Genomic DNA, 144,179 nt, shown 5'->3' with positions numbered 1-144,179 from the left:
GTTCCTGGGAAAGGGGGACACAAGGAAGACTCCTAGGACCCTCAGGAGAGCATGCTGCCTACATCCCTCAAAGGTGACATGTCTGGAGCCTGCCTTTGGGGGTAGAACTAAAGTCCCTCTGCACAGGGAGGCCCAGCCCCAGTCCCCCGTCTCTCCCCCAACACTTCCCCTCCATTTTTCGCAGATGTTTTTCCTCCTCTGAGCATCGGTCCTGCCCCTCTCAGGCCCTGCCCTTTGCTGCTACCGTGTGTGAAGCAGAATCCAGATCGGAAAGGTCACAGGGGGCCAGGCTTGCCACCCAGGCAGGGAGGATGCAGTCCGCCGTGTGGGACAGTCCTCGCCCCTCGCAGGCCCTGTGGGTCTCCGAGGCGCGCCACCTCTGGAGAGGGACCCTGCAAGCTTGCTACCTGGAAGATTCAAAGTCATGTTTTAAAAACAAAGAGCATAAAAACTTCTTGGGGAGACCGGGTGTTAGGAGATTTGGGAGTTGGGGAGAAATTGTCCAGCGGTCTCTTTTTCTCCTTCATTCTCACCTCCCCAAGAGGAACCCCATTGCCACCCGGTGTCCTCTGGAGCCCCTGCGTTTAGGGATCGCCCGCTGGCCAGACCTTCCCATCTCTGGAAGCATCTCTTTGCAGCCTCTGCTGATAAGCCTGCTCCCAACTTTGTCCTCAGAGCCTCAGAGGCTACGCTTAAGGACAGAAGGAGGGGACAGACCGGGTCCCCTGCAGAAATGAGCACGAATGTGAGTCTCTTGAAAAGCCCCCTCCCCACTCAAAAGCCCCCGCGCCCTGGCGGCCGCTGCCGCGTGGAGTCCTCGGAGCATCGCCCCGGAGGGCGCGCTCCGTACCTGCGGCATCCCGGCGCCGGGCGGACAAGGTCCTGAGCTCTTTATTCCGGGTCCGGGGACATGAGCCGCTCCTCCCAGAGGCCCGTAGGAAGAGCACGGGTCCCCTCTCTCCCTCCTCTGCTCGGGGCTCTTTCCCGGCTGGTCTCTGCGGGAGTTGCGCTCTCGCCGCCGCAGATAGAGGACCGCGGCTCCTCGGCGTGGCCACCACCACCCCCGCCCCCCTCGCTGTCCCCGCCCGGGTGACCGCGGGGCGCCCAGGGCCGGGGTGCCCGGCTCCGGGAGGCGTGCTCCGCCGGGTCCGGGAGACACGAGGGGGAGGGGCTCCGGGCTCCAGGCAGGGGCACGTCGGGTCGCCCAGGCACGCGCGCGGCTGGGGACCCCGGGAGTCCCCCCGGGGCCGGAGTGTCGAGGACGCAGAAGCGGCAGCTCGAGGCGAGGACACGCCGGAGGGAGCGCGCGTTCCCTGGGCTCAGGCTCCGGAACGGCCGCCTGGGGCGGGAACGAGGGCGGTGGAGCTCGGAGCCCGGCTCAGAGCGGACTCGGCGCCCGAGGCTCCCATTCCGCAGGGCTGCGCCCGCCCCGGGGCTCGAGACTGCTCGGCCGCTCACCTGGCCAGTCCCGGAGCCACCGCCAGAGTGGGCGGTCGGGCCCGATGAGCTGGCGAGATTTCAGAGAACCGGGAGGAGCCTCCCCTCCTGCCCACACCGCCCTCGCAGGAGACGCTGGGAGCGACCCAAAGGTAGTTCCCTCAGACAAGCCCAACTGGACGCCGGGGTCAGCTTCATTTCAGCCGCTTGACCTCTGTGTTAGAGGCTCTGAGAACCGCTTTCCGGAAAGCAAGGAAGCGGGGGGAGGGCAGCGGTGTGTATGCGGGAGAGAGAGGTGGCCTCCCACCCACCCAGGGATATCTGTTCAAAAGGCTAGGATGACCAGAGCTAACTTACAGAGCACAGATCTCCAAAAGTCTACAGATTTCTCAAGAACTTAAATATCAAATTAGCTTTTGATCCAGCAATTCCACTTCCAAAAAACCCTGAAAGCCGGGACTCAGATACTTGTACATCAATGTTCATAGCAGCATTGTTCACAACAGGCCAAAGGCTGGAAACAACCCAAATGTTCATCAACTGATAAATGGGTTTTTTAAATGTGGTGTACGCATACATTAGAATATTTCTTATCCTTGAAAAAAGGAATGAAGTATAAAAGTGCTGACGAGGATGTGGAGAAATTGGGACCCTTGTGCGCTGTTGGTGGGAATGTAAAGTGATGCGGTCACAGTGGAAAACAATATCGCAGGTCCTCAAAAGTTAAAAAAAAAAAAAAGAATTACCATATGATCCAGTTATTTCACCTCTGGGTATATCCCCAAAATTATTGAAAGCAGTATCTGAAAGAGATATTTGTACACCCATATTCATAGCAGCATTATTCACAACAGCCATAAGGTAGAACCAACCCAAACGTCTATCAACAAATGAATGGATAAAGAAAATGTAGTAGGTGCATACAACGGAGTATTTTTCAGCCTTTAAAAGGATGGAAGTTCTGACACATGATAAGATATGGATGAACCTTAAGGACATTATACTAAGTGAAATAAGCCAGTCACAAAAAGACAAATACTGCATAATTCCACTTATGTGAGGTGCCTAGATGCATCAAAATCATAGAGACCAAAAGTAGAATGGCACTTGCCAAGGGCTGAGGGGATAAGGGAAGGGGAGTTCCATTTAATGGGTAGAGTTTTAATTTTGCAAGATGAAAAGAGTTAGGGTGATGGATCGTGGTGATGGTTGCACAGCAATATGAATGGACTTAATTCACTTAACTGTACACTTAAAAATGGTTAAGATGCTAAATATTATATGTATTTTACCACAATAGAGAAAATAGAGGAAAAAAGAAATGAAGTCTTGATACATGCTACAATATGGGTGAACCTTGAAAACATCATATTAAGTGAAAAAATTCAGACACAACAGGATAAACACATGACTCCACATATATGAGGTACCTAGATTAGGCAGATTCATAGAGTCAGAAAATAGAATGAGGAAGAGGAATGGTGTTTAATGGACACAGAATTTGTTTGGGTTGATGACAAAGTTCTGGAAATGGATAGTGGTAATGGTTGTACAACATTGTGAATACACTTAATGTCACTGAAGTGTACACTTAAAATTGTTTAAAAACAAAACAAAATAAACAAACAAAAAACATAAGCCATGGGCTTCCCTGGTGGTGCAGTGGTTAAGAATCCACCTGCCAATGCAAGGGACACGGGTTCGAGCCCTGGTCCAGGAAGATCCCACATGCTGCAGAGCAACAACGCCTGTGCCCCACAACTACTGAGCCTGTACTCTAGAGCCCGCGAGCCACAACTGCTGGAGCCCACGTGCCTAGAGCCTGTGCTCCGCAACAAGAGAAGCCACCACAATGAGAAACCCACGCACTGCAACGCGCAGCAATGAAGACCCAACGTAGCCAAAAATAAATAAATTTATTTATTTAAAAAAAAAAAAGCCATGGAAGAGCTCAGATCTCCTTAGTAAGGCATCAAAGTTTGGCCTCCAGTTGTCCACAATGGAAATGGGGCTGCCAGGGGTCTGGACTTTTACTCCTCTTTGCCACTATCAAACTTCAGGCAAGTCACAGAACTTTTCTGAGGCTCCCTTTCCTCATTCACTAAATGAATGAGTTGAGCTTGCACTAGGAAACCACTGCCAGGTTCCAGCACTTCATACAGTATCCTCTCCTGGCCCATATCCCTCCATGGACACCTTCTGTTATTTCCACAAAACTCCTGTCTTTTGCAAAAATGTCCCATCCTTTCACATTTCTGAGTCTCATGTCCCCTAGGACATGGAACACGATAGCGGTTAAAAGCATGACAGATAGAGTCAGCTATCTCCTTTCTACCTAGTACTGCACACAGGAGCTGTGTGACCTTGGACAGTGTGCTAACCAAAGCCTAGCTTTCCCACTTGTAAAATGGGTGACAGTAGCTCCTACTGCACAGGGCTGTTGTGAGGACTGGATGAGATGAGGCAGGTCAAGTGCTTGGTGCAATGCAGGCCCCTGATAAATGCCACCAGTTACTCTCACTCTGTGATTCTTTCCATATATTGCTCCCTGAGGTCCTAACCAACCCTTGAGATCTTACTGATGTGTCATTTCTTCCAGGAAGCATTCCTTGATTCCCCCAAGGCTATTCAAACCTTTCCTTGCCACTTGGTGCCTCTCTTTAAGTGTATTTCTGTGTACCAATTTTCTTTCCATCTTGCACAGTTTCCTGAAGAAGAGGTATGTCTCATTCATTTTTGAATCCTGTTCTGTATTGTTTCTCAAACTTTCCTGATGATAAGAACCACCTGGGGTGCTAGTTAAACATATGGATTCCTTGATCCCACCCCAAACTCAGGGAAGATATAAGATAGACACATGTTGACCTGTCATTCCATATAGCATATATGTGTTCATTCCACATAGCATGTCTTCCTATTTACTCAGAAAATAAAAAACAAAGCACAGAGTGCATTAGTTATCTATTTCTGCATTCCAAATTACCCCAAAACTTCAGAGCTGAAAGCAACAAACATGTATTACCTCACTGAGTTTCTGAGGGTCAGGAATCTGGGAGTGGCATAGCTGGGTGGCTCCAGGTTCAAGGTCTGTCATGAGATTGATGTCAAATTGTCAGCCAGGGCTGTACTCTCATCTGAAGGCTCAACTGCGGTGGGGGGGATCCACCTCCAAGTTCACTCACAAGGTTGTTGTCTAGTTTTCACTGGCTGTCGCTGGAGACTTCAGTTCCTCCTCATCATGTGGGGTTCTCTCTAGGCTGCCCGAGTGACCTCACTACATGGCAGCTGACCTCCCCTCTTCTGCAATATGCTATTTTTCACACACTCACACACACCCTGCCACAGTGTGGGAGGGGACCACACAAATGTGCGAATACCAAGAGGTGGATCACTGGGGACTGATTTGGAGGCCATCTTGGAGGCTGTGTACCATGCAAAACTTAGGATTTTCCTATTTCCCCTTCAAAAACCTGGCAATGAATGGTTCCTGAGGCTAACACTAATGCTAGCCACAATGAAGACATTTTTGACCTTCAGAGTAGTGACGTACTGGGTGACTTCTGGAGTTGGAGTCATGAGGGCATAATTGGAAGAATTTATTGGCCAGGACCCCCATGGGGGAAATGGAAATATTAGAAGCAGATATAGTCTGGCAGGTTCTATGCACTGCAGCTCTTGGTGGGGACTCCTTTGAAGGACTTAGTCCCTACATGTCAGTTTCTGCCAAAGACTTCAGGGGAGGCTCCTCCATCTGTGAAGGAGACATCTATCTGGGGCCCAATTTTAATAATTCATCTCTGTGACAGAGTTAAACCTAGGCTTATGGCAAAATCTGTAAATAAAAATTAAAAAAAAAATAAGGAAAGAAGAAGGAAATGAGTTGTTTAAAAAAATCTGGAACTCCAATGATGTAATTTCTTTTTCAAATGTGTAGCCCCAAAGACACCAATGACCTGGATATTTTTTCTGTGGTTAGAGTCTCCTGCTGCAAGGGGCACATTCCTTGCTTCATCCCACCTACAAAGCAAGTCACAATATCGGAGAGAATTTCACCTCAGGGAGACGTCACCCAACAAAACAAAAAGAAAGAATTCATTTGGAAAGCACTTTTTTTAGTGCTTTTAGGTATCCCTCACCCCTGAATGAATAATGTTCTTGAGCTACCTTGGATTTTTTTCCTTTCCTATTCCACTGGCAGGAATCATCCCAAACGTGCTTTGAAATTCCATTTCTTCATCACATCGTTCTATAATTATGCCCTTTGGTTTAGACATGAAAGTTGAACATCTTGGGGCTTTTTGCAGCCATGCAACTCCTGTGTTGCTCTAGTAAATACCACTTAGAAACCCAGCTCAAGGAGAGCCTTAGAGGTCCTTCGGTGAGCACTCTTATAGCGAGAAAAGAGCAAACAGATGCTCAAGAGGAATGGCCTTTAGCCCAAGGGAACAGAGCAGTGTGACTTCAGAGCTCAGACTGGAATCCAAGTCTCCTGAAATTTAGCTCAGCCCCGCCTCTCTGCTCAGCCACACCCACGGTACTCATTGTTACCTGTTTTCAGTTTACCCCTCTTTCCATGATCCTTGGCTCCAGGGTTCAGCCACAATTCCTCCTGTCTGACAAATTTTACTAAATCAGCTTATTTTCTGCTTTCATCAGATTTGTTCCCTGGGCACACTCTCTCACCCAGTGCCATGAAAAAAATCAAGAATTCCTGGAAGACACCCAGAGCTGGCTCAGAACTCATCCTGCCTCCTTTTTCAATGACCTCCCCTGTACTCAAGCCAGCAATGCTTGATCGTCTTCCCAAAGCCCACTCAGCAGGTTGTTTGGACTGCTCTCTGCCATTCCTCTCCAGCTCCCCAAATCCCTCTGGAGGAGATGTGAAAGGAGATTCAGCTAGGCACAGAGACATGCTGTCATTCCTGAAGGAAAACCAAACATGCCAAAGATGTCAAATCTCTTGTTAATTTCATTGGTTTGATGCCATCCTTGACAACTGCTTAATGGTCGACAATACTATTCATATATTTATCTGGAGAAATAAACAGGTCATGGCTTATAAGAATGTTTTTTTTGAAAAAGAAGAGAAATAAGAGGATAGTTTACCTATGAATATCAAAATATTATCAAGTCTCAAGAAGACAGCAGGTAATGAGTTTGAGCAGAAAGTGTGCTCACTGTTAAGATCTGGATACATCCCGGCATGAAGTCTAACTGTGGAATCATCAATCTGGAATATTTTACATGGGGACTGTAATGCAGCTGACACATGGTGTCTGCCTCAGATTCCATCTTCCTAGCTAAGTCCCAGGTGAAGGGGCTATAGGCAGCAGGACTCTGGGAGACAAGACAAAACAGGGAGGGCTGTTTGGGGGCTCCTGGTACAGAGTGGCTAAGAAAGGCCTTCTCTCCTTGTTTAAGAAACATTGCCTGGGGCTTCCCTGGTGGCTCAGTGGTTGAGAGTCCACCTGCCGATGCAGGAGACATGGGTTCGTGCCCCGGTCCGGGAAAATCCCACATGCCGCGGAGCGGCTGGTCCCGTGAGCCATGGCCGCTGAGCCTGCGCATCCGGAGCCTGTGCTCCGCAATGGGAGAGGCCACAACAATGAGAGGCCCGTGTACCGCAAAAAAAAAAAAAAAGAAACATTGCCTAGTTCTAATGCAATGAGGATCACATGGAATGCCACAGTGCCCTGGCACCTTGCAGCTCAGCTTCTGAAGATGAGATGGGTCCTTCCACTGACTTAATGCACTCTCAGAGGGAATAGCACAGTCAGGCCCCCAAAAGTCTTTATGGAGGATGTGTTGGGATGTTGAGAAGAAGGAGAAGAAGGTGTGAGGCTTGTTCAAGAACTGGAATGATAACCACCACTGCCTCATGCCCCACCCCAGAGACTCCTAGAGATAAGGGGCTGGAATGCTCTGATTATGGAGGTGGTGGCAGAAGTTATATCTTTATGTGGGCCCACTGTACCCACAGGCTAGGGAATCCTGGTGAGACTGGAGTTACAGAGGAATTCATTACAAAGAAAGGAGCCCACATCACCTCTATCACCAAGTATAACACTTAGAGTTGGTGAATCATAGCCATTGTCTTACTAAGTACTTTGTACTCACATTGTCTACTAGTATTCTTTGATTCAGATAGTTCATTCTTACAGTTTCTTCTAAGGAAAAAAATAAATATTCATAAATGTAAGAAAAACCCCAAAGTCATCAAAACTGGGTTATCAGTTTCCTAGGGCTGCCATGACAGAGTACCACAGACTAGGTGGCTTAAAGCAACAGATATTTATTCTCTCATAGTTCTGGAAGTTAAGTCTGAAATCAAGGTGTTGGCAGGGCCACGGTCCCTTTGAGTCTCTAAGTAGAATCCTTCCTTGCCTCTTCCTAGCTTCTGGTGGTGGCTGTCAATCCTTGGTGCTCCTTGGCTTACAGCTGCATCACTCCCATCTCCGCCTCCATGGTCACATAGCCTTCCTCTCTGTGTGTCTCTGTCTTTATATGGCATTTTCCTCTTATACAGACACTAGTCATATTGGATTAGGACTCACCCTGATGACTTCATCTTAACTTGATTATATCTGCAAAGACCCTATTTCCAAATAAGGTTACATTTGCAGGTACTAGAAGTTAGGATTTCAACATATCTTTGGGGAGGACACAATTTAACCCATAGCAAGTATACTGTGATACATTTATGTGTGATGGAATACAACGTAGCTATCAAAAACAGGACTATGAAATCAATCTATGCTGTTAGAAGTCAGGACAGAAGGATAGTGGTTACCCTTGGGGAAGAGAGATCACAGGCAAGAGCCATTGGGAGGGTTTTGGGGGTATTAGTAATATTCTTCTTCTTGATCTAGTAGCTGGTTACACGGATGTGTTCAGTTGGTAAAAATTCATCCAGCTGTACACTTATGAAATGTACATGTTTCTGAATGTACAATATATTTCAATGAAAAGTTAATTAGGACGTAGTGCTGTAAAAGTATACTGACTGACATGGAAAGATAGTCATGATACATTACTGAATGGAAAAACATCAGGTTACAAAACCATATTGCAATATGATTCCATTTGGAGGGGAAATATATGCATCATCTAGAAAAGAAAATGTCTGGAAGGGCAGAGGAAATTGCTAACACTCAACTCAGAGTGGAAAGAAAATCCAAGTGTTTTCCCCCTCATTTCCACTATTTGTATTTTCTGATTTTTTATTGCAGCTATATCATTTGTATAATCCTTTAAATTTCATAAATGAGAAAACGGTGAATTGATTACAACAAATAGGTGATTCACCTATTAGGGGAAATCATTAATTTAGATCTTTATTTCACACTATATTCCAAAATGCAATAAGGAAGGATTAAAGAGTTGAATTCAAAGAATTAAAAACTGAAAGAAAACACTGATAAAAATTTATGAGATTCATGAGATCTCAGAGTGGTAAAGCCTTTAGTAAGCAAAAAACAAAAAGGTAATAGATGAACCCCAAAGGCAATGGATAGATTTTTCTACATTAAAACATTTGAAAGTCAGAAAAACCATAAACAAAACTAAAAGATAAATGTCAAACTAGGAAAAATATTTATGGCAAATATTGCAAACAAAAGGTCAAGATCCTTAGTATATGAAGTACTGTTACTTTGTAATAAGGAAAAAGCTGGTACCTCAAAAGAATAATGGGCAAAATATACAAATAGGCAATTCACAAAAAGAAATGCAAATAACAATAAAATGTATATTAAAGTGCTTACTCTCACCAGTAATCAAAGAAATTTCATCTAAAAACAATGGGATAAAATTTTGCCTATCAAATTAGCCAAGATCACAAAATGTAAAAATGGAAATTAGATCAGTAGCTTAATTTAAGAATTCAAATCAACACTCTCACTTTGGGAATATCTTAAGTTTTCTCTGATTCTTCAGCCTTTACTACATTCTGCCCAGAGTTGCTTTATAATAAATGTGAGTTGATTCAGTTGATTTCACACAACCGTATTTCCCCCTTCTGATTTTTGACCTGCCTGACATTTGCTTGAATTTCAGCCAGGAGAACAGCCACAGGCACAGGGCCAAGAAGATGATGTCATTCTACAGAAAATCAAGTGTCAGATTTCTGTGCTCCTTGTATGTGTAGAGAAAGGCACAGGAGAAGGTTGAACTCAAATTACATGTAAAAATGTGTAATTCATCTTTTGCATGGTTTATTGAATAAGTTACAAAACTGTCTTAACATTCAGGCCATTTTCAAGTTGTGTGTGTGTGTGTGTAGATGGTTGTGCAGGGGCATGGTGGGTGGTGGAAGACAAGTGATATGCATGGCAAACCCCTGGAAGCACTTTTATCACTGCCAAAAGCCAGACTATAGTGATATAGCTCATCTAATGAAACTGCTCTTAATGTTAATTAACCAAAAGGCAGGGGAGGGCTGAAAGGAGTGAATATTGAGACAAAGGACTAGGACTTCCTGTAATTTAGGTAAAGTAGAGCAGAAGCCATCACTTGGAAGGAAGGGTCTGAGAAGAGTTAAAGCTGCCCAGACAGAAATGCCACTTTGTATGGTAGCACTTAACCTCCTCATCAGCTTTTTACCTGTTGACGATGTCACCTCATCCATGTTCAGGTGTCTCCAGACTCTATGCTCACCTGTACCTGCCCGTGCTCTCTCTCTCTCCCCACATCAAATACTATTCTCAAGAATAAAGAATACATAGGTGTGTGTGTGTGTGTGTGTGTGTGTGTAGTGTTTAATTAGGCATAGTATGTGAAGTATATATTTTCCATGTTTTTAAGTTTTGTCTGTGATCACAAAAGTAACATGTGTTGTTAAAAAAAAAAACCCTCAAACCATACTAAGCATAGAAAATGAAAATTCTCACACTTACCTTTATCCCTAATCCCATTATTAGCAGTTTGGTGTGGATATTTTCCTAAAAACAGAGTATCTTAAAATAACCTTATATAAAATTTATTAATGTGATACTAGCATATGTCAATGTATACTTTAAATATACAAATAGAGACAATCGACTATAAAGTCACAAATGTTCAAAATACCCACCTCAGGACCAGAGCCTGTTACTGGTGTAACAGTCTACTGGTGGATGTGGTTCTTTAGAAGACTCTCTGTATATGTATTAAAGAAACCAGGCAGAATAGTCTGTGTTTTGGTAGAATTCCAAGGAAAAGACAATAATGCAGCTACTCTGCATCTCAGTCATGCTCAGGCAGGAAATAGGTGAGCCTTGCCCTGCAAGAGGATGGAACTCCTTGGAGTAGGTGGCAGGAGGTGCGGAGAGGCCATATGGAAGGTCCAGTGGTAGAAGTGAACTGCCCTGGTCTTAGAGAGACAAGATGGTTGTGCGGCCAGACCCTGTTTCTACTTTTCTGATTGACAATGGGGACAGCTGTGAGCAAAGGCTTGGCAGTGTGTTGGAGCCCCAGGTTCTAGGCAGCGGGCCTCAGTGCCACCTCTAGCCAGGAAAGCAACTAGAACTGGCCCTGAGCACCCAATAGAGGGGAGAGATGCATTCTGGTATTGGAGGCAACAGCAGGGAAGAGAGGCTTCTGGTTACAGTCTCTCAGTTTTGTGGTTTAAGCCATGACAGTCACAGAACTCAGCTACACACTCTGGTGGAACCAGGTCAGGTAACAGTGTGAAGTCCTCCAGCCTCAAGGGGGCACACCTGAGTTCTGACCCCATTAGCTGAACAAGAGCACACAGAACTGGGCTATGGATACCGAAGAGTATCCAAAGCTCCCTGACTCCCTGCACTATCCTCCTTCATCAAGGGTTTCCCTGTAACTTTCCCCCAATTTGCCAGGCTGCTGGATGAGACTGTCCAGGGTGTATCCTACACAAACTACACAGACAAGAAGGCATGCAGAGGCCGAAGCCCTGCCCACACACCTCGTGCCAAGCTGATGGCCTTCCTGTGGCCTGCGTCCACCCAGAGGAAGGGGTGCCTTTAGACAAATGAAATGTTAGCAGTGGCCCAGAGTCTGTCTACTGGTTCAACACTTGCTCCTCAAAAGTCTTCATTTATCAATTCAGCATGCCAGTTGATCATTTGCATCCAACTTTGTATTCCTCCATTCTACATTCTGTTGGGTAAAGAGGCTCCAGGACTAGGCTGGAAGGCTAACGTGCTGGGCTCAAATTTCTACCCTGCTGTTGTCTGTGTGGTGGTGTACAGCTTGCCTACCTTCTCTGGGATTCGGCTTTGCCATAATCTCTAAGAATCTCTAAGATCCCTTCAAGCTCTAAAATTACATGATTCCTTTGGGCATCAAGTTTGAGAGATTCCTACACTGTCAAATTTGCTCCAACTAGTCAGATGACCTCCTTGGGCTTTGAGATCATGGCCCCCACCCCTGAGTGGCTGCTGGGAGAAGCTGGAAAGCGGACCTTTGTTAAGCCGACCACACTCTCACTGAAGCCAGCCACCTTCACTTCCACATCCTTCAGACCCTGGTGCATGTCCCTGAAGATGTCTTGTGGTTGCCATGAGATCCCATCCCACTCCATCTCCCAAAACTTCCAGTGGTAGCACTTAAGCTTCTTTTGTAGCTGGAAGATTTGAGTAGGTTTCCAGTTCTTCAAAGACCTGCTTGATGTGGGTGGCCTGCTGCTTGTCTGCACTGCTGGCAAGTTTCAACTACTCATCAGCGTTGTCCTCTGGGATGTTTGTACAACTTGATCTGTTATGTAAACTTCAGGGTCTTCTGGTGCAGGTGAGCGATAGCAGCCTTTGTGCTCTGAGCACCTCGTATTCCATCCATGGAATCCGTTGGATGCTGCCAGCAATGCGAGTGGAAGTCTGGGCAAGGCAACTTACTTCCGACTACTCCATTCATTCTTGGTTGAAATGCAGCAACAACACAAGCTACTTCTGTCACAGTTAAGCTGCTAGAAGCATCAGTCATAGCTAGAGATTTGGGCTGGACTGACTATAACAACTGCTATCTTCTGGCCAGATTTCCTATTCCTATTGATTTGGTGACTTCCCCTTGCATCACCAAAGGTGACAGGTCTCTGGCTTACCCCACCTACTATGAAAATTCATCTCTTCCTTTATCTTGGATGGCAGTTGGATCTGCTGTAGGACTCATTCAGAGATGTGGGGTGGGTGGAGACACCATCAGTCTTAGCACATGCGTTTTTGCTTTCCAGATCCATTTCAGGCTCAGGTCTACCTGAATTTGCTGCACATCGTGTGGAGACACGGATGACCTCCTGTGCTGGTGTTGAAAGAGATGCTTCAAGCCTTGGCCAATCACATTATTGTTCTCCAAAGCATTATGGGTCATTTTAACAATGTGTGTTCTGATTCTGTCTGCTTTCTGGCCTCTGCATCTGCAAAGTAGTAAATGTGGCATTTTCTACTTTGACAATTTCTTGATGCTATTTTTCCTTTCTCTCTCTTCCCTCATTAAGGAAGGTTTGCAGCTAAGTCACCCTTCCCTGACCTGGGACACTGTACCAATGGTCCAGCCCCTCCACCCTGCCTCCCAAAACATACCTTTTGGTTCTTTACAACACGTATCTTTGATGCTGACTGTCACATGAAAGCTTTCACCTGACTCAATGAAACAACAAGTACTCTTTTGCTAATGACTTAGCTGCGTGATTGGGTGACTAGACTATACTTGGAGGCAGTAGCAGGAAAAGACAAGCTATGCTAATTGCAAAATTCTTTGGATCTGTTTTTGATTCCATGCAAGGGATGTGGTAAAGTAGCGGAAACTGAACTAAATATAGGTCCAGCTCTGGCTCTGCCACTAACAAGCTGTGTGGCCTTGAAAATGCTATTTTACCTTTCAGGTCTCAATTTCCTCACTCATTCAAAAATATCATTTGAGTATCCTTATGTGCCAGGTGCTGTGTTTATCACAGGTAAAGAGAACATGGTCCAGATCCCTTTGTTGGTGGGTAACACAAAGAAAGAAAGAAAGAAAGAAAAGTAAGAAAGATAAGAAAAGGAAGGAATGAAGAAAAAGAGGAAAAGATGGAAGAGAGGATGGGGTGCAGGGTGGAGAGATAAATTAGGAGTTTGGGACTAACATATACACACTACTATATATAAAATAGATAAACATCAAGGACCTACTGTATATCACAAGATATCCTGTACTGTATATCTTGTGATAACCTATAATGGTAAAGAATCTGAAAAAGAATAAATATTATATATATATTATATATATATATATTATTGTTGTGTACCTGAAACTAACACAACATTGTAAATTAACTATACTTCAGTTTTTTTTAAAGGTCAAAAAAGGGAGCAAGTAAATAATCACAAATTATAATATAAAACTGAGTATTTTTCAGCTTTTTCTGTATCCATAGAACTATTTACTCAAAGAAAATCTACAAAGGCAGCCCATGAGCTGACCTGGTTGATCTCCACCTCTCTCACACATGGCACTCTGCCCTTGCTCAGCCCATGCCTGCCTTCTCATTCCTTCTGGATCATGCTAAACTCTCTCCCACCTCAGGGTCTTGGCATTTGCTGCTCCTCTGCTTGTAACACTGCCCCTACATTCTCAGATGGCCTGATCCTTCGTTTCCTTCATATCTTTGCCTAAATATCACCTGAGAAAAGACATCTCTGTTAAAACTATCTAAAATAATTCGGTGTCTTCCAGTGCCCTTCCTACCTTACCCTGCCTTGTTTTGCTTTTCTTTGTTTTTCTGGGGATTTTTTACATTTAATTCTAGAAATTATATACCCATTCTTTGTCTCACAAATGTAAATTTCATGACAAGGAGTTTGTCTTATTAATTTCTAAGTTCTTAGCTACTAGTACAAGGCCTGGGGCAGAGTAGGAGCTCAATTAATACTTGTTAAAAGAACATGGGGAGAAAAAACTAATGTGGAGTTAGTTTTGTTGAAACATTAGGGAAGGAACTAAGCCTACACCATCGTTTCCCTCCCGATGTAGCCCATGAGGACACTTCCAGGTCTAATGCTGTAGGATTTCATGAATCCATTCATCAGGAAAGAGGTCTCATGTGTTAAACTTTATTCATTATTCTTTTTTTTTAATTCCAAAAATTGTCCTTTGTTCTAAGAATTATGCTAATAGTACAAATAGCATTATCTATTCTGTCTTGCAGTTCATGGTCTACCTATGAAAACCGATTAATCACAATTATAATATGACAGATGAGCTGGGAAGACAGAGTAGCTTCATGCAGGGCACCTCAAATTCCTCATCTATAAAAGGCATGTTTACTTCTTGTCTTCACATTTTGTTATATAAGAATGAAATGAGAAAATGGATATGAAATTGCTTGAAATACTGCATAACGTCTTCAAATGTCCAGTATTGGTACAGTTATTCAAGATCAGATAGGACTTCAGCAAAATGGTAGAGTAAGGAACTCCAGAAAGTATGTCCCTCCATGAAAGCAATGAAAAAAATGTCAAAAACTGTAAGAATCAGTTTTGACAAGAATCTGGAAATTAACCAAAGGCTTGCAATAACACAGGGAGCACTTATTCAAGAAAAACAGCTAAATCTATGTTAGAATGGTTAGCTTTGTGGTGTTTTAACTTACCCTAGTCCAACCACCCACGCCCCAGCTCAGTAACAGCCTTGAAAATAATGGTCCACATTCTCAATACCAGAGAGAACAGAACAAACCCCATTCACAAAAAAATTGTCCTTATTTGACCTACTAGTGACTCTTTGGAAGACTGCTTGAAAGGCTATCTTCATCTCACTTGACTCAAAACTCAATTAGTACTAAAGCCACTACCCAGGAACATTTGTCAAAAACAATTACAAGGAAATATTTTAGCCACGGCTGCCTGAGGCAATGGATAACAGCTGGGCAAACAACAGACTAACCTGGAAGCTTGAAAAGAAAGAGTAAGGAATGAAGAACTTTGAAGAGCTCCTAAATATTTCCGGGAGTATAGAAGGCTACTTACATGCCCAGAGCTGTGTACCTGCTCAAGAAAGACCCAAGAAGCCCTACACTCTCATTACTGGCAGACCTTGAGACTCTGCACAAGCATAACATGAAGCTTAGGAGAGAGCTGTAAACTTCCAGACTAGATGCTAAATGTATGCCTCAACACTCACAGAGAGCCTGTTGGCAAAAGCTCTAAGAATTTTTGGTTCCAGGTGTTTAAGGAAATCTCTGTCCAAATCATTAGGTAACCAATAAATGAACAGACCAGAAACATCAGTAGCCATACATGGCAAAGAATACAGACTTTACAGAATTAGTTCAGAAAAGCCACTAAAAAACAAAGACCAAAAGTACAGCAAGCAGCAACAACAACAAATCCTAGGGAGGGAGGAGAATCTGATTTCCAGAGTTGCCCACATAATATTCAAAAAGTGCAGTTTTCAACAAAATATTACAAAGGATATGAAGAAACAATACACAGTGAAATATAAAAGCAATCAATAGAAAATATACCTGAGGAAGTTCAGATGTTGGACTTACTAGACAAAGATATTAAATCAGCTGTTTAAAAATATGTTCAAAGGAAACCATAGAGAAAGAACTAAAGAAACTAAGAGAGTGTCTCATCAAATAGAGAATAGTCCAGATTTGAAAAGTACAATAACTGAAATGAAAAATTCAGTAGAGTAGCTCAGCAGCAGATTCAAGCAGGCATGAAAAGAATCATCAGACTTGAAGAAAGTTGATTGAAGTTATCCAGTTTGAGAAAAAAAGAGGGAAAAAAATGAACAGAGCCTAAGAGACTTGTGAAACACCATTGAGTATATCAACATATGTACAAATGGGACTCCCAGAGGACAGGAGTGAGAGAAAGGGAATGGAAGAACATTTAAAGAAATAATGGTAAAAATCTTCCTGAATTTGATTTTTTTCAAAATTAAAAAAAATTAATCTACACATTCAAGAAGCTCAAGAAACTCCAAGTGGAATCAATTCAAAGAGATTCACACAGAGTTGCATTTCAATCAAACAGTTGAAAGTCAAAGAGACAATCTTGAAAACCATAACAGAGAAGTGACCCATGTACAAGGAATAATCAATAATATTAACAGCTGATTTACCAACAGAAAATATGTATGGATATCATATCCAAAGTGCTGAAAGAAAAAAATGAACAAAAATTAATACAACATATCCAGACTTACGGGATGCAGTGAAAGTACTGTAGAGAGGGAAATTTATAGCTATAAATACCTACTTCAAAAGTAATGAAATTTAAAAAAGTGAAAAAAAAATTAAAAAATATTTTTAAAAAAGTAGGGCTTCCCTGGTGGCGCAGTGGTTGAGAGTCCGCCTGCCGATGCAGGGGACACGGGTTCGTGCCCCGATCCCGGAAGATCCCACATGCCGCGGAGCGGCTGGGCCCGCAAGCCATGGCCGCGGAGCCTGTGTGTCCGGAGCCTGTGCTCCGCAACGGGAGAGGCCACAGCAGTGAGAGGCCCGCGTACAGCAAAAAAAAAAAAAAAAAAAAAAAAAGTAATAAAATCAATATCCTAATCTTTCAAGTTAAGAGACTTGGGAAAATAAGAGCAAACTAAACTCACAGCAAGAAAAAGGAAATGATATTATAACAGAAATACACAAAATAGAGAATAGAAAAATACAGAGAATCAATGAAATGAAAAGTTGGTTATTTCAAAAGATCAACAAAATAAAGAAAACTTTAGCTACCCTGACCAAGAAAAAAGAGAGAAAAGTACTAAAATCATGAATGAAATGACTAAAATTAGTAAAAGCAGGAATGTAAAGTACTAAAAACCACTATTACCAAAACTGACCCAAGAAGAAATAGAAAATCTGAATAGACCTAAAAGAAGTATAGAGATTGATTTATTCATCAATAAGTTACAACAATGAAAAGACCAGAACCAGATGGCTTCACCTGTGAATTCTATCAGACGTTTAAAGAAGAATGAACACAAATGCTTCTCAGACTCTTATAAAAAATAGAAGAGTAGTGAAAACTTCCTAACTCATTCTATAAGAACAGTATTACCCTGATATAGAAACCAAAGGTATCTTAAGAAAGGAAAATCATAGATCAATATCCCTTATGAATATAGACATGAAAATCCTCAAAAAAATACAAGCAAGCCAAATCCAGCAACATATAAAAAGGATTACACACCATGACCCAGTGGAATTTATCCCTGGAATGCTGACTCAGTATATGAAAACCAACAAATAAAATAGACCATATTAATAGAATAAAAGGCAAAAACCACATGATAATCTCAACTGATACAGAGAAAAATCTGACAAAATCCAACGCTCTTTCAACATAAAACTGTTCAACAAACTAGGAATAGAGGCAACTTCCTCCACCTTATAAAGGACATCTATGAAAAACTAACATCACACTTAATGGTAAAAGACTAAAGCTTTCACTCTAAGATAAGGAACAAGACAGAGATGTCTATTCTCACACTTCTATTCAACATTGTACCAGAAGTTTTAGCCAGGGCAATTAGGAAAGAAAAAAAAAAAAAAAGAAAGAAAAAAAAATCCAAAATAAAATTAAGAGAACAACTGTATTTACAATAGCATCAGAAAGATAAAGTCCTTAGGAGTAAATTTAATCAAGATAGTGAAATACTAACACGTTGAAAACTACAAAACATTGTTGAAAGAAATTAAAGAAGACCTAAATAAGTGGAAAGCTGTCCCATGTTAATAGATTGGAAGACATTATTAAGATGGCAATACTCCCCAAAGGTCTACAGATTCAATGCAATCCCTGTCAAATTCCAAATGTCTTATTTTAATAATGCACCATTATTGTAGCAAAGGCTAACTAAGACAACATATACCCAAGAGAAATGAAAATATATGTTCATTCATTAACTTGTACACGAATGTTCATAGCAGCATTATTCACAGTAACCAAAAACATCCAAATTTTCATTAACTGATGAAAGTATAACAAACGATGTGGCATATCCTTACAATGGAGTATTATTCAGCCATAAAAGGAAATGAAGTAATTTCTCTTGCTGAAAGAGAAATACATGCTGCAACATGGGACATCTTAAAAACATTATGTTGAGTGAAAGAAGCCAGACACAAAAGACCACATATTCCATTTTTATGAAATATCCAAAAGAGGTATCTACAGGGACAGAAAGAAGAATGGTAGTGGGAAATGGGGAGTGACTGCTTAATGGTTACAAGAGTTTCTTTTGAGATGCTGAAAATGTTTTAGAACTTATTACAACGGGTGGTTGTACAACTGCTGTGCAACACTGTATTGTTGCTGCCCCCAGCACTATACCCACCATCTTCATAGGTCTGTAGACTCCTGTTGCTCCTGTGAAAAAGAAGGGTTTCCATCTTTAGCTATATTTTAATTCCTATTCTAGTAACTGCCTCAGAGAAGATAGGATATGACTGTACTAAGGTCCTCTGGCTATGGGCCAAATTCCATTCAATTCAGTTCAAGTGTTTAAAGTACCTCTCTCCCCAGCTAAAGCAGAAATTAACAAAACATTAAACCATTGGTTATTCTATTTTCTGTAGCCTTACTGCTAGGAAAATGAACATTTAGGTTCTATCACACATGCCAAGTCCTGAACTGAGCCCAGGGTAAGGGTCTGTCACAGGGAATGGCCAGTAGACCAGCATTTTCATGGGGCACAAAGGCCTGCTCTGAGGAACCTTTGCAAGAAGGACTGAGACCCAGTTCGAAAGTCAGTAATTTGAGTAATCAGCAGGCAAAAGCTTCAGCAAAAGTAGTTAGCAGATTTTCTTTTAACCCCTATAGTCTTTTATTCATTCAGTTTCATACTCCCTACCCAGTAGACTTTTCAGATTAAAAAATAAAAATAAACCAAAACAAACCAAAACACAACAGCATTCACAGTCAATATTTTACCTATGCACAGTGTCTTCGCCTGAGGTGCATTTCTGCAAATGGAGGAGACTAACTCCCAAGGGGAGAATCCAGGTTTTTCTACAGCATTCTTCTCTTCCCTCATGACCTGGTCACCCTTTGGGGCCAGATGCCATGCTTTGCCAAGGGAGCAAGTGTTCATTGAGCACCTATTATGTGCCAACATTGTATATACACTACTCACTTAATCCTCACAACAACTCTATGAGGTAGGTCCTATCATTAGTTCCTTTTCATACTGAAAAAAAAAAAAAAAAAAGAGGCCAATGCCCTAAAGTCACACAGGCAGTAAATGGCAGACCCAGAGTTCAAACTCATGTCTCCAGAACTTGAAATTTATGTCCTTTCCATTCTTGTGAGGCAAATGAAGTACTGATTTAGAGAAGAGCAGCACTGAACATGGCCTCCCAACTCTCAGGTTTTGGGGTGGGGGGCATTAAGAGGCTTCCTGAAGTTTCATTCTGTTACCTTATTAAACATGATTTTTGATATCTGTTGTGCATCAGAATCACTAGAGGAGCATTTTCACTATACACATGCCTGGAATTCACACACTGGAAGACCTGGTTAGCAAGAGAATAAAATGTGTTTAGATTTTCTTGCAATTTTTAGAAACGATACCAAATAAAAATAGTAAGAGAATGAATGAAGCTTAAAGGAAATGTATCAAATAAAAAAGAGATTTTAATTAACTGGGGTTAAGTTATTAGCTCTTAAAAACATCAGAAAATTGCAGTAGGATGGCATTCTGGTTTTCTTGTTTGTAATCCTTGAATCAGACAAGGTTGTCTGGGTGTCCATCAACAGCTATATTCAAAGAGCTGTTCTTTTTCCTGTCCTCAATTCAATTCAGTCATTTTTTTTTTGAATGCCTGTCCTTTGAAAGGCTACTTTTTTACAAGTCACATTAGGAAGAAAAGGTTAAATTCAACCATAAATTTAACAAGCATTTATTGACTGCTTGATGTATGCAAAGCTCCATGCCAGGCAATGCAGGTCTTGAAAGAAAGGAGAAAAGGGGAGACAGAGGTCGGGAGGGCATTTCAGGAAAATCGAACAAAGTGCTGGTTCAGAGAACTTCTGCAGATTTTAATTAATACAAATATGTCTATATATATCTTATAAAACAAACACACTTCTTCTAGGCCTTAGGGACTGTGCAGTAGACTGTATTATTTGTTAGTAATTATTTGTTCATACTTGTCTAGGTAGAGTACTTTGCTGACTCCACTAGCTAATAGCCCCACCCCTCCTCAGCTGACTTTGGGCTTGGTCTTAGGACTTGCTTTGGCCAATGGCATGTGAGTGAACATACTCAGTATGCCCACTTGCATGTTTTTGTTTGTTTGTTTGTTTGTTTTGGCGGTACGTGGGCCTCTCACCGCCGTGGCCTCTCCCGTTGCGGAGCACAGGCTCCGGACACGCAGGCTCAGCGGCCATGGCTTACGGGTCCAGCCGCTCTGCAGCATGTGGGATCCTCCCAGACCAGGGCACGAACCCGCATCCCCTGCATTGGCAGGCGGACTCTCAACCACTGTGCCACCAGGGAAGTCCCACTCGCATGTTTTGACTCAACGTTCTGAACTCGTACTGTCCACCTGCAAACAACAGTGGCTGCTCCTTCAGTCTTGGCCCCAAAACGAGAAGACAGAGAGACCTGGATCTTTCCCACATGTTCTCAAGTCCAGCACACCCCAGCAGCATCGAGCAGCTCCACAACCACAGACCCACAAGTGAAAAATAAATGTTTGGAATTTAAGCTACTAAGCTTCGAGGTACTTAGTAATGCACCATTATTGCTGCAAAGGCTGACCAATACAGCCTGTAATGGTTTACAAAGACGAGCAGCATGAAATGTTCTAGAGATACTCTCCTAGAGCCCATCTAGTATTCGTTTTCTACGACTCCTGTAACAAAGCACCATGAACTGAGTGGCTTAAAAAACAGAAATTGATTGTCTTGCAGTTTTGGAAGCTCAAGGTCTGAGATCAAGGTGTAGTTAAAATTGGTCCCTGCTGAGAGCTGTGAGGAAGATTCTGTTCTGTGTCTCTCTCTACTTCTAGTGGTTTGCTGGCAATCTGTGACATTGTAGAAGCATCACCCCACTTTTTCTCTTCATCCTCACATGCATTCTCTCTGTGCCCAAATGTTTTTATAAGCATGAAATCTTTTAATAAGGACACCAGTCATATTTTAATAAGGACACCCACTCTACTGCAGTATAATTTCATCTTAACTAATTACATTTGCAATGACCCTATTTCCAATTCTGTGGTAGTCAACATATGAATGGGGGAAGTGGGGGCGGGCACATTTCAATTCATAACAGTGCTTTTTTATACTTACGTTCCTTAAACCAGGAGAAGACCAGAGACCAAACGTCATTATTGCTTACACTCCCCCACCTTGGGTCACTGGCCCTTATTGTAATAATTCTCACTTTGAGAGGAGTGGGTTGTTGATGACATGGTATGTGTTTGAGCCTTAGGCTTACAAGGCTTGTAAGTTCCGGAACCAGGCTGAGAATCCAGGTGTCTGGATATTAGAACATCTTTCCTATTCTATTCTGCCTTTTTAGTGGTCAGCGATTCAGGGAGGCAGCTAAAGTAAACAAAATAAAGAAATTCACAGGAAAGCAAAAAACAACAATCACATACATTCAAATCACCTCTAAACCTCATTTACCATTACCAAGACAAAGTTTCAAAGGCATGAAATCTCTGAAGAAAATAAAGAGATCAGTGGTAGAGGATAGCTTTAGCAATCAAAAAAGGAAGTAAATATGGTTGTACAGGATTTTTTAAAATATGAAAGTAACGTTTTATAAACTTGATGAAATGACTCATTTTTGGGAAATTACAGAAATTGACTCGAGAGGTAGATCACAGTAATTATAGATAGATGAAAAAGTAGTTAAAGTCTCCTCCTATAAAAGATAACAAAGCCAGATTTATGCAAAAAGTCTACTGAACTGTGAGGAACAAATGATGGAAATCTCCCCCAAATATTGGGTTGGCCAAAAACCCAAACAAACATTTTGGCCAACCCAAATATTTACCCATCACCCTTATGAATACAGATCAAAAACTTTTAGTAAATATTAGCAAAACTGGATACAGCAGAAGAATCATGACCAGGATTTATTCCATGAATACAAGCATGGTTCAATATTAAATATCTATTATGTAATTTATTACATGAAAAGGTGAATGAAGAAATATACTTACCAGAGGCTAAAGAATTTAATAAATTCAAAATAATTTTTTCTTTTAAAAATTCTTTATAAGCTATGAATAAAAGTAAACTTAACTAGAAACCTATTGTGCGAGAAGAAAACCCCCCAAAACAGACCCACTATCAATAAAACTACATGTCACATATTCCAAATGTTAACCTCTCAGCAAAGAATTAACTTAATATTTGACTTCTCTGCACCAACTTTTTGTGATCTTTTTATAGGTCTTCAGTGTTTTACTCTCCTGGAAAAGATGCCATGGTACCTTCCTAAATACTCTCCTGGATAATTACTATGTGTGTTATCAATGTTTTCTTTATACGGACCTTGAAGTTTCTAAATTACGACACAAGTGCCGCTTTCATCTGCCTTTTTGAGTATCTTGGGTCTTATGTCCCCCACTTGATGTCATGAGACCCCTTTCTTCCTTGCTTACCATAAGGCAATTCTTGAAGAGCTGTTAGGTTATGCTTAGGTTATAAAAAAAAAAAAAGACCCTGTGATTATTTTTATGTGAAAAAGACTGAATTATTATGTTTGTTTCCCTCATTTCTTCCTCTAGACAATTATTTAGACAGAGAACAAAAGGTTTGCTTGTAAAATTCTAACTCTATGATCTTTTTTATCTATAATGGCAGCAAGTCCCATCCTCATGGTAAAACCTTAGAAGCAATCCCATTAAAATCAGGAAGAAGGTAAGGAATCTGGCTATAAGTTCCCATTATTCAACACTTAATGGAACAAGAAAAATAAGTGAAGTGCAAACACTGGAAAAGAATAAACAAAGCTACCATAGTTTGCAGATAGTATCATTGTCTAACTAGAAAATATCTCAGAATGTTATAATAAATACTAAAACTATTAAGACTGTTCATTAAATTGGTCTGATAAAAGATCAGCACAGGAAACTTGGGTTGTTTTCTTATTCATAGCAATAGCCGTAACCAATTAGAAAATGCAAAGGAAATTTATACTCCATTCAGAAAGGCAAAAATAATTATGAAGTACTTAGAAATAAAAGTGGCAAGAAATATGCAAGGCATTATTTTAAAGACTATAATACTAAAGATATAGAAGAAGAACCGAATAGATGGAGGGGCTGGTATATTCCTGGATGAGATTGAATTTTCTAAATATATACCCTCCAATTAAATTATAGATTTTGTGCATTCCCATTAAAAATCAGAATAGAATTTCTTTTTGAATTTGACAAACTGATTCTAAAGTTCATCTGCAAGAATAGCCATGACAGTTTTCAAAAAGAACAAGGAGGGTTGTGGTAGGCAGCTTCTAAAGTGACCCCCAATGACACTTACTTCCTAATATTCATGACATATGTAATCCCTTCTGCTTGAGCATGGGCTAGTTCTAATGTCTCACGTCTAATAAATATAACATGGCAAAAGTGCTGAGGTCACTTCTGAGATTAGGTTAAAAAAGGCTGTGGTTCCATATTAGGCACATTCTGTTGCTCTCTCATTTGATCTAGAGCCAGGAAGCTGCCATGTTGTGAGCTGCCCTTTGGGGTAGACACTCGTGGGGCAAGGAACTGATGTCTCTGGCCAATAAGCCAGTGAGGACCTAAGGCCTGCCACCCCACATGAGTGAGTTTAGAAGTGGATTCTCCCAGTTGAGCTTTGAGATAAACACAGACCCATCTGTCACCTTGATTGCAGTCTTGTGAGAGATCCTACGCCGGAGGCTCATAGCTAAGCCATGCCCAGATTTCTGACCCATAGAAATGGAGAGATAATAAGTGTTTGTTGTTTTGGGTAATTTTAATACAATAATCAATAATTAACACACCCATAAATATTCAATTCCTTTAACCACAACTGCCTGAATCTCATTCAGCTTCCATTAAAACTTAAAACAGAGAACAGATGAGTCACGGAGCTCTGCAGATTCAGGGTCCCATGAGAGTTAGGTTCCTTAGAACTCTTAATCTTACTCCCATGTTGAGGAGTTTTGTGTGGAAAAGCAGGTGCACTCACCAAAGGAATGGCCTGCAGTCTGTCATACCTTCCCAGGGCAATCTTTTTTTTAGAAACTGCAATGAATTTATTTTTATTTATTTTTTAACATCTTTATTGGAGTATAATTGCTTTACAATGGTGTGTTAGGTTCTGCTTTATATCAAAGTGAATCAGTTATACATATACTATATCCCCATATCTCTTCCCTCTTGCGTCTCCCTCCCTCCTACCCTCCCTATCCCACCCCTCTAGGTGGTCACAAAGCACTGAGCTGATCTTCCTGTGCTATGCAGCTCCTTCCCACTAGCTATCTATTTTACATTTGGTAGTGTATATATGTCCATGCCACTCTCTCACTTTGTCACATCTTACCGTTCCCACTCCCCATATCCTCAAGTCCATTCTTTAAGTAGGTCTGCGTCTTTATTCCTGTCTTGCCCCTAGGTTCTTCATGACCATTTTTTTTATTTTTTAGATTCCATATATATGTATTAGCATATGGTATTTGTTTTTCTCTTTCTGACTTACTTCACTCTGTATGACAGACTATAGATCCACCCACCTCACTACAAATAACTCAATTTCATTTCTTTTTATGGCTGAGTAATATTCCATTGCATATATGTGCCACATCTTTTTTTTTCTATTTTTTTTATTAGTTTCTGCTTTATAACAAAGTGAATCAGTCATACATATACATCTGTTCCCACATCCCCTCCCTCATGCATCTCCCTCCCTCCCACCCTCCCCATCCCTCCCCTCCAGGCAGTCACAAAGAACCGAGCTGATCTCCCTGTGCTATGCGGCTGCTTCCCACTAGCTATCTACCTTACGTTTGGTAGTGTATATATGTCCATGCCGCTCTTTCACTTTGTCACAGCTTACCCTTCCCCCTCCCCATATCCTCAAGTCCATGCTCTAGTAGGTCTGTGTCTTTATTCCTGTCTTACTCCTAGGTTCTTGATGACATTTTTTTTTCTTAAATTCCATATATATGTGTCAGCATACAGTATTTGTCTTTCTCTTTCTGACTTACTTCACTCTGTATGACAGACTCTAGGTCCATCCACCTCATTACAAATAGCTCAATTTCATTTCTTTTTATGGCTGAGTAATATTCCATTGTATATATGTGCCACATCTTCTTTATCCATTCATCTGTTGATGGACACTTAGGTTGCTTCTATGTCCTGGCTATTGTAAATAGAGCTGCAATGAACATTGTGGTGCATGACTCTTTTTGAATTATGGCTTTCTCAGGGTATATGCCCAGTAGTGGGATTGCTGAGTCTTATGGTAGTTCTAGTTTTAGATTTTTAAGGAACCTCCATAGTGTTCTCCATAGTGGCTGTATCAATTTACATTCCCACCAACAGTGCAAGGGTGTTCCATTTTCTCCACACCTTCTCCAGCATTTCTTGTTTCTAGATTTTTTAATGATGGCCATTCTGACTGGTGTGAGATGATATTGCATTGTAGTTTTGATTTGCATTTCTCTAATGATTAATGATGTGGAGTGTTCTTTCATGTGTTTGTTGGCAATCTGTATACCTTCTCTGGAGAAATGTTTATTTAGGTCTTCTGCCCATTTTTGGATTGGGTTGCTTGTTTTTTTGATATTGAGCTGCATGAGCTGCTTGTAAATTTTGGAGATTAATCCTTTGTCAGTTGCTTCATTTGCAAATATTTTCTCCCGTTCTGAGGGTTGTCTTTTCGTCTTGTTTATGGTTTCCTTTGCTGTGCAAAAGCTTTTAAGTTTCATTAGGTCCCATTTGTTTGTTTTTATTTCCATTCCTCTAGGAGGTGGGTCAAAAAGGATCTTGCTGTGATTTATGTCATAGTGTTCTGCCTATGTTTTCCTCTAAGAGTTTCATAGTGTCTGGCCTTACATTTAGGTCTTTAATCCATTTTGAGTTTATTTTTGTGTATGGTGTTAGGGAGTGTTCTAATTTCATTCTTTTACATGTAGCTGTCCAGTTTTCCCAGCACCACTTATTGAAGAGGCTGTCTTTTCTCCACTGTATATTCTTGCCTCCTTTATCAAAGATAAGGTGACCATATATATGTGGGTTTATCTCTGGGCTTTCTGTCCTGTTCCATTGATATTTCTGTTTTTGTGCCAGTACCATACTGTCTTGATTACTGTAGCTTTGTAGTATAGTCTGAAGTCTGAGGGCCTGATTCCTCCAGCTCCGTTTTTCGTTCTCAAGATTGCTTTGGCTCTTCAGGGTCTTTTGTGTTTCCATACAAATTGTGAAATTTTTTGTTCTAGTTCTGTGAAAAATGTCAGTGGTAGTTTGATAGGGATTGCATTGAATCTGTAGAGTGCTTTGGGTAGTGTAGTCATTTTCACAATGTTGATTCTTCCAATCCAAGAACATGGTATATCTCTCCCTTCCCAGGGCAATCTTTTACTTCCTATGTTCACAACCACTCAGCTATGGTCCTCAACCTCGTGGGCTCAACAATCTGATTCTGTGGCCAAACAATGTCTGATTCATCCCTTAAGAGTGAACTCGTATTAGTCAAGCACGTGAGAGTGAAGAATAAAATCGTTTCCATTTACAAATTTAAAAAGAAAATTCTAACTCACATGGGATCCTGAATACACTGTTCTCTATGAATCATCTCTTCTCTCTGGGTAAGTTTCTTAGGCAGCAATGGAAGATGAATAAGGTCAGGAAGTTGGTTAAAGGAATCAAATTAAACATTAATTATATTAATTATCGATTGCTACATAAAAATTACCGAAACCGAGCAGCTTAAAACAACCACTTTGAAACTTTGAAGTGCTTCAGAACCTGAAATGCTTACTGCAGGACCTGGCAGCTCTCAACAAAAAAGGGGTTATTATGGTCATCCATCTCCTGTGTTCTCACCAGTGCTTAGGTACAAGAGGGGCAGCATGGAGTCTTGGACAGAACATGGGCCTTGATATCAGATAAATCAAGGTCCAAGTTCCTGCGCTGCCATTTATCACCTGTACTTTCTAGTTCGACTGCAGGAAAGGGAGCAGCAGTTTGCTTCTGTCAGAAGTTCTTGAGACAGTAAGTAGATGCATAGTAGAGGTATTTGAGACCATCTATATACAACAAATAATAAATAAGCCTTAGAAATACAATGAACAATATTGTGTAACATATTGCATTATAATTACCAAACTTGCTAAGAGACTATAACTTAATTATTCCAACTCCAAAAAAGAAAATTATGTAATGTGATAAAGTTGCTCATTTTCACTACAATGGCAATCATATCACAGTATGTAAATGTATCCAATTAACATGTGACCCAAGTCAAATATATTTCAATAATAAAAACTAAATTAAAGAAATAAAAATCACTAGATAACATATTGCCACAAAAAAAGAAAGCAAACAAAAAATCATCTAGAGAAATCCAAGGATTATAAACAAAAATATACCTTAACAAGGCTGAATGGCAAAAACATTTTAGAATCAGGGGGTACAAACTCAAATGTCTGCTCAGAAGGCAATGTAAGTAGTTGAAGCCTCTAGGGACAGGTAAAGCCAGGTTTGAGGGTCATCTAACTCTTTCAGGTCTTCACCAATTCTGTTCCTGCTGGCTCCTTGGGAAACCAGCCAGTTGTGCCATGGCCCATGTGCTGTGGCCTGCAAGATGCTCCAAGCTTCCCTGCCACCAGCTGTAAGGGTCCCTGGCAAACATGGGAAATGATAGGACAGGTGTGTGGGAACAGAGCCTGAGTTGTCCTGCCTTGGAGTTTATAGAGTAGTCAGTGCTTGTGCTACAGCAGTTTCATCATTTTTGGTACAGTGTAAATCTAGATCTATATATTTATTTTAGTGTTTGTGGGTTTTAAGGAATACTTCTATTACTTAAAATGGTTTTTTTTGGTTGATCAGCCTGGTACAGACACAGAATAACACCATAGAGAGGCACATGAAAGTGAAAGAGATTTACTATACTCACAGGTCCCAGAAGAGGTGAACCCAGCACTACATGCAGGGGACAGCATGGGAGGAGGGCCAAGGGAGTAGACTCAACCAAGCAGGTGGGGAGCCAAGAGAGAATGAGGACCTGTGGACAAGTGTCTATATTGGGGGTCAGAGTAAAGCACATAAGCAAAAAGTGTGAGGGGATTTCATTGGTGTGATTAAATGCCACTAGGCCAGAGGGAGGGCAAGAAGGGGAACTTGCAGTGGGGACCAGCCTTATCACACTGGTGCACTTGGTCACCTGGGCAGGGTGCTCACAGCCTATTTATGGGGATGTTCAGGAATCAGAAAAATATGAAGTTTAAAAATTTTACAATATAGTTTGGTAGTGCTTTCTAAAATTTATTTTGCAATAAAAACCTCTTGGTAGCAATGAACTTATAGAAAGGAGAGTACTAATAATCATTTTTTAAGGGAAGTTGGTGATAAATGTTCACTATTCTTCCTAAGGTGACCATATATGTGTGGGTTTATCTCTGGGCTTTCTATTCTGTTCCATTTATCTATATTTCTGTTTTCGTGCCAGTACCACACTGTCTTGATTACAGTAGCTTTGTAGTATAGTGGGAGGGAGGGAGACGCAAGAGGGAAGACATATGGGGATATATGTATATGTATAGCTGATTCACTTTGTTATAAAGCAGAAACTAACATACCATTGTAAAGCAATTATACTCCAATAAAGATGTTAAAAAAAAAGAAAATAGGGAAGAGAGCAGATAAATATATAAGATAAAAAAAATATATAGCTGATAATAGTTAAGAGGTTCAAAAATAAATTAAATAATAATAACAAAAAAAGAAAGATACTCTGAATAACAGTAAAAGTACCTCTGAACATATTTTGATTGACATATTGTTCCAGTTCAATACAAAACAAAACAGATTTGGAAATAGCCTCCATTTAGCATAATTGGCTCTAAGTTTACTGGGTACCTCAGCATGTATAGATAGAATATTTTCTCCATTAACAATATTATATTCTATGGAGAAGAGACAGATAAAAGTATAAACAATTTCAAATTGATTAACCGTAACAGCAATTTTGAAGAAAATTACAGATTTTATTTTAAAAAAAAAAGTAAAAATAAGGCTGTATTGAAAAAACTACATTCTTCAGCAAAATACTAGTGTCACATAATAAGACAAAGATATGGCCCTGAAATTGATTAAAGTTCAAGAATATTTATCCAAAATAAATATACTGCTTATGCTATTTTTTAATATTAAAGAAAACCTATAAGGGAATTTTAAATTTTGATCTATTATCACTTATGTATTCAAGTTTTTTAAAAGATTTTTAGTTTTGAAAAACAGTTTTGAATAAATTCTTTTGCAGGTCTGCCAATACAATAAAACCAATAAAACCAATATTTTGTTAAATAAATATCTTAAAAATCACTTAATTCTAACAATTTTAGTGTCCCCTTTCACTTTAAAAAATGTCCCAGTTGGGTGGTATATTATGTGGTCACTTTGGCTTTACATAACATGTCCGGACATCCTGCTACCCCACTACAGGCCTCTGAAGTTTATGGCTTTGTCTTTACTTGTCCTTAGACTCAGTTTGGATGAGTTCTTAGAGATGGAGTCCACCCTCTCATTTACAGATGAGGTTGCCTCCTAGAGCTAGCTTAGTTCTTGGAGGTGGCATCTTCCACTGTCAGGAGAGGACTGGAAAAATTCCAGGGTAGGTACTTACCAGACAAAGAAAGAATCCCAGGATGTTCTGGAATAGCCAAACCAATGCTGATAAAGGGGGTAGGGGGGATTTTCTCTCAAGAAATTGATTCTCTTTGAAGGATTTGAGAAAAGTGAACAGAAAAAAAAAAAAGGAAGGGGGGCAACCTGTAAAGCCCACACAGCTGGAGAACTAAAGATCATAAAGAAGACTTTGGATATGTAAGAAAATAGCAGTTACATGTATCAAGCACATGCCACGGCATGTGGGCACATTACATACATGGTCATGCCTCATGATTTCAACACACCTATGAGATGGGTATTAGATCCATTTTACTGTTGAAATCCTAAAGCTCACTCAAGCCTGAGGGCTCTTTACTGCTGCACCACCAGGTCTTCCCCAGTAGAGGGGAATGGAGAGCAATAGGGAAACAAAGAAAGGAAAGAACAGAAGATGAAGACAGGCAAGAAAATCAAGGCTACAACTTGAGAAAACTATTCGTTCACATAAACCAGCATGAACAAAGACCTTAGCAAACTATGAAAAATCTGGGGCTTCCCTGGTGGCACAGTGGTTGAGAGTCCGCCTGCTGATGCAGGGGAATCTAGAGGTTCAAAATTTATAGGTTTTGAAGGCTCTTGAGAGCAGTGGTCATCTAGAGCCTTTATTCATCCAATCAGAAACAAACATGCCCTCTTTTGGGTGATGAGTGTGCAGAGAGCCAGAGCTCAGAATTAATTACAGAGTGGCTAGAATACCAACCATCCTCTGGAAGTCTGCTGTGAAGTGGAATGTAGAAATAGCACGGGTAACCAGATCCACGGGTTGCTGGGGATGATGCAAACACATTATTCTCCCCAAATTAAAGCACTCTATTCATGTCCAGAGCTTGAAAATTCATTTCTCAGTAAAGATCAAGAAAAGCAAACACTGCTTGAATTCAATTATTAAGCCAGCTGTCAGTCACTGGCAGTGACAGACAGGAAGACATATTGAGGCAGGAAACTGGCTGAAATTAGCATGACAGCGTCCTTGCATCTTTAGTCAGAAACTCCTCTTTTAGAAATACTTTATCGCTGAAAGAATGATGCCAAGTTGGCATCTACTATATTCCCTTATAGCTTTATCTCATTTTTTAAGTAGCAAATCTAGCAAGACCTTAGTTCACTAAAAGGATGGATTTCAGAAGGGCTGATAATCATATTAATCTGTCATTGATTGTCCACATTCAAAGCAGCGCCCTGAAGCAAGATCAAAGCATGAGATAAAAATCTGACCTCCTGGCATTTTGTGTTGTTATAAGATTAGGTGTGAGAGAGTTGGTTCAGGCACCAGGTGAACCAGTTTTATCCCTGAGCCCACCACTACTAACTAGAGGCAGCTTCAGAAGGTAGAAAGGACCCAGTAGGCTGGAAGGGAGTACTTGAACTATTGATGTACAGTGAATGAGAAAAAGGCCTAAATCATCTGCCATCCCCTCCTAGAACCAACCCTGCTACTAATTTTTCCTCTGTAACTTTGGAGGATTCACTTAACATCTCTTAATTTACATATTATTTGATTTTTACACATCAATATTATTAATATTTCCTTAAGATTAAGTTACTGCCTCGCTACTGATAAATGTTCTGTATTTTTTGATGGTTCTTTATACACAGGGTCATAACAGAGGAAGCAATCCCATCATTGTCTCAAATGATAATGAACAGTCTTCCACAGTCTACCTTGCCCAAGCTGATAGCAGTGGAAGTTCAGAGAGAGAGTCAGATTCTGGATATATTCTGAAAGTAGAACCATCAAGATTCTGCAGTGTGGGAGAAAATGGAAGGTCAAGAATAATATCAAGTTGTTTAGCCTGATCAGGAAAGGAAGGTTTGGGGGGTAGCGAGGGGGGCAGTTAGAATTCAGTATTGAGCATGTAAAGTTTGAGATGTCTATCATACATTCAAGTGGAGGTGTTGAGTAGACAATTGGGTATGTAAGTCTGGAATTTAGTTAGGGAAGAGGTCAGGTCTTGAGACACAAATTTAGGAGTTATCCATACATAGAAAAAACAAAACAAAACAAAACAAAACAGAAGATTGCATGAAATCACCAAGCAAATGAATGTAAATAGGAAAACGAAGACCAAGGACTCTGCTGCAGGGTACTCAGCATTAAGAGCTCATGGAAAAACTAAATACCCAGCAATGGACACTGGGAGTAAGGCAGGAAAATCTCAAGATACTCTAATTTCCTAGAAGTCAAATCAAGGAAGTGTCTCAAGGAGGTAGGAGTGACTTATTGTCTCAAATGTTGCAGAAAGTTCAAGAAGAATGAGGGCTGAGAATTGATCATAGGATTTAGAAGAGTGATCATTGATGCTCTTGACCAAAGCAGTTGCAATGGAGAGGTGATAAGGAAAGCTTGAGTTTCAAAGGAGTAGAGGCATTGGTGACAAGTATAGACAACACTCTTGGGGAATATTTCTGTTAAGGGGAGAAGAGAAATGTAGTAGTAAAGCTGTGGGGAAAAGTGAAGTCAGAGGAAGATTTTCACTTGTTTTCAGGATGGAAGAAACATTCTGCATATGATGATGGGAATGGTTCAGTATATCGGCAAAAACTGATGAGAGCAAAAGGGAGGAATTACCAGTGTGATATCCACGAGCATGAAAGAGGTGACTGAATATGGGGATTGGCTTTAAATAGGGACACAGACAATTCAACTGTAATATCAGGAAAGACAACAGAGAATATGGGAATAGCTGGGAGATAGGTAGATACAGGTGAGAGTCTGTAAGTTCTCATCTAATGGCTTCAGTTATCTCCATGAAGTAGGAAGTCAATCTAATCTCAGTACTTAGGCTTGTATCCATTCTGTAGCAACTGACATCGTTCACTACTTTCTCTTTTAACAGTCCCTCAACTTTTAGCTTCTGCAACACAGAAAGTTCCTGACATCTCTCTTCTCCAATTCCTTTGAAGTCTTCTTTATCTTCCTACTCCTTAAATGCTGACACACAAGATCTTGTCTTCAACTCTCTTTTCCCTATTTTTTTTTTTTTTTTGCGGTACACGGGCCTCTCACTGTTGTGGCCTCTCCCGTTGCGGAGCACAGGCTCCGGACGCGCAGGCCCAGCGGCCATGGCTCACGGGCCCAGCCGCTCCGTGGCATGTGGGATCTTCCCGGACCAGGGCACGAACCCGTGTCCCCTGCATCGGCAGGCGGACTCTCAACCCCTGCGCCACCAGGGAAGCCCTCTTTTCCCTATTTATCACTCACCCCTTCAGTGACTGTAGACATTACTAGTGTTCACTCCATCTGGTTCTTGTCTTTTCTGGGCACCCAAACTGTACTTTCCAGGCCCCTTTCAGTGGGCAAGGCAATGTGACTACTTCTGGCCCATGGGCTGTGAGCATAAGTGACACTTCCAGCATGAAGCATTTAATTAACAGGGTACAACCCTCCACTTTCTTTGTTCCCCTTGCAGTCATGACTGATAAGTTTTCATGTTCCAGTGGTGCAACTACAAGATGATAGAGGTTCTGAAAGCCTGGAATGATGAGTTGCCACATGAAAGACACTGGCCTGGAGAGTCACCCAACACAAAAAATCTTGGCTTATGAAAACTTTCCTTGTGTTCAGGCACTGTGATTTGGGGGTTATCCCACCATAACTAGCCTAGTTGAACGGTACAGTGATCTAATTGAGTGGTTCTCAAAACTTTGAGGCTTAAGACTCCTTTAACTCGTAAAAATTATTGAGGACCCTAAAGAGCTTCTGTTTATGAGGGTCATATCTATACTTACCTGTTTTGAAATTATAATTGAGAAATTTAAAATACTTATTTGCTACTGCTTTTAAAAATAATAAATCCATTATACATAAACACAACTAATATATTTTATGGAAAATATTTTAATTTAGTGAAATGAGTGGCATTGTTTCACATTTTTGTAATCTCTCATTTTGTAAATCTCTTTAATGCCTGTCTTAATAAAAGACAGATTCTCATGTTTGCTCTCGTATGTTGTTTTGCTCACAGTATATGGAGAAAATTAGGCCTTATACAGATATATAGTTAGAAAAGGAAGTATTTTAATAGGCTTTTCAGATAACTGTGAATATTATTTTCAAAATGTCACCCAAAATAGACAGAGCAGCTTCTGAGATGTTAGGTGCAATGTGTAACCTGAAATCATATTAATGAACTTTACAGACTCTGTTACACTAAGTTTCATTAGTCTATCTTATGCCTTGAATGGATCTTTTACCCATGCCTGATTTTATAACATACATTGGTCATTTGGAAAATAATGGCTTGCTCAGTTTTATAGATCTCCTAAATGTGGACACATTTCATTGTATTATATCACTATCAATATCATCAGAAGAGTTTTAAAAGTTTTGGGAAGCTATCAAGCTCACAGCGACATACACAAGTTTTCTAAAATTCTAATTTTTTCTTTGAAAGCTCTGTTTTTACAATTACAACATATACTGTTGGTTGCTCTCCTTAAAAAAATAGGCGAAGTTCATTTCTGAGGAATTGTCTGCCATATACTCAAATGTGAATAACCACAGTATGTCTGCCAGTCACTCTTGAAGATAAAAATTGTGTTCCATGAAAAAAATCTGCTAGTTCAGATTGTAACTTAATAAGACAAAGGCTCTTCCTCAAGAATGAGACTGTATTTCAACATGCAGCAAGACAGGACATTTAAATTATACTCCAGCATTCCTTTCTTGGACTATTTCATTTCTACCCATTATGCTATTTGCATACTTGCCTCACTGCCTTTGTGAGCTCTCTGACTGTAGACCCCATGTCCTTTTCTTCCTTGTATTCTCCACAGTGTTCGGTAGTCACTGTTACTGAATGAATAAATATCCTATCTTCCCAAACAGACTGTAAGGACATTGAAAACAGAAACTCTGTGTTATTCTTCTTTGAATCACCAGCACCCAAGACAGGGTCTTGGGCACAACAGAGTACAACTGTGGTTGTTTATGATAATCAAGTTTATTATGTATATTATATCAAGATGGCCGGTAACGATCTCAGCAATAATTACTCTTTATCATTTTTCTTTCAATACCTACTGTAGAGGAGCAGCTTCATAAGTTAGGTTTGCAGATTGGCAGGAAGAAACCAAACACACATACACACACACGAAAGAGAAATTAACTGGAACAAGGTGGTCACACAGAGCAGGGTTGGATAGAGCATGTTGGTGTGTGGTTTCCGCCTCCATGGGGTGTGTTGGTGACACTGAACTCTGCATAGATAAATCAGAAGAAAGTCACTATCCATTTATTGTCAGGTTTATATCACCATTCTGGAAAAATTATGCTCACAATCTATTTGCTTTCATTACAATGAATGTTTACAACCACTAGGATCGTCTAGTTCTAGAAACCAACAGTATCAACAAAGCCATCCTCAACCTGGGAGAAAAGCAGAATCAGCGCCCATGTGTCACTGAAAAATCTTCATGTCTCCAGCTTCCCAAGGTCCCAGAAAACCCACCTCCCTTCAAGAAGTCAACAAAAAATATCTGCTTTTAGAATTAAACATGTAGGTGAGAAATGTATATGTGATCATTTTTAGTTTGAAGGAGGAGGCTGGGATATAGTTTAAATTCCATGAACACCACGATAGGGAGAGTTGGCTCTTTTCCACGTTCAGGACAGCAATTAATTAAAGAATCAAGTTTTTGTTAATATTGCTTTTGAGCCCACAAATGTCATCAGTTTTCCCTCTATTTTGAGAGTCATAGACTTAAATATAGTCCAATTACAAGTGGCAAATTTTTCTTACACTTTAGTCAATTGAGTTACACATTTATACCTTTGTTATACTCCAAAGTGTCTTCAGGATGATTATGAAAGGCATATCAAACTATCCTTAAAAAACAGCTACCATGAGTTATCATATAACGCTACTTCCAGGAAGAATATATTCTGATATTGAATGCTTTTTTTTCTTTCTAAAAGACGAGTGTCACCTTTTGCATTCTTTTTTTATAATACCCTTATTGAGATATATAATTCAGATGCCATAAAGTTCCCCCTTAGAAAGTGTATAATTCAGTGGGTTTTAGTAAATTTACAGAATTTTGCATCATCACCACTAATTTTAGGACATTTTTATCAATTCATGAAGTCTTCTATGCATTAGGAGTCACGCCCTACCCCCCTCCCTCCTCTAGACCCTTGCAACCACCAATCTACTTTCTGTCTCTATGGATTTGCCTATTTCGGATATTTCATATAAAAGAGTTTATACAATTTGTGGCCCTTTGTGTCTGTCTTCTTTCACTTACCATAAGGTTTCCAAGGTTTATCCATGCTGTAGCATGTTTCAATCCTTCAGTTCTTTTTTATGGCCAAAAAATACTTGGTTGTAGAGAAAGACCACATTTTGTTTATCCATTCATCAGCTAATGGATATTTAGGTGTCTCCACTTTTTGACTGTTACGAATAATGCGTCTAAGGACATTGTGTACAAGTTTTTACGTGGACACGTTTTTAATTCCTTTGGGATAGATCTATGAGTGGATCAAGAAACACTTTAAGGATTAAGTTAGTGCAAAATGAGAATAAGTTCAAAGAATTTTTTTCACAGGTTTTTCAAGCTCCCAAGACTAAAGGGACATTAGGAAAAAACATTAGTTCCTAAATAACAACAGAGAGAAAATCAGAATAATAGACAATAGAGAAATACTTACCTTTTCCTTGCTGTAATTTAAGTAAATTTTAATATTATACAACTTCTTGAAAACAAATTTAAAGACACTAAGAAAACAATTATAAATCTGTCTTGCTCTTTCTAGATATACATTTTTAGGTTCTTTTAGAATAGAAAATATTATTGTTTAACAAGGAAACTTTTGATTTATGATTTCAATACTGTATCTACTGTGTTGTGTACATACCCAAATTAAAGATTCTAAACTATATTTCAAAGATTCTAAGTCATCTAAAATGAAGAGTATTACAGAGCCTAAAGTAGTTTAAGAACAGAGATACAGGGACTTCCCTGGTGGCACAGTGGTTAGGAATCCTTCTGCCAGTGCGGGGGATGTGGGTTTGATCCCTGGTCTGGGAAGATCCCACATGCCACGGAGCAACTGGGTCCGTGCGCCACAACTACTAAGCCTGCGCTCTAGAGCCCGCGTGCCACAACTACTGAAGCCTGCACACCTAGAGCCTGTGCTCTGCAACAAGTCACCTCAATAAGAAGCCTGTGCACCGCAACAGAGTAGCCCCCGCTCGCCACATCTAACGCAGCCAAGATAAATTAATTAAAAACAAAAAAGAACAGGGATACACTACATAAAATTGGAGAAGAAGGAGTTTCTTCTTGAAATAAAAGGCCAGCATCTTGAATGCTGGCAGACAACTTGCTACTTTCATCTGAGGATAAAAGAACTAATATCATTTGAGAAAATTATGGTTAAAAATAATTTCTTTATTCTTAATGTAAGGACAGCACATTGAGAGCTAAAATAATCAGGCAGGACTTCAGTTTGAAAAAGAAATGGTCAATTCTTTGAGTTTTCCTAAATACTTTTAAACTCAGACATACAGTAAATTACAGAGTTGGGACACAAAATAACATCCCCAACATGGTGGACATTTCTCTTCTACAGTCTAGTTGACTCTATTTGCAGTATCCATTTGGTACTGATTTCCCCGTTTCAAAGAATAAAAGTGGTAAATGAAATTGCAAACCTCACATCTAGGGTTCTAGAAAAAATAACAGCCATTATATGATGGCTGCTATTTTTTAAAGCATCATTCTGCTTGAAGAATTACTTTAATAGGAATGAAAGAAGCATGCTTTCCCACCAATTATGTAATCTGCCTGGTTATACTGGCATAAGTATTCTATATAAAGACAGAATCTCTGGAAAAAAGAAAAGAGACCAGTGTTTTGTGCAACCTATGGCTTTTACTTTTATTATAAACACACAAAGTACATGAAAAATATCAATTATTTCTTTTTAACTCTGTCTGCTTATTATTTCCAGATGCTTTAAATAGTATAGAAAAAGCAAAGCAACAAAACAAATTCCATCCACTACACTGAAGGGTGACATTTCAGTGTTTCACTTGTAAAGAGTCAATAGTAAAGTCATAACTATAAAAAGAAGGAAAACAATTATCACTTAAGTGCTTCCTTAGTTCCTGAATTATTTTTCCACAAAGAAATGGCAAATATGAGCCATATATTACTGCAGAGGAGAGTTACTTTTTTCTTTTCATAAACTTTTTCGCTTCTTTCAAAAGCCCTTCCATATCTTCCTTTTCTAGGTCTTCCTTTCCTGGCTCCCAGTCGGAATCTTCATCTGTTGGCTCATATTCTTCTTCCTCATCGTCTGTAATGCTGTCATTCAGGTTGTACTCAGGGGGTTGGCCAACAGTGTCATCTTCATCTGAAATGTTTCTCACTGAAAAACAGTTTAGTACCTAACACATTAGTTGCCACTCAACCTGGGATTAGAAACATCTAACTGTAAAATATCCTTTTCTGCCAAGAAGAATTAATTTTACTTAATACAAAGCTAACTACTACGAATTTCTAGAACGGGGGATAAAGCTCTCATTTGTTATAATTCTAACTTTTTTTTAACATTTGCTTAATTCTAACTTTTCCTACCATGAGGCTCCCAAGACTAAAATGTCCTCTAAGATTCATCATAATGGTTCCTTAATAATATCATAATCATATTCATGCTACCCTACCTTCCACTGTGGTAGAATGTATTTTTGTCCCAGTAATTCACTGTCGCTCCCTGTGATGTGATCCTATTTACCCACCCCCACTGACATCAGACGTGGCCAAAGAAAAGTGAGTGGAAGTAATAGCTTCCATGGAGAAGCTTTAAGGGCCTTTCTGTGGTTCTGCTATTGCCATTTCCCCTCTGCTAGAAGAACAGTGTGTCCCAGATAGAGGCCGATCCTTCAGCCTGGACTTAGGATGAGAACACACGTGAGACAGAGCCACAGCCAACATGCAGCTACATGCATGTAACATGAAGGAGAAATACATCTATTTATCGTTGTAAGGCACTAAAATTTGAGGACTGTTTGTTATCGCTGCAAACCTAGCACAATCTCATTGACACACCAGGGTTGTGACAAATGAGGAAATATAAGCTTACATACTTTGGAAAATTTAGCTCATGCTTCAATAAGACTAGGATTACTATGGTAACAGCCATTAGAATTTACAGATTTCTAAATAACATTATAATAGTAGAATTACAATTCTAGAATTCTTCTGTCTCAAAACTCATTTCTTCTCTCATCCCACTCTGTTTTCTTTTCTTTCCACAGTGAGCAACAGAGTTGGTTTAAAATAAGGCAGTGAGAGACTCTAGGATGATGTGGAGCATTTAAGAAACAGGTAGGGGGCTTCCCTGGTGGCACAGTGGTTGAGAGTCTGCCTGCTGATGCAGGGGACACAGATTCGTGCCCCGGTCCAGGAAGATCCCACATGCCGCGGAGCGGCTGGGCCCGTGAGCCATGGCCACTGAGCCTGCACGTCCGGAGCCTGGGCTCCGCAACGGGAGAGGCCACAACAGTGAGAGGCCCGCGTACCGCAAAAAAAAAAAAAAAAAAAAAAAAAAATCTCTGGAGGCACTGTGACCAGCATCTATGCCCCGTGTGGTACTCTGCTCAGCCTTGTCAGGGTGAACCGCTGCAACCTGAAGAGCCAAAGTCACGATAAGGGCAAGTCAGTGCCGGAACTCAGCTCTGTGTCCTTTGTTAGTGGTCCCAGGTCGACATTTCAGGATTTTGAATGCTGGTATCTTCGTGGAATCAATTAAATGGGCCCTCTTGTAGCAAATTCTGTAGTAGTGACTTTAAATATTCCACAATACAAATGCCATCTAGATGGGAGGGTTTTTTTTTTTTTTAAGTGCTAAAGGTATTTTTAGAGAAATAAATTTCTGCCTTTCAGTGTAACTGGGCCATAGAGATAACGAAACTTTCCTTACTTGGAAAATGCTCTGAATCCGCGCACCTGTTGATCTGAATTATTTCATGATTTCTTGAATTGTGGGATTAATCTCAGGAGGCATGGTTCTGAAATAAATATGACTAGCACCTAACCTAGGAATCAAATATCTGTTTTTACCATAACAATTAATAAGTTTTTATGCAAAGGGAATTCAGAGAAAGCAAGAAAAAACACATATGCAAGCATTTTCTGAGCAAGCTGAAGCATGGTATCTGAATATCCGGATTTAAAGTGATGAAGCCAGTAAAGTTCATATAAACCCTCCTGTTTGCTACACAAAAATTTCAAAGAAAGTCTCTCAGACAAGGAAGCTTGTTGGTTAGAAAATCAGACAACTCAGTCATGGGAGTCACATCACAGAAGATCCCAAGCCAAGACCCCAAAACTGTACACAGAACACCATGGTTAGTGAAAAGCTTATTGAAGTACAAAAATAACAGGAGAGGGAGTAGTAGCTGTTTAATATTTTTAATCAATAGCAAAAAATAATTTTTATAGTTTTATTTTTGGTAGTTGTGACTTCCAATAGATTTCCACAGAATTAAATAGCGTAATACCGTTTTTGAAAAAATAAGAGCCTACATTTAGCATTTTCTTACACTGCAGCTATCTTATTTGAAATATAATTGTTGAACATGTCTAAGAAATCAGAAGTGAGCTTGTTTCTTCCAAATCAAGGTGAACTTGGAAGGAATAATTTTTCCTCTATCTTCACATAAGTCACTTTTAAGTTTCTAGCTACTAGTTTTTGCTGTTTTTATGTGGTGTTCCATTCCCCTCAACCAACAAGAAGTCTCTTTAAAAAATAGCATGGTTTAAGAAAAAGAGATAGACTAGGAGTGTAGAAGTATAAAGATCTGCATCATGAAGCCCATGACAATGAACAAGGGATTTAATGGAATTTATCTTTTTATCTGTGAATCAAAGGATGTTGATTAAATGACCTCAAAGATCCTTTCCAACTCCAAAGTTCTAATTTTAAGGACAAAGCAGGAATTTTCATTTTCTCTACAGAAATATGAAATGCAGAGACAGGCTGACAGCTTGAGTATTTGAAAGCAGCACAAGAGAAATAAGCTGTCACTTTTTAAAAAAACGGATGGGTAACACTCTTCTACCATAATAATGAAAAATAACAACCTCTAGAAAAAGTAACAAACTCTTTAGCATATTTGAAACAACATGCTATTAACTATTTGGTATTAGGATATGGTAATTTCTGACTTTTCTATTTATGCAGAGGAATTTATAATAACAGAATGACAACTCTGAAGTTTGTATCCAATATTTCCTGTACAATTTAAAATTTCACCATCAAAGTCTTATCCCAAGAACCAAGTCTGCAGAGCTACTGAAGAGTATACTGTGTCACATACATGCTGGAAGATTTTTACATGGAGAAAAAAATCTTTCCAAATTGCTGATTTTCTCCAAATAGTTTTCTGGTAATAGGCAATAATAAGACAGATGTCTCATTACAGCTTAACATCAATAATTCTTCAGGTTTTATTTTCCTTTCTTTTCCAGTATATCTTAGGACTAGTTAGGATATTAATTTTCATTTAAGTGAAAAAATACTTTAGCCCAGCATCTCTAAAGATGAAAGCTTACTACATACTATAAGAATAAACATTTTTAAGGCTTCCCTGGTGGCGCAGTGGTGGAGAGTCCGCCTGCGGATGCAGGGGACACGGGTTCGTGCCCCGGTCCGGGAAGATCCCACATGCCGCGGAGTGGCTGGGCCCGTGAGCCATGGCCACTGAGCCTGCGCTTCCGGAGCCTGTGCTCCGCAATGGGAGAGGCCACAACAGTGAGAGGCCCACATACCGCAAAAAAAAAAAAAAAAAAAAAAAAGAATAAACATTTTTAAATGCCTCATTTTACTACTAAAGACCAAGCTACTAGTTGGGTATTCATATTTTAACTTCGGGAAAGCAGTTTGTGCAGGTCTGATCCACTTTACTATACATTAAGTTTATTTCTTTTTTAAAAACACCATTGCATTAGCCTTTTATATGTTCCAAAATCTCTCAGGTTTCCCCACAGTAAGCAGCAGTTTACAGAATCTCATTTAAGTTTCACCAACCTTCCTTAATAGCTTTCTTTCTAGATCTTTTAATTTCTACTTCTGAAAAGAAAAAAGTCTACATAAGCACATGTGTGCATACAACTGCAGAACTAGAGAAATATGAAAATAGCTATCAGTAGGACATTCTAAATTTTGAGCCATGAATGGTACTGATGACCTAGAATCATGACTACCACATAATAATCAAAGCCAGAAAGAATGACTCCAATAATCAGGTAATAAAATGCTGATGATAATTTCTTTCAAATGCTATCAACAAGTAAGGTAGCTAAGAAAGTTTAAAATAAAATTTTCCTGGCATTGATTACTCTTGTATTCAATATGTTGTGCTAAAACTGCAGCATTATGAAAACGTGTGGAAAGTTAGTGAAATTTTAAACCAATTAGATATACAAGAAGCTTAACAGATGATAGCAGTCAAACCTACAAAAATTGGAATACACTGCATAAACTGTTACATGTGTGGAAGAACTTTACAAACTGAAGTGTTTTAGGAGTGCTACAAATCGGAAATTAAATAATAAGAATTTCATGTAGTTATTCTGTATTATAAAATTCTATAGTATTTGGTATATAGAATATGGGTCTATATTAACTTTTACTGTTTTATTATGTATTTATGATACCCCCACCTCAAATTTAACATGTGTTAAAAAAAAACCCCACAAACTACCTAGTTCTTCCTCGTGATCTCTATTATCATCTCCATCCTCCTGATAATCTGTACTTTAATTTTCAGTCATTCCTATTTCCTTTACCTCATCCTACCCCCCCACACCACAACCAATCAGCTGGCAAATCCTATTGACTCTTCCTTCAAAATCTCACTTGTATCCAATCCTATCTTCCTACTCTCATGGTAGCCTAGTTCTGGTCCTTTATTCAACTACCTAACTAATCTCCAGAGGGCTTCCCCTACTCTAATTCAGACTGCTCATCATCAGGGGTAAAATACTGGCTTACCATTGTTTGTCAGTGCACATACCTCTTTGGTCTAGCTTTCAAGAGCTTCTATTATCTGACTTCAATACATCCCTTTAGTATCATTCACAATAACTACAGAGACTCTCCCTGTCAGTTAAACTGATCCACCTTCTAACTCCAAACACAACTTTCCATTTTCTACTCAATGTCCTTGACTCATCTATTATTCACTTTGTCTGGGATGTCCTATGCCCACCCACACAAAGCTAAGAAACAAAGATAATTGAAATCCTACCATCTTAAAGACCAACTTAAAATTCCCTTATCAAGTCTACCCTGATAAACCCTGGCAAAAAGTGCTCCATCCCTTTCCTCCAAGATTTTAGAGCATCTCACCCCAAGCATGTAGAGCCAGAGCTGGTTCTCATGTATCTCTGTAACTTTGCTCACTTGGAAGACACATAATAAATGAATAAATGAGTGAATGAGTAAATGAATTGTTACATAAATCAGATTAAGATCTTGGGTAATGTTAAACTTTAAAGATTTGGGAAATAAGAAAAACAAGTATGTTAGCATTTTATTTTAGATATCTCTAAATTAAGAAATATGAGACCTCAACATTTAATATTTTAAATACCCCCGGACACCTTAATTTATAGGTTTTTAGAGTAGGAAGAGATATTCTGACTATATTGCCACATAACAACTCTTGAAAGTACATTAAATATATAAGGCTAAACTGTTACATTAAAATATCATACTTAAAAAAAAAACTGTCTTTCCAACAAAATAAACAGTTTTTCTTAAGAAAAGTTAATTGTTCTAAAAATACGTTCATTCAGAAGACACTTCAGTGATAATTCAAAGAGATTTTTCAAAGAAAATTCAGATACTTTTAACTATGCCATATGATGCATATTGTCGGTTTTAGGAAAATGGTTCCTAGTTCTGTAAAGATATACAAATGTGTCAAATGCTCTTTCATGGGGCAGTGCTGAAATCTGTCAATAAAACAGAGTTTTAATCAAATATTATTACATTAGTGTTCAAAGGAAAGTTAATTTAACAACCATAAATGCTATAGCTTTAGATACAGCCCCAATAAAGAAAAGCATAACATATAAACTCTGTACCATATTAGTTCAGATAAAGTGATTAAATCTGTATCTGGAGTATTAAAGCACTGAAGTGTGTTTCAATAAGAAATAGCAAATAGAATTCCCTTGTGGTGAAATTAATTATTTTTATCACTTGGTTACAAGTTGGCTGTGTTTATACATATACAAAGGCAAGTGGGCATAGCCTGGATAGTACACTTTATTCTCTCACTCTGTGGGCAGAAATACTGGATGCTGAATTGGCCTCTGCATTATTAAATGATACGAAGAAGCCAGAATTTGTTAATGGGAAAAAATATTAGAGTTCAGAAGCAGGGGAAACAGAAGGTAAAACAGACTGATGTAAACAGGACTGACAGTCATTCGATAGTTGCATCTCTGGTGTCTATCTCCCCTTCTCCTTCCCCAAAACTAGTTTCTACTGGGGATCTCTGTGGTTCTGAAGAAAGGGACTCTGCCTTGGTTCCAAGGGTGGAACAAACTAATCAGTGGTCACAGTGATTAATTCAAGAATAAGAATATAACCTAAGCCAGTTTAAAAAAAGTTAATTTTATGATTTTTCCTAGGAATAGCGAGAGTCTCTCTCTCTCCTTACATGTAAACATGGGGAGTTTACCATGTTAAATGGAGTTTAGCCAGTTGAATAAGGATGCATATAGTTCCTTGGTGGGGAGAGGAGCCAGTCTTAGGATAAAAATCACCCTCTAAAGACAGGATGATGGAAGGAAATTGGGTTGTTGGTGACATTATTGACATTATTAATGAGCCAAAGCAACAAATCTTGTCTAATCTAGCCTTGCTTCTGGACTTTTCAGTTATAGAAGCCAATATGATCTCTTTATCATTTAGGCCAGTTTGAGATTTTGTTTTAAGGTACCTGCAAACAAAAGAATCATAACAGATACCAAGGCAAATATATATTGTTGGACAATGATTGTAGAAAACATCTGCTATATAAAAACTCATCAGTTGGGCTTCCCTGGTGGCGCAGTGGTTGAGAATCCGCCCGCCAATGCAGGAGACATGGGTTCGAGCCCTGGTCTGGGACGATCCCACATGCTGCAGAGCAACTAGAGCCCGTGCGCCACAACTACTGAGCCTGTGCGTCTGGAGTCTGTGCTCCGCAACAAGAGAGGCCGCGATAGTGAGAGGCCCACGCACTGCGATGAAGAGTGGCCCCCGCTCGCTGTGACTAGAGAAAGCCCTCGCACAGAAACAAAGACCCAGCGCAGCCAAAAATAAATAAATTAATTAATCTTTAAAAAAACTCATCAGTTATTAAATCTAAGAAAATTATTAAAATCAGCAATTCAACAAATTCACAGAAGCAGAGATTTAAAAAATTCACAGTAACTGGAAACTGTATCTAGGTTTAACAGGAGAATCCATTTGAAGGTTTCATTTGGAGTTTCCTGTAGTAAAATTACTTACCTGGAAATGTACTATGTCTATATTCTATCTTGTGCTGGGGATTCTTCCTTTAAAAAAAAAAGGGGGGGGGGAGAAAGAAAGCAAATATAAGGTCTAGTTTGACAATCACTGGAAAGGAATAGGACTATTTAAATTAAACTAGAGCACTCACTAACCTATGAATAAAATTAGCAGTAAACCTCTTACTGAAAAGCATTTGCTTTGTTATTGTTGTTGCTGTTAACTCTAGTCACCATGCTGTACAAAGCATTTTTCTTTCTAATTACATTTACTGAGTGCCTACTCCATGCCAGGCATACTTCTAGATGCAAAGACAGAGTGATGAACCAGATAAAGCTCTGCCCTAATGACTGACATTCTACAGAAAGGCAGTATGAGACAAATAAAATATAATACAATATACTGTATTTCTAAAATGTCAATGCCATATATCACATATATAAAGATATGAGGTAAATTAGTATATAAAGTATATAACACAAAATATCAAATTGTGTGTGTGTGTGTAATATCTAAAAGGATACTTCTAAGGCTCTTCTAGAATCCAAAGACAAAAGCATGTAAGTCATGTCTCTCCAAAGAACACCAATCAACTGTTATGAGAAAACAAGAAAGTCAGTTTGCATCCAGAAATTTATAATAACATATCCCAAAGTCAAACAGAAACTACTGTTTGAATATCTACTTTTGATTATATATATTGATGATCGCTTCTATCATTTTATTAAACAAACGTTTGGGTACACTGCGTATACAACACATTCTCCACAAAGTACAAAACTACCCAGGCAGCAAAACCCCAAAGCAGCAACTGGTTGATCATGATCCATTTGGTGGGTACTTTTCTCTTAGGGGACTGACAAAGGAAAGCTGGGGAGCGCTGACAGTAGACATGTGCTGAGGTATACAGTTCAGATGAAGCTGTTGTGAGGATTCAGGAGTAATATACAATAAGTCCTCAGTTTAAGGGCATAGTAGGCGGTAAGTAATTAATGTTAGCCATTGATTCATTCATCAGTGGTCCAAGAAATAGGCATGGGCCACTTATTACATGCCAGGCTCTGTGTCAGGTGTCAGCGACTTTTCTTATTGCTAATATCTCTTCTTTTGGGGTAACTTTTCCTAAAATATGAGCATTAAACACAGTATGAGAGTGCAACCACACAATTAACTGGGGTCATAACTCAATAGTTTTGAAAAGTGGAAAACTGATTCACCAAAGATTGTGTGTTTGGGGTAATTAACACAAATTTTACCTTTTGATGGAAAAGAAACTTCAAAGTTGAAAGAAATTAATTGGATAACTTAAACGTGATGAAGAGAGCTACAAATGAAGAAAGCTGCCATGATGCTTCATGGGAAGATCTTTCCTTACTGAACATGCTGGCACAGGTCATTAACTTGTTTAATTCAGTCTTTATTAAAGTACAATTAATGTTGGACATCAGGGGAGGTAAAACAGAAAAATGGGGGACATTAATACCAAAGGTATTTTTCATCAATAATCTGGAAAAAATTGCTGATCCTTTGAGATTGTTTTTGGTAACCTTTTTAAAATCTTGTGGTTTTTTTTTTTTTTTTTTTTTTTTTTTTTTTTTTGTGGTATGCAGGCCTCTCACCGTTGTGGCCTCTCCCGCCACGGAGCACAGGCTCTGGACGTGCAGGCCCAGCAGCCATGGTCCATGGGCCCGCCTGCTCCGCGGCATGTGGGATCCTCCCGGTCCGGGGCACGAACCTGCGTCCCCTGCATCGGCAGGTGGACCCCCAACCACTACGCCACCAGGGAAGCCCTAAAATCTTTTTTTTATTACTGTGGTAAAATATACTAGTAACTTTTTATTTTGAAAAAATGTCAAACTACTGAAAAGTGGCAAGATTAGTACACAGATATTCCATATATCTTCATCAAGATTCTTCAAGTGCTAACATTCTACACAGATGCCTCATTATTATTATTATCTATCTACAGTCATTTGAGATTTAAAGGCTTTTTCTCCTTCCTTTTAATACATGTTTGCTTCAGGTACCAAGAAGTTCTAACCTTTTCCTGCTTTGCCCTTAACAGAGCAGGATTATTGAAAAGTTCAGTATGGTCTTAGTTGTTTGCTACTGGAGCCTCCTTCAAAAGCTGCTTTCGAAACTCTCAAGTAACTAAATGTCAGACTTTAAAAACAAGTATAGAGGGCTTCCCTGGTGGCGCAGTGGTTGAGAGTTCGCCTGCCAATGCAGGGGACACAGGTTCGTGCCCCGGTCTGGAAAGATCCCACATGCCGCGGAGCGGCTGGGCCCGTGAGCCATGGCCATTGGGCCTGTGCGTCCGGAGCCTGTGCTCCACAACGGGAGAGGCCACAACAGTGAGAGGCCCGCGTATCGCAAAAAAAAAAAAAAACAAGTATAGAAATGAAACCAAGTGAGTTAATGGAGACAAGTACAGTTTGTGTACCAAATACCAGTTAAAAGACTGTAGACATCCACTGTCAGGCTAGCAAGACTGAAAGGAAGAGTAACGTTTTAAAAGGCCAAATGAAGACACAGTATCAGGACTGACATATATATATTAATATGTATAAAATAGATAACCATTGAGAACATGCTGTATAGCACAGGGAACTCTACTTCACTGTACAGTAGAAACTAACACAACATTGTAAAACAACTATACCCCAATTTAAAAAAAAAAAAAGAAAGAAACCACGGTGGGGATGGAGGTAATGGTTCAACCCAAAAGTTGCACAAGGTGGTTCCCCATCATCTTGGAACACATTCACAGTTGCACTCACATACTCCATTTACATAATCTAACCTCACACACTACCTAGGAAAAGGCAAGCCATTTCAGAATAAACGAATAGGGAAAAAAGTTTACACTGGTATATTGCAAAAAGGAAGAGCAGAAATATGTGTTATGAAATTTTGTGCTCAGAAAATTTCAGCTCCATGTGCAGATTCTCATCTGCCTTAGAGGGGAAAAAGCTGTTTCTCTGAGGTTCTGCTAATAGTTTCCATCCTTTCCTAGGAGAACTTGCTATTTTCATTAAAAGGCAGATGTTAAGACTGCAATGTAGACCAGAAGACACTAGCTGAGTTGGTACTTTTCCACATTTAACTTAGGGATCAAACTTCCCATTTAAAACAAAAGTATTAATTAATTAATATCAATAGAGATTCTGCTAGTTAATTCATTGAAAATGAAGAAAAAATATCCTCTGGGACAGGTTCAAAAGTTTCCTGTTTTGGGGTATTTTCAAAAATACTTTATTCTTTCTTGATGCTATAACTCACAGAATAGATAGACTTCAATATGAAAATGAGCCAAAGCAGAAACAAAAATGTATCATCACATTTATGTGCAAAAGCACATACTCAAAAACAAATTTTAGGCATGTTTTGTTTACATAGCAATTTAAATGTAAAGAAGTTAAGTATTCTGAATGTTAAATTATCCTCTCCTTCAAGGTCCCTCCACCTTTATTTGCAGCCCAATCCTTCATTTCTACTTCGGGAAAAAAGTTTTTAATTTTTTGCCATTGATAGGCACTTGCTCACAGCCTTTTTTCTTTTTCAACATCTTATTGGAGTATAATTGCTTTACAATGGTGTGTTAGTTTCTGCTTTATAACAAAGTGAATCAGCTATACATATACATATATCCCCATATCTCTTCCCTCTTGCATCTCCCTCCCTCCCACCCTCCCTATCCCACCCCTCTAGGTGGTCACAAAGCACTGAGCTGATCTCCCTGTGCTATGTGGCTGCTTCCCACTAGCTATCTGTTTTACATTTGGTAGTGTATATATGTCCATGCCACTCTCTCACTTTGTCCCAGCCAGCTTACCCTTCCCCCTCCCCATGTCCTCAAGTCCATTCTCTAGTAGGTCTGTGTCTTTATTCCCATCTTGCCCCTAAGTTCTTCATGGCCTTTTTTTTTTTTTTTTTTAGGTTCCATATATATATGTGTTAGCATATGGTATTTGTTTTCCTCTTTCTGACTTACTTCACTCAGCATGACAGACTCTAGGCCCATCCACCTCTCTACAAATAACTCAATTTCGTTTCTTTTTATGGCTGAGTAATATTCCATTGTATATATGTGCCACATCTTCTTTATCCATTCATCTGTCGATGGACACTTAGGTTGCTTCCATGTGCTGGCTATTGTAAATAGAGCTGCAATGAACATTGTGGTACATGACTCTTTTTGAATTATGGTTTTCTCAGGGTATATGCCCAGTAGTGGGACTGCTGGGTCATACAGTAGTTCTATTTTTAGTTTTTTTTAAGGAATCTCCATACTGCTCACAGCCTTTTTGCCAAGAATATTCTTCTAACTCTACACTGCCTGTCTAAGTACGTTGCGCGGGAAAACAACTCAGATAATTACTGGGAAATATCTCCAGAACATCTTGTCCATATCCACCGTTTGATACTTACCACATAATTTCTTATACTGTCATCTAAATTTTCAACACAAATGTTTGTGTGTGTGTGTGTGTGTGTGTGTATTATCTCATCATCTGTCAAATGAGCTGCTGGAGGTCATGGGTTTTTCTTACAATTTTAAATATCTTTTATAGCACTTACAAGCGTACCTTTTACAAGGTGGCATTCAACTACATTTTTCATAAATTATCTACCTACTACAATATAATCAACTCTTTTCCTTCAAAAAGAGTTTTTTTTTTAATTAAGCTTTTACATGAGTTTCCAAAATGATGATATATTTTCTATTTTCCTATTTAAGAGGAAAAAAGACACTTGTTTTTGCTATCTATACTATTATTTCTTAAGAAAATGATTGTTGAAAAGAGCTTGAAAGAATCATTTGTGGGACTTCCTTGGTGGCGCAGTGGTTAAGAATCCACCTGTCAATGCAGGGGACACGGGTTCGATCCCTGGTCCGGGAAGATCCCACATGCCGCAGAGCAACTAGGCCCGTGTACCATAACTACTGAGCCTGCACTCTAGAACCCATGTGCCACAACTACTGAGCCTGCGCTCTAGAGCCCGTGCTCCACAACAAGAGAAGCTGCCGCAATGAGAAGCCCGTGCACCGCAACAAAGAGTAGTAGTCCCCACTCCCCGCAACTAGAGAAAGCCCGCACACAGCAAAGAAGACCCAACGGAGTCAAATAAATAAATAAAATAAAATAAAAATGTCAATCTTTAAAAAAAAAAACATTTGCAATAAAATTCTCATTGGTTGGTACAAAACATGATTTCTAATAACTTCTAGACTGATGAGTTTTCTTACATTAATGTTATTTTTTTTTTATTTTTGGAAATTGTAATCCATGGATCGTGATGTTTTTAGAAGTCTATCCTTTGAAAGGCAGTTTTTCTCTTGGATATAAGCCAAAGAATGCCTATTCTCATTAGGCTGAAAAGAATGTCAATGTGCTGAAATTGCTCTGCATTCACACCTACAAAGTTAATAATCAAAGTACTCACAGAAGCTTTTTACACAAACCTAGGACTAAAATATGTTAGAACTTCCTGCCATTAACAATTCATATTACTTCCCCAGGAAACAATGAAAATCTGATAACCATATTAAGGAGACTCCACTGCAATCAGGTTCCTGAGATACTGACTGCTCAGCATCATAGGACACTTAGCTCTAGTCAATCAATCACTCCGGTTAACAGGAACACAGAGTGTCCTTCACCAACGCTTAAGAGACAGATGCCACTGTGACTTGGACCAGTTCTCATCTGGCTTGTTAAACTTTAGATCACCAGCATTATGTTGTGGAAGGGGTTCAGGTTTCGAGATCAGAAGAACCGAGTCTGAATTCAAACTACAGTTTACTGGTTATGTGATTCAGGGCAAGTCCTGTGACCAAGTCTCCACTTCCTCATCTGTAAAGCAGGGAAAATACTGCTTTCCTCACACAGGGTTGTTTGAAGCATTAAATGAAGTGATGTGCATAAACATTTGTAGGCCATTAAGCATTTTACAGGTGTCAACTATTTATAGAAACAGAAATCAATTTTACTTTAAGATAGCCAGCAGGGCTTCCCTGGTGGCGCAGTGGTTGAGAATCTGCCTGCCGATGCAGGGGACACGGGTTCGAGCCCTGGTCTGGGAAGATCCCACATGCTGCGGAGCAACTAGGGCCGTGAGCCACAACTACTGAGCCTGTGCGTCTGGAGCTTGTGCTCCACAACAAGAGAGGCCGCGACAGTGAGAGGCCCGCGCACCGCGATAAAGAGTGGCCCCCGCTCACCGCAACTAGAGAAAGCCCACGCACAGAAATGAAGACCCAACACAGCCAAAAATAAATAAATAAATAAAATTAAAAAAAGATAGCCAACAATGTCTAAAAATTCTATATGCCAGTAAAAGTAATTGTCAACTAATACTAGAAAGCTGAATTTTTCCTTCAATAATGCATATAATTATTATTGTTGAATATTTCCCCAATTTCATTTCACATATTTATAGAATATTTTATAACATTTGCCCATGCATATCCTATTTTTAAAAATCAGTTATTAATAATAAAGCAGAAAGTCTTTTTCATATAACCCTGGGTTAAGGCTAAGTGGCAATACTGTACAGCTCTTTGGGGACATATGAACATCTGAAATAACTTTCAAGGACAATGCAAAATTCCACCCAGGACTTATTCCTAATAATGAATGGAAATACTTAGAATTCATTCATAAAAGATTTATATCAACCTTTTCCACAAATAACATTTTCTGTAACTCAGCAGGCCTCAAAATCCTGTTTTTTGACTTTTTTTTAAATCTTTGGGTTCTAAAGATAGATGTATACACTCATAACTACACCAGGTTTTTATGAGCTGTTATATATATATATATTTTTTTCTTTTTGCGGTATGCGGGCCTCTCACTGTTGTGGCCTCTCCCGTTGCGGAGCACAGGCTCCGGATGCGCAGGCCCAGCGGCCATGGCTCACGGGCCCAGCCGCTCCGCGGCACATGGGATCCTCCCAGACCGGGGCACGAACCCGTATCCCCTGCATCGGCAGGCGGACTCTTAACCACTGCGCCACCAGGGAGGCCCGAGCTGTTATATTTTAAAATATACATTTTCCAAAGCATTTCTGGTGTTAATGATATAGACACATGAATAACAAATACATATCTGAAGGAAGAACACTCAGTAAGAGAAAATAAAAAATGTCTTCAAATTTGCCATGGCCCTAGGGTATTTGGAAAAACAAAGATTTGTATAGCTCAAGGAGAATGAGGGAGAAGGAAAAGAGTAGGCAATGAAGTCAGAGAAGAACTTGTAAGCCATGGTAAAGAGTTTTGTGGGAGGCTATCGGATGATTCTGAGCAAGAAATCAACATGATATGACTTATTTTTAGAGAATTGCTCTGGTTGCTGTGTGGAAAATGAACTATTAAGGGGCAAGAAAAGAAACAAGGATATCAGTTAAGAAGCTATTGCCGTACACCAGGTCAGAGGTGACGGTGGTTATGACTAAGACGACTGAAGTAGAGGAAATAGGAAATAGTCAGGTTCTTAATGTATTTAAAGGTTGAAATGGCAAGAACTGCTGATGGATTGAATGCGTGATGTGAAGAAAAGAGAAGAATCAAGGGCACGTCTTGGTTTGGGGCCTAAACACTATGTGAATGGTGAAGTCATTTACAAAGGTGGAGAACACTTGGTAAAGAGCTGTTTTCATGACAAAAATCAAGAGGTCTGTTTCTGACATAAGTTTGCCTTATTTTACAACGAAGTGCAGGCATTTAAACATTTGAGTCTGAAGCCCTGAATTAGCTCACCTAGGGAATAAGAACAGAACAGAGAAGGGAAAGGATCAAAGAACTGAACCCTGGGGCTCAGCAATAATTACAGGTGGGAAAAAGGAGACAGCAAAGAAGGCTAAGGAAGAGTAGCCATGAATGTAACTGATCTGACTTTATGAATATGACTATATTTCTCTCTGTCCTAGATTTCCCCACTATTGAATGGAGGCCCCCAGAGCACAAATGATCCAACCTTCTTGTTTTCATGAGGAACTGAAGCCTAGGAAAATCAAACGACATTCAAAGTTTTGCTACAGAATTGGCATAACCATAACTAGAACCTAAGTCTGCTGATCTAAAAACCCATTATCTCTCCATCATAAAGAGCTACCTAAAAATTAACTAGGCAGTGACAAGAACAGAATAATAATTCTTATTTTTGTTTACTTCCAAAAATTTGATAACTTAATACCAAACCCACCACTCAAAATTTTAAAATGAGCCTAAAGTACTGTTTTACATCAACTTCTATAAAACTGACTAGTACATCAGATGCTCAATATTCACTCAATGAATAAATGATGATACTATATGTTTTTCATTCCAAAATAATTTATCTTGCACTTCTGAAATTCAACACTTACTTTAAAACCTAAAGCAAAAACATGAATCCTATGTTTTCAAATATCTAAGTCTCAAATTTAGGAGAAAAAGGAAAATTAACAAATATGGTCTTTATTAAATACTGAAAGAGTAAGCCAGCATAAAATAAGAGAAAGTATTCAATCTGCTAATTGAAAATCATTACAATTTACTATCTCTGCCAAGAGAGCTCAGAAAATCTGTATACATGTGCAATTAACACTAAATATAACAAAGAAAAACAAACGTTAATATGAAAGGGAATGTATATTCAAATAAAGGAGAAAGAAAAACAAAACCACAGAAGACACTCCAGCACATTTTGTCAAGGTTATATGACACATTACATGTCAAGTAGCAATGTTGTTACTGCTACTTCTTTTTTGTTGCTGTTACTGCTATTTCTAAATGAAGTTAAACAAAAATTTATAGTCAAGTCTCAGGTAAAACTGTGCAGCCAGTGATTAACATTTACTGTAAGATACTTTCTTCTAAGATTGTATTCTTACATATGATTAAAGAACCGTAAGCGTGGCAAGTGATGACAGGTTACTTCCTATATATGCAAACCCTATAAAAATGCGATCAGGGCTTCCCTGGTGGCACAGTGGTTGAGAGTCCGCCTGCTGATGCAGGGGACACGAGTTCATGCCCCGGTCCGGGAAGATCCCACATGCCACGGAGCGGCTGGGCCCATGAGCCATGGCCACTGAGCCTGCGCGTCTGGAGCCTGTGCTCTGCAACGGGAGAGGCCACAACAGTGAGAGGCCTGCGTACCGCAAAAAAAAAAAAAAAAAAAAAATGCGATCAACTTTGATTATTCTTAACTACAAATAAAATAATTGACAGCCTCACATGACTGATTCTGGGAATCTCAACTAGGAGGCAATTAGAGTTTCCCTATTAAAACCTATTTATTTTGCCTCAAATAATATAATATGAATTTACACTAAACACACACATTCCTATTTTTTTAATTAAGCAGCTTCTAAAAATCAGTATCTTGTAGTTTAAGGTGTACATTTGCATACAGGATCAATTAAGATAATACTGCAATAACTTGGAACACTTTGAAAATAAAAGAGAAAATAGGAAAAGACTAGATCATAGCTATAAATCTGGATCAACAAATAAAAAAAGATAGCAATTTCATTTTATTTATTTATTTATTTTTAAGATAGCAATTTTAATATCAATGAATTATGCTTGTGGCAAAAACACTTATGCTTTTTCACACTATACAGATCATATTGCAGATTTACTACAATGAGAGCACTTATAGTTGATGACTGATACACTTCCTTATGTGATCCCTCTTAGAAAGTATTATAATTAATATAAAAAAAATGGGGCATTGGCTTCTGGAAAACATGAAGGCAATAACACTTTCATTTGTATTATACATGCCTGCCTAAGGTTTTGTAAATCTAGGACAATATACGTGTTTGACTTTACATTTTTACACTAAGCTGGTTGAAGATGGATTCTGTTCATTTTAGTGTATATATATTCTAAGTTTAGTGCTTAACTTAACAAATAAGAACAGGAGTAATGCACTGAATAAAATCCTATTATGCACCAGAGGAAGTGGGTCAGAGGCAAGCACAGCAATCACTGGATTATCCTGGACATTAAGTATCTAATGTTCTAATTTAGACAAGTACCTTAAGCTAATCAAAGGCATTAAACAGAACGAGTCTTCTGACAGGCTGCAGTGTACAGCGCAAAGGGAAAAAAACTGGTTAAATGTGTGAGATACTGAAAATGATAACAACTAGTTCTTTCAAATTATCATTTTTCAAGTTGATTTAATTTTGTTAGATTTTTAAAAGTATAATGTCAGAGAAAATATTAATAATGCCTGTAGTTTTAGAAAAAATAAAATTTAATAATTAAAGATACTTTTTTCAACATCAATCTCCTATATTATATGGGCTATAGGAATCTTTATTTTCATTATAGAATACATTTATTAATATGTGAGCCATATCTGTTTTTCTATTTTACTCATGTTTTACTCATTGGATGAAATGTCTGAAAATTAAGTATACCCATGTATGTACAGTTTTATGTTTGCATATTTGCTCTCTAGTGATAAAAACTTTGACCACAGATGACAATACTTGTAACTACCAAAGGATACCATATAAATTTAGGTAGCTGATACAGTATAAGATTAAGATTATTTAATGTATTATACAACATTTGAGATCACCTAGATTTATCAAAACGAGAAACTGACTTGGACACGTTCAAGGGATTAGAAGGTAAGATTGGGAAGCAAACAAATTAAAAGCCAACCTAGTATTTCACCTGAGAGAATACTTGTTTTTACTTGAGAATAATTCTTATCCTGTTTTGTGAAGGCAAATTTTTTTTTTTTTTTTTTTTTTTTTTTTTTTTGTGGTACACGGGCCTCTCACTGTTGTGGCCTCTCCCGTTGCAGAGCACAAGCTCCGGACGCGCAGGCTCAGCGGCCATGGCTCACGGGCCCAGCCGCTCCGTGGCATGTGGGATCCTCCCAGACCGGGGCACGAACCCGTGTCCCCTGCATCGGCAGGCGGACTCCCAACCACTGCGCCACCAGGGAAGCCCTGAAGGCAAATTTTTAAAGATAAAAAGCAAACAAAGATGTTTTAGCTCATGAATTTCATCTCTCTTCCAAATGTGTCAACCATCATGGAATACAGGCTTATCACAACTTTACTTTTAGAACATATATATCTTTACTTTTCTAAATATATTAATTTCTGGCTGATTTTGTGGGTTATTTTATGATCAGTGAGGCTTCAATATTTTTCTTCTATGGCTACAGGAAAAACCTGGCATGCATTTACCTAAAAACTTGCTTTTAAGCAAGCTAATTTAGAACATTTTATCATTCTGATACAGTAGGCTTATATTCTAGCACTACTGAAACAAACATCTAGGACCAAGATGGAGCCACTCCTGCCTAGGGTGCCATGTCAGCAAACTGAAACTTAAGATAACTTTCAGGTCCCTGTAAGTGCTCTGCTTGACCAGAGACACCGTGTATCCAGTCAGCCAATCCCCACAGGCCAAACCAACTCTGGGCTCTATACTTATTTCTTTGTCCCTTCTCACCCCAAACAAGGTTGACTATGGGGCCCCAGCCAATCAGACATTTTCTATTTTTCTCTTCCTTGTTCTTTATTCTTCATCCTATAAAAACTTCCTGTCTTCTGCCCCATGTTGCACTTCTCCAAATGGAGACCGTCTGTTTCATAAAGTGTTAAAGTTAATTTGTATCACCCAAACTGTCTTCTTTAAATCATTTTTTAACAGCACTAAACAGTATATGGCTAAAAAAATAATTTATTCTTGCAAATCAATATTGTTAAAAGAAAAAATAGCTCATAACATTATATCAATTTAGTTATAGAAATGATACAACATAAATTTACTACATGTGTTTTTTGCCTAACTAAAAATGATAATGTGACAAGAAAGGATATATAAATATATAGCATGCTTCTACAATCTAGTTTCTTGTATCTTGTTGATTTGAAAAATTCACGATTTCTTCAAAGTACTTTATCTGGGTTTTGTTTTTTTTTCTAACTCCAAAATATTATTTTGCCATGTGGCTAAAAAGGCAAGCACTATCAATACTTTAGAAGCGCTAACAATGGTGGAATCAGGCCACAACACAGAGAAGTGCTGGACTGGAGGAGGGAAGAGACTTGGTTTTGAGCTCACTAGCTTTGGAGTCTTAGGCAACTCAATCTTTCTTTGTTTCCATTCCCTTATTTGTAAAACAGTGGTCAGAGTAAGCAATCATATCTAACATTCTCCAAGAGTCTCTCTAAACTATAATTAAAATTAATGAGGGAGAAAAAAATCTTAAGATTTTATCTTCAAGTGGAAACAAGGACACGAAGCAGCTCAACAGATGAAAAAGAAAAATACAATATACATACATACAAATATATTTAGATATAGATATGAAAGTTTCTACTAGTACATGTGAGTCACTGGCCTTTGAGTAATTTCTCTTGACTACTCCCTACTCTGCCCCCATTTAAAGAGATTGATGAAATAAAGGCAGCAATTTTTGCCATCATTATTATTCTTAGCAAGGCTTTGCATTTTGCTTTTATTCTCCTCAAATAGGCATATTTGTATTTTGCTTCTGAAAAGGGTGCAGGACATCACCGTAGACCAATACTCTTGTTTTAACAACTAGAAAAAAAACCCTTGATAAATGGTTAAAAATATATTTATGAGTGAATTGTGGGAGCAACGAGAATTTTATATTATCTAAAATTCCAAAGAGGAAGAAGTCCTTCTTAGGTGAGCTGACAATAACTGGCTCCTTTCTTCCGTAGAAGCCTTTGACAATTCTTAGTGTGGGCTAAGGATAAGAGATTTGGACCAAGTGGAGGCACACTATTTTAGGAAAGAGAAATTAGTACAGCTTATCATGATCTCATGGTGTTGTCTCAACAGTCTAGAAACTAAAGGAACCCCAAACACAAGGCTGATTTTTCCCAAGAAATATTTGCTGAGTTCCTGGGAGGTCTGAGAGGCTTAAGTTCTGAATCTGAATCTTCAAAAAGGCAGAGTGAAATCTCTAACTCAGGTAGTGTTTCAGAGACAAAGTACTACTAAAGTAAGAGATCTGTAACAAACACATAACTAGCTTCTAACCATCAATTATGAGGAAGTACAAGGGAACATAATGAATGACCATTTGGTAATGCAATCAGCAAAACCCAGACTAAGGGTTACTCCTCAGTACAAATGGTCAGCTTTCTTACACAAATATATTGCAAGGGAAAAAACAAAGAGAAACCTAGTGATTAAATAACTTAAGAAACATGGCCACTTTTTGTCATACATGGACCTTAACTGGATCTGGATGCAAAGACACAAAAGGAAAAAAAAATATTATGAGACTGTAAGGGAACTGGGATACCTGACAGAATATTGAGATATTAAAGATTTATTTAATAATGCTATCATAGTATTGGGTTGGCCAAAAAGCTCCTTCGGTGTTTAAAGTAAAAATAAAAGACGTATTTTTCATTTTCACCAAGAACCTTACTGAACAACATATTCACCGTTTTGTTCCACTACCATCTGCCATTTTCCAGGCAACTTCAGAATTCTATCTTCTCAAAACTTTTTATCTTTTTGAGCAAAGAACTGTTCCAGGTGCCTTTTACAGTCTTCCAGGGAACTGAAATTTTTTCCATTAAGAGAATTTTGTAAAGACCGAAATAAATGGAAATCTGAAAGTGCAATGTCTGGTGAATATGGTGGATGAATCAGAACTTCCAAGCCAAGCTCTAACAGTTCTTGCCTGGTCATCAAAGAAATGTGCAGTCATGCATTATCCTGAAGGAAGATTATGTGTTTTCTGTTGACTAGTTCTGGATGTTTTTTGTCGAGTGCTGTTTTCAGTTGGTCTAATTGGGAGCAGTACTTGTTGGAATTAATCATTTGGTTTTCTGGAAGGTGCTCATAATAGAGGACTCTCACCATATACAAAACATCACCTTCTTTGGATGAAGACCAGCCTTTGGTTTGGTTGGTGGTGGTTCATTTCACTTGATCCACGATCTCTTCCATCCCACACTGTTGTACAGTATCCACTGTACAAAAAATGTGTACAGTGTACACTTTTTGTTGCCCGTCACAATTTGTTTTAAAAACAAAATGTTTTTGTTACATTTAAGTAGAGAATTGCACGTGGAAATATGGTCAAGGAGGATTTTTTTGCTTAACTTACGTGGAACCCGAATAAGGTGACATATGGTCACCTTATCTTTGATAAAGGAGGCAAGAATATACAATGGAGCTCAATATCAAAAAAACAAACAACCCAATCAAAAAATGGGCAGAAGATCTAAATAGGCATTTCAGCAAAGAAGACATACAGATGGCCAAGAGGCACATGAAAAGATGCTCAACATCACTAATTATTAGAGAAATGCAAAGCAAAACTACAATGAGGTATCACCTCACACCAGTCAGAATGGCCGTCATCAAAATATCTACAAACAGTAAATGCTGGAGAGGGTGTGGAGAAAAGGGAACCCTTCTGCACTGTTGGTGGGAATGTAAATTCAGCCACTATGGAGAACAGTATGGAGTATAGAGGTTCCTTAAAAAACTAAAAATAGAGCTACCATATGACCCAGCAATCCCACTACTGGGCATATACCCTGCCTTCTTATTGAAAACCAAATCATAGAAATAGCAACAATTTCAAAAACGGCAGTAGGTTCAGTAACCTATATTTCAAAATTATCTAAGAAAGACAGTTGTCTAGAATTAAAGCACTCTAAGAATGGAATCCTACTTCTTTCTTTGGTAGTTTGATTTATTTCAAGTTCATTCATTCATTCAACAAAGTTGCAGATAAAAAAGTCCTTACTGGAGGGACTTCCCTGGTGGTCCAGTGGTAAAAAATTTGCCTTCCAATGCAGGGGACGCGGGTTCAACCCCTGGTCAGGGAACTAAGATCCTACATGCCGCGGGGCAACTAAGCCCACATGCCGTAACTACTGAGCTTGCGCTCCTCAATGAGAGAGCCCACGTGCTGCAAACTACAGAGCCCATGCGCTCTGTACCCTGTGTGCCACAACTACAGAGCCCACACACCCTGGAGCCTGAGCACCACAACTAGAAAGAGAAAACCCATACTCTACAACTAGAGAAGCCTGCGCGCCACAACGAAGAGCCTACACTGCAACAAAAGATCCCGTACGCTTAAACAAATACCCCAATGCCGCAATTAAAACCCAATGCAGCCAAAAAAATAAAGAAAATAAATAAATAAAAAGGAAATAAATTAAAAAAGAAATAAAGATGCTTAAAAAAAAAAAAGTCCTTACTGTCAAGGAACTTACTGTCTGGAGGAGAAGCCAATTCAGGAAAGAACTAAACACAATCTCATGAGATAAATTCTACTGTGCATGATACAGACGAGTACAAGATGCTATGGAAGGAGAGAGGGGAGGTACTGTTTCGTTTTAGGATTGAGTTTCATGTGCTGGCAAGAATGGTGGACTGGTAGGCGTTGAGGGAGGCAGAGATAACATCCTGAATTGATTTATGTCAAACTAAGGAGTCTGGATAGAAAGTATAATGGGGTAGCACTGACAGCTTTTAAATTATCTGATTTACACTTTAGAAAGTTAGAAATGAGGAAAAATTTTAGGCATTTATAATATTAATAACTTCAACAGTTTAGAATTATCTAAAAGAAACATTACAATCCTACCTATTAACAAAATGAAAACCTATTACCTATGGAAGTTTAAAAACTAAAAGTTAAAGGCTTGAGATGAGAAGCTTGCCTGCAGTTTCTCCTGAATAAGTAACAGAGATTAAGCAGAAAAGGAGTATAACCAAACACTTCAGGTTTACGTACCTATAACAAGATGCTCCATAGGGACATTCGGGCCGGTCATCAGCCTCACCTTGACACGTGATGTGTACACCTCCATAATCACTATCACCAGGGTGACTGAAGTGTTGAAAATGGACAGGATTCTTCCTATGAGAGTGATAAACATAATGTCAGAAAAAATAATTAATAGGATATAGCAGACTTCTAGATAAACTAGAAAAAAATAATTAATAGGATATAGCAGGAAACCAAACAATACACATCTGATTATTCTAGAACGTGAACCAACATGCTACATGACATTTAGTCAGTGTGGAACTCTCATGGTAGCAAAATAAATTTCTGGTGACATGGGGAAGACCATGAATGTCAACGGACAATCTGCAAACAGTACTTTATATAGGCTATATACAACAGAATATACAGCATAATATAAATAGTATAAGCATACATAGCCTTTAAAGACTTTTAATAAAGTGAACACATCTACACTCCCTTTGCTAAGATAAAAAACAATATTACCAACATTCTAGAACCCCTGCATGTCCCCTTCTAATCATTAAACCCATTTTACTACCCAAAGGTAACCACTATCCTGTCATCTGCAACAGTGTTTCTCAAACTTTTCAGTCTCAGGAAAAGATCTATGAAAACTCCAGAGAACTTTTATTTATGTGGGTTATTTAACCTATTAGAAATTAAAAATAAGAAATTTTTAAAAATAAATTTACTTTATAATAGTAATAAACCCTTTACATATTATCATAAATAGCACATCTTAATGTAAATACCTATCTTCCAAAAAAATTCGTGGAGACATTGTTTTATACTTTGGAAATTTCTTTAACGTCTGGCTTAAAAGAGGGCATCTGAATTCTCCTCCTATCTGCTTCTGCATTCAATCTTAACACAAATCATGTAGCCTCTGGGAATACTGTACACTTGTGAGTGAGAGAATCAGAGTGAAAATGGCACACACACACAAAGTATTATTATGAAAATGGTTTTGGCCCAACAGGTTTCCTAAAAGCATCTTGGGGACCAGGACCTGCAAGGGCCTCTGGAACATACTTTCAGAAGCAATGTTACAAACAACGTATTAGTTTTTCCTGTATTTGAATTAAAATGGAAATATATAGTATGTACTTCTTTGAGAATGACTTTTTATGTTTGTATGATTACTCCACATTATTGCATGTAACAGTAGTATACTTTTATTACTGTGTAACATTCCACTGTATGAAAGTGCTATAATTTATTTGTCCATTCTACTATTAATAGACTTTTGGATTCATTCTAGTTATTGGCTTTTATAAATAATACTGCCGTGAACATTCTACTTTTGGCGTACTGTTAGAAGTAATAAACTAATTCAGCAAAGTTGGAGGATACAAAAATCAACACCCAAAAACCAGCTGTGTTCCTATATACTTGTAATGAACAATCCCAAAAGGAAATTAACAATTCAATTTACAATAACATTTAAAAATAAAATAGTTAGGAAATAAACTTAAGGAGGTGAAAGACATACACAGGTTTAATTTCTATTACAGAAGACACAAATAAATGGAAAGACATCCCATGTTCCTGGAATGGAAGACTTAATATTGTTAAGATGTAAATACTACCCAAAGCAATCTACAGATTTAAAGCAATCCCTATTAAAATCCCAATGACATGTTTTTGCAGAAATAGAAAAATCCATCCTAAAATTCATGTGAAATCTCAAGGGACCTTAAATGGACAAAAGAATCCTGAAAAAGTTGAAGGTTTCACACTTCCTGATTTCAAAACTTATTACAAAACTACAGTTATCAAAACAGTGTGGTACTAACATAAAGACAGGCATATAGACACATGGAAAAGAACAGATAAACTCTTGCTTATATGGTCAAATGATTTTTTTTTTTTTTCGGTACGTGGGCCTCTCACTGCTGTGGCCTCTCCCGCTGCAGAGCACAGGCTCCAGACGCGCAGGCCCAGCGGCCATGGCCCACGGGCCCAGCTGCTCTGTGGCACGTGGGATCCTCCCAGACCGGGGCACGAATCCGCATCCCCTGCATCGGCAGGTGGACTCTCAACCACTGCGCCACCAGGGAAGCCCTGGTCAAATGATTTTTCAACAAAGTTGCCAAGACCATTCCAAAAGGAAAGAATATTCTTTTCATCAAATGGTGCTGGAAAAAAGAGGATATTCACATGCAAAAAAATGAAGTTGGACCCTTCCCTTACACCATATACATAATTAACTCAAAATGTATCCAAGACATAAAAGTAAGACCCAAAATATAAAACTTCTAGAAGAAAATAGGGGGAAAGCTTCATGACATTGGATTTGTCAAAGATTTCTTGCCAAATGCAAAGGCAAGAAATGTAAAAGTTCCATGAGACTGCCCCAAACTCTGCCTGTCCTCTTAGCCCTCAGTCTGAAACACTAAAAAATAGGCAAATGTCACAAGAGAAAAAGAAGCCTCAAGGTCCTGACTGCCTCTAATGTTCTCAAGCATGAGTATTCCACTTTGCTAGTTGTTTTCAGTGGGAGCTTTGGTCCTCAGTAAGACACATCACCTTTATTAGAGATAAAACCCTTATTTTATAGACTATTAACTCATAATTTATATGACCTTATGGAGATAAAATCTACAAGTTCTAATTAAGGTATAAATTTCTTACAAGTTAATAAAAGACATTTCAATTTCTGTCCAATTTTTAAAAGCAGTTTACTAATGGAACCATATGCTATTAAACAGAAAAACTATATGGCCCCAAAAGAACAAAATTTTCAAAAAGAATTTTTTGGAAGCAACAGTTTCTATAAAGTTAAATGCTATTTTGTTGTTTTTTTGTTTCACAAAGGATTGAAATAAGATGTGACTGCTTTAGACAGGTTGAATTTGAAGTGCCTGTGATTTTAGTGGTGATTATCTGGATCTAAAATTTAGTACAGAAATCTGTGTTGGAAATACAGACTTGGGAGTTAATACCATAACATGAAGGGAGTGAATAAGACTAACCCTGAGCAATAATTTTCTATTAAGACAGAACATGTAAATAAATAATTAGAAATCAATGATTAGATAGTAAATATCAGATCTAATATCAAATATTAGAAAGTGTATGAGGAAATGTTGTGTAGAATAGAAGATGAGCAATTTAGGGAAGAATGAACATGTTAGAAAAGGACTAAGAGAGGAACTGAATGTGTCTTTAAGCAGGACAGGAGAGAGGAAAAGGGAACAGCACATCCAAAGGACCTAACAACAGCATGACAGCATGGTGCATCCAAAGAATTACTGGGAGTTCAGGGTCTTCTAGACTATGCTAAGAAATCTGGCCTTTAGCCACTGATGGATTCTGTAAAAGAGAGTAATATTGTCAGATTTTTTTCTCTCTCTTTTCTTTTTAACCTTTGTTTTTATTTTCTTAGCCAGATCATTCAGGCAACAATGAGGAAGGAATATGAACCTGACAGAAAGTTTGGAGACTTAGATTATTCACTTGTCCCAGAGAGATCATGGCATGAGCTATAGCAGTAGCATTGAGGCTGGAGAAAAGATACATTTAACTGATTGTTAAGATGCATGTATATAACAAGAACTCAATATAGGTTATTTTTCCCCCTTTGTTACAAATATAAACATTTTGTTTTCAAGATTTCAGTGGCAAATATTTCTCAGGTATTAATTATGTATATTAAAATTAGTGAAGAAGTAAAAAAATTATTCATAAGCTATGACTGGTTAAAACTAATGTGTATTATCATCAAATATGTATGAATTCATCATGATCTTGATAAAACATTCAATCACATTTAACAAAGACAAGTACCAGCCAAACACCATTATGGACTGAATTGTGTTCCCTACCCCCAAATTTATATGTTCAAGACCTAATCCCTAATGTGACTATATTTGGAGACAGAGCCTTTAAAGAGATAATTCAATTTAAATAAGGTCATGAGGGTAGGGCTTTAATCCAAAATGACTGATGTCCTTATAAGATGAGGAAGACTCCAGAGATGTGCATGCACAGAGAAAAGGCCATGTGAGGACGCAATGAGAAGGCACTGTCTGCAAGCCAAGGAGAGAGCCTGCAGGAGAAACCCAACCTGCCAACACCTTGATCATACAGGCTTTCAGCCTCCAGAACTGTGAGATAATAAACTTCTGCTGTTTAAACCACCCAATCTGTGGCATTTTGTTATAGCAGCTCTAGTGAACTGATACAGATACCAAACAGGATTTTTCAAAAATCCAAAATAATAGAAGGTTTATATACTTCCATTTCACAAGTTTATAAATTAAGTTCCATATGCAGGACTAAGGCCATTGTAAATAGACAAAATTGTGAATAAACACATAAATTATAATTGTTGAAACTGAAAAATATAATTATTCAGGTGTTATAATGGCACTGCATTTTAAAGAGAGATACAATGAATGAGAAATTAACAGAATATGTGATATAAATATGCTACCGAATAGAAGACAAACTGTACTAGAATGTACTGATAAGATACTTGGTTTGATATGTTGGAATGGCAAAGAAATACTTCTGAAATAGGGCTAGGTAATTATAAACATGCTAGAATAAACAGAGAGAAACTATAGTCTAAAACTAATTCACAAAGCATGAAATTAGAAAATATGGTACAGTGTTATCAAATGAAGTAAGTATAGGAGTAACCAATCAATCCAGAAAATATATATTCAGTTGTTTTAGAAGGCATCACGGTGACTCAAAAGCACCATTAGAAAAATACAAAGGAAAATGCACAAATATAAGATGCTTAAACACAACTTAGAATTATCTTGAGAGTTATACTGTATACAGCAACTATTTATGAAGGCATCTTTCCAACATCTAAATAAGACATTACATAAGCAGGTATTTCGATCTGAGTGATTCTGTTTTCAAGTCTGGATTCCCCAGTTCAGATCCCTGTATTAATCAGCATATCTACAATGAAACATTTAATCCCCCACAATATTTTAAAAACCTCTAGCAGGATTTGCTAGAATGCATAATGAGAAAGTGCAAACCAGGAGAAACATGATAAAGCTCCTAACCTTTAGGCCAATGGGTTTTATTAGGCTTTTAACACACTATAGCATGTATCTACATAGCTATTATGCTGTTGAAATAATGGAATTATATGCTAGCTGTAATTTCACTTCATACCTGTAGCACTTTGCCCCATACATGCAGGATGTCCTCTTGACCTTGTTTTCTTCAGAACCCTGTGGAACTGAATCAGCTGCCTTTGCATGCAAAGTTTCAGGACTGGAGGGATCAGAGCCAGACTCAGGATGAGATCTTTCAGGCTCGTCATGGAAGGACTTGCCTTGAGCACTCAAACAACTCTCAGAACAACTCCTCGCCTTGCTGTCTTTATTTGGTGCTCCCTTAGTGGTGATTTTATGTTCAGGAACCTTACCAAGTTCCTCTACTGGGATTTCACTTCTCTGTGCATTAGTCTTCATGTTATTTACCTCTGTGTTATCTAACGTGACTGCAGAAAATGACTGTGACATTTCCTATAACACAAATCAGAAAGTAAATAATAAATAATAAAGCATGTTTCAAAAGAAATATGTAAATTTAAGCATAAAAGCGTGAAACTACAAGATTCATGCAATATGTATATTTTAAAACATTAAGATTCACATTTTAAAGTTATTAAAAATACTGTTATCTCTGTCTCTAATTTAATAACTCTGAAATAGTCTACCGTTATTAGAAAAGGAACTTATAGCTGTATCAAACCTTTACAATCGTGTCAAACATTCAGTGACAAATAACCAGAAAAATACAAATGAAACATAAGAGAACACAACAACAAAAAAAAAATAATAAAAGTACATGATGGATTTAATGGTATTAAATGATTAATTCAAAGTAAAAAAAAAAAAAGAGAACACAACAGTTGCTTTCATTTGAATATAATCTTTCCCAAAAAACCTACTAGGCTCTTAAATTTCCTGTTCAAGAATGTGTCACACTCTTATGCCCTGTTCTTATAATTTCTTATAAGTTACTGTAATACTTTATTTCTACCCTCTAAATATAATCATGATTTTTTTTCCTACAGCTGTATGATGAAATTGCTCCTCCTTCACAGAAAAATTTGCATTAAGTTATGAGCAAGTTAGAAAATAAATGATTCCTTTGAAGTGATAGGAATAACAGTTTCAGTTTAACCAATTAAAGGCATCTTGAATCAAGTAAATATTCTCATTTGCACTACAGAACCTTTTTTAATGTGTACCTACCACCAGTGAGTACAAACAGTAAGCCTAGTCTTATCCTATTAAAAATGACCTCTTAATTACTTATACTTCCTGTGGAGTGAAAACATTGCTCAGATAAACCCCAGTCCTCCTGGTAAGGATGTGATGACCACGTACTAGATACACGTGAATGTTCACTCCCATGTATAACTAAGAACTCATGTATGCTGGCTGTCTTCTGGAAAAAGCTGGTTTTAATGTTATGTGATATCCAACAGATCAAATTTCTTGAGAAGGTATCAGCATGACTTTTTTTTAGACTAATTACTTAGGTGTTTTGATAGTTTTTTCTTTTCTAAGAAACACAGTATGCCAACTTTAAAATGTTATCCAAACTGGCTAAAGACCTTGCAAAAAGAACCTAGATCTAATCATGGCTCTCGTATAGTAGGTAATCGATAAACAATCATGTGACTACCTCTTGGAGCTGGCCCTCAGCTGGTGGCATTCATGCCACATCCCGCTAACATATACACTCTTTCCTCCAAAGCTGCTCAAGTACACCCCAATCTCATCTCCCTCTGCTACAGGACCAACTAACACATGCCAGGATCTGGACCTGGGTGGGGGGATGGGGTAACAGAGCAATTCTGATCCACCTCCCCACTTGGCAGTCCCCCGACTGGGTCAACTCTCACCAATTTTCTTTTTTTCTGTTCAGACAGTAATGGGGTAAGTCAGCAAATCCACTGGCTAAGCAGGTCCAATAAAATGTCAGTCTCTTGTTCCTGTTGGCATATCGAAATGCCACAATAAATTCTCTTAGAGCACATCTCTTCTCTTGATTTTAGAAAGGGAGAAAATAACTTCTTCCCCCAAACCCAGCCCTCTCCCAGATCTTAAAACCTCCTTGTCTCTCAGTTCTCTTTGTATACAGCCTGGGGGTGGGACAGTGAAAACTTCTCACCCCTGTCAATAAGCCCCACAGGGAAAGTCTAGCTCTCACTGCTGGGGTGCTCCTTTCAAACATGAGATACCTAACAGTACTTCTGTCCTCAGTGTTGGGTCTCAGCAACAGTTTTGTTGACAATAGGGAAAAATATCCCATTCAACGTCCTGTCACATTTAGTATAGGGGAAAAAAAACAACACGACTAGGGAAATGGTTAAATAAAGTAGAATACATTCTTACCATGAAACACTGCAGAGGTTGAGAAGAATGAGGTAGATCTACATATATCTAAGGATTTTTAAAATTAAACAATATATATATATATACTATGATTCCATCTAGCTTTTAAAAAAAAATTCCCTATATATCTATGTGAGTACTTACTTATGTAAATCCACATGAAAAGATTTAGAAGGATGCAAACCAAAATACCAGTAGGCAATAAGACTGAAGGATGAGGCAAATCAAGATTTTCATTTTCCTTCACATGCGTCTGAATAGTCTAATTTTTGACCATAAGCATCTACTATATTACCACTTAAAAAATGAAAAGCAAACCAAAGAAATGAAGTAAAAGATATGAAATGTAAAGCATCATATTTCAACTCCCTCTACTTCCATGAAATATAAAGAAGGATTTGTTTTTTAAATATCTTCACAAGGAACATGTTGAACATGTTAATTTATTCCAAAAGAGAAAGGAGTAATAAAGTCACAGATATCAATACTATGGATCAGGGGTTCTCAAATATTTTAAGAGGCATAAAAACTGGAATTCATAATGTTCTTTATGGAACTCCATGAAATATTGATATTCAGTAGGCCTTTGGCATTCAAGAATTTAACATTCATGGTTTCAATTATTCATAAACGGTCTCAAAAATGTATTACATGCAGTAATTTGTAAGCTTGCTGAGACATAAATTCGTACTGTGCCAATTATAAAACTCATGAGCCAGAGCAGGTCACTGAACTGGCAAATGAGAGAAGAGGAAAGATGGAGGGTGCTCCGTACTTGGAAGAAGTAGGAGAAGGCAGAGAGCTCCACATTTTATGGCTCCCACATGGCTTATGTCCTAGATGAGATGAAAATGTGAAGAATGAAGTGTGGGAGGCTAGAGATTCATGACAGAAGAGCCAGATCTCCTACACTTTGTAAAACTACATGCTAGAGACCTCAGGGATCGGGGAGCATGGAGCTAACGGAAGGTGACCCTGGTGCTTGAAGGTGGCTAAAATGTACCAGATTAAGGCTATTAAAGTAGGCCGTTAACTTGCTCAATAAGCCCTCCCTCGTCCCTCAACCATCTGAAGTTGTTTTTTATTTTTTGGCCCCGCCATGCAGCCTGTAGGATCTTAGCTCCCCAACCAGGGACTGAACCAGTGCCCATGGCAATGAAAGCACAGAGTCTTAACCACTGGACTGCCAGGGAATTCCCCATCTGAAGTTTTAATACACTACAAGGGACAGGATAAAGAACTTTCCCCGGTACAAGTTCAACGAAGTAATTTGTTGTTGTTTCCAAGCTGCCCTTGGAAAGAATGTCTGTGCTAATAAATTGCCTTAAAAGTCCTGCATCAATCCCATTAGCACCCACATGCTAAGGACTAAAAAATCCTAAACTCCAGCCCCAGCCTCACTCTTGAGCTTCAAACTCATATATTCAACCATTAGCTAGACATTTCTTCCTCAATATCCTATGCACCTCAAACTCAAAATGTCAAAATTGAAATCCTCCCTCTGTATTCTGTATTCTGGCCATAGTTTTGGCCAACATAATTTATCTATTCGTTCTAGCCAGAACCTTGGAAGTCTATCTTTCATTTCTTCTTTCTTTCACTTTCCCCAGATCTAAGCAACAAGTGCTGCAGTTTGTTTCTTAAATATTTCTCTAATCCAATGCCTTTGCATCATCCTTAATGTCAATGCCTTGGGTCAGATTCTCTTCATTTCATGACACTGTCAATGCCCTTATTCCCCCATTTTTATCTTATTCTCTTCCAATCTCTCCTCTGAAGAGCTGGCTTATGTAGTCCTCCTCAAGGCTCCCATAAAAATTAATGTGTTGTCACTTTATTTTAGGATTTGAATCATGTCCCCCATAAGACTATTTGCTTCTTATCAACTATATCTTATTCATCTTTATTCATTTAATTCCATATTCTAGCATACTGCCTTGCATATAACAGAAAGAGTGCTTTAGTGTAATGATTATTAGAATGGTCTCTGAAATAAAAGAATCAGATTTTGAATATCAGCTTTGCTATTTCCTAACCTTTGACCTTGAACAAGTTGATTTAAACTTTCAGACTCCCCTGGTCTGTAAACCAGGGATATTATCAACCAACTATACAGGATTTTCTAAAAATTAAATGAACTAAGTATATCTTAGTACTGGGTCTAGCCAATAAAAAGGGCTCAATAAATGACTGTGGGTGTTTTTTCAGTTGTTGTTGTTAATAGCATTATTAATGCCACCATATTACTACTGTTTGCTTAATGAACGTTTGTTAAATGAATGAATGATTGAATGAATGAAAAGGTGTTTCTGTGGGACTGATCAGAGACATGCTATAAATGGTACAACCTAAATGGCCAATCAGGAGCAAAGGATATAGGATTCTTTGATGCAGTAAACAAACACTAAGGAGCTCTGGGGGATACAGTCTTACTTAAGAGATAGCTATGTAAATAAGAGTTACACTCTTCACCTCTCCTGTTATTTTGGTCAGCCAAGCCAAGAATCTAGTGTACTCAAGACAAATGAAGATACTCTTAAAATATCACCTCCCTACCAGCTTTCAGAAATAAACAACCTATTTTTGGTAATGTTTCAAAGATTTTATTGAACATCTAGATCTTTTGATATTCCTGATAACTTAAAATGTTTTCTTTCTGAATAACCTTGATTGCAGTCCTTACAGTTGGCAGAAAGGTTTGACCTTTCTTAAAGGTTCACTTGTGATTATCAAACTTTATGGGGTGGTATAAACATAGGAAAACGTGTATACTACAGATTTTCCTCTGAAAAAAAATATCTCTTCTTGGAAAAATAAAGGGCAGTTATATTGATATTGTAAAAAATCAATAAAAAGAAATCTCAACTAAATAGAGTCAGGGTACCAGAAGATGGAGCTCTCATGCCCTGTGATGAGAGCAAAGCCCAACAGAAAGAAGACTCCTCTTCTTTCCTGGCAATGATTCAGCCAATAAAAAGCCATGGACTTTTAGTTTACTATAGTCCGCCAACCTCCTTTTCCTCTCTATATAAGAGAGTTCTCCTTCCCTTGTAAAGCGAGAACGTGCAGCACATGGCTTGCCATGGTTATAGACCTCGAATGGCTGATCACAAATAAAACCATTTCTGCTGAAGAAATATCTGGAAGTCCATTTGTTTTAGGTCAACATTTTGGTGGCCTGTATGGGGATCAGAAAAGACCCCCAATAGCTCCAGCGCTCGTGAGCCAACAGGTGCAGTCCCCACAAATGAGTCCACTGTGCTCACTGATTTTTCTCGCAGACCCTGCAGTTTGAAGGTACATGTTTCTCCAGGATCCAAGCTCATATCCTCTTTGCATTTGAAGCTCTCCAGACTTTATCTGGAATATATTTTAAGGTTCTGTCTTCCAGGTTAAGGCCTTGTTCTGCATGAGGGTACTCATTTGGCACTTTGGTGTGACTTTGAGATCAGATTGTTTTAACTGAAGCTGGCTGAGAAGCCTCTGGCCTGGCTTCTCCAGGACCAAACTGCTTCCTTAAAACTGGCTGGTATTAGACTTGTGAGCTGTTTGAGTTGCGAGCTGTTTGAATTGAGCTGTTTAAGCTGTAAGTTGTTTAAGCTGTTTGAAAATTGTTCTTTTATTATAGAGAAAAACCTCTGAGAATTGGGATCCCAGTTATCTAAATATTTTGAGGGCAACCCACCCCCACAACAGGTACTTCAGCTGATTTTATGTTTAAAAACCACAGTCCTTCCTCACGGGCATTTCCAACTAAATGGACCAACCTGACCAAAGGCAATTTAGAATATCAATGGCCATTATTGGAGACTTTTGAAATCCCCAAATTAATTTTCTTAAAACCAAGCTGGATTACAATAGCTCAAAAACTTCCAGAACTGAATGGAATGACTATTTTGATTTGAAATTTTGAGGCTCCCCAATGTTATCAGAAGTCTAAAATTGCCTCTCTGCAAAATAAGATTTTAAGATTAACTGAGGCAAATGATTAAAGAAAAACAGAACAGCTTCTGAAGCTTCAGGCTCTTCTTCCTTAGCTCCTTCATCTCAGGCTCCACCTCAGGTGCCATCTTGTCTTTCTCCCTCAGCTCCTATGGTCAGACTCTGCCTCTGGCACAAACTTCCTCCTTCCTTTTATACTGTCTACACCTCCTCTGTACCCTCAGTGCCCCCATACTAATTTTCTTGCTAAACTTCCCCTTTTCTCTGAAACTCTCCCTACTCCCTCTTCCTTTGAAATTGCCAGAACCTGTTGCTTTAAAATTAAGCCTTCTGAGGAGCCAGAGGCTAAACCCTTAATTTCTTATATTCCCTGGACTAAAGCTGAACTGTGAGCAATAGTCAAAGATTTCCCCAAAGTAACAGAAGATCCTCACAGATTTGCTGAGGAATTTAATATAGTCATTCAAACTTGACAACCTGGTTTCTCTGACTTACATCACCTAGTTCATATATCTGTCAGTGAAGGCCAGGTCTAGCATTAGATAAAAACTGCTAATTGGGAAAATCTTGAAAGGTCTCTAGCATTACAAGTGGGAGACCAGCCCAGTTACTTATTATATGATCATACTTAAGCAATCATGAGGCGACTTCATCAGGTAATTCCTACGGCTTTTCCGAAGCCTGTTGATTGGAACAAAATTCAGGCTTGCACACAAAAATCTGATAATCCTGTTTATGACTATTACAATCAACTTCAGATTGTTTTAAAAGAAAATTCTGGTCTTCTTTCAGATGTAGATTCCACCTGGGTATCTGTTAACTCTATGTTTATTACTGGGCTGAACTGGGTCCTTTCCTTTCTAGTAAAAAGGAACAGGATAGAATGGAAAACGATGTCCACTCCAGATTTAGCTAACCTGGCAAACCAGCTCACTCAAACTCTAGGTGGGTGACCCTGCCCCCCCCCCAAAAAAAAGACTACTAAGATTCTTAATCTTCAAATCCAGCAACTAAAAGACTCCTAAACAAAACCGAAACCCTCCTAGTTTCTGCTATTATTGCGAAGAGCCAGGACATTGGAAAGAGACTGTTAACAAGTGTAAGTGCTTCAGGCCTTCAGCCCTCTAACCAGCCTTTCCAACATCTGCCCAATTCTCAGTGACAGGACTCTGATAAACTACAGGGGCTCTTCCCAATCCTCCCTGTCAATCGACTTGGAGAAACATTTCTCCAGATTGGGGGTGAATCTCTTCTAGTCTTAACTGACCCTGGAGCCATACTCTCAATGCTCAACCCCGCTACTATAAAGCAGTCCCTAAAACAGCTCAAATAGTGGGATTTCTAACGAGCCTCAAGAGTTTCCTCTCCCTGAGCCTATTCCCTTTTGTTTAGGCCCTTTGAGAGACACACACCCTTTGCTCCTTAGTTCCTCTGCCCCTATTCATTTATTAGGCTGAGACTTCTTAAAGAAGTATCATGCTGGAATTTCTTCCTCCCCAAAGGGGAAAATAATTCTAGAATTTGACAATAGTCATCAAAGTAACCAATCAGGTGAATTAAATGATCCTTTGACATCTTTTATTTGTTTTGCCTCTGATGGCACTAGAGCTAATTCTGGAAACACTGGATCATTTGTCCCTAGTGAATCAGCTGCCACCCTCTTTATGGGCAAAAACTCCAATTGATACTGGCAAAATTCACAGCGCACCTCCCATCAAGATTCAAATAGAGCCCTCAAAACCACTTCCAGAATTAATATTCCATAAGAAAAGAAGCCCTTTAAAGGCATAAAGCCATAACAGAACATTACAAGGCTCAAGGTCTCATTATCCCTTACACCAGCCTGGTAAGAAAACCTAAGGGCTGAGGGTGGAGGTTCATCCAGAAACTCTGAGCAGTAAACAACATTGTTATCCCTTGACACCCCGTTGTTCCTAATCCCCGTACATTACTAACATCCATTCTTACTGGAAGTAAATTCTTTTTTTTTTTTTTTTTTTTCTTTTTGCGGTATGTGGGCCTCTCACTGTTGTGGCCTCTCCCGTTGCGGAGCACAGGCTCCGGATGCGCAGGCCCAGCGGCCATGGCTCACGGGCCCAGCCGCTCCGCGGCATATGGGATCCTCCCAGACCGGGGCACGAACCCGTATCCCCTGCATTGGCAGGCGGACTCTTAACCACTGCGCCACCAGGGAGGCCCTGGAAGTAAATTCTTTACTGTTACTGATTTATGTAGTTCATTGTTTAATATTCCAGTTGATGAAGCTGGCCAATACCTTTTTGCTCTCACTTGGGAAGAAAAACAATTCTCCTAGACAGTAATGTCCCAGGGTTTTGCTGAGGGTCCTTCTTATTTCTCACAAATCCTAAAGGCTGATCTGGATTATATAAAGTTCCCTAGAGGTTCTACTTTGTTGCAATATGTGGATGATTTGCTTCTTTCTCTCCTTTTCAATCATCCTCACAGGAAGACAGTATTCACTTGCCAAAGTTTTTAGCCTGAAAGGGACATAAGGTCGTCAAAGAAAAATTGCAGTTTGCCCAAACCCAGGTTCGATATTTAGGGCATCTGATATCAGAACAAAAGCTACATGTAGATCCAGATACACTCCATGATGTCCTAAGTTTTCCCCAACTCCAAATTAACCCGCCAACTGCAAAGTTTTCTCAGGGTAGTTGGTTATTGCCAAAATTGAATTCCAAATTTCTCTCTTATGGCCAAACCTCTGTATGCTTTATTAAACAATAACAACCATGACTCAAACTTATGGGAAGAACCAAACAACATAGCCTTTAAGGCCTTAAAGTTGAGTCTGATGAACCCTCCTGCCCTTGAGAATCCCAATTATCAAATTCCCTCTTTTCCTTTTTGTATATGAAAAGGAAGAGAATGCCCGAGGGGTACTCACCCAAAACCACGCGGTCCACCATCAACCCACACTGCATTATCGCCAGTAACTGGACCCTGTGGCACAGGGATACCCTGCTTGCCTTAAAGCCATCATGGTCACTGCCCTTTGGGTTAAGGCCACCAAGAAAACTGTGGGATCCCCTCTAACTATTTTTGTACCTCATGCAGTAGAAGCCCTCCTGAATGCTCATCACCCTCAATATTTCTCAGCCAGCTGCCTCACCTCCTATGAAGTAAGTCCTTTTGTTAACTGCTCCTCGCATAACTCTTCTATGCTATAATAACCTTAACCCTGCTACTCTTCCCCCCTCTGTCACGAAAGAAGTCTCTCTTGACTGCTTAACACTGACTGATCACCTCCTGACTCCTCATGATGATTTACAGGAAAGATCTCTCAGTAACATTGACTTCTCCTGGTTCGCTGATGTTCTTATTTAAAAGGTAACGATGGCAAATATTATGCTGGGTATGCTTTGCAACTCCTTTTGATGTTGCTGAGGCAGCATCTTTACCAATGGTTACTTTGGCCCAACGGGCTGAATTATACACTCTCAAATGGGCTTGTACTTTAGCTAAGGGCAAAACTGCCAATATTTATACTGATGGCACACACTTGAAGAGTAGCTCATGATTTTGGAATACTGTGGAAGCAACGTGGTTTCCTTACTTCCAGCGGAAATAAAATTTTAAGTGGCTCTTATGTTCAGGAATGCAATATTTTTATCTGCCACTTTAGCTATTACTAATATTCCAGGGCATTCTAAACTTTACTCTCTGGAAGCTAAGGGAAATCACTTTGCTGACATTTCTGCAGGGAATGCTGCCCTGAAAGGGGTTAACAGCATTCTGTTGGTCCAAAGGAACATTTCCCCAAATGATAACTTAGAAAAACTGGCTAAAGAAGCCCAACAACTGGCCTCAGAAAAGGAAAAACAAGATTAGAAATTCAAAAATTGTTGGTTTGATAAAAAGAGAAAGCTCTGGTTTAGACTAACTAATAACCCAGTCCTACTGGAGACTCTAAAATCCCCACTCATCACCCCTGTACATGCATTAAACCATTGGTCTACTGACAAAATGACAGCATTCATGAATCAGTGCTGATGGGGAAACGCTGACAAATCCACCAAAAGTATCTACCTCACTTGTCCTACTGGCCTGAAATACAACTCGAAGAAGTCTGTCTGTACTGCTCCTAAACCATTTAAACTGTCCAATGGGCCACTCAAGGTCTGACAACTTGCTCTGGCTCATGGATATAAATATGTTTTAGTCATGGTCTATGTGTTTTCACATACAGACAGGCCTCCCTTGCAGACAGGCTACTGCTTCTTCTGTGGTTAAGGTCCTTTGAGAAAAGAGTATCCCTACCTGGGGAATTCCTCTCAAATTTCATGGTGATCGAGGAACACATTTTACTGATCAGGCGCTTCAACAAGTCTGCTATTTAGCCAGTTTTACAACACTTTCACTGTGCTGACCACTCTCAATTCTCGTTTAGGTGAAAGCACTAATGGCATTATTATGACTCAATTGGCAAAATTTGTAAAGGCTCTCCAGATGCCTCGCCATTAGTCCTTCTAAATCTCAGATCCACCCCTTTTGGAACTCATAAAGCCCTCACCCTTTAAGACAGCCACAGGATGCTCAATGCACTTGGCTCTTGCTTCTTTTGACTCACAACTGATAAGAGGAGAGATCCTCCAATATTGCAAAGGCCTAATTTCTTCTATTAAAAATAACCATGTTTTGGTAGAGCAATCTTTTCATAGTGTACTTGTGGGAGACGATGACCTTAAACATCACCTGGCAACCTGGATATTTCGTCTATTGGAAAGAAACACCTCCAGAAGAACTCTCTTCAACCTCACTGGAAAGGCCCCTATCAGGTACTGCAAACCAGCCCTTGCGCTGCCAAACTCCAAGAACTCTCTTCAACCTCACTGGAAAGGCCCCTATCAGGTACTGCAAACCAGCCCTTGTGCTGCCAAACTCCAAGGAGTGGACTCTGGGATTCATGTGACACACCTAAAAACTGCACCGAACCCTGACTGGCCCTGCACGTCATCTGATGACCTGAAGGTAAAGATTTCCCATAATTGAAGCCGCATCTGATGAGACAGCTTTCCCAAGATATCCAGACCAGGCCTGTTGGAACCTTGTCTGCCAAACCTTTGATGATGATATAACACTTCAGATGCTCTCCAAGCTCTATGATCTTGATAACATAGAGACTTTAGATTAAAAGTGCCTGAAAGTTCTTCCTCCTACCTCTCCTTGATACTTGAATGTGACTTCAATAGGTTTCCAATCTGTACTTTCTCTCCAGTGTGAGACACCACAACCAGCAAAGGCCCCTCCTGGCATTATGGGACAAAAAGCCACTGAAACCAGAAAACCTGATTCCTGATCAGTAGTGCTTTCAGAGAAAGATCTTGATCAAAAGGGGTAAAATGTAAAAAATTAATAAACAGAAACTTCCATTAAATAGAGTTGGGAGACCAGAAGGCAGAGCTCTCATGCCCTGTGATGATAGCAGAGCACAACATGAAATAGAAAGACTCCTCTTCCTTCCTGGCAAGGACTCAGCCAATGAAAAACCATGGACTCTGTTTACTATAGCCCTCCCAACTTCCTTTTCCCCTCTCTAAAAGCATTCTCCTTCCCTTGCTGTGCAGGAACTTGCACGTCGCTCATCCATGGCTGCAGACCCCAAACTGCACTGATGATCTTAATAAGTCTTTATAGCCAATATATGAGTCAGAACACATTTTGTTTTCATTTATTAAACTTGACTCCATAAGTAAGCAAAGGAGTTGAGCCTATAGTGATTACACCCCACTTCTCTAGCTTGAGGAAAGGATCCAGTGAGAAGCAGGATCTTCTCTAATGGGAGAGGAGGCAAGAGTGAGGGGAGAACTATAAAAGGTCTGACTCTCTGGGATAGCTGCTGGAATTTCCATCAATCCAGTGCATGCTATTCTAAAACCAATCCTACTCCTACGGCTCTCAATGAGACTAAATAGATGGGGACCCACAAAGCTTAGCCATAGGTCTACAAGGATCATGAAAACTGTCATCTAAAGCCACCCTACTCCTGAAAGGAAGAACACCTCATCTTTTTGTCCTAGGGCCATCTCTCTCTCTCTTTTTTTTCCCTTCTCTCTCTCTCTTTTTAAATTCATCCAATAAATAGGCCTCATTTTCTTAGAGTATCCAGTACCAAAGAATGCTTCAGTCAGCCAAACCATTCTAGTGACTTAGCAAAAACTGAAAGAGGAAAGAAAAGGTTTATAAATACTGCAAGTTAGTCCAGAAGTAATCCTGCAACAGGCTGTTAAGAACTACCCATTTGTTGTTCCTCTCTTCATACTTATCAAGAAAAAGGTAGTTACAGGCAGTCTGAGAATGACCAATAGAATAGAAGAAACCAGATTTTCAAAATGGAGGTACCAAATTATGACCAAAGTCAAGTGGTCTCCACCTTTTTTTCAGTCTGAAAATTTCTAAATTAAATAGCTTTGTTTTCTACATTGCAAGTGCTGTATTAAAGATTAGTTTCAGTAAGCCAAAAACCAAAAACAAACAAAAGAAAAACTGGGGCTAGTTTTTATCTTGATAAACTCAATATAAAAAGCATTTTTGGTTTTTCCTTGATATATACAGCATAAAACTATTCCTAACTAGAACACCTGATGAAGAAAATAAGCAATCAAATTATGAATTTTTAAAAAATCACCTTGGATGAAATGATAGACTCTTCCTGGTCAGCACTTTTGCACTTTTTTCCTGTGTCTTGCTCTGCTGATATACTTTCTGTACTTCCTGATGAAATTAATCGCTTTCTTCCTTGTTGTGTGATGTTTACTTGGGTTTTGTCTTTGCAGATTCCTTCTTTTCCACTTTCCTGGATTACATTATTATCTTAATCACACACAAGTACATAAACACAAAGAAAAAGAAGAAGAAAATTATCTCCTGTACCTTCAAATGTCAATAATCCATACCAAAAAAAGAAGAAGAAGAAAAAAGAAAAAGGATAAAAGAGCAAGTAAATTTAAAGTTCTATTTATACTAAGGCCAATCTCCAATCTGAAAATGCATATTTGCAAATCTCACAAAGTATTAAGCAGCACCATGGCCAGGAGCTCCAGCCCTGAAGTCATCCTGGCCAAGATGCTAATATGGGCAGGCTCCATCCTTTAACTGTTTCACCTCACCTCTCTCAACTTTGGTTTCATCATCTAGAAAAAGGGAGTTATAATAATAACTGATGGAGTTATTAGGAGGAGTAAATGAGGTAAGATATATAAACTCTCAGAGTACCACATGTATGTTAGTTATCATATACATTTTTTTAAATTTTGGCATTGAATTTCTCTAACAGAAAATCTGACATATAGCTATCCAATGAATTTTACATATACTTACTGAGCCTCTATCATCCACAGTGAGTAATACAACTTAAGTTACCTTAAACACAGATTAAGTACCTAAAATAACTGAAAAGGAAGAGCAACCTCTACAAACTTCACTGATAAAGAAAACAAATCTCAATAACAATGGACATTGCATTGCCATAATACTTATTCAAGGTTCAGTGTAGTGGGGAAACTTAAATCAGCATCACATTGTGTTAACAAATTCATGAATTGTCTAATCAGAAAAGAAAAAAGATCTACTTATTTTAAGAGGAAAATCTTCATGGTTAGTTGTCTTTCTCCTCTACTTCATGAGGGCAGAGACTTTCTGTGCCTTGTTCATTGTTCCCCATTTTGTGTCTCTAGTATCTAGACCTATGCCTAACACAAAACTGATACTCAATGAATATGTTTGAGTAACTGAATTGTTAGCATAAACAGCAATTGTCCAAAGATCCTTTGAGAGACTGGATACAGGTATGTAAGGCAATCTGTAGTCACTATTTTAATGTTCTAAAGCAAAGGTTAGCAAACTTCTGTAAAAAGCCAGCGAATAAATATTTTAAGCACTGTGAGCCATATAATATTTGTCACAACTACCCAACTCTGCCTTGTAGTGTGAAACCAGCCATAGACAATACATACATGGATGAGTATGGCTATGTTCCAATAAAACTTTCTTTACAGAAACAGGCAGTGGGCTGAATTTGGCTCATGGGCTGTAGTTTGCTCAGAGCTGTTCTAAAGGATATTCAAATGCCCTGAAATAACACACCCTCATTAAATTCAGAAAAGAAATACTAATAGAATACTGTCCATATTATTGAACAGGAAAATCACTGAACCAATATAAAAGTAATGTACTTATCAAAGGAAACTTATGAAAAAACTATCTAATAACTAAACTCAGCCTCAATTATTTAAATCTTCGTTTTGAATCTAAATTAGGGAACATTTCACATCATTTTAGAAACTGGCAGAAATAGGACTAAATAGAACTGACTATACAGTTTGGTGAAGCAAATGACCAAATATTACAGCAGTTATGAATTAGTGAAACCAAGGGAAATAATCAACTATGATACTGTTTACTATGCTAGGAACTAAGAAACTGTATATTAAATAAGGCACAGCTTTTCCACAAATGACAGGTCACCACATTCCAAGTGTCACAGATGTATATAAAATTCTAAAATTAAATATGTGTATATTTAAAATATTCAATTCTTTAAAATTCCAAATGATATACTACAAATTCCCTTCTAGGAACCAGAGCTCATTTTTTTTTTTTTTTTTTTTTTTTTGCATAGGAAGAAGTCATTTTGATATTGTTAAAATGTTCTTCACAAAGTGTATATAAAATATATAAGTTAATTGGCCCATAACAGTCTTTATATCTGGCATATAAAATATTTTTCTAAATTCAGAATAGGTATACTTAAATGATAGAAATATAAAAGAAATTAGCTATTAGAACAAATCAGTTTATTTTAAACAATTACTAACTACATTTACTTACATGAGCAGTTACACTAATACTATATGAATACTAGCTCAACTATATGCATATATGTCATTAAAATCACAACCATCCAATTTTATCCTCCAAAAAAACCACTCCTAACAGTTATAGTAACAATTTGATGCGTATCCTTGTCAACTTTTTCCTAAGTATAAGCAAATATATTTACAAATACATAAATATATACAGGGCTAAAAGTATACATGCTATTATTTCTCTGGGATAAATACCTAGAATTGGAATTTCTGGACCAAAATGTGTTATACATTTAAAGATTTAAGAGATATTGGCAAATATCTCTATTTAATGTCTCTAAATAACTTTAAAAGGCTATACCAACTTATACTTCCACCAACCATGTTTGCTGATACCCATTTTGGTCAGTACTGAATATTATCAATTGCTTAGATTTTGATGAGCTTAATAAACAGAAACTGGTACCTGGTTGTTTTAGTTTACATCTCCCTATCTGATAGTAGTCATATATATTTATTGGCTGTTTGTATTTATTCTTCTGTAGTACAGCATATAAAATGCCCCAAATTTCTACCAAGTTCTTTCTTTTCTGTTACTAAGTAGACAGTTATTACAAACCTTCTATCTATTTTATAACTGTGACAGATAATATCTCCCAGTATATTGTTTGTCAGTCTGCTATTTGCCTCTCTGTTTACAGTGTCTTTTGCATTAAAAATTTTTTTTACCTTTAATCTAAATAGACCTGCCAAATTTTCCCTTATGGTTCTAGGCTCCCCATCATCTTAAGAAAGTCTCCCAGAAGTAATAAAAAATATTTCCCCGTATTTTCTTCAAATGCCTTAATAGTTTCAATTTTTACATTGGTTATTAATTCAGTAGAAGTTTATTTATGGATATGGCATGAGCAGTGAGTGCTCTAGTATTATTTCTTCCAAATGGAAAGCTAATTCTCCCAACATCATGTTTAATAATGATGCATCCTTTCCCCATCAATTTAACTGATAATTTCTTATACATTAAATGTGTGTCATTCTAATCTGCTTTGGGGTGTTTCATTCTTTTTTACTGGTCTAACTTACCTATTCCTATGCCAGAACTATCAACTACTAAAAGTAGGCACCAGCCCAGATTGTGATAAAGGAAAGTTCTATAAAGAAATGGATATTTCTGTTATTCAAACTGTCCTTGAGAGCATAAAAAATCTCCTAATGCACTTTATACAATGCTGACATAGCTCTAATGTCAAAATCTGACATGGATGGCACAAATGGAGAAAAATACTAACTACACTTATGAATATAGATACAAACATCCTAAAATATCAGCAAATCTAGCACAGCATGAAAATAATAAGTCACCACAATAAAATTAACTTATTCCAGGAACACAAGCATGGTACAACATTAGGAAATCTACCAACATCATTAATTACATTATCATATGAAAATGCAGGACTGTTTCTATAACAAAAATTTTTTTCAAAGAATTCCTGAAGGAATCAATCACCCTAAACATGATGAGTATCAGAATCAAATACCCATCATATTAAATGCTGAAACACTAACAGAATTACTGTTAAAATCAGGAATACAGATGCCAATTTTATCCATTTTTATTCAAAATTTATAGGATCTAACTTATGAAATAAGAAATGTTTTTAAAAGCAGTAAATAGATCAGAAGAGCCAAAATTATCATAATTCTGTAGATATGACTATACAGCTAGAAAATCCAAGAGGCTAAAAAACGATTAGAATTAACTAGATCATTTAACAAGGATGCTTAAAATAAAGTAAATGTAAAGAATAACTAGAGCTTTAAGTAAACTGAACCATAATCAAATTAAACAATGTCAGTTAAATATTTATAATCTGTATTGAGTTGTCATACAGAAAATATTTAGAGTACAAAATTAAGTGTAAACTAAATGGTTTGGGGACTACTTACTACTTCAACCTTTATCAGCATGTGACACTTTTCATAACTCCATGTTGGAGGATTAGAAGATGGGGAAAGAAGAATACTAAAGGGTAGCATGATAACCAGTGAAAATATAAAAGGTCCCTTTTCAATCTAGCAAGAGTGTCATACCCTAGGAGTTCTAACTTGTCCTGGGGTCTAGAAGGCTGAGGAAGCAAATGGAAGCAAAGAGAGGGGAGGCTCTGATACCCTTTGCCCAAATATTTATATTCACTTACCAATCACTAAGGGACATGGAAAAATTTTAGCCCAGGCCTGAGAAGCTCATGATAACATCTAAGGGTTAGTACCTGGGGACCCAGAAAAGTAAATAAATTAGAAGTATACTGGTTGAAAGACAAAAAGGATAGCGTGATCACAGCAAACATTCACGTACATATAAGAGTTAAACTAACAGTTAAACTGAGAAAAGATCTAGGAGAGAATGCAAGGGCATATTAATAAAATAAAAAGCAAAAACCAAACCAAACCAAACCCCCAAAGCATACAGAGGGTAAATTTAGGTGGCCATCCAGGTATAGTGATATGGTTCAGAGCATGGGCTTTACAGTCAGACAGAACTAGGCCTCAGTTATAGCTCTAGCATTTATTATGATCTTAGACAAGTTAGTTAACATCAATTAACGTTATTATTTGTCCTGTAATTAATGTCACAGATGGTTCCAAAATATCAAGACGGTTTCAGATAGTCTAAATAAAGATCAATGAACACAACAGAGTACTAAAGCTGCAGAAGACGTAAGAAAGTATCCTACATCTAAATGAGCCTAAAATGCATCTTGGAAATTGATTTTTCAAAATCATTAGCATTGGTCTATTGACCTGGGTGATATACTACTTAAACAAACAGAACAATAACAATAATTAAAAACTACACAGCAGAAAAAGTCAAATTATTCCAACCTTTAATTAGCTGGATTCAAGTACGAAACTGTCCTTTACTTCTAAATCTTTCTGTCTTTAAAGGAGTTAAGTAACCTAACTTTGCTTTTTTAAGTATTCCCCCAAAGTCTGAATTTATAAGACATGCCTGAATGCAAAGAATTTTTTATCTTATTTTGAAGCTTTAGCATTTTAAGTATATTATGTACTATATAATATTCCTGTCCAAATTAATGTCAAATTACTCTCATTTGTATTTTCAAGGTGAGGTGCCCAGAAGTGCTTCTTATTTTATATGGTGCATTTATCAAGTAAAAATTAATGGATATTTGCTTCAAATTTATAATTTGAAGCAAATATATTTTAGATGATCATAAGTCATGTAATAATGGTAGTACAGAAGCAGATACAGTACAAAATAACTCTGAAAGAAAAGAACTTGTTGGCAAGGAGGCAGTTCACACTGGTTCAATTTTTGGTCAAATAATATTCTTTCTATATTAGAGAAAAGGTTCTACTGAGGGAAAGTGCTGCCCCCTCTCCACTACCATCCCCCATTCCCTTCCTACAAACTGAGAAGAACCACACTTAATGAGAAATATTACTGATAAAAATATATTATACATGTAATGATGCGGGGTGGGGGATTGAAAACCACTGTCCTGGAATAAAACACTTAGCAGGAAATCTTAGATTTAAATACGAAAATTCTCTAGATTAAATCACATCTCCCTCACCACATGATATATAAGCTATTTTTGCCACAAGATCACTCTGATCCTACTACAATCTAAATTAGCATTAAATAAGGAATATTCTGTACACAACATATTTGATCAAAAACTTTAGAAGACTTCTATGACCACTATGCTGAACATGAGAAATAGTAAGAGTCGGAACATTCAACTAACATATATTGTGCTCTTAATTGTGCTGTCAATTGTGCTGTTAATTTATAAAAGACAATGTTCAAGGTAAAAAGGCAGATTGACTGAACTGATCATCCCAAACAAAACCATTACAAATTTTAGACAAAGTATTTTTTTTTAAAAACCCAACTATTTGAAGGCACTAGAGAGTAACCAAAAAGGCAGAAATGAAGAGTCTGACCTTGAAAAATTAACTACAGTCTGTGAGGTTTATCAATTTGTGGCTTTTTTCCTGAGGGCATCCCCCAATTCGCAGGTGACAGAAAGCTGCAGCCTTACTGGCTTAAGTGGTCAGAGGGCTGAGTTTGAGGCTAACAGAGTAGGTAGAAAGTTAAAGACAAAATTCCAGAAGGAAGAAAGGCTTAGAGAGCCAAGAACCAAAATCTACATTTAAAACTGACCCAGGGCTTCCCTGCTGGCGCAGTGGTTGAGAGTCCGCCTGCCGATGCAGGGGACACGGGTTCGTGACCCGGTCCGGGAAGATCCCACATGACGCGGAGCGGCTGGGCCCGTGAGCCGTGGCCGCTGAGCCTGTGCGTCAGGAGCCTGTGCGTCCGGAGCCTGTGCTCCACAACGGGAGAGGCCGCAACAGTGAGAGGCCCGCGTACCGCAAAACAAAACAAAACATAACAAAAAAAACCTGTGAGCTAGGGCTTCCCTGGTGGCGCAGTGGTTAAGAATCCTCCTGCCAATGCAGGGGACACGGGTTCGAGCCTTGGTCTGGGAAGATCCCACATGCCACCGAGCACCTAAGCCACTGTGCCACAACTACTGAGCCTGCGCTCAAGAGCCCACGAGCCACAACTACTGAAGCCCTCATGCCTAGAGCCCATACTCTGCAACAAGAGAAGTCACCGCAATGAGAAGCCCATGCACCGCAACAAGGACCCAATGCAGCCATAAATAAATAAATAAACAAACAAACAAATTTATTTGAAAAAAAACTGTAAGCTAATAAATGGGTACTGTTTTAAGCCACTAAAAAATAATCATTATCATAATAATTAGCAGAATGGTGTTTGATAAATGGCATAAAATAATAGTTTATGTTTAAAATTAGACTTCATGAACACATCTAAAGAAATGTTAGGCTAAGTTATACACTTACATAACTGCTATTCTGTCTTCATTTGTTCAGAAAAACTTTCAAATTCTGTTAAATATTTTCTTGAAACAAAACCTACCTCCACTGATGACTGGTGCTGAAAGGTTCTGATCACTTAGATTTTCTGTTAACATCCACGCTGGAAGGATTCTTTTCCTCTGGGAGGGGTTTGGCTGTTGCTTACTCACGTCTCTACTTTCATCTAGGAAAGACTAAAAAGGCACCTATATATTAATTGCTAAAAATAATCCTGCATCCTTAATAAAACCATAAAAATTATTTACTTTGCAGAAAACTACCATTAAAAAAATCCATCTGCAACTGTGGACTGAGTTGCTCAAATCAATATCTCTATTAGTTGAAGTGTTGGTCTAGTGTGATATTCTCTGGAGCTTAACTTAAAAACAGCAAAAGCAGATCAATGCTAGAAATTTTGTCATGATATGTCTAATACCGCTTGTCTTTTCTTTCCTTAAGGAACATGTTATAAATGGAAGAGGTCTTAAATTTCTTACCACACTATTTGCAGTGGTCTGGGTCTTTCCTATTTCTGTGCTTCTTTCCAGCTGTGGGGCATCAGGTGTCTCATCAGGCAAATCAGTCGAGGAAGATTTTGGTGTTTCATTCAATATATCATCTTCATCAAGTATTTGACTATTTCTATGAAATATAATTGAAATTCATTTATTAATCACTTAAATTTAAAACATTTCTATTGCCTACCATGCCATTATGTGATTCTCCCAAGTACATCTAACTAATGGGTTATGCTACTTTTCTCAGACTTAGGAAGACAAAAAAGCAGATTATAGTATGCTAAAATAAAATATATAGACTAGAATGTTCTTCATCCTCTGCCCACTCTATCACCATAAAGTACATTAATCTTTCCAAAACATGGGCCTAGAAACCACAGCTATTTATAAGATCGGCAGTGGCCATCTCTATGAAGGCTTAAGAGTTATTTACTTACTATATAATTTGTTCAGATTGTCCATAAAAGATCGCCTCCAAGTATCCAAAAGGAAAATGCAAACTGTAAGAGCATCAGCTAAGCTAGTTAGGATCTTGAAGAAAAAAGAAATAAAATCCTGAGGTCAAGTTCACACACAGCTGCTACTGGGGTCCTGGCCAGTGCAGCCACTTGTGAAATCTCCCCAAACTTGTAGTCCAACACAGGAGCATCCACGGTCACATGTGGGACATACTAGCAGAACCAATTACCTCCTATTTGCTGCAAAGTATGGTAAGATCATCCAAAGTTCTGGATCATTATTCTTTATGTATGCATAGAGATGATCCAACAGACTTATCTTTTTGAAAATTTGAAAATATAGATGGAAATACCACTCAGAAATAAAAAGGAAAAAAGTATGATATGTACATCAACTTGGATGAATCTCAAAGGCAGTTTGCTAAGTGAAAGAAGCCAGACACAAAAAGTACATTTCGTATGAATCCATGCATATGTCATTCTGAAGAGGTAAAGCTACAAGGACAGAAATCAGATCAGAAGTCGCCAGAAACAGTGGGTGGGGGAGGGGAATGACCACAAAGAGGCAGGAGGGCATCTTCTGGGGAAATGAAAATGTTCTATATCTCACTGTGGTGGTACTTACATGACTACACAAATTTGTCAAAGTGCATTGAATTAAACATTTAAAAGGGGTGAATTTTACTATTGGTAAAATGTTCCTCAGTAAACACTAACGTTAAAAAATTTGTCTAGCTGAGAAAAGAATAATTAATAGCTTGTTTTGTTTTAGTGTATCTTACAGGAATAACCTCCTTCAAAGGCAGAGTCGAATTCATGGCAGGAATCAGTCAAAAGAGAACAACTTACTTAGGCTAAATTTCCCTGCAACACCACTGATTTTGTTCATTCAATAAATATTTTTAAAATACCTAGGGCGTGTCAGACACTGTGCCAGGCACTGGGGACTCAGAGTTGAAAATGTATGATTGCATGAAATTGCACTCCCATCACAATATTCAAATCCATTTCACTCACAACACACAGGTGTGCTTCCAAATTCTGATTTTTTTCCTCAAATTTTCTTAATATTTAATTTGAAAAATATTAAGAAACACTCCAGAGAAATGCAATGGCTCTTTACAACTTACAGTGTTACAAATTAAGTAATATCATCCATTCCATTTCTAGTTTTTCTATTCTGGCATAAATTCAAGACTAATACACACACATCCTATAGCCATAGGGAATTTTTATTAATATTTACCAAGAATATAACAACAACAAAAAATCCTATCCCAGAACAAAATTCCAACATTTAGTTTCAAATAGGTCAAAGTGCAAATTATTCTATTATACTTTTATTTAAATATAAATATTGTCACTGTGATATGGACATATTCTTGTATTATCTTCAAATACTTCCTCAAGCAATCAGCTATCACAGATTTATAATACAGTGTAACCAGAATTTGTTAAAAAATAAAAATAAAAACTTGGAATTTAATCTAAATACAATATAACAAAGGTAAATGAGTTACCCTTTGGTAATAGCTATCAAGACATAATTCACATAATCATGAAATTCATGCTGTTAAAGTATAAAATTCAGTAGTTTTAGTATATTCCAAAGTTGTACAAAGATCACCAATATCTAATTTTGGAACATATTCATCACCTCAAAAAGAAATCCCATATGCATCAGCAGTCACTTCCCATTCTCTTCTCCAGCCCCGGCAACTGCTAATCTACTTTCTGTCTCTAGAGATTTACATTTTCTGACACTTCATATAGATGGAATCATACAAGTTGTTTGTATACAGATGTTTTCAATTCTTTTGGGTACATCCCTAGGAGTGGAATTGCTGTGTCACATGTAATTCTACGTTTAAAATTTTGAGGAACTGCCAGAATGTGCTCCAAAGAGGCAGTAACACTTTACAACCCACTACCAAAGCATAGGAGTTCCAATCTCTCCACAACCTCACCAACACTTGTTATTATGTCTTTTTTACCATAGCTACCCTACTGTACGTGAAATGGTACCTCATTGTGGCTCTGATTTGCATTTCATGTTGAGCATCTTTTCATGTGCTTATTGGCCAGTCGGGTATTTTCCCTGAAGAAATGTCTACTCAAATTTAGTATGCATTTTGAAATTGGGTTGTCTTTTTATTACTGTGCTGTAAAAGTTCTTTACATATTCTAGATAGAAGTCCCCTATCAGATATATGACTTGCAAATGTTTTCTCTCCTTCTGTGGGTTGTCTTTTCACTTCCTTGATGGTATCTTTAGAAGCACAGAAGTTTTTAACTGTGATGAAGTCCAATTTATCTATTTTGTTTGCTTGTGCTTTTGCTCTTATATCTAAGAAATCATTGCCTAATCCAAGGTCACAAAAATTTATACTTTTGTTCTTTTCTAAGCATTTCATAGTTTTAGCTCTTATATCAGGTCTCTGGTCCATTTTAAGTTTATTTTTTCTATGTTGTGAGGTAGAAGTCTAACTTCATTCTTTTGCATTTGTCCCAGCACCACTTATTGAGAAGACTACTCTTTTCTCCATTTAAATGTTTTGGCACTCTTGTCGAAAATTAATTGGCCATAGTGTATGGGTTTATATCTGGACCCTCAACTGTATTCCACTGACCTGTATGTCTTTCTTCACACCAGTACTACACTGTCTTGATTACTGTAGCTTTGTAGCAGGTTTTGAAATTACGAAGTGTGAATCTTCCAACTCTTTTCTTCTTTTTAAAGATTGTTTTGGAAATTAAGTTATTCTTAACTCTTAAAAATATATTCCAAGTTATATTTAAATATAAGTTATATATTTTGTCTTTAATACAAAATGTACTGCTAATAAGTATGAGCTGGATCTAAAAGTAAGTTTTAAAATAATTATAAATGAATTGTAAACATGCACGCTTTCATATTACAATGGCATTTTCATCAACATTTTATTGTTTTGTCCTGTCCAAAATTAAAGTGATTAAAATTAGCTATTTATATGGAATCTAAGTATTAAGAACTTTAAAATTTGAAAGAAAAATGTAATTTGGTACAAAAGATTTACTTTACTTTCCTCAACAGTGTTTTAAAGAAAATAATCCCTCTAGAGAGAGAATGTTATACTTCCTTATCAGCAATGAAATTCAGATAAAGAAAATGTTATACAATATTTCATTCATGTATTCAAGAAACCAATGCCTGCTAAGCACCCACTACTGGGGAAGCAATAGGAATGCAAAATTAATGTTGGTCCTTCTATATGAAATACATCAAAATTTAATTAGCTAAAATCTAAAACTTTTTTTTGGCTTTCTCTTACTTTGACTTCTCAAAAAAGTATGGATTTTAGTACTTCTCACAGAATAATTTCATAGAAACATATACAGAAAAGAGTGAAAAATGAACACACTAGAGCTGATGTGTATAGACCCATGTGCTCTCATTGAGTTCATTATGAATGGGATTTATTATACAGAATCTAAACACTACATGAAAAGCATGTTGACATGAGTGAAGTGAGAACCTAAAGAAATGACAAGCTTTTGTACTGTTGTTTTGTTGTTCAAATCTCTTTCTTAAATTCATAACTGGTTGGAAGAAAAAATTTACAATGATATCAGGGGTCCTTATAACTGACACAAAGCACATAGGTTTTCTTTTCTGTTCTTATTCAAATTTAAAAATATTTCAACATGTAGAAATATAGAGAGAATATAATGTATGTATTCTATCTACCTATCTATTAATATAAATACTTCTGTATCCACCACCCAAATAGAAACATTTTGTCATATTTGCTCCAGATTAATTATAAATACAATCAAAGCTTCCTCTGTGTCCAGCCTCAATCTTGTTCCTCTCCCTCTCATCCCTTCTCTGAAGGAAAATTATTCTGATTTTATTATTCACATGCATGTCCTTATACTTTTACTACTGTATGTATATATCCATTACTTGTGTATATATATATACACATAATATATGTATTATTCATGAAGTAATCCAAATAACCCATAATACACAGGTATAATATGTAATATATATCTATATACAAATGGTGTATGCTTTATATATTTGTAACCTTTTTGTTTTTTTCCTCAACATTACATTGTGGAGATTTACCCACATTTTAACCTGGAGCTCTCTCTAGTTCATTCACTTTCACTCCATTTTAAAACTACACCAAATTTATTTAGCCACTCTCCAAGTGTCTGCACTATTAGAATGACTGCTATAGTAAGCTTTCTTGTACAGTCAGGGAAGTCAGTAAGAGCTACAGTCCTAGTCAGCTTGTGTTTGAATTCTCTGCCACATATTAGCTATGAGACCTTGGGCAAGTCTCAAACCTTCTGTGTCTCAGTTTCCTAATCTGTAATATAGGGATTTTAACAGTACCTATTCCTTATAAAGATGGTTGTGAAGATTAAAAAGTTCATACATGTAAACCTTACACAACAGTACAATGGTGTTTTTATGAGGTAGACACTGCAAAATGGAGCTAGTTCTAAAATATATGAGAATCCCAATGGTATCAAAAAATGTCTAAAATATATTTCAATACTTCCACAGTCTAAGACATGGTTCACTCCCCCTTGCTAGAGGACAGTAGCCTTTCTTTGTCTGGAGACCAGGCAGCTGCCTCCTAATGGTATACCTGTCATGATGACACATGCCTTCCTCAAGACCTGCCCTCCCACCCACCGTGGCTTCTATTCCAATAACCAAGGTCAGCTCATCATTACCTGACTAGAAAAGTACTGTCTCTACTTCAACAGGAAAGCAAATATTTACTAAAGAGCTACAGGACCTGGCTAATATGTACTGACAGAAACCAGAAGAGCATGCCCAAGAATAGATCTTGAAGATGCTAAAACAGGGGATGCAGAGTAAAACTGGATAAAAAACAATGTCCTGAAACCTAGGATTTAAGGTACTGGCAAGGACACCTAAAGCCAGTCCTAACATACAGCTGAAATGGCTTGTTCATGCTTGGAAAAAGAATATGTTTACAGTAAATAGGGTAGAAATAGAGAATGCCCTGGCATGATACTGAAAAGGGAGTCAATAGGCTCTAAAAGGTGGGCATGCTAAAATGGACTTATTACATGAGACTAGAGAATCCCCCACCTGACCATGTTCCCCAGAAGGGCCCAGAACACTAAGCTATAAGGTACACACAAGTGAGGCAGTGCTGAAGAGCTCAATGGTAGCTGCCTCTATAGGTCAGTGTTGATGGTAGGAGAGGCTGCCAAGAACAAGGCTCTTTAGCATCAATGGAGATGACAGCATTCTAGAATTGTAGAGGCCAGGTGGTTAGCATTTAACCATCAGAAGCTAAGTGGTCATTATCTGCATAACAGACAGCAAAGTTGTAATGGCACTGATCTATAAGCACCTTTAACAATGGCTATCCACCCAGCTGGAGATTACATTGCCCAGCTTTCCTTGCAACTCCGGGTAGCCATGTGCCAAACAACCCAATCAAAACGTAGGCAGAAGACCTAAATAGGCATTTTTCCAAAGAAAACATACAGATTACTAACAGGAACATGAAAAGTTGCTTAACATCACTAATTATTAGAGAAATGCAAATCAAAACACCATGAGAGGGCCTCCCTGGTGGCGCAAGTGTTGAGAGTCTGCCTGCCGATGCAGGGGATACGGGTTCGTGCCCCGGTCTGGGAGGATCCCATATGCCGCGGAGCGGCTGGGCCCGTGAGCCATGGCCGCTGAGCCTGCGCGTCCGGAGCCTGCGCGTCTGGAGCCTGTGCTCCGCAACGGGGGAGGCCACAACAGTGAGAGGCCCGCATACCGCAAAAAAAAAAAAAAAAAAAAAAAAGAAAACACCATGAGATATCACTTCACACATGTCAGAATGGCTATCACCAAAAAGTATACAAATAACAAGTGTTGGTGAGGATGTGGAGAAAAGGGAACCCTTGTGCACTGTTTAAGACTATAAATTGGTGCAGCCACTATGGAAAACACTACAGAGGTTCCTCAAAAAACTAAAAATAGAACTACCATATGATCCAGCAATTCCACTCCTGGCTACGTAACCAAGAAAAACAAAAACACTAATTCGAAAAGATACATGCACCCCGATGTTCACAGCAGCACTATTTACAACAGCCAAGATATGGAAGCAGCCCAAGTGTCCATCAACAGATGAATGGCTTGTTGTTATACAAAGATACATATATATATATATACACACACACACACACAATGGAATATTATCCATAAAACAGAATAAAATTCTGCCATTTGCAACAATACACAGGGACCTAGAGAGTTTTACATTAGTGAAATAAGTCAGACAGGGAAAGACAAATACTGTACGTTATCACTTATATGTGGAATCTAAAATATACAACAAATGAATGTATATAGCAAAACAGAAAGAGACTCACAGATATAGAAAACAAACTAGTGTATACCACTAGGGAGAGGGAAGGGAGGATGGGCAAGATAGTGTTACGGGATTAAGAGATAAAAACTACTGTGAATAAAATGGCTAAGTGAAAGGATATATTGTACAGCATAGGGAATTATAGCCATCTCTCAGTAATAACTTTAATCTATAAAAATACTGAATCACTATGCTGTACACCTGAAACTAATATAATATTATAAATCAACTATAATTTTTAAAATGACAGAGAACATATCCATCACCCCCAAAAAGTTCCCTTGTGGCCCCCCTTCCTAGTCAATCCACCAGAAATAAACATTGATGGATTTTGGCCCCCTGTCAGTATAAATTAGTTTTCTTATAATAGAATGTAATATAAACGTAAGTATACAGTAGGTATCGTCTTGTGCCTTGCTTCCTCAGGATTTTCTAAATAGACAATCATGTCATCTGCAAATAAAGACAATTTTGCTTCTTTCTTTCCAGTATGATGCACTTTATTTCTTTTTCTTGCTTTACTGGACTGGCTAGGACCTCCAGTCAACATGGAGTAGAGGGCTTCCCTGGTGGCGCAGTGGTTGAGAGTCCGCCTGCCGATGCAGGGGACACGGGTTCGTGCCCCGGTCTGGGAAGATCCCACATGGCGTGGAGGAGCTGGGCCTGTGAGCCATGGCTGCTGAGCCTGCACATCCAGAGCCTGTGCTCCACAACGGGAGAGGCCACAACAGTGAGAGGCCCGCGTACCGCAAAAAAAAAAAAAAAAAAAAAAAAAAAAAAAACATGGAATAGAAGTTGTGCAAATGGATCTTTGTTTTGTTCCCAACTGTAGGGAGAGAACTTTTCAATACCTCACTTTTAAGTATTTTTTATGGGAAGGAAATTTCCTTCTTTTCCTAGTTTTCTCTAAGGATTTTTAACAGGTATTAAATTTTTGTCACAATTGTTTTTAGGCATCTACTGGAATGACAGTCCTTTAATCTGTTATAGTGAATTTCACTGATTTTTTTTATATATATATGATAAATTCACCTTGCATTTCTCAAATTTCACTTTGTCATAGTGTATTAAAATCTATTTCACACATTGTTGGTTTTGACTTCTAAATATTTTGTTATAAGGAATATGGGTTTGTATTTACTTTTCTTGTAATGTTCTTGTCTGATTTTGGTATCAGGATTATGGAAGCTTCATAAAATGAGTGGGGAAGTGTACTATCTTCTATTTTGGAGAAAAAAGTATAATATTGGTATTATTTGTACCTTGTAAGTTTAAGAGAAATCACTAGTGAAGTTCCTTGCAGGAAATTCTTAAATTGGGAACTCAATTTCTTTAGTGGACATAGGATTCATCAGATTTTCTATTTCTTCCTGTATCAGTTTTGGTAAATTGTGTTTTTCAAGGAATGCATCCATTCATTTAGGCTATCAGTTTTACTGGCATAAAGTTTTAAATAATTATTTCTTTATTATTCTTTTAACGTCTGCAGCATCAGTAGTGATATTGCCTCTTCCATTCCTGATATTGATAATTTCTGTTTTCCAGCTTTTTTTTCTTGGTAAGCCTTGTCAATTTTATCAATTTTATTAGTCTTTTCAGAAAACTAACTTTAGGCTTTGTTGATCTTCTTTGTTATTTGTCTATGTTCTATTTTGTTGATTTCTAGTCCTATTCTTCTTATTGTTTACTTTTTTCTGTCTATTTTCGGATTAGTTTACTCCTGTTTGTCTATCTTCTTAAAATAGAAGCAAAGGGCATCAGTTTTACCTCTTTCTTCTCTTCTAATATAGGCATTTAATATAAATTTCCCTCAAAGGACTGCTTTAGATATATTTCACAAATGTTTTTGTTATGTTTTCAGTATTATTCTGTTCAAAATGTTTTCTAATTGCCCTTGTGATTTCTCTTGGATCGAGAGGTTACCTAGGTATGTGTTGTTTAATTTCAAAACACTTGAAGATTTTCCTAGATATTGTATTTTTATTGATTTTTAAATTTAATACCAGTGCAATCAAAGAACACACTCTATATAATTTTGTCCATCTACTTCTATAGGTCCAGTTTAAGTATTCTATAATTTAAAAGCTAAAACAAAGGCGAATAATCTGCTAATGATTGCCTCATCAAAACTAGTGCATTAATTTCAATTTTACATCAGCTATTTATTGTAATCTCATTTCATCCGTTTCCCTATTCTATATTTTCTGTTATTCTTATAAGAAATAAGAGTTATACAAGTATAATCTAAAACAGAGGTTAATACCTTAAGAAAATTTTAAAAACTAAAAAGAAAGATTAAGAAAATGTAGTCAGTTTCAAATTAACTATCCTGGTTATTGTTAGATGCGAAATATATTCTAAACACAATGGTAAAAGATACAACATATGGAAGCAATCACTACTGAGGCATAAGTTTCCAAAATCAAATGTTTTCTAGAAAAACACACACACACACACACACACACACTCACCATGTAAGACCTATCGCCAATATAGTTGAATTCTAGACTGGTTTCTACTGAAGCTTTTGTGGATGACTGAAGAATTAGACTACAAATACCTTTACTTAATTGCATTTCATCAGGCAATCTTACCTTAAAGTACATTCCACTTCCATTTCAGAATGTGTAGACAAAACACGGAAAATGTGTTTGTCAACTAATAAAGAGAAACTATCTCCAGGACTCAACCAGTGCCACAGATTTGTCTTCAATGGTAAGAGCTGGCTCTTCTCAGAAGACTGATAAAAGCATGGATTTGTATGTATCTAACAAATTAAAGAAAAAGAATACAGTGATGTAGTAACTCAAAATCATGACAAAAATACAACTAAATATGAACTGATTCAAAATTTGTGTCAAAACAATTCTAAGTATAAATTTACACCTAAAAGTCTAATAAATCTGGCACTTCTAAGTATCATAATTATTATCTAAACACAAAAAAATAGTTGTAATATACCTCCCATTTCTCTAGGAATCAAAGAAAAAAGCAAAGTTATCAATTAACTGTTTAAAAGATACTTCTATTTTGTTTGAGAGATGACTGGACATTAGAAAGAGAAACATGAAAAATAATTATCAGTATGGAAACTGAGTCCCCCAATTTTGATATCCAAAATTCACTACTCCCTTGAAAATTCTCTTCTGCTTATTTTCCCCTAATAATTTCTTACTATGATTAAAAAATGAGAAACTATGGGAAGGAAATTCTTTGTTTTTTTGTGTGTTTTTTTTTGCAATACGCGGGCCTCTCACTGCTGTGGCCTCTCCCGTTGCGGAGCACAGGCTCCGGACGCGCAGGCTCAGCGGCCATGGCTCACAGGCCCAGTCGCTCTGCCGCACGTGGCATCTTTGCAGACTGGGGCATGAACCCGTGTCCCCTGCATCGGCAGGCGGACCCTCAAACACTGCGCCACCAGGGAAGCCCGGGAAGGAAATTCTTGATCAAATTTCTCAGGCAAACAACATACCTTTTTTCTTTACTCCTCACAGAGGAATCTTCTTGTTTAAATGAAATTCCCCTCTGAAGATCATCATCCATATTCAAATTGCAAGAGACAAATATATCTCAATGTCACAACTATTACAATATCCCCTATTTTGAATTATGTTTCCACTGATTACCTCATGTTAGCAAAGATAATGAGAGTTGCCTCCATAATTAATACCTATTGAAAGGCATCTTAAAAATTCTAACTAAAATCAAGCTGAGTTTAGCCATCTCCAGAATAGCCTTCTTGTCATCTAAACCACTGGGTCTTTTAATAAGCTTTAGCATATACCAAAGCAATCCACATTAATGCAGATCTTTTAAAAGAATTTTACATAGAGCAACTCCCCCTACCACCCATTCATCTGTCTACTTCATCAGTTTAAATGGCATTTTTTTTCTAGAGACATCAACCATCTTTCCATTTATAGTAAGGTAAATGTCCCCCTGAGATTGGACATATGCCAAACATTCTCAGTTCTTCTATTTATACTTCATTAAAGTATCTTGAGATACAACTAAATTTTCACACATCAAAACCTTTTCTGATCCCAACCATTTAATATCTATAGGGGTTAAGATATGTTTTATTCACCCTGAGTTTGAACAGACTAGAAATGAGTATAAATTCAGTAGGTAAAAACTTCTGTTCCTACTGTAAAAAGTATTCATTATGGAAAAACTAAGGAAGCTTATAATAGTCCTCTTTTTAATGTATTTTGAAATTCTAGAAATGCATCAGTATTTTTTTTTACCCCTCAAAAATTTTCTTTTCATTGGAAAACTTGGTTAAAATTTTTATTAAATATAGTTACTTTCATATTTTAAAAATCTCAATCATTTACAGAATATAAACTAAGTAAGATATAAACAGGTCTAGAATATTGTTATAAAACATGAAGCAAATAATGTTGTTAAGTTACGTAGATTATTTTGCGTTATAATTTATTTTTCATTTGTTTTTATTTCTTAAAATGCCTATTTCTATGGAAAAATAGGGTATGTCAAGCATAAATACAAGATATTCTGATTTAGTTTCAATTATATATTAAAACACACCAAAATATCCACAAACTTTTACTGATCATCTACAACATTCTTTCATTCCATTCAAATGTCAAGCCCCAGATCATTTACCTCTGAAGTATCCCGAGTCCATCTCTCTTTAGCATTTGCAGTCACTGCCCTAGTTCAAGCTCTTACCCACTGCTTGCATTTCTTGCTTGTGCTAACATCACATCAAGTCTCCCTGATTTCCTTTACCTCACTGCTTCCTAAGTTATTTTTTTACATTTCCCTACATAAGGCCTCTGATGCTTCTCCAATATAAGCAAAGCATAGCAGTGAACGCTCTTCATAAATCTACAGTGGTTTGCAACCTCATCTCTCACCTTCATACACCAAAATCTTCACCCTATACATACAACCTTTGATCCAATCATTGAGACCCACTCAAAAATGCTCTTTTGTTTACTACAGCCTCAGTAATGTCTTATCCCACCCCACCTTTCTGCTTGAACTATTGGAACCAGTACCTATCAGTTCAAAGATAGTCATCTGATAAATCACCACTAGACTCCAAGGTCCATGGGTGCAGATAACTACCTAACACAGTTCTAACAGTCTATGATTAAAATGACTACAGAAGTCTCTAGCAGCAGGAAGAATCTATGATATTTCAACTGTCAGTCATTACTGAATAATCTCAGGAACGGTTCCAAATAGTGTACTATAAGAAGTGAGGCTTGAAGTCTAATGTACTTAATAAAAATGCTACCTGTTGAGTCACTTAAATCGAGTCACCCCTAAAACTGTTTAATTGCATTGTCTATAAGATATCATATTAAATGATTTTTAAAAACTATAATCGGTACAATTAGGTAAACTAAATTTTAAACAGAATCCACTTTCATCTGCTAAGAAGCTCCTGGTAGCAGGCAGCTCAGCACATGAGCTTACTGGCTTTCAAAATACCAAGAAAATCACAAAAGTAACTTTAGTTGTCACTTCACATGACTTCTTCTGATCAAATACCATAATATACTTTTTTAAAAAAAATATTTATTTATTTTCATTGGATGACTTGAATAATATATATGTATCTTTTATACAGAAGGCTCTTATAGTCACCCATTTTATGCACATCAGTGTACACATGTCAATCCCAATCGCCCAATTCATCACACCCACACCCCCACCACCCACCGCTTTCCCCCCTTGGTGTCCATACGTTTGTTCTCTACATCTGTGTCTCAATTTCTGCCCTGCAAACCAGTTCATCTGTACCATTTTTCTAGGTTCCACATATGTGCATTAATATACGATATTTGTTTTTCTCTTTCTGACTTACTTCACTCTGTATGACAGTCTCTAGATCCATCCATGTCTCAACAAATGACCCAATTTCGTTCCTTTTTATGGCTGAGTAATATGCCATTGTATATATGTACCACATCTTCATTATCCATTCATCTATCGATGGGCATTTAGGTTGCTTCCATGAACTGGCTATTGTAAATAGTGCTGCAATGAATATTGGGGTGCATGTGTCTTTTTGAATTATGGTTTTCTCTGGGTATATGCCCAGTAGTGGGATTGCTGGGTCATATAGTAATTCTATTTTTAGTTTTTTAAGGACCCTCCATACTCTTCTCCATAGTGGCTGTACCAATTCACATTCCCACCAACAGTGCAAGAGTGTTCCCTTTTCTCCACACCCTCTCCAGCATTTGCTGTTTGTAGATTTTCTGATAATGCCCATTCTAACTGCTGTGAGGTGATACCTCATTGTTGTTTTGATTTGCATTTCTCTAATAATTAGTGATGTTGAGCAGCTTTTCATGTGCTTCTTGACCATCTGTATGTCTTCTTTGGAGAAATGTCTATTTAGGTCTTCTGCTCATTTTTGGATTGGGTTGTTTGTTTTTTTAATATTGAGCTCCATGAGCTGTTTATATATTTTGGAGATTAATCCTTTGTCCGTTGATTTATTTGCAAATATTTTCTCCCATTCTGAGGGTTGTCTTTTCATCTTGTTTATGATTTCCTTTGCTGTACAAAAGCTTTTAAGTTTCATTAGGTCCCATTTGTTTATTTTTGTTTTTATTTCCATTACTCTAGGAGGTGGATCAAAAAAGATCTTGCTGTGATTTATGTCAAAGAGTGTTCTTCCTATGTTTTCCTCAAGAGTTTTATAGTGTCTGGTCTTACATTTAGGTCTTTAATCCATTTTGAGTTTATTTTTGTGTATGGTGTTAGGGAGTGTTCTAATTTCATTCTTTTATATGTAGCTGTCCAGTTTTCCCAGCACCACTTACTGAAGAGACTGTCTTTCCTCCATTGTATGTCCTTGCCTCCTTTGTCATAGATTAGTTGACCATACGTGTGTGGGTTTATCTCTGGGCTTTCTACCTTGTTCCATTGATCTTTGTTTCTGTTTTTGTGCCAGTACCATATTGTCTTGATTACTGTAGCTTTATAGTATAGTCTGAAGTCAGGGAGTCTGATTCCTCCAGCTCCATGTTTTTCCCTCAAGACCGCTTTGGCTATTCAGGGTCTTTTGTGTCTCCATACAAATTTTAAGATTTTTTGTTCTAGTTCCATAAAAAATGCCATTGGTAATTTGATAGGAATTGCATTGAATCTGTAGATTGCTTTGGGTAGTATAGTCATTTTCACAATATTGATTCTTCTAATCCAAGAACATACCATAATATACTTTTAAATTAACCACAGAATCATGGAATTTGGGGAAAGGAACCAAAAACTACTTAGCTAAATTAGGAAAGAAAATGACTACAGTTTAGAAGCTAAACCATCCAAACAGTACATTTAACCAAGGCCTGGGGCAGGCCTGTGAGACTAATACAGAATAGGGAATGTTAAAGCAAAAGCTGCCAGGAAAATAAGCATTGTTACCTACATGCTCAAATTAAAGAAAAAGAAAAAAAAGACAATTCTGAAAGCTGCAATGAATATAATCTATCTAGTTCTGGCAATTAAAATTCATGAGGATCTGGCCTTAACTCCTTCCTGGGTGTTTCTGCAATTGGAAACATTTCTATTTCCTTTAAGTCTGTGTTAAAAGAAAGCAGTAAAATAAAATTTGGAGAGAAAGGGTAGAAGTAGAAATTAAAATCAGAGGCTATATAAATTTGGTAGGCAATTATTTCATTGGTCAGTCATTCTATAAACTATATTAATATAAAGTTTTATAAACAAGATAGCATAACAATGGAGATGCAATGTAATTTATTCAACATCATATTCCTAAAAAGAGCTGTGAATGTTTGATTTTTTTTAAAGTTATAATTGAAATGTAATGTTTATAAACCTTTCATTATGTTATCAGCCACCCCTAACTTATCTCTCAGTGTGGCTCTCTGGCATATGGCTAGAGCTTTTGAGTGTTTTTGCATGTTGCTGGGCTTGGAAATGTTCCCTGTTACTCCTCAGCCTTTAAAGGGAAGCCTCCCCTTCCTCGGGTATATGCCATGGTCACCAGTGAGGAATGGTGGGTAGCAGGAAGGACAAGAGTCAAAACAGGAATATACATATCTTCTGCCTGAACCCTGAATATTCTCTAAATGAGGTTTCCTTCTTACAAGCTAAGAGAAGACCATGTTCTTATTCATGAGTATTTTAAAGATTCAAATGAATCTCTAAACAATATTAAATAATGATATAGTCCTAAGTTTATAAAAGCTAAGATGTTAAATACAAAGGCATAAAATTGTAAGAGAAGAAACGGTAAAATACTTAAGAAAGGAAAATGATTACATTTCTTTAAAAACACATCACAAACCCAAAGTCAAGAAAACAGTCAGTTTGAGTATTTTTTCCTCAGCTGAAAGCACTTAATATTTAAATGATAGGTGGTTAAATATTAGGCATTTAGCAAGTCATCCACAAAGAAAGTGGACCACTCTGTGTGGTCCGTGATCATCTTTTTCTTTTCCTAAAAATGTTCATATAGGAGATCCCAGAACTAAGAGCAAAAATGACATCCCAAGAAATATGATGTTAGCTCCTAAAACTCACATCTAAATAAATATTACTCATTGAGTAAGCTTTTAAAAAAATCTATGTCAAACTATATACACTCCAACTAAAAAGCTACACATACAAGAAGTCCAAAAGGTTGTTTCTTGAAAGTTATAAAATAGACTAAAATTTACCAATATTTATAAAAAAGGAGAAGACAGACACAACATTTGGAATGAAAACAATGATATAAGTACACATAAAACTTTTGAAAAACAATAGAATACTATAAATACTTTATTCTAATATATGTGTAAACATGGCCCAAACTGACAACTGTCTTAAAGAAACTGACTTTTAAAAAGAGAATCGGAAAAAGCAGCCCTGTTATTCCATGTCACCAGAAGAGAAACATCAAGAACTCTGAGAGTTCCTTTATGTAGAAGTCTCAGCCTGCCCCACAGGGGAGGCAACCTGGTTCCCAGCAGTATGTGACCAGGTGATACTCAAAATGCATTAATGGATTCAGGGAGCAAGAAACCAAGTATTTCTGTCACAGAGGAAAAGCTTGATTTACAAGGTTTTTACTGAGAAGAGGCCTTCAAGATGGAGGAGGAGTAAGACGTGGAGACCACCTTCCTCCCCACAATTACATCAGAAAAACATCTAAATGTGGAACAACTCCTACAGAACACCTAGTGAACTCTGGCAGAAGACCTCAGACCTCCCAAAAGGCAAGAAACTCCCCACATACATGGGTAGGGCAAAAGAAAAAACAAACAGAGACAAAAGAATAGGGATGGGACCTGCACCTCTGGGAGGGAGCTGTGAAGGAGGAAAAGTTTCCACACACTAGGAAGGCCTTCGTGGGCGGAGACGGGGGGTGGGGGGTGGGGTGGCAGGGGAGAAGCTCTGGAGCCATGGAGGAGAACGCAGCAACAGGCGTGCAGAGGGCAAAGCGGAGAGATTCCCACACAGAGGATTGCTGCCGACCAGCACTCACCAGCCTGAGAGGCTTGTCTGCTCACCTGCCAGGACGGGCGGGGGCTGGGAGCTGAGGCTTGGGCTTCGGAGGTCAGATCCCAGGGAGAGGACCGGGGTTGGCTGCGTGAACACAGCCTGAAGGAGGCCAGTGCACCACAGCTAGCCGGGAGGGAGTCCGGGAAAAAGTCTGGACCTGCCACAGGGGCAAAAGACCATTGTTTCAGGATGCGCGAGGAGAGGGCATTCAGATCACCGCCTAAATGAGCTCCAGAGACGGGCACGAGCCGCGGCTATCAGCATGGACATCAGAGAAGGGCAAGAGACGCTAAGGCTGCTGCTGCAGCCACCAAAAAGCCTGTGTGCAAGCACAGGTCACTCTCCACAACTCCTCTCCTGGAAGCCTGTGCAGCCCACCACTGCCAGGGTCCCATGATCCAAGGACAACTCCCCGGGAGAACACATGGCGCGCCTCAGGCTGGTGCAATGTCATACCTGCTTCTGCTGCCACAGGCTCGCCCCACATTCCATACCCCTCCCTCCCCCCGGCCTGAGTGAGCCAGAGCCCCCTAATCAGCTACTCCTTTAACCCCGTCCTGCCTGGGTGGGGAACAGACACCCTCAGGCGACCTACATGCAGAAGCGGGACCAAATCCAAAGCTGAATCCCAGGAGCTGTGGGAACAAAGAAGAGAAAGGGAAATCTCTCCCAGCAGCCTGAGGAGCAGTGGATTAAATCTCGACAATCAACTTGATGCACCCTGCATCTGTGGAATACCTGAATAGACAACAAATCATCCCAAATTGAGGAGGTGGACTTTGGGAGCAACTGTAGATGTGGGGTTTGCTTTCTGCATCTAATTTGTTTCTGGTTTTATGTTCACATTAGTTTTGTATTCAGAGTTTATTATCATTGGTAGATGTGTTTATTGACTTGGTTGCTCTCTTCCTTTTTTAATATACATATGTTTTTCCTTTTTTTCTTTTTGTAAGTGTGTATGTATATGCTCCTTAGTGTGATTTTGTCTGTATAGCTTTGCTTGTACCATTTGTCCTAGGGTTTTCTCTGTTTTTGTTTTGTTTTGTTTTTTGTATAGTTTTAAGCACTTGTTATCATTGGTGGATTTGCTTTTTGGTTTGCTTGCACTCTTCTTTCTTTTTTTTATTACTTTAAAATTTTTATTTTTAATAATGAAAAAATGTCTTATTTTAATATCTTTATTTTATTCCTTCCTTCCTCCCTCACTCGCTCCCTCCCTCCCTTCCTTCCTTCCTTCCTTCCTGTGCTCCGGCCAGGTGTCAGGCCTGGGCCTCTGAGGTGGCAGAGCCAAGTTCAGCACATTGGTCGACCAGAGACCTCCCAGCCCCACGTAATATCAAACAGCAAAACCTCTCTCAGAGATCTCCATCTCAACACTAAAACCCAGCTCCACTCAACGACCAGCAAGCTGCATTGCTGGACACCCTATGCCAAACAACTAGCAAGACAGGAACACAACCCACCCATTAGCAGAGAGGCTGTCTAAAATCATAATAAGGTACAGATACCCCAAAACACACCACTGGACGCGGTCCTGCCCACCAGAGAGACAAGATCCAGCCTCACCCACCAGAACACAGGCACTAGTCCCTTCCACCAGGAAGCCTACACAAGCCACTGAACCAACCTTAGCCACTATGGGCAGACACCAAAAACAAGAGGAACTACGAACCTGCAGGCTGTGAAAAGGAGACCATAAACACAGTAAGGTAAGCAAAATGAGAAGACAGAGAAATACACAGCAGGTCAAGGAGCAAGGTAAAAACCCACCAGACCAAACAAATGAAGAGGAAATAGGCAGTCTACCTGAAAAAGTATTCAGAGTAATGATAGTAAAAATTATCCAAAATCTTGGAAATACAATGGAGAAAATACAAAAAACGTTTAACAAAGACCTAGAAGAACTACAGAGCAAAAAACAATGATGAACAACACAATAAATGAAATTTATTTAAATTTATTTAAAAATTCTCTAGAAGGAATCAATAGCAGAATAACTGAGGCAGAAAAACGGTAAGTGACCTGGAAGATAAAACAGTGGAAATAACTACCACAGAGCAGAATAAAGAAAAAAGAATGAAAAGAATTGAGGACAGCCTCAGAGACCTCTGGGACAACACTAAATGCACCAACATTTGAATTATAGGGGTCCCAGAAGAAGAAGAGAAAAAGAAAGGGACTGAGAAAATATTTGAAGAGATTATAGTTGAAACTTCCCTAATATGGGAAAGGAAATAGTTAACAAGTCCATGAAGCACAGAGACTCCCATAGAGGACAAATCCAAGGAGAAACATGCAAAGACACATATTAATCAAACTATCAAAAATTAAATACAAAGAAAAAATATTAAAAGCAGTAAGGGAAAAACAACAAATAACATACAAGGGAATCCCCATAAGGTTAACAGCTGATCTTTCAGCAGAAACTCTGCAAGCCAAAAAGGAGTGGCAGGACATATGGAAAGTGATGAAAGTGAAAAACCTACAGCTAAGATTACTCTACCCAGCAAGGATCTCATTCAGATTCAACAGAGGAATTAAAACCTTTATAGAAAAGCAAAAGCCAAGAGAATTCCACACCACCAAACCAGCTTTACAAAAAATGCTAAAAGAACTTCTCCAGGCAGGAAACACAAGAGAAGGAAAAGACCTACAAAAACAAACCCAAAACAATTAAGAAAATGGTAACAGGAACACACATATTGATAACTACCTTAAATGTAAATGGATTAAATGCTCCAACCAAAAGACTGGCTGAATGGATACAAAAACAAGACCCGTATAGATGCTGTCTACAAGAGACCCAATTCAGAAGAGGGACACATAGAGACTGAAAGTGAGAGGATGGAAAAAGATACTCCATGCAAATGGAAATCAAAAGAAAGCTGGAGTAGCAATTCTCATATCAGACAAAATAGACTTTAAAATAAAGGTTATTACAAGAGACAAAGAGGGACACTGCATAATGATCAAGTGATCAATCCAAGATGACAATATAACAATTCTAAATATTTATGCACCCAACATAGGAGCACCTCAATACATAAGGCAAATACTAACAGCCATAAAAGGGGAAATCGACAATAACACAATCATAGTACGGGACTTTAACACCCCACTTTCACCAATGGACAGATCATCTAAAATGAAAATAAATAAGGAAACACAAGCTTTAAATGATACATTAAACAAGATGGACTTAATTGATATTTATAGGACATTCCATCCAAAAACAACAAAATACACTTTCTTCTCAAGTGCTCATGGAACATTCTCCAGGATAGATCATATCTTGGGTCACAAATCATGCCTTGGTAAATTAAAGAAAATTGAAATCATATCAAGTATCTTTTCTGACCGCAATGCTATAAGACTAGATATCAATTACAGGAAAAAATCTGTATAAAATACAAACACGTGGAAGCTAAACAATACACTACTAAATAACCAAGAGAACACTGAAGAAATCAAAGAGGAAATCAAAACATACCTAGAGACAAATGACAATGAAAACACGAAGACCCAAAACCTATGGGATGCAGCAAAAGCAGTTTTAAGAGGGACATTCATAGCAACACAATCCTACCTCAAGAAACATCTCCAATAAACAACCTAACCTTACACCTAAAGCAATTAGAGAAAGAGGAACAACAACAACAAAAAAAACCCCAAAGGTAGCAGAAGGAAAGAAATCTTAACAATCAGATCAGAAATAAAGGAAAAAGAAATGAAGGAAACAACTGCAAAGATCAATAAAACTAAAAGCTCGTTCTTTGAGAAGATAAACCAAATTGATAAACCATTAGCCAGACTCATCAAGAAAAAAAGGGAGAAGACTCAAATCAATAGAATTAGAAATGAAAAAGGAGAAGTAACAACTGACACTGCAGATATACAAAGGATCATGAGACATTACTTCAACCAACTATAAGCCTAAAATGGACAACTGGAAAAAATCGACAAATTCTTAGAAAAGCACAACTTTCTGAGACTGAACCAGGAAGAAATAGAAAATATAAACAGACCAATCACAAGCACTGAAATTGAAACTGTAATTAAAAAATCTTCCAACAAACAAAAGCTGAGGACCAGATAGCTTCACAGGCAAATTCTATCAAACATTTAGAGAAGAGCTAACACCTACCCTTCGCAAACTCTTCCAAAATATAGCAGAGGGGGGAACACTACCAAACTCATTCTACAAGGCCACCATCACCCTAACACCAAAACTAGACAAAGATATCACAAAGAAAGAAAATTACAGGCCAATATCACTGACGAACATCGATGAAAAAACCCTCAACAAAATACTAGCAAACAGAATCCAACAGGACATTAAAAGGATCATACACCATGATCAAGTGGAGTTTATCCCAGGAATTCAAGGATTCTTCAATATACACAAATCAGTCAATGTGATAACCATATTAATGAATTGAAGGAGGAAAAACGATATGATCATCTCAATAGATGCAGGAAAAGCTTTTGACAAAATTCAACACCCATTTATGATAAAAACCCTCCAGAAAGTAGGCATAGAGGGAACTTACCTCAACATAATAAAGGCCATATATGACAAACTCACAGCCAACATCATTTTCAATGGTGACAAACTGAAACCATTTCCCCCAAGATCAGGAAAAAGACAAGGTTGTCCACTATCACCACTATTATTCAACATAGTTTTGGAGGTTTTAGCCACAGCAATCAGAGAAGAAAGAGAAATAAAAGGAATCCAAATTGGAAAAGAAGAAGTAAAGGTGTCACTGTTTACAGATGACATGATACTATACATAGAGAATCCTAAAGATGCTACCAGAAAACTACTAGAGCTAATCAATGAATTTGGTAAAGTCGCAGGATACAAATTAATGCAAGAAATTTCTTGCATTCCTATACACTAATGATGAAAAATCTGAAAGAGAAAGTAAGGAAACACTCCCATTTACGACTGCAACAAAAGAATAAAATACCTAGGAATAAACCTACATAAGGAGACAAAAGACCTGTATGCAGAAAATTATAAGACACTGATAAAAGAAATTAAAGATGATATAAACAGATGGAGAGATATACCATGTTCTTGGATTAGAAGAATCAACATTGTGAAAATGACTATACTACCCAAAGCAATCTACAGATTCAATGCAATCCCTATCAAACTACCACTGGCATTTTTCACAGAACTAGAACAAAAAATTTCACAATTTGTATGGAAACACAAAAGACCCCAAATAGCCAAAGCAATCTTGTGAAAGAAAAACGGAGCTGGAGGAATCAGGCTTCCTGACTTCAGACTATACTACAAAGCTACAATAATCAAGACAGTATGGTACTGGCACAAAAACAGAAAGATAGATCAATGGAACCGGATAGAAAGCCCAGAGATAAACCCACGCACATATGGTCACCTTATTTTTGATAAAGGAGGCAAGAATATATAATGGAGAAAAGAGAGCCTCTTCAGTAAATGGTGCTGGGAAAACTGGACAGCTATATGTAAAAGAATGAAATTACAACACTCCCTAACACCATGCACAAAAATAAACTCAAAATGGATTAAAGACCTAAATGTAAGGCCAGACACCATCAAACTCTTAAAGGAAAACATAGGCAGAACACTCTATGACATAATTCACAGCAAGATCCTTTTTGACCCACCTCCTAGAGAAATGGAAATAAAAACAAAAATAAACAAATGGGACCTAATGAAACTTAAAAGCTTTTGCACAGCAAAGGAAACCATAAACAAGACCAAAAGACAACCCTCAGAATGGGAGAAAATATTTGCAAGTGAAGCACTGACAAAGGATTAATCTCCATAATTTACAATCAGCTCATGAAGCTCAATATCAAAAAAACAAACAACCCAATCCAAAAATGAGCAGAAGACCTAAAGAGACATTTCTCCAAAGAAGATACACAGACTGCCAAAAACACATGAAAGGATGCTCAACAACACTAACCATTAAAGAAATGCAAATCAAAACTACAATGAGGTATCACCACACACCAGTCAGAATGGCCATCATCAAAAAATCTAGAAACAATAAATGCTGGAGAGGGTGTGGAGAAAATGGAACACACTTGCACTGTTGGTGGGAACGTAAATTGATATAGCCACTATGGAGAACAGTATGAAGGTTCCTTAAAAAACTAAAAATAGGGCCTCCCTGGTGGCGCAAGTGGTTGAGAGTCCGCCTGCCGATGCAGGGGATACGGGTTCGTGCCCCGGTCTGGGAGGATCCCATATGCCGCGGAGCGGCTGGGCCCGTGAGCCATGGCCGCTGAGCCTGTGCGTCCGGAGCCTGCGCATCCGGAGCCTGTGCTCCGCAACGGGGGAGGCCACAACAGTGAGAGGCCTGCATACCGCAAAAAAAAAAAAAAAAAAAAACTAAAAATAGAACTACCATGTGACCCAGCAATCCCACTACTGGGCATATACCCTGAGAAAACCATAATTCAAAAAAAGCTATGTACCACAATGTTCATTACAGCTCTATTTACAATAGCCAGCACATGGAAGCAACCTAAATGTCCATCAACAGATGAATGGATAAAGAAGATGTGGCACATATATACAATGGAATATTACTCAGCCATAAAAAGGAACAAAACTGAGTTATCTGTAGTGAGATGGATGGACCTAGAGTCTGTCATACAGAGTGAAGTAAGTCAGAAAGAGAAAAACAAATACCGTATGGTAACAAATATATATGGAATCTAAAAAAAAAAAAAAAAAGGGAAAGAAAAAAAGAAAAAAAAATGGTCAGAAGAACCTAGGGGCAAGACCGGAATAAAGATGCAGACCTACTAGAGAATGGACTTGAGGATACAGGAAGGGGGAAGGGTAAGCTAGGACAAAGTGAGAGTGTGGCATGGACATATATACACTACCAAACGTAAAACCGATAGCTAGTGGGAAGCAGCCTCATAGCACAGGGAGATCAGCTCGGTGCTTTGTGACCACCTAGAGGGGTGAGATAGGGAGGGTGGGAGGGAGGGAGATGCAAGAGGGAAGAGATATGGGGATATATGAATATGTATAACTGATTCACTTTGTTATATAGCAGAAACTAACACACCATTGTAAAGCAATTATACTCCAATAAAGATGTTAAAAAAAAAAAAGAAATGGTGCAAAGGATGCATTATCCCTGAAGGACTAGAACTAAAATACAAATAAATTTTCTATAGCTTTCTATTGGAATTATCATTAAATATTAAACAAAGATTGATGTATACTGAAAAAAAGAGCTCCTCATATTTTGTGTTTTTTTAATTTGGAAAGCATTTTTTTTTAAACAAAATGAGTTGTGGAAAAGCTATTTTAGTATTTTATAGCTATTTTACAAGTGTACCCATAATTTCATGGGAAGCAAAACAATCACAACTCAGAAATTTCATTGTGCAATAGAAAAGATACAATCACCCAAAGCCGCATATTTTGAGAATCAATAGCAAAAAATACGTATCTTTTACAATTTATACACAGTTCAGAACTACTCTCTCAATCATCCAAGAACCAAAGAGTAAGTTTTTATTAAAATGAAATAAAAGCATTGACAGCTATGAATTCACCCTGATGACATAAGTAACCACTGGTGATACAGTCATTTACAAAGAACATCATCATTTTGCCTTTAGAATGCATTTTCTCCCTGCTGATACCAGACTGTACATCAAATTTAAACGACACACAAAAAAGCTAACATCATCTCCCCACGAGCTAATATTATCTCTTCATGCACTATTTCCAAGAATTGCTAAGAGCTAGAGCCTTTTCTAAAGGGAAGTATTAGAGCAGGAAAAAAAGACAAATTCATCCAATTTAAAAGTCCAAATTAGTTACTGCCCTAATTGCATTCATCTATCATTGTCAAAGCTACTTTTTTATTTACTTAGATTTCTAATTTGAGGGAAAGGAAAAAAAGATTTAATTGCTTAAAGTGGAGTATACAGCATACAGAAGGGATCATCAAAACAAAATATCTGCTATATTTATTTATATAATTTTACAAAGTTTTTTAAACTAAAACTTCTCTCTCAACACTTTATTACAGTTGTATATATAATTTGCTTTAGCAGATCAAATAATTTGTGATTGACTAGAACAGAGAATAAGTGATATTTAGCACACATTATGATAAAATGAATAAACTGGAAGTTATTTGTCCATCTCATACTCATTATTTCTAATCTTAAGCTTCCATTAACAAAGTCAGTGTTAGAATTCCTCTAAACTTCTCTAAATTGCACCTTGAAGGTGCAGCTACAATAAGATGCTGATTAAATAAATAAATCTATTTCAGGGGGATGGGTATTTTATTGAAACTATATTAATATAAACAAGAAATCAAGCATTACATAAAGCAAAGAACCCATACGTATATCACTAAGTCCAAGCAGCTTTCCTTCAACTAATATAATGTGAATTTCATAATTCTTGGAATAAAATTCAAAACCCAATTAAATATTTTTCTAAAAGAGCAATCAAATTCTAGTACTAGAACTGCACATTTCCTTAAAAAAACATTTTTTATGTCTTCCAATGTTTGGTAGTTCGGCATTACAGAAATAACTGCAATATACTGTACTATTCTTTACCCTTTTTTCATGTTATAAATATTCCATAATAATTTTTTAGAGACATAATACACGTAAGATATTATGTGTGGACCCACCACCCAGTTTAAGAATATTACCATTACCTTTGATGTTACCAGTGAGTCTTTACCTAACCACTCTCTTCTCAGTTTCCTCAGATGTAATTATCCTGATTTTTGTGTTTATCACTTCCTTGATTTTTTTTATGGTTTCACCACCTATGTTTATGACCCTGAATATATTGTTTACTTCGTAGGATTTTTAATCTTACATAAATGAAGCCATGCTGTAAATATTCTTCCAATGCTTGCTTCCATCATTATTATGTTCCTGATTTTAATCCATGCTTTTTCAGCTTTCACAGTAATGTATCTTCACTGTTGTACTACATTTCATTAAATGAATATATCACAATATATTTATTGATTTTACTGTTGGTGGAAATTTATGTTGCTTCTAGTGTTTTGCTATCATATAAACAATTTTGCTCTTCAGGCTCTTGTACATATCTATTGGTACCTGTGTGTGCATGAGGTCTGCTTGCAGGGAATACAAGCCTTCATCTTTAGGAAATAGTGTCAAGCTATTTTCCAAAGTGGCTGCACCATCTAAGCTCCCAGCCACTGCTCATAACTATTCCACTTGTTCTACTGCTCCCCCAACACTTGAAATTGTTAGACTTTTCATTTTTGCCAATCTGTTGGGCGTGGAATCATATCTCATTGTGGTCTCATTTATTTCTCCATCTAATAAGAAGGCTGAGCACCTGCTTTTCATGTTTACTAGCCAGTCAGGTTTCCACTTCTGCAATGTGCCACTCAAATCTTCAGCCCATTTTTCTATTGGATTATCTTCTTCTCATTGACTGAAAGCATTTGCTATAAATTTTGGATATCATTCCTTTGTCAATTATATGTGTTTTACGTATCTTCTCCCTGTTGTATTTTTCATTTTCATTATAGTGTCTTTTGATCAGCAAAGGTTCTTAATTTTAATGTAACTGGCTTTTTTTCAATCTTTCTTTTACAGTTTCTGCTTTTTATATCTTATTTAAAAACCTTTCCCTACTCTAAGGTCATAAAGGTTTTATCCTACGTTATCTTCTAACAGTTTTACAGTTTCGACTTTCACATTAATCTATCTGGAATTGATTTTTGTGTATGGTTTGAGGTAGAGGTCTAATTATTTTTTTTTATTTTTTTGCCCAAACAAACAACAAACCGTCCCAGTACCATTTACTGATAAAAACTTCTCTTCTCCATTTATAGGCAATGCCAGCTCTGGCCCAAATCAAATTCCCACATACAAAAGCCTGAATCTAAGATTGCTTTCAGTTCTAAAGTTCTACTCAACTGAAGGCACTAAAACGTTTTGTGAAGATAAGTTGAAACAATTAGTTTTAACTTCAAGAATTTTTTTTGAAGAAGAGAACATGGCAAAAGAATCCTGACTTGGAAAATGTGATGAAAAAAAATATATACTGCAGAGGGTTCAAAGAACCTGAGTTCTAATTCTCATTTAACAACTTGCTGACTACGTAGAATTAGACATTCTAAGTTGTCAAAAATAATAGTACCAAGAAAAGGGTAAAAACACTTACCTTTTTCCCATGTGTATAAGGTCACTTACTAAAAGTTCATAAAATTATACTAAACAATATTTAAAAGATAAATATAAACAAAGGTATAGTTTAAATAAAATGTTACCATCCCAAATGTTAGTTTTAAAAGTCTATAATCTAATGTGGAATTTTTGCTCTAACTTCTAATTTTGTATCTACCACAGTTTGGTGCTCAAAAGACACTTGTTGACTTATATCAACACAATCTAATTAAAGACCAAGCAAGGTAAAGAATGTTTTCTAAAAGGTGTCTTCTTTGTTTGAACATTGTTAAACACCCATACAGAAATCTGACCCACTTCATAAGGGATAAAGTTTAACCTGAAGAAAGAATTTTCCATTAATAAAATCACCTTTAAGTATGTTTATTTTATATTATCGATACTCTTTTAAATAGTCACAGAAGTTCAAAATACACCTGAATACTTTTCATCCAAGTATAGACATGACTCCAATTAAGCATCTCTATTAAGCCAATTTGGAAAATACTCTAGGTACAGAAATCTATTGAAACAAGCCTATAACACTTAAGTGACTTTGGCTGCTAACCCATCCCCCAAAAGCCAACCATTACACAGTTATGGACTTTCTTATAGAATCTTATTTGTAATACTTACTCATGAACAAAATCATAATGTACACATGAACTGGTAGTCACCTTTCATTAAGATTCTAACTACATAAATGTAGCACTGCCTATGGGAAAAAAAAGTAGCTTAAATAGTTTAGATCTTTATCTCCCAATTATCTTCTGGCAATAAGAAAAACATATTTCGACATTAATTCCCTATTTTCATAACCTTAAAAATAAGCCCCTCCAATCAGGAGCTGGAAACACGTGAGAGAGAAAATGTTAAAATAAATCACTAACAACATATTTACCGGTTTGATTCGAAGCTGACCACCCACCACTTCAAGAATGGCATGTCTTCTGGACACTCTCTTATCTGTTATCTACAGGAGAAAAAAAATTAAAATTTCAAACACAGACACCTGCCTAAAAAACAATAACAACAACAACAAACCCCACAGCAATGTTTCTGAAATCATTAGGCTCGATATGAAATCTATTATTCATTCAACAACTGTATATTGAAATGACTGTCCTTACTGAACAAATAACGAAACAACTCAGAGATTAAGGGACCTGCCCAAAGTCACAGAAAAATAAACAGTGAAGCAGAGACTCAAGGTTGGAAACTAACAGATCCCAAAACCTTTCATGATGGTTTCCATTCAAGACAGACATTTAGTGGGGATTCTTATCAATAAAATTCATAAAATGAGAAAAAAATCTATATAATATGTACTTATCAGGAAGCATTCCTAATACAGATAAGATAAGTTATGTTATAATGACAGAAGGTCTCAAAAACCAGTAGTCTGGTAAATGTAAAAGGTAAGACTACAAGCTTTGGGGTCAAGCAGACGCAGGTCAGGCAGACCTGCGTTTGAGCTCAGGGCCATTAGCAGTAGTTAAGAGAACAGGAAGGTAGGAGAGGGAGCAGTGAAAACCAAGTATTTACAGTGAAGAAAAAATTTTTAATTATATATTTTCTTCCTGTTTTGAGCCAACACTGTTCTACTTACCCCCACAATCACTTCCGCACACCAAAGTTTAAAAATTGGGGACTTCCCTGGTGGCGCAGTGGATAAGACTCCACGCTCCTAATGCAGGGGGCCTGGGTTCAATCCCTGGTCAGGGAACTAGATCCCATATACATGCCGCAACTAAGAGTTCACATGCCACAACCAAGGAGCCTGCCTGCCGCAACTAAGACCTGGTGCAACCAAATAAATAAATTATTATTATTATTATTTTTTTGCAGTATGCGGGCCTCTCACTGTTGTGGCCTCTCCCATTGCAGAGCACAGGCTCCGGACACGCAGGCCGAGTGGCCATGGCTCACGGGCATAGCCGCTCCGCGGCATGTGGGTTCTTCCCAGACCAGGGCACGAACCCATGTCCCCTGCATCGGCAGGCGGACTCTCAACCACTGCGCCACCAGGGAAGCCCATAAATAAATATTTTAAAAAATTGGGCTTCCCTGGTGGCGCAGTGGTTGAGAGTCCGCCTGCCGATGCAGGGGATGCAGGTTCGTGCCCCGGTCCGGGAAGATCCCACATGCCGCAGAGCAGCTAGGCCCGTGAGCCATGGCCGCTGAGCCTGCGCGTCCGGAGCCTGTGCTCCGCAACAGGAGAGGCCACAACAGTGAGAGGCCCGCGTACAGAAAAAAAAAAATAAATAAATAAAAAAAATAAATAATAATAATAATAATAATAAAAATAAATTGCAACCTTCACTTCTGCACTTTCTACCTCCCCTCTCCACAATTAAAAAAAAAAATCGTTTGCACTTTCAATGTTGAAATTGCCAATCAAGGCTTCCTTGCATGGCTATTAACAGAACAGTTAAGATTACCTTTGTAATTTGTGACTTTATGTAATGAAAACATTTTAATCACCAATTTTACTTAGCACCATAATTATCCAGCCTACCTCTTCATTACCTTAGTATCTATCACTTCATCTCTGACCTTATCCACACCAGGACCAAAATTATCAGAAAAAGCAGACTGTAGCAAAGCCTAAATTCAAGTAAACCCATTAAGTTCTACAAAAACTTGCAAATATATGAAACTTCCAGGAATCAGTACTCATTTTTTTAGCCAACGACTAATTCCACACTTAAGGCTGTGACTATATAAAAACAGTAACATCAAGCATCACAGTGGAATAGGTTCCACATAGTGAATATTCCGCACAGCTACAGTTGATTTTTAGAACATTTTCTAAAATAAAATATCTTAAAGGCAGCCTATTTAAAATATATCCACTATTAGCCACAATGGCTATTTCAGAAAATTAAATATAAACTAGTAGCCTATTCAATCAGAAAAGAGAGGATAGAAATTTGGAGGTTCCTATATTCTTCCCATAATGTGCCTTAGTGGGCCCCAAACAGCAGTTATCTAATAATCCACTTTACCATTTGCACAGATTTTATCATTTGCATAGAACTTTCACTTAAATATTGAGCTTCACCCTAATACTGTCATAGCTATTATTCACATTTTACATATTTGGAAGCTGAAAGTCCAGAGAATTTAAGTTGCTTGTGTAGGTCACTCTTCAAGCAGGTAGGACTCCAAATCCATACTTATTAACAAAAATAAATACCTGAGAAAAACAGTCATATATTACTCTACGCCTACACGTAATCATTCAGAAGTAGTTTCAAGAACTGCAAATTATTCTGTGGTGAGGAGTAAGAAGTTTCTATTTATAACTTGGAGAGTAATATCTCATTGTTAACTTCAATAATACAAATTGATTTTCTAACCAACAGAGTAAGAAACTGTCCAATATAAAACCATGACATATAAGGATGGTTCCTGTAATAGTCCGGCTTGGGTTTCTTTCTTTTTCAAACCATATTTTTGCAGGAAGCAATAATATAAAAGTATAATGTGACCTCTAGTGGACACATGTTTCCTCAACAATGTAATTTCATCACAAGCTGTGCATTTCTATAGCACCCACAAAAGTGTTTTAAAGAGTCTTTGAAATTAACATCATTCAGGCATTTAGCTATACCTGTCCCTTTTAAACCACACCTCTAAATAATAAATAAGTTACAAAATAATAATTTATGCTTTTTCAATGGAAAGTTTAGAGATTTAACAAATTATCATTAAAGCTTATTTGAATTTCAGGATGTGGATGGTGAGAAGTGGGTAAGGTTACAAACAGATCCTAAAGATCTGATGACCTGCTCTATGTAACAGCAATCACTGCTCCTTGTGCAGAGTAAATATTCATACATTCTTATTAACATACTAACTGTAATGGCAATTATTTATCAAGACCAAGGCACTGTTCTATATTTATCACATATATCTTTTTTCATCTTCACAAAACCTGTGGAAGATACTACTTTCTTTATTTTTCAGGTGAGAAATGGAAGTACAGAGAAGTTAAGCAACTACTTAAACTACTTAAAGTTACACAGCCAATAAGCAGCAGGACCAGGATTTGTGATTCTAAAGACATCTTTGCTCTTGGTACTGTACTGCTTCCCTCATTATCATTATGTAAAATATTATTTTTAGATGATTTAACATCAGCCTGACTGTCTAAACTAAAACATACTAAAAAACTGGAAATAAGGAAGAATGGCTATTTATTAAGCAAATAGCAAATTCTAAGAAAACTCAAGCCCTAAATAAAGCTCCAAGAGGCCTTCAGGCTTTCACGTGGTCCTGTTTATTCTAAGATCACACCCAAGTCTAATGAGATGAGTTATCTGAATTCCCAGCTGTCTATTCACAGCAGATAATAAAGTGCATAGGGTTTAGTAGTCAGTGCATTAACAATGATGTTGGTCTGCAGGTGGAAAGAAAAAGGCTGTAGAAAAACAAAGAAACATAAAGGCTCAAAGGAGTACACTAGCTAGAGACTGCTGGGAGTAGGACGAATGGCATAACATCCTTCGCAAGGTACTAAAGGCTTATCTGAGTTAACTTACTGATTATCAAGAGTCACCAGGTTTAAACAAAAACTTCATTTGAAAGTCAGATATTTCGCATCTTAGAAAACCATAGAAGTAGTTAAAATAGAGGAATTCCAGTGTCCTACCAAGTAATTGTAGCCACCTCACTTCTAATCACACCACACATCCTCCAAAAAATCAGAGATCAACAGATACAGCAAATAAAACCACCTATTTTCCACATCTAAAGCACAACTAGGAGACAGATTACCACTAACTTTAATTTACATGTAAGAGGGGAAAGAAATGCCAAATGTGGATGAAGCGTCAGGATCTATGCTGGAACAGAATTTAAGTGGCAATTCGGAGGAAGAGAGAAGACAGGGAGCGAGAACCACAAAAAAGTCACCCCTTGAGTGGGAAAGGCTGAAAATGCATCCCACATCCAAGAGTTCAGAGATCCAGCAAAATTGAAAGTAATTTGGGCATCAATATGAATAATAACAATAATGGAATACAACACACTCAATACAAAATAATCCATGAGTTCATACTGAACTCAAGAAAGCGGCTGGGGTCAGGGCTGGGAGAAAAAGCCTTTCTTTATAAAAGAATGACAGCTAACACAGAAGAAATGATGGAATGAGGAAATCACAATTTTGTAACTACTAACATTAACTGACTCAGTAAAGTATCAATGGTGATACTTTTTTATCACCATTATCATTTCACCTGATAATTTTCAGGTGAAAGCTTGATGGGAAGCAGAATACTCCTGAAGTCTCAAAGCATCACTCACAGATGACTCACAAAAAGAATAGCATCTTCTCTGGAGAAGTCTGATAGACACCACCTTCTGCAAGTGATCACATTTATAACCACCAACAACAGGACAAAGAGAGAGAGACCTGGGCCTCCTGACATGCTGCTCTGAGTTCATATCACCGATGGAATGTTCTTGCCCAAAGTGTTTAACCTGAATCTAATTATGCGGAAACAATCAGACAAATCAAAATTCTGGGCATTCTATGAAACAACTGGCCTGGACTGCTAAAAGCATTAATGCCATGAAAGACAGCTCTAGATTAAAGAAGATAATATATATTTGATTGGATCCTAAATTTTTTTAATGCTGAAAAGAGCACTATTTGAAAGTTGGGTAAAACTGAATATGGAATATTAAAATTTACTGCACAATTACAAATTTCTCGAGTATAATTTATATTACTTACATATATAATGTATATAGAAATGTCCTTGTTTTTAGGTGATACATGTTGGCATATTTAGGGATGAAGTGCCATAACGCATGCAATGTACTTTCAAATGAGTTCAGGAGAAAGAGGAAAAAAAAATATATATATATATATATACATATATTTATACACATGAGAGATAAAGAAAAAGTAAATGGGACAAAATGTTAACCAATAACTAACCTAAGTTAAGGATACATAGGTGTTAGTTGTACTAGTCTTTCAACTTTTCTGCAGGTCTGCAATCTTTCGAAATGAAAAGTTGAGGCAAAAATAGTTAAAATTTCAAAAATGTTGGTACATTTTTGGTTGGTACTAAAAGGGTTATCATCAGGTAATGGAAAATGTAGTGTACACGATTGCTAAATAACATGATAATTGAAGTGTGATTTAATTTACACTTGTTCCAGTGAAATTACTAACCCTCTATTTTCTATATGCTCTTTCTATTTTCTACATTTCTATATGCTGCTTTAAAATATTTCTTTGATTTAGACTAAGCACCACAAACTGGTAGCCAACACACGACAAATCACTCAGACAGTATCTTTTTTAATTTTTACTTTGAAGAGTGTATGTACCCTCCACTTCCGCAGCGTGCCCAGCACTCCCTATAATCTTCCACTTAGCCCGCTTCACTCTTTATTGCATACCTGGCCTCTGCAGGCATGTGAATTTGTAACTCATGGTTTAAACTACACCTATACTTCTTAGATGCTAATTCTTCACACATGACACTGTGTACCAGATGCTACTAGTTGCTTAATCAATATCTATTCGTTTCTTCTTTCATACTACTATTACTTCAATTTTGTTTAGGGTAACAATGTACCCAGTTAAAAACATCCAAATGCCCAGAATTCCTCATAGCTGTGGATGGCCGAGACACAATTCTAGCCAAGCACATAAGAAAGAGTGTGTATTACTCATCCTGCTCAACTACATGTGAAACGTTTTCCAGCACAGATGACATGCTAGGCTATAAGACAAGAGATTGAAAGCCACATACATTGCTGGTGGGAATGTAAAATGGTGCGGCCATTTTACAAAACAGCTTGAGAGTTCCTGCAAGTGTTAAACATCGAGTTACCCTATGACCCAGCAGTTCCATTACTAAATATATACCTAAGAGAAATAAAAACGTATGTCTGCACAAAAGCTTGTACGTGAATGTTCAGAGAAGCATATTTCTAAAAACAAAAGGTGGAAATAATTCAAATGTTGATTTGATAAATGAATAAACAAAATGTGGAATATCCGTACAATAGAATAGCATTCAGCTATAAAAAAGAATAAATATTGATCCATGTTACAACATGGATGAACCATGAAAGCATTATGTAAAGTGAAAGCAGCCACTCACAAAAGATCACATATTGTATGGTCCCATTTATATGAAATGCCCAGAATAGCAGATCTGTAGAGACAGGAAGTAGATTAGTGGTTGCCTAGGGCTGAGAGGGTTGAGGAGAATGAAAAAACATTGTTAATGTGTAATGGGTTTTTTGTGGGGGGACAAAAATCTACAATTGGATTGTTGTAATGGTTACACAAGTCTTTTAGTGGTTACACTAAGAACCACTGAATTGTATACATTAAAGGGTTGAAACTATGGTATGAAAATTACATCCCAATAAAGCTGTTAAAATTATGATAATTTTATATTTATAAATTTGAAAATTCAGCCAAAATTACACATTCTTAAAAAATGCAACCTAACAAGATTAACCCAAGAAAGAAAAAAATATCTAAAAAACCTGTATCTACTCAAAAAGTTGTTTGTATAGTTAAGTGTACCTTTACAGAAAATGATTTCCAGGGATAAGTGGGTTTCCAAGTGAATTCTTCCAAATATTTAGGGAAGAAATATTGGTAATCTTACATAAAAATCTTCCAGGAAACAGAAAAGTATATATTGCTCAAAATATTTATAAGGCCAACATAAGCTTCAGATCAAAACTAAAAAGAAGGGCTTTCCCTGATGACGCAGTGGTAAAGAATCCATCTCTCAATGCAGGGGACACGGGTTCGAGCCCTTGTGGGGGAAGATCCCACATGCCGTGGAGCAACTACGCCCATGTGCCAAAGTGAGAGAGTGGCATGGACATATATACACTACCAAACGTAAAATAGATAGCTAGTGGGAAGCAGCCTCATAGCACAGGGAGATCAGCTCGGTGCTTTGTGACCACCTAGAGGGGTGGGATAGGGAGGGTGGGAGGGAGGGAGATGCAAGAGGGAAGAGTTATGGGAACATATGTATATGTATAACTGATTCACTTTGTTATAAAGCAGAAACTAACACACCATTGTAAAGCAATTATACTCCAATAAAGATGTAAAAAAAAAAAAAAAGAGTGTGTATTAACCATGTTTTCTAGTTTCTGTATCTGATGCTTTGATAGCTAAGACTTTGCTGACTAGGGAAAGGCTACCCCTCCCAGGGTTACTGATTCTAAGAAACAGTAAATGACTCAAGTGCACCTGCAAGTGCACCTTTCATATGCAAATGAACCCATCCAAAGCCACACCCCCAATGATGGCTTTACCTAGTTCTTACACGGCCCTAACCACCCTAGGACTAGGTATCAGACAACTAGGGGTGGCCCCTAAAGCCCAGAGCCCCATAAAATTATTCAAACTAGATCATCCTCTGTTTACACTGCCTTGCCCATTCACTCCAAAGAGAACCACAGTAAAGGCTTTCCTGCAGTTCCCCTAGCTCTCTTTGCCTTCCACCAACCTTGTGTGGCCCTGTGTGGCATGGTGTGTCCTTACTTCTCTCCGGAACTATGAGTAATTAGTTTTTCAACAATAATCATCTCCTGGTCCGTTGGCCTCACCATACCTAACAAAACAATAAGACTATATTTCAAAATATAGTGGAGCTTCTGGGAAGATTAGTGTCTTCCTGATAAAAAGGAACGGGCTCAACTGGCCTGCACCTTTTTCCCTCCGCCTTTCTCTTTTTCTTCCTGCTTATGTGTAACACCTCAAGGTACAGCAGCCATCTTATGAGTACAGATGCAAAAGCCATATGCAAAGGATGACCACGGAGAACCACAGAAAAGCCTGTTCCTTGAGCAGCTGCACCAGCCCTGGACCGACTGTCCAAGATTCTGTTACAGAAGAAAAATTAATTTGATTAAGTTGCTGTTTGTCACATGTCTGTTACTTGCAGCCAAAGCAATTATGATTAACACACACGACTCTAACAACTGTTATTATTGATACTGGACACTAATAGCAAATTCGTTTATGCTCAGTCAGTGAGAGAAGGAGTATTAGAAAACAGAAAAGCTAACTAAATTAAGCATTCAAATACAAGAACATTTAATACTAAAAGAACTGCACAGCATACAGCAGGAGCTTAGAAAAGAAATTCTGAAGGATACACAGGCTGAAGAATTACGCTGAAATCACTCCTATCTCTTGTTAGCAACAGCTAAAATGACAGTAAGTTTTCTTCAGATACTATAGAACAAACCCTTTTTACTTGAATTCTTCAGACCGTGTCTTGAATGGGGACAGGGATCTCTGTTTTTATATGACTTTTGTATTAATACAATGTGGATCCCTTATCTTTGATTTTCTGGCTTTGAATTGGATATTTCATGTATTATGACACATGTACAAGTTTTCTCCATTTTTAAGGCATGGAGTTTGTGGTAGAAGAAAAGACATGAAAACATAAAAGAACTGTTTGTGATTTGTTTGCCGAATATTTATTTTTGGCATTTACTGAAGTCAAACAAAATGAAGATTTTCTTATGCTATCAGCAGAAATGTTTAGATATTTTGAACCAAGGTCTCTAACCTATTTGTTTATTATGTCCAAAACCCTAAAAGTAAAAAACAAACCTGAATAAAGTAAAAGTAGAAAAGCTACCAGACCTTTCATTTCATTTTTTTTATTAGTTTCTGCTTTATATCATTTCATTTTTGTCCATATATAATATTTACTGAAAAACCAACATCAGTTAATTTTTCTGACAATGTTTTCCTAAGAGAAATTTCTGAATATCACAGACAGGAATAATATATCTCATGAATTCAGTGTTCCCATTTAGCCTGGTTTCTATAAATGGAAAAACAGAGAAGAGGAAAAATTTGTTTTTTTCAGAATAAGCTACATAACAAACCACAGGCTAAGATAAGAACAATTTTCTTGTACAATACTTTATAATTTACAGTGCTTTCACATAAGATTATCTGGTTTGCTCTATCAACAACAGACAAATTCAAACTTTCACAGTAGAGAAAAACAGAAAATCATCTGCTATGGGATTTAAGCCTGTATTATGAGAAAATGCCTAAATCTAAAGAAGCACGGGATCTATTTTAGGCATAATTTCCATAAAATTCTTTCCCCAAACTTATATTGTGTGGCAAGTAAGCAAAATCTAAAATTAAGACCTGAAAATCACAGCAAGATCCTTTTTGACCCACCTCCTAGAGAAATGGAAATAAAAGCAAAAATAAACAAAATGAAACTTAATGAAACTTAAAAGCTTTTGCACAGCAAAGGAAACCATAAACAAGACCAAAAGACAACCCTCAGAATGGGAGAAAATATTTGCAAATGAAGCAACTGACAAAGGATTAAACTCCAAAACATACAAGCAACTCACACAGCTCAATATTAAAAAAACAAACAACCCAATCCAAAAATGGGCAGAAGACCTAAACAGACATTTCTCCAAAGAAGATATACAGACTGCCAACAAACACATGAAAGAATGCTCAACATCATTAATCGTTAGAGAAATGCAAATCAAAACTACAATGAGATATCATCTCACACTGGTCAGAATGGCCATCATCAAAAAATCTACAAACAATAAATGCTGGAGAGGGTGTGGAGAAAAGGGAACACTCTTGCACTGTTGGTGGGAATGTAAATTGATACAGCCACTATGGAGAATAGTATGGACCTTCCTTAAAAAACTAAAAATAGAACTACCATATGACCCAGCAATCCCACTCCTGGGCATATACCCTGAGAAAACCATAATTCTAAAAGAGTCATGTACCACAATGTTCATTGCAGCTCTATTTACAATAGCCAGGACATGGAAGCAACCTAAGTGTCCATCAACAGATGAATGGAAAAAGATGTGGCACATATATACAATGGAATATTACTCAGCCAAAAAAGGAACGAAACTGAGTTATTTGTAGTGAGGTGGATGGACCTAGAGTCTGTCATACAGAGTGAAGTAAGTCAGAAAGAGAAAAACAAATACCGTATGCTAACACATATATATATGGAATCTAAAAAAAAAGAAAAAAGAAAAGAAAATGGTCAGAAGAACCTAGGGGCAAGACGGGAATAAAGATGCAGACCTACTAGAGAATGGACTTGAGGATACAGGGAGGGGGAAGGGTAAGCTGTGACAAAGTGAGAGAGTGGCATGGACATATATACACTACCAAACGTAAAACAGATAGCTAGTGGGAAGCAGCCTCATAGCACAGGGAGATCAGCTTGGTGCTTTGTGACCACCTAGAGGGGTGGGATAGGGAGGGTGGGAGGGAGGGAGATGCAAGAGGGAAGAGATATGGGGACATGTGTATATATATAACTGATTCACTTTGTTACAAAGCAGAAACTGACACACCACTGTAAAGCAATTATACTCTAATAAAGATGGTAAAAAAATAAAAATAAAAAAAGATAAAAATAAAATTAAGACATGAATTGAAGAAAGACTGGTTACTGTAAACCAGTTGACAAACCATAAACTTTTCTTACCTAGAGTGATCCCCAGTATTGGGTCCAGCCCACAGTCCAGAGCTCAGACATCAACACTAAGGCTGCCATGATATTAGATGATAAGTAGACCTTATTTCTCAACAGAGCAAAAGCTAGTTGACACAAGCTGTTTAATATCATTCCATGTGGAATGTATCAAAGTGCAATTTCTGACACTAAGACAAGTTTGAGGAAATGGACTTGATTTTGGCCAGAGGCTCTCTAGGCAGACTCCAACTTATGCATGATCTCTCTTTATAAGGTTATTAATATACTGGATGTGGTCTTTGAAACTTGTGAATATACTTTCTCACATGAGTAATGATGTAAATAAGAGGTAGGTTATCAGACTACCTCACAAACACCCATGTAATCCACAATACTAATGAAATATGGATCATTCAGACTTTTAAAAGTAAAATCCAATACTTTCTGAGCTCCTACTTCAAGGTTGCCAAATTGTTAGCCAATATGATGAAATTGTGCTGACTCACTGCCATTGAAATTTCAACTCACTCAATCCGTTTGGCTTGCAATTCTGCTTGCACAGTGAATGCTATACAAATGTGAGAACTTCATCCTCAACTTTAATATATTATGACAGAGGCAACATAGTGAGTAAAAATATAAGCACAGCTTAGTAAGATAAAACTGGGTCTAAATCCCCACTTGGGACTTTGGTAAATGAAGCTTTCTAAATACATTTAGTTCAGGTCAGCAGACATTTCTTAAAGACCTATTCTGTGCCAAGCATTCCACTTAGTGTGTCTAAAAGTGGTTTTCAAATCTGGTTTCTCGTATTCACATTGAGTGGCACCCGGGAGATGACAATTTAAAGAATTAAATTGGAAAATACATATGAAAAGCAACTTACTACACACCTATTAGAATGGCCAAAATCTAAAACACTGACAACATCAAATGCTGACAAGGATGTGGAAGAACAGGAACTCTTATCCACTGACAGTGGGAATGAAAAATGGTACAGCCACTTTGGAAGACAGTTGGCAGTTTCTTACAACACTGAACACACTCTTGCCATACTATCCAGCAACTGTACTCCTTATTATTTACCCAAAAGAACTGAAAACTTATGTTCACACAAAAACCTGCACGTGGATGTTTACAACAGCTTTATTCATAATTGCCAAAATGTGCAAGTAACCTAGATATCCTTCAGTAGACAAATGGATAAACTGTGGAACATCCAGACTGTGGAATATCACTCATCACTAAAAAAACAGGAAAAGACATGGAAGAACCTTAAATACATCCTACTGAATGAAAAGAAGCCAATCTGAAAAAAAGTCTACATATACATACTGTATGATTCCAACTATACGATACTCTGGAAAAGGTGAAACTATGCAGATGGTTAAAAAGTTCAGTAGTTGCTAGGGCTTGCAGGGGAGAGGGAAGATGAACAGACAGAACATTGAGATTTTTAGGGCAGAATTCTGTAACACTACAATGGTGGATACATGTCATTACACAGTTGTCAAAACCTATAGAATGTACACCAAGAGTGAACCCTAGTGTAAACTGTGGGCTTTGGGTGATAATGACATGCCAATACAGGTTCATCAAATATACCACTGTGGTCGGGGATGTTGATAGAGGAGGTTAGCCTATTTTTAAAAAAGAAAGAAAACTAGTACCTGTTGTAAAAGCAATGTCTGTAAAAGTTAAACAGAATCACTGATGTAATGTGATCATCCCACAAGTCTACTCAACGCTTATCCAATTATCCAATGTGCCTTACCCTTTACCCTTTCCAACCTTAGAGCCTTAAATCATTCAGTTAGCCTTAAGGGCCCTTCCCTTCCTATCTACTCTCGACCTATCAATATTCTAACTGTTCTAACACTTTAAAGTCAGCTCAATATGTCAGTGTGTTCACGAAGCCTTCTCTGAGCCCCCATCTTAATTGTGGGTTCCTTCCTACACCTCTCTGTATCACGTCACATCCTTCTGTTTGGCTCAAGGTATTGAAACAAAACTTTTAATGTGAACTTTTAAAAATCAGAGGTTATATCTAAAAATCTAGATTTCTTACTACTTTTGAGAAAAATGATATGACACTTACTAGGCGGGAATGGAGGTGAGTAGCAGAAACTGCATTACACAGTCCTCTCCTTGTGGCCTCAGCACTGAGGCAGTTGTCATTTACGACACCGCTGTCATCTATCAGTGTGTCCCTGTGTTATTTTTCTTACTCTCTCCCACTTCACTCACTGGAGGTGGCTGCCTAGCTCCCCTTTCTAGTTACTTGCTTCTATGTCTCTCATACCTACTAACTATAAGTTTCCTGAGAGCAAGGACTTATCTCTTCTTCATTCCTCCCATCTAACTATAGTATATATTCATTAGCTATTTTCTGAATTTACTAATTAGTCAATAAAATAGAAAAAATGCTACCACAATCCACCATGAATGTTGCTCCTCAAGCTTTAGCAGTTGGTAGCACTGCCTCGTTACTATATTTATATTCACTTCAAAACTCTACGCTCTCCTTTTTACACCCAAGTTGCAAGTAGGCTCTTTATGAGGGTTGGAAGAGTGAGGCTGAGATGCAGAAAAGGAAAAGATCATGTGGTGAAGGCCTACGATGCATCAGGAATTGTACTAGGCTTAATAACTGAGGGCAGGGCAAAGCTAGGAGTGCTTGGCACGTCCCTAGGGACAAACCTTGTCAGACCAGACAGCTGCAGCAGGTGAAGTCTGGCAACAAGTAGGAACAGTGCAGAGTTGCCAGGCCTGGGAGTGCTTACTTTGTGTAAACTTTGTGGGACACTTACAACAGTCTTAGAAGTGGTGAACTGACGCCTGGTGAAGAGTCTGCACTAGAGCCCAGGACTATCCCCATCCCCACCTGGGGGCCCTTTCTCTTTTTAATTAGAGCAGTAGCTTCAATCACATCTGCCTTTAGGAAATCCCACTAGATACCTGGTGCTGTCCTATTTCCTTGGAGGAAAATAAGGAATGGGTCCTATAATCCCTGCTATCAAAACAGAATAAGGAAAATTTGAAATCAGAAAGAGTAGTTTTCATTTAAGAGCAAAATCGGATTTAATTAAAGAAAAACCATAAAGCAAATAATTGGGCCTAATGGTATTCTGTTGTTTGAGATGCTGTAAAATTTTTTTAAACTAATTTTTTTACTTAAGATAGTTGTAGATTCATGGTGAAAAGATACATTACAGAAAGATCTCTTGTACTGTTTACTGTTTTCCCCAGCAGTAACATCTTGCAAAACTACAGTACAGTATCACAACCAGATATTGATATTGACACAGTCAAGACACAAAACAAATCCCTCGTTGTTGTTTTACAGGCATACCCAATTCCCTCCTGCTCCCTTCACCTCTTCGTTGAGCCCTAGCAACCACTAAGTTGGTCCCCATCTTTATAATTTTGTCATTTCAATAACAGTATGTAAATTAAATCACACAATATGTGACCTTTGGAATTGTTTGTTTTCACCTAGGATAACTCCCTGGAGATGCATCCTGCTGTAAAACCTTTTAAATGGTGATCAGGAAACAGAATTACAACTTAGTAAAATAAAGACCTTGGGTTCCCTGATGACTTACACTAAAGCAAAGGGAACAAGAAAATGAAATTTCACTGTGCTCTGTTGTCTACAAGTGTTCTCTATAAGGGTTTTCCTGCCACTGTAAAGACATGAAGGCATTCCCATGGTCAAATTGTTTTACCACAAAGAATGCTTTACACATTGGAATTATAAACCTAAAGGTTGTGTCCATGAAGGTTCGTGAAACTTGTCTCCAAAAGACATGGCTAGTTAAGAGAGTTCAAAAATCATCCTGATTATTATTAATCACTTCAGATAGATATGAATTTACAATAAACTCCCTGAATTTACTAAGTCTGCTCTCTCACACACTACAAACAAAACAAAACAAAACCAACCAACTCACTGGAATTGCTGTTGTTTGAAACAGCAGCCCTTAGGTGGAGTTTAAACCACTGCCAAGAAGAAACACCTGTCTGTCAGCTCCAAAATCTTTAGAACCACAAGGTAATTTGTTTTTCAAGGTTTTCCTTCCACACATCTAGTATCGTTCGTAACCACTTCTAATAACCTACCTTGGCAACTTGAATCTCATCACTGAATGACTATTCAAAAAGAAAAAGCTAAATCCTGACCAGATAATTGACTTTCTATTCCTTACTATTTTTAAAAAGAGAAACCGGGCATCCCTGGTGGCGCAGGAGTTGAGAGTCCGCCTGCCGATGCAGGGGACACGGGTTCGTGCCCCGGTCCGGGAAGATCCCACATGCCGCGGAGCGGCTGGGCCCGTGAGCCATGGCCGCTGGGCCTGTGCATCCGGAGCCTGTGCTCCGCAATGGGAGAGGCCACAACAGTGAGAAGCCCGCGTACCGCAAAAAAAAAAAAAAAAAAAAAAAGAGAGAGAAACCAAATAGGCTCCTCTCGCATTAGCAAGCCTATTAACTGAAAGATCAAGCTACAAATAGTGGATCGGTCTGTGACCCGATGCCAAGTTTATAAAACAGAGGCCTAAAATTCATCCATCATTTAACCGCATCCTCAGCACTCTGTGTTAGTGATACAGTACGTTAAGGAAATTAAAACTCATTAGTAATCAGACATAACATTTCTAGATGAAGCACATACTCTGTTTCTAACTGAGATAAAGTGAGAGAGAGAGAGAAATAGGGGGAGGGAGGGGAGGAGGGAGGAGAAGGGGAAGGAAGGAAGAAAGGAAGGACAGGAGGAAGGGAGGGAGGGAGGGAGGAAACCTCCAGACAGTTCCACCAAACGTTTGTATAGGTTAATAAACTATGAAGAAAAATAACAAACATTTAAGTAAAAACAAAACAAAACAAAAAAACCCACAAACAAACCAGCAAGTGAACTTGGAACTTTCTCAATAATCTTACCACATACACACATATGTACGCACACATACACTCACACCCCTTTAGAACTGACTTCCCCACCACCACCTTGAACCACCACTCCTTTTCCTGCTTGGAGAGGAGTCCTAAGGCTAATACCTATGGTTCCATTTAGACACGGGAGGTTAACCAGGGTAACAGACCACACTCCTTACTCCCTGGTATTGGCTCACTGATACAGGTGTGTCGGGACAGTCCAAGAGAAAACTGGAGGGCAAGGACCCATTCATCCCTGTGTGCCCCGCAGTGCTAGGGTCTGCACGACATGCTGCGCAAAGCAGGCACTAAACAAGACAGGCTGAATGTTGAGAAAACTATATATATGTATTTAGGGAGAGATCTACAAAATTCCAGAATGGTACAGGCAAGTTTTCTAACTCTTAAACATCCCAGAGGAAGAATACACAGCCCAATGGCACTCTGCGTCCAAAAGCTTGTGTGTGCCCTTTAAATAACCAATCCATAGCTCAATTTTCTCATCTGAACAATGAAGATAATAAGAGCACCTAACTCATAGGGTTTGGAAAGGATTAAGAAGTTGGTATAGGTAAAGTCCTGAGATCAATGCCTGGAATACTACACACTACAGAAGGGTGAGCCACTGTTGCTGAAAAAGGCTACTGCAATAAAAGTAAAGCCGACACAGTACCACCAAAGGAGCCAAAGCTTAAAAGAAATTATTCTAGAAAAACTAAGATCAGAGGTTGGCAAACTTTTTCTGTAAAGGGCCTGAAACTACTGTAAACACTGTGGCTTATCAAGCCAAGAGGCAATATCACCAACCCTTAGAGCAATTATTCTCCCTGAAACGCTTAATATGGATTTTTTGTTTACGTTTTACATTTTAAAATTTGAGAACCATTCTTGGTATGTGGGTCCAAACAAAAGGAGGCTGGATTTGGAGCCAGAGCCACAGTTTGCCGACCCCCGGGTAAGATTATAATGATGATAACCCAAGTCAAGTTCACTGAAGAACGTGCTGCCCCCAAACTTCTAAAATCCAGACAGGCCTGGCCGGCGCGGTGGGGAATCGGGGCAGGACCCCGAGTAGGGCCTCAAGAGCCAGCCAAGATATCGCGGCTCTCCGGGGCCGCCGAGCCTCCGTCTCACTTACTCCCAGCAGCGGCCCGCGGCCGATCACCGTCTCCCCCGGCGCCAGGGCCACCCGGGGGCCGCCGTCCTGCGGCTGCAGCTCGAAGGCCCGGGACATGGCCGCGAGGACTAGACCCCTTCGCGAGGAGCCGGACCCCGCAGCCGTTTCCGCCTTCCATGGACAGGCGCGGGGCCTACGCAGGCCCCCGGAAAACACAGGGGGAGGTGGAGCAAAGACTGCCCCTGAGTGTGACCAGGCCGCGCGGAGCTGGGGCCCCAGCGCGGGTACGGAGTCCCGCCCCTCCACTCAGACCAGTGACTGACTCAGGGATTTCCCCCTTCACGCCGCCTCCAAACTATTGTTTAAAAGCCCCGGTTAAACACCCCCAGCCCTTCTCACCGCCCACCTGTCTCGGAGGACACCGGTCTTTGTAGTCCGTGGCGCCTCCACTTCTCTTCGCTTGCCGAGCTGAGACGCCCTGGAAAAACTACCAATCCCAAGAGGTAATGCGCGCTCCTCTCTGCGCCTGTGCGAATACTAGCCAGCAAGGCGGGGCTAGAGTGGGCTGGACGTGAGGGACTTGAAGGGGAAGGATTCGAAATCCGGAAGATTTAAATCATTGAAGGAGAGGTCGCTACGGACCAGTAGGTAGGAGGGTCTTCGCTTCCAGGTGACTTTGGGCTGGCGTGCTCGGGGGCGCGGCCCTGGCGCTAGCACAAGCGTCCTCTTAGCCGGCCGGAGCTGCGGTGACATTTGGTGCTGACGGTTGTTATTGTTGCTTATTTGTCAGTGCCCCGTGTGGTTTGGACTCCGGCAAATGCAGTCTGGGCGGGACACGCCAGGAGGGTGGCTCAGAAAGGACGTGGGGTCATTTCTTCCGACCTGCGGGGTCCGCAGCGGGTGAGGGCTCCCCGAGAGCCGGGCGTCTGAGCTGCCTTCCGATCCCTCCCTCCGTGTAACACCCGAAAGAGGGGCGATCTCTCACCTACTAGAGAGGTAATTCAGCAAAGTTTGGTTCAGAAAGAAGAAGGGGCAGAAGAGGATAGGTTTCTAGGTATCCAGGCAAAACTGGACTTAAAAGAAGAAAAATGCCTAGTGGGATTTTAGGAACCTCACCAAGGCACCCCCATCTGTTAAATTCAAAAGTTTCATCTGCCCCCTGTGGTATAACTGTAAAGGCAGGACGCATTTTATCCCCAGTGAAATCTTGGGAGAAGTAACAAATGTGCATTTAAACGCACAGTAACTTTTTCCTAATATGAGATAGAGTAGTTTGGCTTTGGTTTATATTAATGGGGCAGGAGGGTGGGCTGACAAAAACTTGACTCATGAACTTGTTTTTACCAGTTTGCTTTCTTACTTACCCAAACTCTCAAGAGGAAGTCCTCTGCTGAACTCAGACATTAAAATCCTAACCACCAGAGCTAATTTGGATCATAAACCACCAAATGAATGGGAGCATCTGTGGTCTTGGCAAGTACAGAAACATATAGGTGAGTAGCACATCTGGAAAGGGGAGTTTGTCATTAGCTGAGCTAGAAGAAGTATTTAGCTGTATCTGAAACCCCTCCTGTGATGCCACCCCTCATTATAAAAGGAAGTGCAAAATGGAATAAACTGATTTTAGGTAAATATGAACTGTCTTTATATGCCAAAATAACTTCATGCTTTCAACTGATTTCAGAAGCCTGCACCATGCACCTTAGGTAAATTAGCTGAAACTGGACTTTAAATTTTTAGTCACGTGCTATACCTCGATGAGTTATAAACATTGTTTATAGTTGTTAGTCACTATTGCTTGATGGTCTCGGTGACTGTTATCTTAATTCATAATTGACTATGCATTTAGTGCAGCTTCAAAAAGCCATTTCTAGGGGCTTCCCTGGTGGCGCAGTGGTTGCGAATCTGCCTGCCAGTGCAGGGGACACGGGTTCGAGCCCTGGCCTGGGAAGATCCCACATGCCGCGGAGCAACTGGGCCCGTGAGCCACAACTACTGAGCCTGCGCATCTGGAGCCTGTGCTCCGCAACAAGAGAGGCAGCGACAGTGAGAGGCCCACTCACGGCGATGAAGAGTGGCCCCCGCTCGCTGCAACTAGAAAAAGCCCTCGCACAGAAACGAAGACCCAACACAGCCATAAATAAATAAAAGCCATTTCTAAAACACTACTCTTATTGAATATTTGAAATTTTGTCAGTATAACCCAGACCTCAACTTCTTGTCTATTTCAGGTAGTATTTGTGTCAAATGTGAGCACCTACCCATTAGATGTAAGGAGATAAACAATTCTTATATAAACTACTAAAAGTTGATCAGGTTTATGATTAAGTCACAAACCGTAGATGAAGAATTTAATGACAAGGCATTGGTTCCCACAGACAAATATTAATGAGTTCAATAGAATCGAATACTTTTCAAAAGTATTTTCAATCAATACCTGGAATCGAATGTGTTCTCACAATATTCGTTTCTACTGCTAAAAATAAATTATAGTCTGATGACTGTGAAGAATCACTTCTCTTTTTTAAGATAATGTTCTTTGGGAGTAAAAAAAAACCCCAAATATTTAGAAACAAACCCATTCACCAAAAATATCTAAAAAGAAGAAAGGAAGTAACATGTGTTGGGTGCCTCCCACATGCAATTCAGATGTGGGGCTAGATGTTTTACACATTATCCCTGTTCGTGCTTGCAAGAACACACCCCAGAGAAGCATCATTGGCCCCATTTTACAGACTGAGAAGCTCAAGTCAAGAAAGTTAAAGTTCATTCAATCATACCCAGAAAGTATCTGTCTCAGAGTAGGATCTATAGTCTGATCTAAAGGGAGTGAGTATTTTTAACTTTTGCCTTTTAGCTTACTTATGAGGATAATTCACTAAAACATCTAAACAAGCTATGAAGAAAAACTCCAAGAGGAACCACAGTTCAAGGGTTTCTGACCTAAAATTGAACTCTCCAGATGCTGAGAAGGAAAAACAAGAGCGTCAAAATAACTTTGTTGAACTGCTGCCTCCAGAAGTTACTTTTAAAATTTTCAGTCAGCTGGACATCTGGAGTTTGTGCAGGGCTTCACTGACGTGCAGGAGCTGGAATCACACAATAAGACACAGCGATGCCTTGTGGAAACCTCATTGCCTGACTGTGAGAGCTGTATGCCAAAGAGAGATAGATGATGATCTAGAGAGTGGTTACCCCTGGAGGGTAAGTTTAACCTATGGATTCTGCAGGGTTCTTGTCAATATGGTGGTCAGTTTGAGCCCAAGCCTACCTTCTGCTTGGAAGAGGGAGGATTTCATATACAGAATGACATACAGAGTGTGTTGGCTTTGGGAGTGTAAGTTGAATTTTATTATTCTTTTCCTGAAAACCACACTATCTCCCATCCATCCTTTTACATTTTGGGGGCATTTACCTCTGTTAACCACAGTAGCTCCTTCATTTCACTCTATCTTATCCAAAACCCCCGGGAGACTCTGTGAGTCACTCTGTTCTGTACACACACACACACACACACACACTTATTAGTATATGTGTATATCGATGTAAATAATCTTTTCAGCCCTCTCAATCAGCTTCTCTAGTTTCAAACAAACTCACTCACCAACCACTGACTACCTTCTTTAACCATGGTGGTTTACCTCTTTCAGGTAATACTACTGAGGAATTACCAGAAGAGTAAAGTGAAACATGAATGGCTAAGTGGCAGATATAGCAACATATGTTCTCCTATCAGCCTACCAGAAAAAATCATGTACCCAATGGATGCAGACACGTGGGGGGAAATTCTAGAAGCAGAACTGGAAAGATAAGCAGAAAAATCACACACAGATCTCCTAACTTTGAGAGTTTAAAACTAAAATGACTCTTAGTTTATAAAAGGTATACCTTTAGCCGTCCATTTTTTTGTTTGCCTTTTTACTATTTAACATTTAAAAGAAATCTAAGTAGAAAATATTATAAAAATAAAGCTTTGATTTTATTTTGCACTTTAGTTAAAAATACATTTCTGGTTTTATTGTAATATGGAAAAATCATGAAATGCTATTTATGTAAAAATACTATACTGATAGAGTGATTTCAAAATGTATTGTTTCATGTATTTGTGTTAGTCTGTTGCAGTAGCTTAATGATAAGAGAGTTTGATTGGTATTTTCTGCTTAATGATAATTTGAAAATTCAGGAAACCATTTGAAGAACCTGACTTAGAGATTTATTAATTAGTAGACATAACTAGGCTCATGGGGAGACTCCCTAAATGAAATTAATAGCAATATGTTTAAATGTATAATAAATTTGTATTTCAATAACTTTAAAATTTCCATTTCAGTGGAATCAGATTGAATTGTCAAACACTGAAACCATTTTGTGTTAAACTTGTGGTTTAATTTTAAATGAATCTGACCAGAGGGCTAAAACTTGTGAGATTAAGATTCCTATTACGGCCTCCCTGGTGGCGCAAGTGGTTAAGAGTCCGCCTGCCGATGCAGGGGATACGGGTTCGTGCCCCGGTCTGGGAGGATCCCATATGCCGCGGAGCGGCTGGGCCCGTGAGCCATGGCCGCTGGGCCTGCGCATCCGGAGCCTGTGCTCCGCAACGGGAGAGGCCACAACAGTGAGAGGCCCACATACCGCAAAAAGAAGAAAAAAAAAAAAAAAAAAAGATTCCTATTACTTGCCTACAAACCTAGAATTGCTCTCAGGAACTGAAAATATATGGAAAGTTTTCAGCACACGTAACGGCCATCACAACCTCCGCACTATTTTTCTTGGTGAAACTTACCTTCTTTCTGACAGCCTTATAGCACCATCTAGTGTACTCCTTGTAGATAACCAAGACAAAGGACCAGCTCCTTTCTGTTTTCTCCACATTGAAGAGAAAGAAAAATATTATTTTCGAGAAACCGGTATACTTTGTTGAAGTTTAGAGCTTTATAGGAGTCTTTAACTTTTATTCTCTTTTTCTTAAAAGTAGATGATATAATATTCACTATTCCAGATTCTTCATTCTGAATCTGTGATCAGCACCATAGGTAAAGTGTCTACAAAACCTTTTAGTTAGCATGGGATTTTCTTCTTAAATGGTGCTCTATAGCATGAAAAAAATGAGTCCAGGAAATCAGTATTCCACGAATAGGCAAATATCAGGAAGATGCCCCACTCTGTACAAATTCCCTTTGTTGGATCAAGTAGATGATGATTGATTGTCTCCTACTGTCTTCTTGGGGTTGGAAGGGGCCTTGAAGATCAGGCAGTCCAGTCCCTAGGACTATTCAGTCATCCCTGCTATAGGAATGTTCTTCTTCCACCCACCATTAATTCTTTTCTTGGCAAATTCTTTCATAAGATATATCATCCTGACCTGGAAACCATCTCAAACTTCTACCATTCTGGATTAAGTGACCCTCTTAAGGTTCCCATAGTTCTTTGCCCATACCGTTCTCAAAGCTGCATACTACATTAAATTGTCTGTTTTATTTGTCTATCTCCCCTTTTAGGCTGTAAGCTTCTTAATAGCAAGGTCCATTTATTTATTTTTGTGTTCCCAAACCTGGAACATAGTTCCATAAAGATTTGTTAAATTATTTCTATATTATTTATTTTAATCCTACCCAAAATGTAAAATAAGAATAATTTAACATATTGATAGTGGATAAGATTGTATTGAAATGCAATGTACAACCCATAAGATATATGGGATGCTTAATATTAATGCTAATATATGAAGAATTATTCTTGTTTTCTGAAAAGCTGTAAGAGAAAAATAGGAAAAGTTGAAATATTTTTTTAAATTCTTTGAATAAACATTTGCAAATAAACTTCACCCAAAAGTTTCACCTATTTTTAATTATTGGGTCACCCCAATCAGTCTTAAGTATTATTTTGTTATATGAATACTCTTTAGTTTGGTTTTTGTTTTAGTATTATACCACTAAAATAATTCTCTGTATATAATAAGTTATAAACTATGATCACAGTCTACACTGAAAGGAAAGTTTTGGAACTTAATGACAAATTTACAGAATGGGCTTAGAATGAATTGTACATTTATCAGACCAAGCCACTAGCATCTGAGGACATGTGTGTGTGGAGTAGAATGAAAGGAAGGAGTGCTTTCACTCACAGATAAATAACATGTTACATATACACAGTTTGTAAAAAGAGGCAAGGTTATTGGGGATAGAGGATTAAAGAATTTCCAATGTTGTATAATGTTTGATCAGCTCAAGACCTAGTTTCTTTGTTCATTTGTTTGTTTTTAGAAACCTTTCCTTAGTTGCTTCTAGTTTATAACCCAGTCTTAAACCAGGATAATCATTAATAAAATCTATGGGAATATAAACTTTAGACCTTACAGTAGTCATGTATAGAAGCCTAATTTGAAAAATATACCCCTAACCACTTTAATTTCATCTTTGCTTTGACTTTACATGATATCTTCTAAAACTTCCAGTGCCCTAATAATATTAACAAAAATAAGATGAGTAGTAACACTAGGAAATGGCTTGGGAAGTATATATAAGATGGAAGATCACACATTTTTATTTAAAGTAGAGTTGAAAGAAAAAACCATCAAATGGATGAAATTAGGTCAACAGTGGACAAAGTTGATTAATTACAATAGCCAACATTTATTGAATGCCTACTCTGCCCCAAGCATTGTGCTTATGTGGGGGGTACTCTAACTCTATATCCATTTTATGCATGAGGGAACTGAAAATTAGAGAATGATCTTATCTGTCTAGTTCAACCCCACTCCTCAGCACCTATAAGAGTAATACATAGTAGGTGCTCATTAAATTTTTATTTTGAACAAATAAAAACTAATCTGAGAACAAGTAACTCAAATGAAAGAGCCAAGAATGTTCCTTCAACTTTTTATTTTGAAAAATTTCAGACCCACAGAAAAGTAATAATACATGACAAAAAACTCTTACATGGGAGGAGCTTCAAGACGGTGGAAGAGTAAGACGAAGAGATCACCTTCCTCCCCACAGATACATCAAAAAACTCTTACATGTGGGCTTCCCTGGTGGTGCAGTGGTTGGGAGTCCGCCTGCCAATGCGGGGGACGCGGGTTCATGCCCCCGTCTGGGAGGATCCCACATGCCGCGGAGCGGCTGGGCCCGTGAGCCATGGCCGCTGAGCCTGCGCATCCGGAGCCTGTGCTCCGCAATGGGAGAGGCCACAACAGTGAGAGGCCCACATACCGCAAAAAAAAAAAACAAAACAAAACAACTCTTACATGTATATCTTCACCTAGATATACCAGTTGTTAACGTTTCCACATCAATTTTATTATTTATTTTTGCTGAAACATTTGAAAATAAGTTGCAGACATGATACTTCACTCCTAAATACTTCAGCATGCATCTCCTAAGAATAAGTACAGTCTCCTAAGTACAATTTCATTAGCACATCTATTTTTTTTTTGCAGTACGCGGGCCTCTCACTACTGTGGCCTCTCCCGTTGTGGAGCACAGGCTCCGGATGCGCAGGCTCAGTGGCCATGGCTCCTGGGCCCACCCGCTCCACGGCATGTGGGATCCTCCCAGACCGGGACACAAACCCGTGTCCCCTGCATCGGCAGGCAGACTCTCAACCACTGCACCACCAGGGAAGCCCAGCACATCTATTTTTTTTAATATTAATTCAATAATATCATCTAATTTGCAATTCCTATTTAAATTTACCCAATGGTTCCACAAATATCTTTTATAGATTTTTTTCCCCAATTCAAGATCCAGACAAGGTTTACATATGCATATCATTTTTTATGTTCCTTTAATCTCTTTTAACCAGCAGCATCTCCCTGCCCTTTGATTTTGTTTTGTCAGGATACTGACTTGTTTTTTTTTTTAATAATTCAGTCTGGTTATCTTATAGAATGTTCTGTAATTGATTTGTCTTATTGTCCCTTTATGATCTGATTCAGGTAAAACACATTCAGCAATTAGACTACATAGGTGATGTAATATACTTCTTAGTACTTCTTATTGTACTACATTAAGAAGCACAAAATGTCCGATCACTTTACAATGTGAGAGGGTAATCTGATCATTTGCTTGAGGTGATAATCACCAAATCTCTCTATTTAAAGGGTTATTTTTTCCCTGGAGCTAAGATTTATTTTTTCAACAACGTGTTTCTAGATTATTCCCCCATGGCTGCCCTATGCTAAATACTTTATAATTTCATCTTCACAATTAATTTTTAGATTTTTAAAGAGCATAGGAAATCATCACCAAGTTCTTTGCCAGGTAATCTAAAACATAAATATAAAAAGAAAATGAAAACCTATTTAAACACAAATCTCTTTTATTTCAGAGACCAAGCTTTTAACCACTAGAGTAAAGTGGCTTTTATAAATTCAGCACTTTGTTCTTATGTTGAGACAACATGACAGACTAAGACTAACATGAAACATCTCCCATTACAAGTATAAAGAGAATCTAAGGGAAATTAATATTAAATACATAGAACTTGCATTTCTACTAATGGCAGAACAGATAATTCTGACAAGATATCCTACTCAGGACAACTTGAAAACCTGGGGGGGAAATTAATCTATTTGAAGGCATCCCAGAGCTAATAAGATAGAAAAGAAATATTGGACCAGTTTCTGGGGAAAGAAAGAGAACCAAAGAGGTAAGTCAATAATTGAGGTTAATCTTGCCATGAAGCATTTGCCAATTTCTGCAGGAGCAGCTGAGAGATTAAATAGATTTTGAAAGCCTGCAAGGCTACAAGGACAATGAGCAAAATCTAGGATTCACTAAGAGAAAGGGAACCAGTAACCCCTCTCCTTAGTAATCTACCTTCTTGTGGTTTGGGACCCAGAAGTACAGCATCCTAGGAATGGAAGTGACCTGGAAGTACATAATACCTCACAGGAAAACCATGCACCTTCAAAACATCTCAACCTCTGAAACTGGAATGAGAGGATCCCAGAAGAATAATGCCCTAGACATCTGGCAGAAGCAAAAAAAAAAAAAAAAGTCCTCCCTGGAGAAACATATCAACATTTTAGGCTTTATATTATCTCTACAAGCATTTAAAAAAATCAGTGTCTGATGTGCATACACACACACACACACACACACACACACACACACACACACACACGAGGAGACATTATAATGAATAAAATCAAAGAGAAAAACCCAATGGAAAAGACCCACAGTTGGAATTATCAGATGCAGTCTCCAAAATAACAAAGCTTGAGGTAACCAATGACATAAAAAGCAAGTTGAGAATTTCATCAGAGAAATAAAAATAATAAAAAGAGCCAAATGGGAATTATACAAGTAAAAAGTAAAATGACATGCTAACAAAGCAATAGGTGGATTTAACAGCAGATTAAGCACAGCTAAGAGAGGAGAAAGTGTTCATGAATCTGAAGATAAGTACAAAGAAAATATCCAGAATGAGGCAAAGAGAAAAAAAAGGATGAAAAATACAGAAAAGAGAATAGTGGAAAAACATTTATAATGAAGTGAGAAGCTCTATACATGTGTAATTAGAGTTCAAAAAGGCAAGGAGAGATAGAATGAGGTAGAAGCAATTTTGAAGAAATGACAGCTAAGAACTTCCCCAAATTTTTGAAAGACCTTAAGTCACAGATTCAAGAAGCCATACAGTCTGCAAACATGCTAAATAAAATATATACCCCCTCTTAAGCTAAATATGCTGAAAAGTAAAGACAAAGAGAAAAATGAAAGCACTCAAGGAAAAAGGACAAACTACCATTGGATGAACAATAATTGAATGATTTCTTCTTAACAAGAACAAAAGGTTGTTATCTTCAAAAAGCTTTCCAAAGAAGAAAAGTACCAACTGAGAATTCCGTACCCAGAGGAAATACTTTACAAGAAGAAAAGTGAAGCAAAGACATGCTCAGGAAAACAAAAACTGGGAGAGTTCTTCATGAATGGACTTGAACTAAAGTATATATTGAAAAGGTAAAAGGAATATGTTCCCAGATTTAATCTGGTTGGAATACAGGAACGAATAGAAAGCAAGAAAAGTGGTAAATATGTGGACAAATCTCAATGAATGCCAAGTATAAGGTAATAATAAAATCTGCAATGGAAAGACAAAGATATTAGACTGGATTTTTTTTTTTAACTGTGTTACCAAACTGAACTTGGGTCTGCTTGCCTGATGCACAGCAAAGCCAATTTACTGACACCAGGTTGTGGTGAAAGAAAATACAGCATTTATTTCAGGTGCCAAGCAAGGAGTACAGGCAGCTCATGCTCAAAAGACCCAAACTCCCTGATGGCTTTCTGGGAAGCATTTTTAAAGGCAACATTTGGGGTTGAGGGTTTCAGGATGCTTGAATTTCTTCTGCTTCGTTTGTGGTGGGGTAACAGGGTGGTTTTCAGAAATCTTAATCATCAACTTTCTGGTTCCAACCACTCTGGAGTACCATCCTCCACCTGAGTGAGGGAGGGGAGCCTTAGTTCCTGAAGAACAACTTAAAGATATCCATGTCTATCAGATTTTGTAGGTATCTAGATATCTACAATATCTGATAGATTATGATATCTGATAGATTATGATATCTATCATATCCTTTGAGAAGGAACTAGGACTCTGTTTTATTGCTGAATTATTGTCATTGCTTTTCTTGTTTAACTGCTTTTCCTTTGTTTCTGCATTCCCTCACTTCCCTAATTAGTAACTGCCTGTGCCTGCTCTTTGGAACTCAGGGAAGGCCTAGGAGACTAAAGTTTTTTTCTACAAACAAGAAACAGGGGACACAGAGGGGCTTTTGTACCCAGGAGGGCCCCAAAGTGTCCTGCTCAGTTCCATTCCCCTTTTCTTTGGTACTCCTCAATCTTGAGGGGAACAGGTGTGGGACAAGAAAGAGAGTAAAGTTTTGTATAGAGAGGTTAATCATAAACTTAGCAGAGGAACTCAGTTTTAGGGGGACTTGTTTTCAACTATATGCATTTTACAAGAGACACATCAAAACTTAAGGATATAAAAAAGTGTTAAGTAGAAGGATGGAAAACTATATGCTATGCAAACACTGACAAAAGAAAAAAGATGTATCTAATATCAGACAAATTAAACTTTAAGGAAAAATATATAACTGGAGTATTTTTTACAAAACTATACAATTATAAAAAACACAATTCACCATGAAGATTAAGTCTTTTCTATTTGTATGAATTTAATAATACAGCATGAAAATATAGAAATAAAAATTAACTACAAGAACAAGTAGAAGAATCCATAATCACAGTAGGACATTTTATCACACCTCTGTCAGCAGTTGATAGAAAAAGCACAAAAAATATAATAATGATATATAAGAGCAATGGTACTGCCTCAAATAAGTAGAAAAGACATAAAACAGAAAACATCAACAGAAAGGCAATGGAGAACTGCCAAAGCAACCAGAGCCAGAGGGACCAAGATTCTGGAGAAGGATGGACCTGGAGAGGTAAGTTGATATTTTACAGTTTTCTTTTCCCTGAAAACATTTGGCAATTCCAGGTGTGATGCAAAAAAACTGAGAATCTGGCTTTTGTTAAGATAGAGGACCTTGGCAGGGGAGGCAGGGAATCTAGCAGAGCTATGGGTGGTTTCAAGAGGACTGAAGAGACAAAATTGGAGACTTGAAGGCTCAACCAGAAGGGAGAGGCAGAGAGCTAAGTCTTAAGACATTTGCCAAACTGAAGCTCTGCAGAATTGGAGGTTAAGAAGCTAAGCAGAGAGCCTCTGAGAAACAGAGCAGAGTTTTCACACGGTCTCACACTGCCAGGAAAACTAATTAGAGTTGGGGTCCACCTGACAGAGGGGCCCAGGTGAACATCCAGGTTCTCAGTTTAAACCCCTGGAGGGCTCCACAAAAAAGTCTCCAGCCTCAATTCAGCTAAATCTCTAATTTGATTAAAATGAGCAAACCCCTGGGCCTAGCAGAAGACACTTCCTCTTTAGAGGAAGATAACATCACTTGGAGCCTCTATAGGTTATAATATACAATGTCTACATACAATAAAAAAATTACCAGGCATACTAAAAGACAGAATTAAATGATGGAAAGTCAAGAGAAAGGACCCAAGTCAAAGGGAATTAGTGGAGTTTGCCAACAAGGACTTCACAATAACTATGTTTAATAAGTCCAAGTAAATGGAAGAAAAGAGATAACAATGAAAATTTTTACCAGAAAATTCTAGAATAAAAAAGAACTAAATGGAAATTCTAGAACTAAAAAGTACAACAGCAGAAAGGAAAACTCAATATGTTGGTTTAATGGCAGATTAGAACACTGCAGAAAAAAGACATTTGTGAACTGAGAAATAGAACATTAGAAAAATGTTTTGAGCCAAAGCACAGAGAGAAAAATTATTTTTAAAAAAAGGATTTAGAGGGGCTTCCCTGGTGGCGCAGTGGTTGAGAGTCTGCCTGTCAATGCAGGGGACACGGGTTCGTGCCCCGGTCCGGGAAGATCCCACATGCCGCGGAGCAGCTAGGCCCGTGAGCCATGGCCGCTGAGCCTGCGCATCCGAAGCCTGTGCTCCACAACGGGAGAGGCCACAACAGTGAGAGGCCCGCGTACCGCAAAAAAAAAAAGAATTTAGAGATTATGAGTCAGAATACAAAACTTTAGTATATTTATAATTGGACTTCCAGAAGCAATGGAGAGAGAGAAGTAACCCTCAAGTTTCCTCAGGTCAGTGGGACATGCAGGAGACCATTGAAAAGGATCCCATGCTCCATGAGAAGGCTATAGAAGTACCTGAAAAATAAGGCAAAAGGACCCCAAAGTAGAACCCTGGGATTGACAACCAAAACCAGGAGCCAAATAGAGAATGCCACAGAGTTCTTACAGCACCATCAGCGCAGTAAGATTTGCAGTGGGCCAGAGGCAGCAGTGGGAGGACA

The 144,179-nt window shown here is 38.2% G+C and overlaps 2 protein-coding genes and 1 pseudogene across 6 annotated transcripts; 1 reads left to right on the top strand and 2 right to left on the bottom strand.

Moving 5' to 3' along the window:
* Positions 1-11,779: 11,779 nt before the first annotated feature.
* Positions 11,780-13,914, bottom strand: LOC132501343 (transmembrane and coiled-coil domains protein 1-like; annotated as a pseudogene).
* Positions 13,915-38,117: 24,203 nt separating this feature from the next.
* On the bottom strand, positions 38,118-131,598 carry APLF (aprataxin and PNKP like factor). Of its 3 annotated transcripts, none has more exons than XM_060117252.1 (10): positions 131,301-131,597; positions 114,622-114,693; positions 96,611-96,783; positions 87,134-87,278; positions 86,698-86,830; positions 79,541-79,725; positions 66,710-67,065; positions 61,550-61,675; positions 45,780-45,826; positions 38,118-38,636 (listed from the first exon to the last, which is right to left on the bottom strand). In XM_060117252.1, the coding sequence occupies exons 1-10, from the start codon at positions 131,394-131,396 to the stop codon at positions 38,434-38,436; spliced, it is 1,536 nt and encodes a 511-aa protein (XP_059973235.1). In that variant the 5' UTR covers positions 131,397-131,597; the 3' UTR covers positions 38,118-38,433. The 3 variants fall into 3 exon arrangements, with proteins under 3 accessions (XP_059973235.1, XP_059973237.1, XP_059973236.1); XM_060117254.1 differs by having other exon boundaries at positions 38,549-38,636; positions 61,599-61,675; positions 131,301-131,598; XM_060117253.1 differs by lacking the exons at positions 38,118-38,636; positions 45,780-45,826 and adding an exon at positions 46,297-46,372 and having other exon boundaries at positions 131,301-131,598.
* Positions 131,599-131,846: 248 nt separating this feature from the next.
* On the top strand, positions 131,847-135,189 carry FBXO48 (F-box protein 48). Of its 3 annotated transcripts, XM_060117698.1 has the most exons (5): positions 131,860-131,927; positions 132,070-132,275; positions 132,627-132,772; positions 134,137-134,483; positions 134,930-135,189. In XM_060117698.1, the coding sequence occupies exons 4-5, from the start codon at positions 134,178-134,180 to the stop codon at positions 135,089-135,091; spliced, it is 468 nt and encodes a 155-aa protein (XP_059973681.1). In that variant the 5' UTR covers positions 131,860-131,927; positions 132,070-132,275; positions 132,627-132,772; positions 134,137-134,177; the 3' UTR covers positions 135,092-135,189. The 3 variants fall into 3 exon arrangements, with proteins under 3 accessions (XP_059973682.1, XP_059973683.1, XP_059973681.1); XM_060117699.1 differs by lacking the exon at positions 132,070-132,275 and having other exon boundaries at positions 131,847-131,927; XM_060117700.1 differs by lacking the exon at positions 132,070-132,275 and having other exon boundaries at positions 131,855-131,927; positions 132,657-132,772.
* Positions 135,190-144,179: the final 8,990 nt, after the last annotated feature.

This window comes from Mesoplodon densirostris, chromosome 14 (assembly GCF_025265405.1).
Source record: "Mesoplodon densirostris isolate mMesDen1 chromosome 14, mMesDen1 primary haplotype, whole genome shotgun sequence".
In the NCBI taxonomy this organism is placed as follows: Eukaryota; Metazoa; Chordata; class Mammalia; order Artiodactyla; family Ziphiidae; genus Mesoplodon; species Mesoplodon densirostris.
The sequence above is the reverse complement of the archived record's forward strand: the minus strand, read 5'-3'. Positions and strand labels throughout refer to the sequence as shown.

Bases quoted from the DNA above. Each gene is read 5' to 3' on its own strand.
- FBXO48 (XM_060117699.1), top strand. From the start codon at position 134,178: ATGAAGAAAAACTCCAAGAGGAACCACAGTTCAAGGGTTTCTGACCTA. The intron at 134,484-134,929 runs GTAAGTTTAACC...TACCTCTTTCAG, and splicing joins AGAGTGGTTACCCCTGGAGG to GTAATACTACTGAGGAATTA.
- APLF (XM_060117252.1), bottom strand. From the start codon at position 131,396: ATGTCCCGGGCCTTCGAGCTGCAGCCGCAGGACGGCGGCCCCCGGGTG. The intron at 96,784-114,621 runs GTAAATATGTTG...TTAATTTGTTAG, and splicing joins GTCAGCTTCGAATCAAACCG to ATACATACAAATCCATGCTT. The intron at 38,637-45,779 runs GTAAGTAATTTT...ACTGTTTTTCAG, and splicing joins TAGACATAGTACATTTCCAG to TGAGAAACATTTCAGATGAA.